The 139,928-nt window shown below is 50.4% G+C and overlaps 4 protein-coding genes across 7 annotated transcripts in view; 1 reads left to right on the top strand and 3 right to left on the bottom strand.

Annotated features, from left to right (window-relative positions):
• The window catches only part of ELOVL1 (ELOVL fatty acid elongase 1), a 13,901-nt gene extending 1,877 nt beyond the window's left edge, over positions 1-12,024 (bottom strand). Inside the window, exons 1-7 of one of the 3 annotated variants that reach the window (XM_084211284.1) lie at positions 11,988-12,024; positions 1,790-1,851; positions 1,161-1,351; positions 926-1,006; positions 662-718; positions 245-350; positions 1-92 (exon numbers count right to left, since the gene is read on the bottom strand). The exon at positions 1-92 is cut by the window's left edge and continues 45 nt beyond it. In XM_084211284.1, the coding sequence (XP_084067410.1) occupies positions 1-92; positions 245-350; positions 662-718; positions 926-1,006; positions 1,161-1,351; positions 1,790-1,835 (573 nt within the window). In that variant the 5' untranslated portion in view covers positions 1,836-1,851; positions 11,988-12,024. Of the gene's footprint in view, positions 93-244; positions 351-661; positions 719-925; positions 1,007-1,160; positions 1,352-1,789; positions 1,852-10,867; positions 11,090-11,987 lie in introns of those variants that run through there. The other 2 variants (XM_084211286.1, XM_084211285.1) reach the window with 2 other exon arrangements.
• Positions 12,025-23,800: 11,776 nt separating this feature from the next.
• Positions 23,801-33,365, bottom strand: MED8 (mediator complex subunit 8). The gene is made up of 7 exons (XM_084211543.1): positions 33,317-33,365; positions 30,588-30,706; positions 29,430-29,574; positions 28,915-29,055; positions 28,425-28,506; positions 27,184-27,432; positions 23,801-24,258 (listed from the first exon to the last, which is right to left on the bottom strand). Exons 1-7 carry the CDS (start codon positions 33,320-33,322, stop codon positions 24,194-24,196), a joined length of 807 nt encoding a protein of 268 aa, XP_084067669.1. The 5' UTR covers positions 33,323-33,365; the 3' UTR covers positions 23,801-24,193.
• Positions 33,366-33,687: 322 nt separating this feature from the next.
• On the top strand, positions 33,688-86,834 carry SZT2 (SZT2 subunit of KICSTOR complex). 2 transcript variants are annotated; one of them, XM_084211728.1, is made up of 71 exons: positions 33,688-33,809; positions 33,944-34,117; positions 34,462-34,632; positions 36,489-36,620; positions 38,621-38,780; positions 39,254-39,360; positions 39,543-39,753; positions 40,793-40,963; positions 45,966-46,197; positions 46,856-46,985; positions 48,215-48,357; positions 48,934-49,086; positions 49,436-49,550; positions 52,082-52,287; positions 52,635-52,859; positions 53,294-53,372; positions 53,700-53,797; positions 54,049-54,217; positions 54,708-54,822; positions 55,310-55,423; positions 55,919-56,116; positions 56,238-56,350; positions 56,879-57,020; positions 57,535-57,693; positions 58,343-58,547; positions 58,762-58,874; positions 59,323-59,581; positions 60,906-61,071; positions 61,156-61,248; positions 61,419-61,500; positions 61,634-61,915; positions 62,283-62,421; positions 62,660-62,776; positions 62,879-62,942; positions 63,303-63,488; positions 63,557-63,898; positions 64,025-64,214; positions 64,608-64,682; positions 64,858-64,996; positions 65,232-65,352; positions 65,592-65,721; positions 65,828-65,980; positions 66,093-66,195; positions 66,562-66,679; positions 66,909-67,020; positions 67,436-67,554; positions 68,035-68,199; positions 68,798-68,882; positions 71,425-71,613; positions 71,730-71,927; positions 72,267-72,436; positions 72,613-72,779; positions 73,191-73,288; positions 74,086-74,218; positions 74,329-74,456; positions 74,747-74,877; positions 75,067-75,249; positions 75,677-75,947; positions 76,148-76,227; positions 76,552-76,677; positions 78,395-78,600; positions 78,718-78,811; positions 80,137-80,217; positions 80,626-80,700; positions 81,574-81,787; positions 82,062-82,245; positions 82,539-82,661; positions 82,900-83,401; positions 83,711-83,827; positions 83,930-83,998; positions 86,147-86,834. In XM_084211728.1, the coding sequence occupies exons 1-71, from the start codon at positions 33,714-33,716 to the stop codon at positions 86,288-86,290; spliced, it is 10,854 nt and encodes a 3,617-aa protein (XP_084067854.1). In that variant the 5' UTR covers positions 33,688-33,713; the 3' UTR covers positions 86,291-86,834. The 2 variants fall into 2 exon arrangements, with proteins under 2 accessions (XP_084067854.1, XP_084067853.1); XM_084211727.1 differs by having other exon boundaries at positions 55,916-56,116.
• Positions 86,835-87,457: 623 nt separating this feature from the next.
• HYI (hydroxypyruvate isomerase (putative)) lies at positions 87,458-90,410 on the bottom strand. Its single transcript, XM_084211022.1, has 8 exons — positions 90,209-90,410; positions 90,021-90,132; positions 88,786-88,900; positions 88,561-88,639; positions 88,333-88,382; positions 88,087-88,156; positions 87,778-87,912; positions 87,458-87,589 (listed from the first exon to the last, which is right to left on the bottom strand). The coding sequence occupies exons 1-8, from the start codon at positions 90,402-90,404 to the stop codon at positions 87,501-87,503; spliced, it is 846 nt and encodes a 281-aa protein (XP_084067148.1). The 5' UTR covers positions 90,405-90,410; the 3' UTR covers positions 87,458-87,500.
• Between the last annotated feature and the right edge of the window lie 49,518 nt (positions 90,411-139,928).

Raw genomic sequence — 139,928 nt, 5'->3', positions numbered from 1 at the left:
AAAGGCAGGTCCTGCTGCTGAGAGCCCATAGTAGAAATACATGACAACATGCACCATGGAATTGATCATGGCATGGAATGAGCCCATTCCCCCTGTTAAGATAGATTTTCCTTAGTGTAAGTCAATACTCCACAGGAATCAGCACTACACAGAGCTGCTAAGAGCAGAACAGGGCCAAAAACCCCTTCTCAGCATGCTGGGGTAACACTACTCAATCCATGCACCCAAACAGTTGCCATCTTACCTGGACCAAACTTGGCTCCCCACCACCAGCTCCATGGCAGAACAGAATGGTGGAAAAGGTGCAGGAATGTGACCTGCTCATTCTTCTTCCGCAGGACAAAGATCACCTGCAATGAAAGCCCAATAGGATTAAGAACCTGCAGCCCTGGGAGCAGCTACAGCTGTTCAGTGTGTCTTCTCAGTGATGCTTCCCTCCCTCCCCACTCATTGTCATTAGAGGTTACCCCACAGCTTCCAGAGCTGCAGCATGTAAAAAGTGGCCTCAGCACTAATATTCCAGGGTGGCCTCCTTGGCAGTGACACCAGACAGAAGCACTACCAGGTCAGACTGGAAGGGCTGCAGAAGCTACCTACCCCAAATACACTGGGCTCAGCTCTCTGCCCAGCAAGCAGTGAAAAAGCCTTCTCAGTAACTCACCGTGTCTGTCAGTTCAATGAACTTGGAGAAAACAAAGAGCCAAGCAACACTGACCATCTGTAACAGAACAGGTTAACATTAGAGACCTGCCTCAGCCTGAAGAAGCCCAGTGAGTGAAGGGCTTCATACAGTTATCCTGGCATGAATCCAAGGCCCAGAGACTACACATCCTCTGCCTCAGGAAAGGCAGGAGCTGTGACCCTGCCATCCAAATAGAAGCACTAAAGGCTATCCCCACTTATCAGGAGAGGGACATGAACTCACCCTGAGGGCCTTGGGGTCCTGTGAGAAGTCTACAGGGTCACATCGCCAGGTGTACCCAGTGAGCCACCCTGCCATCAGGAACTGCAACAAGAGCATCATCAGGGTGAGGCCTAACACACTGCATGTCAAGCTCTGCACAGAAGGGCAGGGAACAGCCAGGAAAAGGGCTCCCCATCACCCACAGAGCCTGCACACGCTGCTTTACACATGCCCGACCAAGCTACCGACAACTCACCTCATAGACTATGTAAAGGGAGAGTCCCACCAGAAAGAAGTTGTATAGCACCATGAACTTCTTCAGGTTTAGAGGCTTCCTGTTGGCCATTAGCCGGGGGCCCAAGGACAGGACAAAGTAGACATATCCCAGAAGGATGCCCATCACAAGGAATGGGGACTGCATCAGTGGATAATCAGCAATGCGGGGGTCTGCAGAAAGAGCCACAGTGCAGAGCAGTTAGCATCCTCACCCCAGCCTGCTGCCAGCAGTGCTACTGCCACAGTGGAGGTAAGGGCACGGCATCCTGTTCTAGGACACAAGTGCAAGTAAGGAAGCAGTCTGGGAGCAGAGGCTGGTTAAATCAGCCAGACTCAGCACAGTATAGCCTGAAGCCATGCTGCAGGGCAGCCAGGAGATCATCTGCCCAGGAGACCACAAGTGCCCCAAAACAATTTACACAGGCACTGATGCAAGACAGCCTCATAACAGGCAGCTCAAAATCCCCAAAATTGCATCTGTGTAAGGGCAAAGGCAGGATGCAGTTACACCAAGGGGCGCTTCAGGAATGCCAGACCACCCCACAGTGCCTCCGGCAGTAAAGCATGTAGTACTTCCTGTCTGATAGCTGGGCAGAGGCAAACACTGACCTGCTTTCTTCATGAAGTCCTGATACATAGTCACAATCCCCTCCATGGTGGTGGCAGTGTCTCTGTGGAAAGAGACAGGGAAGATCAAGTAGTTGTTTTCCCAAGACAGCAGACTACAGAGCACAGCCCTGTAGGTCAGTAAACTCCAAGCCCAATTTCAGAGAAATAGTCATGTATCTGGCCAGTATTACTTTAAGCTGATCACACACCAGAATCCACTTTCCAGGATCCACAGGCCTCCTCACTTCTCACAGAGCCTGGCTCTGTTTCCCATCATCAAATGCCAGCAGTCCTTCCAAGGCAAGAACCCAACATTTCAAGCCAGCTAGGAAAGCTTCCAACCTCAGCACTGTATCTCCAGCCCCTTAATCTTGCTCTTGCTGTACAAGCTCAAGCATTATCATCCACAAGCACCATGACATTGCCAGCAGCACTGGCAGCCATACCTACTCAGCACACTTCTCTGTCTGACGCTGGAGCAGAGATGCAGGGCTGGCCCACACTCTCCACAGCACAGGGCCTTTTGTGGTCAGCTTTGGGCTCCTGCCAACTGATTCCCACCACAGTAGCAGCACACCATCACTGGCAGGCCCATTACATGAGGAAGGAAATCCAGAGGTTCAGAAACAAGCATCAGTTTCTAGCGTCAAAGTTCCTGGTTTCACATCCTTGCACAAAACCCTCCGAACAAGAAACTACTACCATATAACCTAGTACCTCAGAGGCCAGGTGCATCCTGCTTGGCAATGGCATTTCCACTCCCCTTCCAGACAAGAGAAAGCCATACGATGGAAGGCTGCAGGGAGAAGGACTGGCACTCCCCACACTTGCTCAGCCTCAGTATGAACACACACCAGAAAGCGATCTGAGCAGACGCTCTCCAGAAAAGCAGGAAGGGCCCAGGCTCTTACTGCTGCAGGCAAGTTTTAAACACCCTCACCCATCCCCTGTGCTCCCCAACCAACAGGACACCAGAGCAGCAGGAAGGGAGGCAGAGCATAGGCCCAGCCTTGCCCAACTCATCCATCTGCAAGGGAGGCATTCCCCACAGCTGCTACCAGACACTGCACCTACCCCTTCCCTCCAAGAAGGTGCACTGGAGTCACTGCCCATGCATGGCCTGGGGAAATGGGTCCCCAGCCCAGTCTTCCCAGAGGTATATTACTGTCACCACCAGGAAGCACATGGCCTCTTCCAGACCAGCAGCCCGGAAGCTGAAGCCAGAGTACCCTTCTTCCCAGTAAGGTCCCCGAGTACTCAGCAGCCACTGCCACCTCAAGCCCTCACCAGCCAACGCCAGCACTGCTCCTTCAGCTTCACAGCAAGAGGAAGAACTCAATGTCATCTTTGCTGTAGGCAGGATGGCAGCACACACTTCCTTTGCAGAGCCACCAGGCACCTCCATGGCAGGCTTTGCCAGCAGTAATCTTCAGGGGGGCCTGGCATACACCATTCTGGCTCACCATTCCCTGCTAATCAGTTTGGTGCAGCAGCAGTGCCTGCCCAGTCATACCCTCTGCATTCCTCCAGACTGAGGAGTGCCACTTAACCTCTTTGCAAGGGCAGCAGGCAGGAAGAAGTCTCCTCCTTCACCTCAATCCTCCAAAACACCCATTCCACAAAGCAAGGCTCCAAAGCAGCCTGCACAGCCATGCAGCCCAAGGACAGAGCCCAAGAAGTTTTGCTGTGTTTCAGAAAGCACAGAAGGTGGTTCCTTGTGCCATCTTGGAAGCAGATGGAGCAATAGGGGAAAGCCCACTCAGGACTGATCCCCCCAAACATCAGGGGCACCTCAGCAGCAAAATACACATTCACCCTCCCAAGCAAGGTTTCAAAGGGTTTAATAGCAAGTAATACTCACTTGTAGTATCACCGTGATACAAGTAATATTTAAGGTTCTGGGTACTGCCAAGATAATCCACTCACCACGTGCAGCAAAGGCCAGCTAAAAGCGTAGCAGGAACTATTGCATCCTTAAGAGACACTCAAGGCTCACTGTGGGAAACGCAGTAAGTACAAGTCTGGAAAGCTGCTGAGCTTTATGTTGCTTTAATGGCTAAGAGCGAGCTCCAAACTTGTCTGTCTAGTTTCAGCTTCAACCACTACATCCAGCTACACCTTTATTTGCTAGATTGAGGAGCCCTCAAGAGTCAGTTCCCAGCAGAGGCACCTGACTACTCAAGGTCTGTGTTTATCTTATCAAGGTGAATGAGTCAGCCTCACTACAGGTCCAGGGAAGAGACAAAAATCCTGCCGAGTACTTGCCTATTTTGAGCAGGCTAGGATGGAAGAGAGTGTCAGCTGTCTGAGCTCAAAGCTACATCTCACACTGCAGAAACACACTTTAGCTCAGACACTATGGATCACTTCCCTGACCCCAGGCCAAAGCCTCCAGTACCACTGGTCAACTAGGACCCCAGGTCAAAACAATTCAGGGTCCATGACAGCTATTCCCCCAAGCAGTGGGAGAAGCCCATTTCAAACTAGGACTAGCACGAAAGTGCCCACCAGTGTGAACAGTAACAAGTCTGTATTATTGCTGTTTTGTGAAGCACCTCAGACACTCCTACAGCCACACATGCCAAGGAAGTTGGGAAGCATTTGACTTGTCCTGAATACAGGCTCTGGGCAAGCACCTAGATTGCTACCAAGACAGAAATAGTAGAATTATGCTACAGGCCCTTATGGAAAGGACCTATAAGTTTTCCTTGGTTTCTCTAGGCAGAGCAACATCCTGCTACATTAAGCTAACAGAGCAACCACAAATCCAGAGAAGCCCCTGAGGTCTTCAGGTCTTTGGAAGACCTAGCATCTGTCCCCACTGGCATGCTACATCATCCTACATCAAAGTGGCCAAAGTATGCCTTGCTCAGTGAGCAGATGCAGGTATGTCTTGCCCTCTTCTGTCCCTCAAGGGGCACTGACCTTGGGGTGTTGACAGTTGAGCAGCAAAGTGGGAGTTGCAGGGCACACCCAAGAGTTACCTTCACTAGGCAGGGGGATGTGAAGTGCACTTGCCTGCATAAGCCATGACTGCTCCATGCCAGCCTTTCTGCTGCAGGCAGGGGTTTTCCAGCACAGAGCACCAATTGTGCAGGAACCTGAACTCTCCTCTGTGCACAGCACCCCTTCGCACTTTGAGAGGGGTTCACCATCCAGACAGGCATCAGCCCTTACTGCACTCCACACTACACATCACACACTGCAGGTTATATCACAGCTCTTTGGTTGGATCTGTCCTCTCTGCACATGGGGGACACTTACTTTAACTCCTCCTAAATCCTGACCTTCTTAAGCACGGAGTTGGGAAGAGATGCAGAACCCAAAGCTGGGCCTTGAACAGCTGAAGAGAAATCAAGCAAATAGGTCCAAGCATCCCAAATGAGCAGAAACCCTAGGGGCCCGAACACACCCTAGATGATACAGAGAAACCTTGCAACACAGCTCCTATCTCTCAGCAACAGGGAGTCGCTTCCCCATGTCAGACAAAAAGTTCCCACTATTTGCAAACTAGGGTATCACGCCACAATCTGCTCCAGTAACCAACATCAAGGATTAAATACTTGCTTACACCAAACAATGTGTAGACTGCATATTTCCAGCAAGCTATACAGCTAATTAGTGCAACTTCAGCAGCAGCAGCAAGGCCTTTTATGACCAGCCCCAGTCAGACCACAGCACTGTCAGAACCACGACACTGACAGAGACCAGAGCTCAACCCAGTTAGTTTTGTTTACAGCCTTGCAGGGCACACATCTCCCCACATAACTATCTGCAAGCAACAGACTCTGCCCCAGACATCGAACACTCCTACTCCTCAGCATTCAGGTCAGAAATCAGTCCTGTAATAAGTGCAAAAGCAAACACCCTCATCTCCCCACTAGTTTAATTAAAGGCAGCACCAAAACCATCTGGTAGGTGGCCACAGAGCTGCCACCCCAGGGAGAGCTGGCACAGGGCCCTTGCTGAACTGGCTAAAGCAGGCCTGACCCTGTAGGGCTTCCCAGAGAGTAGCAGCCCCCAAAGGTCAGAAGATAATCAGTTGGCCAGATGTGAAACTAACTCACATCCCTGACCTACAAGCTGGCAACAAGGCTTGCTGCCTGATGCAGCTTTGAGCTCCACCACCTCTCAGGAAGAGGCATCTTCCTCCCCCCATCTCCCCACCACAGCACCTACCCAATTGCCTACCATTCCAGAAAGTCACCACGGGGTCCAGCAAAGCCTGCACGCAGCCCCATGTGCCCACAAGCTATATTCCCCTGCAGAAGAGTGGAACTGATCAAGCCAGCCACAGATAGGGGTGTGTACTGCACACACAAGGCTGGCACCACAAAACATCACCACCAAGAGATGACAGCCACATCTCCAGCAGCTTTCCTGAGCTTATGCACAAGTGAATCCAGCAAGATGAGCAACACGAAAATTTATCTGCCCCAAACAACACACAGGCAGCAAGGCAGTCAGAGCAAGACAAGAGAGAGAAGGAGCCCAGCCAGGATTAAGCTGCAAACCCCTGTTTTCTATCAACTCTGTAGTGGGATCACTCTAAGACTGAAGGGTACAGTGAAGCACAGAAAACTGAATTTGGATCTCCACTGTCTGCTGTTCTGTGCTCGGTGAAAGCTGAGCACAGTGAAAGGGGCTTGTAACCAGGCAGTACACACTTATTTTACACACAGCACCTCCTAACACCAGCTCAAACATATGCAGCAGAGGCTGCTCAACAGGAGAGCTGTATTCAAGTACACTTGCATTCCTGCTAATAATTTCAGCCATTCACTGAAGACTCAAGTTAAGATAGCATTGTCCACATGCTTCTAAAGTCATGTTTTTTCTCAAAAGAAATCAGTATAAAGACATGCCTGTCACCAGCTCACCAGCCACAGAAGACAAGTCTGGCAGGACAACCAGAGCTTCTATGTTTTATGTGTGGAAAGATATGGGCAGTAAAGCAACTCTGCTAGCCTGGCACCTCAGCTCTGAGGACTTGGGGCAAACTTTGATTGGAAATTGAGAATAACCATTCCCAGAACTCCATTCACAACCTAACTACAAAGACTACAAGGAAACTTTATGCTAGTACCACCAGATAAGTTTTCCGATTTGAATCCTATCCATAAGTCATTTCCTCTGGCTCATATGCTTCATGCTGAGTGTCAAAGGACATGGCCAACAACCTGGTACCGTATCCTCTACGGCAGCATATTCTGAAGTCAGTACAGGAGGTACTGAGAGACATAAGGGATGCAAACTCTCAGAGCTGTGATATGTAACAGCTCTTGCAAGAGCTGCCATTGCAGCCAGTGAGGGAATCACACTGGCTGGGTGCTGCTCCTGGCACACTGGATCCAAGTGCCAGGAAGTGCCCTGCCTGAAGTAGAGCAGTTTCCTCATCCTCACCAAGTGTGTGTTAATACCCTACCACTCTCTCACACACTGGCTGTAAAACCCTGAGGCCTTTGGATAGCATGCTACAAACAGATTAAGCTCTCCCCTTCCCATACTCACTGGAAGCAGGGAAAGCAAGAGGAGACTCCCAGATTAGCAGGAGAGCTCTGACTGTCAGTGTGGCACCTCATAAGCTTTCAGGGGAACAGCCATTGCAATGGCACTTGGTAATCTTGTACAAAAATCAAGGCAGATAATCAGCCTTCAAGGTCACACAAGAGCATACTTTGCAGTAAGAGGTTTAATATGCACAGCATACTCTTTTCAGGGGCAGCACCTCCCCAAGCTGTAAAGAGTAGGTTTACTCCTTATCACATTCAAAGCTGGTGGCTGCATATTCAGAGAACTGATATTAGTAGAGATGAGAGCAGATGAGATGAGGAAAAAACCAGAAAAGGCAACATTAGAAAGAAAATCTGACATAACGAGGAACAAAGGAGTAAAGAAAAAAAAAGAAACAATATGAGATACCAACAGAAGTGGAAAATAAGGTATTTCCTTTCTGAATAACCATATTGATCTGTGTCACTCCCTTATACAGCACCAGGTGAAAGCACCCAGCAGCTTCCCAGAGTGCACAGAGCACAGGAAGGACAGAACTAGGCAGGTGACAGGAGGGCAAGCAGGGCTACATTGAGCTAGGTCAACTTCTAACACCTGCATCCAAAATCAGGTCAGCCTTCTAAAGCCACCTAGCAAAGAAACAGAGTACCCCTATCTGGAGGTGGGACAGGCTGTACCACAGCCCTTGTCTCTGGTTTTAATCACTATGCAAATGCCTCAATACAAGGCTTCACCTCTGTTCTCACAGCCCTGACTGTAATCATGACACAGTAATGATTAGTGTGCTCTGCCCCACTCAGGCCTGTGCATTAATTTGAGAGGTACATCAAGACAAGATGGAGACTAAAATCTACAAAGCAAGATGCAGAAAGATCTACTCACAAATTCTCTCCAACAGCTTTATTTGAACTATTCAAAAAGCCCAGGTATGAAACCAGAGCCACTTCTCAACAAGACAAGGGGCCACTGCCTGGAACTTACCACAACACCAGCTTTGGGTCCTGTACCCTCCACACCAAGAAGGCAGTGCAGTCACACAATCTTCTAACAAGAGAGCAGGATGTTCTCTGACAATATGAAGATGTCATACTCCAGTAGCACAGTATATGCACCTAGAATCCAACACGCCTGAGGCTTAATGGTTACCGCATTCAAGAAGGTTCACAGCCTTCCAAGCACAAAGAAAGCCAGACTTCATACTGCACTATCACAACACAGGTGTGGACTGACCACTCAAAGTCAGTGCACTTGCTTCTACTGCTGTACAGACAGGGAAAGCCTCTTAGGGTTAAGTAGAAGCAGCATGAGTTACAAAATCTGTGCGTGCACAGAGCAAATGTTAAACTATGAGAGCAAGCTAGCTGATCTGATCCACAGGGTAACAGAGCTCCTTGCAACAAAGCTGGACAACTTGCTGCCAGTAACAGCTCACCACCCCAACCCATCTCAGAGTGAAGAATTGATCCTATGACACACTAAATCAAAAAACAGGAGACCCAGTTACCACCTCCACCACCCTCAAGCCACTAAGGCTCAGAATGCAGACAACAGCCTGATGGTGGGGAATAGGCTGTGGCAGTAGCAACTTGTCATCTCTGAGCAACAGCAGCCCACAACTCCTGCAGGGAAGAGTCCTGGCTCCTGGGGACCGTCTCCTCCCTATAAAAGCCCAAGCTGCCTCACCTGTTTGACTGGCAAGAACCAGACTTTCCAGCCCAAGTACTCCCACCATCTGACAGCCAGCAGGGCACAACTACCAGAACTCCAATACAAAAGCACAGAGCATCTCTTGGGCCATCACAGTCACCACTCCCAGGGTCCCTTGTAAGCATCTCAGGCTGAGTGTTCACTGTGCTGTAACTCCCAGCAGAAAAGAAGAAAGCATTCACCTGTAACATTCAAGGACATCACCCAGTCAAGCACCTGCCCCTGATACCAGCTTCAGAGGTCCTCAGGATGCAAAGCTTTTCTCCACCATGAGAGAAAGGAGACACTATGCAACTTCAATAAGTTCCCTTATCTTTTATCTCTAACATATGGTATGAGATACCTCTAGGTCAGAGTGAGCCTTTACTCACAAGTCTCAGTTTTAGCAGTAATTTCATATTACATTTCCTCCCTGAAGGACCACATAATCCCCCCCCTCCCCAACAATGGGCTTTCAGGAAACAAAAATAAGAACACAACATGAGGCAGGACCACAGGGTGTGTGGGTGGCACAGCTTAATCCCCGCAGCAAGATGTAGCAAGTAGATGCTGCAACAACTGGCATCTTGCTGTTTCTCATAGGAACAGGCTGTTAGCAGCTCACACCCATGAGCTAGAGGGGTTTCCTAGGAAAGAGATAAGGCACAGCAGTCTCAGCCAAGCCCCAAGGGTTCAGCCAGCTGTTTGACTCTAAACTACCCTCAAGAAGCTGCCCAGCAGGTCTAGTGGGAAGGTCAGCTCCATCCAGCTAGGAATCTGCCCTGGCTGCATTCTGGTAGAAGAGAAGGTGATCAATTTGGGACAGCACAGCAAGATTGATGCACTGCTGCACAGGCAATCCTGGCATCCAGGAGAAGAAGAGATGCTCTGAGGAAATGCACTAGCTGGTAAAGCACCCAGTGTTATTCCATGCTGCCCACTGAGCATAGGAAGGGGTATTCACCCCACTTTTCCTTCCCTGCCTTTAAGACTTCAGAACCAACATGATCAGTCACAGGGAAAGCACCTGACAGCCCCTCTGCAAGCAGCAGCCCAGGCACTGAGGCATAGACTACCACCCCCAAAGCTTAGCCTCTTGTTCCAATGCCTATTTATGCTGCCTCGTTTAGTCTGTTACAACGTAAAAATAAGTAGCTTTCCCAGTTTCCTCTTCGCTACAACAGAGGAACGGGCTCACTGGCAGTACACACCAAGCCCGGTACTGCCAGTGGTTATCGATCCCACAGTGGTCCAGGAAGCACAGCCCCCTGTGCACGACCACACCAGTGCCAGGTCCGCGCGAGGCCCGGCAACTGCTGCTACCGGGGGGTGACAGTGACCACCTCCTCCTCCTCCTGCCACCGCGTTCCAGAGCGAGGGCCAGCGGGAGGCCAAGCACCTACACGAGCCGGCACTCAAAGCTGACATTGTGTCGCAGCAGCGGGGGAGGCCTGGTACTGCCACTCTGCCCGGAGGAGGAGGAGGGAAGAGCCATCTGAATGGTTACATTGATGCCGACGGCTGGGTAAAAGAAAGCTCCCCGGCCGCCGGGGGCTGCTCGCGCCCCGCTGCAGAGAAGCCCCAGGAGACCACAGCCCTCGGCTGCTCAGGGTACCCGCAGCTCTCAGCCCGGTGCCCACGACAAGAGCCGGGTACAGCCCCGCTCAGCCTTGCTGCCACCCCTGCGAGTCCCTCTGGCAAAGGCCCCGGACCCACTGCCGCCGGAGGGAGCGCCGGGTCCCCCCGCCCGGGCGGTTCCCGGCCCGACTCGGGTGTGGCGCGGACGGGCCCGGAAGCGGGGCCTGCGCGGCTGGGAAGGGCCGCAGCGGGCCCAGAGAGGCCCCGCGCTGCCGCCGCGATGTGTGAGGGTTCAGCCACCTTTCAGCGAGCCCGCAGGGCTACTCCGCTGCCTATGGAGTTGGGACAATCCCGCCAAAACGCCAACAGGGCGATGCCGATCTCGCTCCTGAGGCTGCGCAGCCAGCGGTCCCTGAGCCGAGAAGCAGGCGTACCCTGGGCTCGGGCCACCGGCCAGCTGTGGGGAGGCAGCCCCGTCACGGCCGGGACCAAGCGCGGCCTCTGGCAGAGGCCGGTGTTTGTACCACGGCACACAGCGTGGAGGGACAATCCTTCCTCCCGGCCGGCCGAGAGGGCATCCCTGTCTCGCACAGAGGGGCCAGCTCTGCCCCGAAGGAGAGCAGCCGACTGCGGAAGGGAATTGCACCCTTCCCTGGCACCATGGGTGCGCTGAGACAGCGGCACCAGGCTGTGAGCCAAGGAGCACTACAGCTCCTCACAGGATCCTGTTGCTTTTAAGAAAAAAAAAAAAACCAACAAAAAAACCAGAAACCAAACCCAAAAAACACTTCAACAGCTCAGCTCGGACTCCACTTGTGTCCCTCCGTCTGACACGGGCAGGTTTGCACGCCGGTGGGCTTGCCACACAGCACTGCGGGGACCCCCCCTTTCCGGGGGGGTGACAGCCTCTACAGCCGCACCCAGCGTGATCACCCGCCAAGGGCACGTCACAGTATCACAACACCCATCCCACCCATCAGGCCACGGCCTCCCCACCCCTGTGGTGAGGAGACACCACACACCTCCTCCCACGACCGTGAGCATCCCAGGTGACGGGAAAATGGACATATACACACACGAGCCTTCTCCGGCAGGCTAGCTAACAGGTGCCAAGCCAGCACATGGCTTCCCCGGGGCAGGACCCACCGTTCCTGGCAGCAAAGCTTAACCCCCCAAAGCAGCTGAACCGTACTAAGGCCTCCTCAGCATCCTCCGGCTCTACAACCACCCTCCGAAGCCCCCTCAGCACACCCCAATGACCAGCCTCTACCCACCGCTAAAGTCGGACACCTCCACCCGAACTCCCCCTCCGCAAACTTCCCAAATGACCGCTAGAACAGACCAGACATCCCTAGCCCACCCCCCTCACCAGGCAAGACCGAGCCCCCACACCCTCCACCCCACGGCCACCCGCACTCACCACCAGCCGCACCCCGCTCTGCCGCCGCCACGGCCGCCCCCGCCATTAAAGCGGGAAGCCCCGCCCCTTCGCCGCTGCCGATTGGCAGAAAGTGCAGAGCTCCGCCCCCAGGAGAGTCAGGGCCAATCGACGCGCCCGCCGCGTCCCGCCCGTTCCGTGGCCACGCCCGCCGCGGCGGGGCTTGAGGGGCCGGGCGGGCTCTGCCTGCGGGGCTGAGCGGTGTGAGGGGAGGGTGGAAAATGGCTGGGAAAGGATGCGGGTTGCGGCAGGGTCAGCGAGCGGTGCGGAGGGCTGGCTCGAGGGGGGTGGTGACGGCATGAGGGACACCCGTACAGGTCCGTAAACCTGCTGCTCACAGGCTTTTATCCCTCTCGTGACACCGCAACAAGCACCGAGAGCTTTCGGAGACACCGGACGGAGCCCAGAGACACCGGCCCGGACAGCGCGCAGCTTCCAGAGTGTTTCCATCCTGTGGCGCCTCCACAGCCAGGCCAATCTGCATCCTAAAAAGTAGCCAGGATTTGAGTCGCGCTCTTCTGGTCTGAAGGAGTTTTCAGAACTCACTATTCTAATTGTTAGGAATCATCTTCTCATTTCCAGTTTAATTTGGTGCACGGCTGGTTAATAAATGCTTGTTCCTGTGCCAGCGTTGTAATTTATCTTACCACGGTCCTGCCTTGGTATTCATGCTGCAGTGTGTTTGTAGACTGCAATCATCTCCCTCTCAGCCATTACAGAGAAGAGTAAACAAGTTTTTCCAGCGTTTTCTTACTAGTCTGCCTGTTTCTGCACCTAATGTCATGGTAGCTCCTTTTGCTGTACTGCTGTTCACATTTCCTCCCCTGAAGATGGGTGACCAGGAGCAGTTACAGACTTGTGCTCACCGAGTGAAAGTTTCCCACCTGGACACAGGCAGGGCTGCATTTGCAGAGGTAGTCAGTGTCTATTCTGGTGACTTTCTTGCCCTTTTTTGGTGGTACAGCATTCCTTCACTTTCCCCTACATTGTTAATGCAGTACAACATTCTGATTTCCTCAGATTACACCTAATATTTGTGCCAGTTCTTAAGGAAAATAATTTATAAAAATATCCACAAAGTACCTCAGTAGTAACCCGTGTGTCCTCATATGCTCCCTTTCCTCAGTCTTTGTTTTTGTCTTGACCCTGAACCACTCCTTCCTACGTGGAATTCCTGTGCTTGTTTCTGCCCCAATACCTACCATGATTCCTAATTTGTCCCAAGGTTCAGAGCTGCTTCCCTGGAGTCCATGCAGGGCCTAGAGCTTTCTAGAAAGGGTTTTTTTTTTAACTATCAAGTTAGTCGACATAATAAACTTTATTTTATCTTCCAGTTCATGCCTCTGTGCTGTGCTACTCTTTAACTGGATACTGTTAACACCAGACTGGCAGAACCAAAGCAATCTGGACCATTTTTTCTCCCTTGTTAAGTATAGGCATCAGCATTGTTTGTTACTCTTCACTGTTTCTCTTTTTTGTTCTCCTTTCATTTTGCAACATGACTCTATTTTTAGTTGATTTGTGTTCCAATTCAATGGAAACCTTGCTACAAAGTTTGTCACGAAATTAAAGATCAGTGGATTCTTTCACACTCTGTCATACTGGATTATTTTCCACCTTGTATCCTGCATCTCATAGCTTTCTCCAAGCATTCCTTCTCTCCTCTGGATCCACCCTTGCTGGCAGGCTTGTCAGGCTCTAACAATGAGCTCCAAATTGCTCAGCCCAGTCTCTTCCTGCTATTGGAATTAATTTCCAGGTCACTCTCTTTTCTTCTGCTCTGAATGCAATTTATTTCTCTTCTCTTGGTCCTGGACTCTATTTCCCTGTTGTGTCTGCCACCTCCACCCTTTCTCGGTGGTATTTGCTCATTAGTTTTTTTAATTTCTACTGCACCTTCTGTTTCACTCCTTAATTCTCCAACACGTCTAATAGATTACACCATTTTACTTCTCCTCCATCAATTTGTTCTTCTTTTCACACTCACCAGCTTTGATGGGTTCCCTTTGTCTGCACATTGGCCTTTGTTTACTTCCCATGCTCAGCGGGTGTCTGGGCTCCTTGGTGTTCACCCTTCCCACCCCATTGGCAGTGCTGCAGCAGCCTGGGCAGGAGCTCCAGCTGGGGCAAGGACCCTGGTCTGCAGGAGCACCCTGGCTGCAGGGACATGGATTTGGTGCTGTAACCTCCAAGGGAGTGATGCAGAGTCCCCTCGTAATCCCCGGGGACAGGCCTCCAGCAAGGACTTGACTAATCTGGTACATGTTGTGGATCTGGGTTTCTGCCTTCCAGCCTCTTTGGAAGCAGGGTAGCACAAGAACACAGCAAAGAAAATTCTTCAAAAATAAGGGAGGTGGGGGAGACAAGTGATGTGACCTGTTGTGTACAGCCTGATCTTCCCAAGGCGTCTTGGGAGAGAATCTTGCATAGATGAGTAATCTGCTTCCATCTTGAATCCTGCCCATCTGACCTGAAATCTGGGGGAGAGAAGCTGCAGCCAGCCAAGTGTGTCACCCTGACTACAGTCTGGACCACCAGACCAGAGATGATCCTGTCACATGCCTGCACGAGGGAGTCCTGCCTGCTCTAGCTGCTCCTGCAGCTGGCACAGCCCTACAAGTCACTAATTCTCCACCTGCAATTCAAGAAACAACCTGTGCTTGCTCCCTGCAGCCTGGGCTGCACCAGACCCCATTCTGGAAAAGGTTAAGCTCCTTCCTCCATTTCTTATCCTGGAGAACATCAGTCCATTTTCACTTTGGCTTTAGTGAGGGTCTTGCTGGTCCATCTTAGCATGAAGATCCAGTCGGATGGAGGTGGGTGGGAGCCTCCGCATTCCTCCTTTGCACTGTTCCCTACACTGCTCCTTGTTTTCTGCTTTCTCCTGGCTCCTTTCAGAGCCAAGGGTGCCTCTCTTTCCCCTCACGGCTCTGCCCTGCTGCAAAAAGCAGGTGTGGGCTAATGTAACTTGCTGAGGGCACAAACGCTGAAGCCATCCTCAGTGCACACAATTATCAGACTATCAGATGGGAAAGTCTGTAAGAACTAAGCAATGGAAAAGGAATTAAGTTCATTGAGAGGTTATGACCTCAGGGATTAGTAATAATAATTTTTTCTGAATGTAATGAGAGACGCTGGTGCAGTGTTGCACCTTTTCTGGTGCCAGTCTTGAAGACTGGCTTAGGCTCACCATGAACCTGGGTGGGAAAAGGGAAGTTTCAATCTCTTCAGGTGTTAAGTTTCTCAGTTTTCTGACAATTTAAAAATTCTAAAAATCCTTGTTTTCTGGGGAACTAAAATATCTATCTTTTTTATCATGTCTGGTTTATATAGTGAATTTATATTCTCTTATTCAATGAATCTATAACTGTGAATTTATTTTTTTAAATACTGATAAATTGAATGGTAAGAGTTTTATTTGGCAAAAACAACATTATTCAACTTGAAAAAAATCTAAAAGAAAATAAAAACTTCAAATAAATTCTGTGAAATCATACACATAAACAATTGGCCCTGTAATTTTTCAGTAATGTATTTGACACATATAGTTAGTAAATTTACACACCTTAATACACTTGAGGAGTGAGAAGATGATTTACACATCCTCCTATACTTTTCTATTTAATCCTGAAAAACCAAAAATTTTGCATGAGATCAGATAAAAACACTGAATGTAAATTGGCTCTCTAATGTTGCTTTACCCTTCTCCCTTTCCCTGAGGTTGGGCTCTAAAGCAGTATCAACCACAAATTATTGCTGCACACTCTCTCTGTGGCTCCATGGAAAAAATGCTAAATTGATTATGCTCACAATCGCAACACATCCAAGAAATGCTCCTACAACACCTCTCTCTATACTGAGAGAATAAAAACAGGTTTTTATGGCCACTAAAAGTGGTGAGAGATGACGATACTCAGCACCTGAAGGCCCATTAAATGCCCTCATGTCACTCTGCAATTTCAATAAGCGGGGGTGGGCAGGTAGGCCATGCCTGGGTGTGTGTTCAGGCTGATGTGTTGCCTCCTTCCACAGCTGATATCAAGATTAAGTGACTCACCTTGCAAAAAATTTTTGTTATTTCTGCTGATTACATTGCGGTGGCTGTAAAGGCCAAATACCCCATCATGTGGCTCTCTTCCCTTAAGCCAAAAGAAGTGCTTGCATTCCTGGAATCTGAGGTCCCTATAAGCCCCTCAAGCTACAAGAAAACAACCCACAACATTTCTGTAGCCAACAGGCATGAAATGACCCCGCTGAAACCCCTGTTGTAACACGACACTTAGATTTACATTTAAACGTCACCTCCAAAAGGCATTCCCGGAGATGGAGATGGAAGGGGCAGTGCAAGCATCACCTGGGAGCTTGCTGGCACTGTGGTGGTGCCCTGGAGCTTTGACAGCAGACTTTCACCCCGCTGCGTTTAATTGCTGGACTTTGCCTGCCAGCTGGGGTGGGCAGCACACATGACTGTTGTTTCCTACTGGGACAAGAATTCTTTGTCAGCTGCACAGCAGCCTCTCCAGCGTGAGCCCTGCCACCCACCTCCATGGGCTGGCAACACCACCCCAGCTATACAGGACCCCCTGGGGTCCTCCAAAGGCATGCCAGAAGTCTCAGCCCACTCTGGACCTGTTAAAGCATCCTTATTTGTTCCTGTGGCCTAGAGGATAGTCTTACGGAATAATGGTGCTTGTTTCAAATCCATCAAATCATGGGGCAGGGGGAGGGAAAGGAGCCGTGCCAAAGCCACGGTAAGATGTCTGAGGATACTGAAAGCCTGGAGAAGCCCATTCTTCAGTGTCTCTGCATGGCAGCAGGCATGGCAGGACCACCTCAGGAGGTCAGAAGGTTTTAGGACATGCAGCTCAACAGGAGTCCTTGGTTACTGTACAAGTATTGGTGACTGGCCACAGGCCACAGCTTGGCAGAAGACCACAGGAGCTTTGGGAGCTCTGTCTCTTGTAGGAACATGAAAATTGCCCCTTCTCGGGGACTTTTCGAGGCTGGGCACACGGGCACGACATTTCATGGGCACATGCTCCTGAAGAGAGAAAAAGCAGGTGATGAGAACGCCACGGTCCTGCTCATCCCCAGAGTTCACTTTCCATACAAGTAATTTCATTTTACCTCTGTGATTTAAAGCCCACAGGAGTTGATCATCTCTGGCAACCTGTCCCAGACTGCCTGGAGCCTGAGGGAGCAGCTTGGTGAAGCTGGGTGACTTTTTCGCTCAGGCAGTTGGGATTACAGTCAGATTTGGCGACTCGACACCCACACATCACACTCCACAACTGTGTCCCAGGGCTGTCCTCCTAACTTGTGGAACAGCAGTGCCATGCAGGTCCATGGAGTGAGCAAAGGTAGAAGAAAAAAACCCTCCAAAGTGCTTTAGGCTGTGCTGGGGACTTTGCTGAGAAGACTTTGCCTTGACCTGAAGTGGCCACAGAGTCTCAGCAGAGGCTGGGACTGACCCCCCAGAGCAGGGGTCGCAGGTGCTGCACCTCAGCCATGGGGCAGCGAGGTGTGAGCTGCCAGGCGTCAGGCTGAGCACACGGCTGGTCACTCCACGGGGACTAAGCCATAGAAAGGATATTGTCAGAGCAGAGGATTGTTCTGGGAGAACAGGCTGCACAAAGAGGAATTGTTTTGCCATGAAATGAGGCCATGTTTAGCTTCAGCCAGGGCTGGGCTTTGCCTGCCTGTCTGGGCTGCAGGCTGGCAGGGAATACTCTCCTCTCTGGCCTGCCTGGCATCTTCTCTGCTTCTGAGGTTGTCCACTGGCACAGTCAGCAGCACAAGTACGTACCCATAGTGGGTAGGGAGAAAAAGGAAATTGAGAGGTGACAAAACTTGTGGCAGGTCTGCCATGGCGTCCTGCACCTGCCTGGCAGGTCCGAGGGGCACAGGAGAAGGGGAGAGTAGCAGTGGAGCAGCTCCCATGGTGAGGGGCTGCACTGTTTCTCCCAGGAACAGGTGTGTACTCACCTCTCCAAAATGTTGTTGATGGCCTCCCTGAATGTGTGTGAGGGGACAAGCACTTTGCACCTGAGCTCCAGCAAAACACACCAGAGAGCACAGGACAACAGAGGCAAAGGGAGAGGGAGCTGTGCGCTCAAAACGTGGGTTGGAACACTCCAATCATTTCCTATTGGTTTTACTCCCTGTGTGAGTGAATACCAACATTGAAGAGGAACGGTGGATGCACCCACATCCACCATTCTGTGAGTCATTGCTTCCTCAGCAGCGCAGTGGAGCTGCCGCAGCCCAGGGCTGCCCGGCTCCTCCCGCCGCGGCCCGGGGCTGCCCCGCTCCCTGCCCGGCTGCGGGGGGGCTGCACACGTGGGAGCTCCCGCAGAGCCCCGTGTGCAATCAAGTCACAACCTGATGCATTGTGCTGCTGACAGAGCAAAACAGGCTGCGCCATCATAACGACAATGACGATGAGGATGATGATTGATGCTGTTTCTATTGCTGTGATGCTCATGAGAGCCTAAATACGCAAAAACAAGACAGCCAAAATTGGTTCCACAGTCCCACTTATGCAGAACACGTTTCTCAGGGGGATGCAAACCGTTCCTGTGTTAGCTACTGCCACGGGCTCTTGGGGCAGTGCTTTGAAGTCCCGCCACGCTGCTGCAGCCGAGTAGGAGACAAGAGCTGTCTCATATCACACAGCAGGACCCCGACTTCAGTACCAAAAATAAACTCCACATAAACATCCGCTGCACGTTTCAAAGCCAGATTCCCGTGGGAGCAGCACACCTCTGAGCTGCAGGCCAGGGTGGGCAGAGCCCAAGACTGGCACATGGCAGGGGGAGACAGTCATGTCCCACCAAAGCCACCTGGCAACAGGCATACAGGGGGCAGGTCTGCATGCAAAAGAGGAACATCCTGGGAAATGCTGCAGCTTTGAAATAACACCCACAGACAGCAATGTCCCAAAGCATGGCCTTTACCCCAATGTATGGCCAGCAAATAGAAAACTCAATGCAAAAGTACCCTGGGGCACAGCCTTTACTCAGAGGAAAGCAGCTGCCATACCAGGCTGGACTTAGCCCCCACTGCTATTTCAGTGCAGAAACTGCTTGGACATAATGGTAGCAAAGGGAGAAGCCTTAGAACAAGCAGGTAAATCAATGACAGAATCTGAGCAGCAGTGATAAGATAGCTGCTGCAGGAACTATAGCTCTTGAACCTCTGACTTTAGAAAAAATGCATCTCAGTCAGAAATATACATGCAGTAATTTCCTTTTTTTAAAAAAACACACAAAAAAAAAAAAAAAAAGGACAAAGGCTTCTCCTTCAGAGAAGGCAGACAGCATGCTTTGCATTATGCTTATGTACAGGGTTACCCCTAGGGAAATTGCAGAAGGTTTTCATTAATTTCTAAGTGCAGGTTTCCACCAAGGCAGTGTTCCTGGATCCAGCCAGAGAGCTGCAGTATCATAGGGACAGTAAATAAACTGTGGAATCACATGAGCTAGAACTATTTTTATGGCATGTATTACAAACCCATCCAAACATCCCATTTCTTGAGCATGAGTTTTTACCACCACAGCATCTCTGTGAGGTACAAAGTGGTAACATTTTATGTCTAAGACAGTTGAAGATTTATTGCACTAGGGTGGAAGGAGGAGATCCATGGTATTTTTTGAAAACACCTGTGTATTCATTTGTAGGAACCAGTTGTCACATAGGCTCTGCCTCTCCTGGAGCCGGCTCATGCAGGGAGCCTGGGGAAAAGCAAAGACCCAGACTGGGGAGCTGTTTCCACCACTTGACCACTTACCCTGTGTGTTTATGCCTTTGATTTCCAAGCAGTCTCTGAGCTTTTTGGAAGTCAGTAAAAATGCATCTTCTGCTGCTGTTTCTATGTGTTTGTCTCTCCTCTGTGAGATGCAGGTGAAGCTGCTTTGGAAACAATTCAGATGAAAAACTTGGCTGGACACTCTTTGGCAGCACTCACCCCATTATCTTGCCTCTTAGCATAAAAAGTGCTCTGGCTTTCTCAACCCAACCACCACAAGACTTCTTCTTTGGTCCCAGATGTTTCTCTCAGAAAGATCCTATCCTAGCAGGAGGATGGAAACCAGCCCTGCAGCACACACTGAAACCCTGCCTTACCTGTGGTATGGAGTGTGGAGAACTGAAGAGGTTCCCCTCACTCCTCTGTCCCCCTATCTTTTCAGCTGCTTCTTCCCTCACACCTCACACACTTCACTTCCACTATAAAGGCTTAATGACATCCACTTAAAAGATCTGCAGGTTAAAAAAACAAACAAAATGTCATGTTTTGCTTGTTTAAACAGAAGACATCTGTGTGCACACTGCTGCTTGGGGACAGGACAAGAGAACAAACAAGCAGCAGGTGTTTGTTGTGCTGCTCACTGGATGCAGAGAGATGCAGGGAAGTGGTGGCACCACTCTGAGCTTCATGGCTCCCAGAGATGATGCAGCCCAGGGCAGCAGCAGGATAGGCTGTGGGCACGACCCAGCATGGCTGCATGTGCGACACAGACTGGGAACAGTGGGCCTGTGGGGAGCTGGGCAGGAAGGAAAGGCAATAAATATCTCCTGCATTTGGGAGGAAGCCAGATGAAGCATTCCTGTCACAAGGGTGAAGCACTTTCCACTCTAACAGTGACTCAGGAGGATGTTAAACAACAATTGCAGAAGGCGAATATTGAAAACTCTTCAGTTTGGGTATCCTGCATCTAAAAAAATAACATCCATTTTTAAAAATCCAAACTAATAATGCTGAGTTCCAGTAACACAAGGAAACCTGGAGAAGCTCCAGAGAACAAGCAAGTTGAAGTTATACCAGCATATTAAAAAAGTAAACAGGATGGGCTAGTAAACAGGTGTGTCTATTCAACAGACATCCCATGGATAATAATGACCAAAAAATATGTGATCATATTGATAAAGACTTAAAGCAGAGAAATGTAAATAACAATCAGCAAGGATTACAGACAATAAGCCTGTCAGACTAACACGATAAATTTTTTGGCACTGTACATTCTTCAGTATCAGAGAGCTGGTACAGCAGTGTGTGCAGTCAAGGAACAAGCTCATGGGTGGCCTGGCCAAGTGAGGCAGGAGAGGAGCTGCTCCCCTTGGAGCTGGTACTGAGCATGTGTTTGCAGCAGGGTAAAGTTGGTTACCTGGAAAAAAACTGTCATGATGGGTACAGCCTGCTGTCCTGGGAGCCCTTGGCATCCCTGAGGCACTGGGGCTATGCAGCAAATCCCATTGTCGGCACCAGAGCCTGGCAGGTACTGAGGGGAGGCCTGGGAGGCCAGAACAAACCTGTGCCCTTCTCCACCACTCTCCTGCACATGAACTGGAGCCCAGACAGCCCAGCAGCACCTGCCATACCAGGGCTGAGCTTCCTCCCTGCCAAAACTATCCTGTTTGGAAGAGATGAGTTCAAAAGGGATTGGATAAGGCAGGGGAAAAAACCACAAGAGTTCAGAATGGCAGCACATCCCAGGCTCACAGGAAGTGTGCTTCCCAATCACCCACTTGGCCGCTGCAACAGCAGGACACAGCCTGAGCCTTTGCCCTGACCCAGCAGGTCACACTTTTATTCTGACACAGTGCTCCAGGAACAGCGAATCCCTGTTGGACATGCAGACCACAGTGACAAGCAGTGGACCATGAATTCCACAGTGACTTTATGGGTAAAAGGCTTGTTCCTGTTCCCTGTTTAAACATTCAAACACTAGCAGCAACTGGATAAGAGGTTAAAGTCGCTCTACATCTGAAATTCCCATTCCCACAATTAGAATAGCGTGTCCTGGTCCAGTGTCCCAAGGGACACAGATGCATAAGGAGATCTGGATGTGAGTCAAGAAATGGAAAATATGCCTTAAAGCAAAAGGGACTTTCATAAGTTCAGTCTGTCTTAAAAAAGGATCAGGAAAGCTTGATCATAATATCTGACTCCTCTGGTACTAACAACTCAGAGGCTCAGTTCCTTCCTGAGAAGATCCACTTGAAGGGAATTAAAGAAATGTAGCTTCAATCTAAGGTACAAAAAGGAAAACAGTATCTAGAACAACCTACCAGCCACTGTAGCAGGGAGACATCAGTTTAAAATCAACTGTTTTCCTAACAACAGTGCTCTAATTTACACAAGAACTAATTTGAGGCAGCCTGTGTCATGCAGGAAGTTACGCTGGCGAGCCTGGGAGCCTGGCCAGCCTCCCTGCTTTATAATCTATGGAAAAAAACCTGCCTGTGTTTCCCTTCCTCCAGTCCAATTGTGTGAAAGGTCTGGCCTGCCCCACTGGAGGCGTTTTTGGGAGGTGTGTTACTCAGGCTAGCGTGGGTAGCAGGCAGCCATGCCCTGCCTGTGTCCCAGGCTGCCTGAATCTCTCCAGCCAGCTGCTGGCCCTGAGCTCTGGCACCGAGGCATTTTAGCTTTATAAGGAAGCCAGTCTGAGGGGATGAAGCGAGGCAGAATCCTAGAGCTGAGGCTCCATGAATGACGAGTGCCAAGGATCTGACACATACAGTATTCTGCCTTCCTTTCCAACCAAAGCAAGGACACGAGACAGAGCAGGGAACAGCCATCCCCGTGGTTCTCAGCATGTCACAGGAATGGCCCTGTAGGCTCCGACTCCCCGGCTGCCAGGCTTGTTTTTGCACAAACCACTCACACTGAAACCAATAACCTGCCTCCACACCACCTCCCTGCTGCAGTCAGTGCCATCCCAGAGAGCCAGGACCTCCACATTCATTAGGAGCAAAAAGCAATTCCACCAGTCTGGCTGGGATGCTGCCACTGCAGACTCATTTGTAGTGGAGCAGCTTTGCTATTGTATAAGCTGTTTGTGCTTCCAGCTCAACTTTCTACTTCCCAGTTCAGTGCTTTTCAAGGGCCAGCATGCCAAAATGGGTCAATAACTGCCCTAGTCACAGCTTTGTGGATGGTTTTGTTTTGGGAGAACAGCTCACAGCCTCCACAAATAAGCTGGATCTGATTAGCTCAGAGGCAAGCAGTGCAGGAGCAGCTGCAGGCTGTATCTGCTGAGTGGATTTCCTCACCCAAAGATTGCTGACAGATGCTATTGAGTAAAACACAGTGCTGGTTTTCAACACAAGTCAGAAGGAAGTCCATGCAAGAGCAACCATAGGCAGGACATTTGTCCTTTAGGGTAGTGCTGTATGTATGACAGGCTCCACGGGCATGTGCACCCACCCTTTTGTCTCACGGGAATCTCTCATTAGGCAGATTATATGTTACAGCTCAAGGGCATAAAGTAGAACAGGGTGGCTTCACAGTGCCCAGTTCCTAAAAGAAATGGACCAGACTTCACAACCCGACCCATCCAGAAATGTCACAGTCCGGCTTACATTGAAATTACCTTTCTGAAGTGATAAATGAATCCTGAAGCAGCTAATAAACTTTATAGAAAACAGAAGGAAAGAAGCATGGAAGTGAAATCAGATCCAGCTGGGATTTGCTGCAGCATCAGAATACAAAAGCTCTGTGCTTCTGTTGCTCAAGTGCTGTCTTTTTGCTGTGGGCCTTGAAATAGTCCTTCCCAGTATTTTGCTTTCTGGGGTATAGCCATAATTGGTTTTTGACACACAAGATGTTTGCTGCTTATGTTTGTACCCTGCTGACTCACTCTGCTACACCCCTTTACACATAGACCTGCAGCTCCAGCACTTGTCCTCCAACATTTTCAGCGTGGTTTAGATTGGAGCTGCTCTGTAGTCTTACCCAAAGGGAGGTAAGAGTCCTTATGACCCGAGAGACGGACACGGTGTCTCACAGTGAGCATAACAAGGTCTTTATTAAACAAGATGGAGTAAAGAAAGAACATACCAAGTGAACAAGCAGAAACAAGGAGCTCTGTGCAGCTCTTCAGGTTCTCTATCAGGAAAGGGTAGTTCTCCTCCAGGCCAGACCTGGAGAAGATGGCATCAATACCAGAAGCAAAGTCCTCTGCTGTGGCTGAACAGAGAAGTACATGTGTCCAGGAGACATGGCCAGCAGCAGCTCCACACAAGCCACCCAGCACTGAATAAAATCCAGGGAAGGGCCTTATAAACCCTGTCTTCCCAAATACAGTGCGTGGATGTGTGAAGGGACTTGGAAGTACTAGAAGGAATCCAGGTGGGGTGCCTGCAGCAGTAACAAATGTTGCTGTTCCCCGGGTCTTGCTCATCTCAGCTCATCTCTGATACGGATGCATTGAGGCAGATTTTATATTTGTTTTTATGCCACTTGGCATTTTTCCTGGAGAGAGAAAAAAGAAAAAGCAGTGCAAAATCAGTCATATGAGAGGACATTTGCTCAGGAGCACACAAGACTCACAACAACCCTGTCTGGGCTTTTCCAGTTCCACTCCAGGCTCATTTGCTACAGAACCTTCCAGCTTCTGACCTACACGAACAAACTCTTCCACAAATTGGCATCTTTCTCTACTGACAAATCTCCTTGACAATTCCTGTGTCCCTGCTATCCCCTTCAATTCTATTCTTGTTTCATCCTCAGAAAGCCTTTCTCTTTGTCAGGAGGCTCCTACAGGAGTGTTGTACTTAGTCTCATAGAAGTTGCTGGCAGCAGCACACAGAAGAACCCAGACTGCATCCACTTCCATTTCAGAGAGTCTGTATCCCCTTCCCTGTAGCATTATTTATAGTCAGGGTGTATATTTAAATCACTAAGCCTCTCTCAGATTTCTTAATTTCTTGTAACCACATCCACCTCTTGGGCATTATTACTCTCTGCTGATACCAATCTCACATGGGAGTGTGTTCAATGACATATTATTAGCAGCTTACAGTAAGTGTAGAGTGTTAGACAAAACTGACATGATCTGAACAATAAACAGTGATTAAAGATCAGCACAGAGGGATATTCAAAAAACACTCCTTCAGTGTCTTCAAATTGAACCAGAAAAAAAAACCCAAAAACCTTCTGGAACTTAAAATTATAGTGCAGCAGGACAAGAAAAGATTTGATAAGCAAAAGCCTAAACCAGGAAAGATTATTAAACTTTCTCAAACATAACCCTAGTGGGTCACTGCCAGCAATGAATGGACAGGTAGGTAGCTGATAGAGATCTAACAGTAACTGATAGATACACAATCAGGAGACAAATACTGTCAGATATCACCCTAAAAGCAGCAGTGAACTGAACTGTATGGTTCACCCACAGCTGAGACGCTGTGAGTGGTTGTGGTGTTATCAGTCTTGAGAACAACCAGAAGAAGTGCATGTAAGAGTGAAAAGGATGATCCAAGTTATAATTTTCATATATAAAGTCATATTAAAGAGAATAGGACTTAGCTAAGGGAAAAACACCTAAAAATAGATAAAGGAAGGAGGCATGACAGATTTCCAACTATCAAGCAAAATATTCAAACATCAAAAAGATTTTAAGCAAAATGTGATAAAGCTGTGAGACATACTGCCATAGGTGTTGTAGAAGTCAAAACTGTAATTCAAACAGGAACTGCAAAAAATTAATGGCTCCTGGACCCAATGGTATCAAACCAAACTCTGGCTTGAAATCCCTAAAAAGCAACTGTGGTAAAGATATACTTTGTTCTTGTATCCTCTCAGCCTCAGCTATGGACACTATCAAAAGCAGAATAGTGAGACTGACCTTTGCCAAAACCCACTAGAGCTGCCCTTATCAAGAGGTACTTTCCCCATCACACAGGCTGGACAAGCGCTCCCCTTACCAGTGTGCTCTGCCAGGCCTACAGAAGCGACCGTCTCCCCACCCTGGATACAGTTTCTCTGTGTATTCAGCCAGGAATCACGGGAGGTCTTCTTTGTTACCAAATTACAGTGGAAATTACTTTCTAACTCTTACATAAATACATATTTAACTTAGGATCAATACTATTGCTCAAGTACAGGTCTGAACAACAGTCATTATATACAGGCAAGAAAACACCAATTAGGATATTGGATATCCTAAACTGCAATTAACAAAAACATTCTGACAGTACAGGGTTAGCCTGCAGATCCCCCAGGCCAAACCCATTCCTGAGAGCAGAGGATTTTTATGTAGGAATACCAGAATAGGGCAAGCCTGCAGTGATATCCCTGCAGAATAGCTATTCTGCTTCTAACATATTGTGGCTCAGGGTCAAGGAATCAGAGTTGGTATCCTCAGGATTAGATGTCGATTTTTCATCCACAATTCTATGGACTTACTTCTTGTTCCATCTCATATAAACATTATCTGCCTATCACACACTAGGCAATGTGCTCTACAGTGTAATTATTTAGTATTCAGAAAAGTATCTCCCTTCCATTCTAAACTACAAGCCCACATTTTGATTGGTGCTCTTTCACCAAACCTATCATGGGAGACAATGAAAAATCATTCCTCATTTGCCTGCTGTATATAATTTGGGATTTTATATGCTTCCAGTTTCTTCTCTCTAGCCCAAAGCTATGCCCACTAGTAGAGGAGATATCAGAACCACCCATAATATTGCAGATGCGGGTACTCAATGGATTTACAGAATAGCCTGAAGATAACCTGTTTCTCTGTTCCTTTCCTAGAAATTCCTAGCATTTGGTTTGCATTTCTGCCCCAACTGAATACCCAATTATTGTCTTTACAGAACTCTTCTATCATAGATGTATTTCACAAATACAAGTAACTAGGTCAGAGTCCAGGTGCTGGATGTGTAGTCAAATTTCTATGCCTATGTATTTCACTTTATATTCAATGCAAATGTCTACTTCTGTTAAGCAAAGTCACTTTGTATAGGAAATCCTTCTAACTTTTTACAGAAAACTTTCTTTTCTTACCTTAAATAACTCATTATCATCAAACTTTTCCACTTTATTGCCTACCCACAACTTAAATTTCACAGGAAAACCCCCAGTACAGATCCCTGAAAACTACACTGTGATCTCTCTCCATATTGATTCCTATGTTCACTAAGTCTATTATTAAAATAGTATTGCAGTGGGAGTTAAGAAGCTGAAGCTGGTTGGCTGGGATCCACCTCACCCTCTGAGCCAATTTCAAACAGGTATTACTTCTCTGTTATAACCTGACTCATGTCATTAAGGCCCAAAAGGAACCTCATACTTAGTCACATCTAAAAATTGACTGGGGAAGAATCTCTACATCTGCATTTGTCTTTCTCGGTCCCTGGATTTCAACTGATCTCAGATATGGAACTTTACCTGGCTGCCCTGCTGGTGCCATCTGCACTCCTGCCAGCATTGGCTGCTGCTGAGCTGGTGCACCTGTCATTGGGACCTGCTGCATGCCTGAAGCACCTGCAATGATGGCTCCAGCTCCCGGCTGGCCTGACTGGACAGAAGCTCCAGAGCCTGGGGGTCTCCGGTTTGACAGCCCTTTCCCAAAGGCCACAGCTGCCACCAGTGCATTGGTATCTGCAGGGTTGAAGGTCTGCTTGTTCTGTCGTAAGCCTATAAAAAAATGAAGTTAGTTTGGAAGTTATTTCTAGACTTGGCAATCAGGTCTAAAAAGTAGCATAGCTGGTCCTGAATTTACTTTTCAGGCTACTTCAGTGCATGCAATAGAGATCAGTTTCTTACAGGCTGTCCTACAAGAGTCTCAGCAAGGTCAAAGAAGCTGCAAAATCAATGGCTACTGGTGATACAAGAGCTTTTTTACTGAGAGCAGGGCATCATCTCCTTAGGGAAGGAGGATAAAGTGAGCTAACTCCTCCATGCCCATAAGAAGCAGCCACTAAAGGCTACTGCATGCTGAATCCTATGGCAGGTAACACTGTGATTCAGACAAACAATAGCAACACCCCCTTTTGGAAGTTCATAAGCAATTTGGAAGCTCATGTGCAAGTGTTTCTGCCACACATGTGTCCACTTACACTCTTATTCCCAGATAGCAGACAGAACCTGTGCTCAGGTTCTTTGTCAAGATGAGAGTAAAAACAATGCCTCTGCCTTTATGAGTAGTGTGTGGCACTCCCAGGAACAGTGAACACCACAACCAGAAAAGGTTGGCCATGAGCCTGAAGCACCCATTATCTAGACAGGATCACACAAGAGCCTGCCAACATGTGGACTCCTTCAGAACATAGCTAAAGGGTTTCTCATTAATTGCTCCTGCATTTTCACAGCTATGTTTATTAATTAAAGTTGATTGGGAAGTTTTCTCGGCAGATATTAATTACCTCCTCAAAGGCAGATATGTCAAAGGGCTGGGGTGACCTTCCTGCCATGTATAGGTCACACAAGGAAGGCACGTTGCACCTACTGGCTCACTTCTCAAATTAGGGGGCTCCAGGACAGCCAATCTTGCATCTTCTGGAATGTTTTCATTTGTGCTGCTCAGCTGTGTTTCCCATACTTCAGTCTCTCCAGTACACCTATTTTGCCTCTACTCTCTCAAGTCTGCTGCTTAAACCCTGTACCCCACTTCCACCTCAGTGACATACCTCCACTTTCAGATTCACGCTCCTCCTTACTGATTTTTTCCAGCAAATTTGAGCACATTTTGTTCAGACTTTGGATCTGTTTCTGCAAAATGAAAACTGTCAGAAACTGCCAGGATACCTCCAACTCAGTACAAATCAGCAAGACAAATGAACAAGATTTCCCTTCCCTGGAACCATGAAACCAAATATACATGTTTTGGTAGCTGAGCTTAGAGTGCCCAGTGCTAATGCAGGAGGGCACTGTGGAGATGGGACAGCCTTCGCCTCTGGCTGGCTGGAGGGCACCTCCTGTGAACAGCCAGAGAGCTGGATACTCTTGTGAAACTGTGGAGGAAACCAAACCTCAGCTATGGTCAGCTGGAGAAATCTCAGACAGGAAAGAACACAGAAGAAAAACAAAACTTTCAAATGGAAGGGTGGAGGAAGCAGTTAAAGGGCATCTGTTGCCCTAGGGGTAAGAGGCAGAAGTATCAAACCTTTCTTTACCTACCTGTGCTGCATCAGGGCTGATTCGAGCTGCATCTGTGATCAGCTGCTTCTCCTGCTCCTCCACCTCAGGGTCGGGCTTAGTTCGAAGGTGGTCGGGCACCACTTCATGGCTGAACACCGGCACACGCCCCTCTGTCTGCCGCTGCAAGGGGGCACAAGCCTCACTCAGAGCCTCCCCCTCCAGCCCAGCACCAGGCAGCTCCAGACCAGGGCACAGGCCATGGTGCTGAACAAGGCTACAGGGAAAGCCTTGATCTGGAGAGCATTAGGAAGTTTCAACAACTTGTCTAGGAATTTGCACTGTGCCTGTTTAGTAACAGCAACACATTTATTATGCACAGCAACACCTCCTGTAAAGTGTATCCAGTGCAAGCATTTGTAGGTGAAAACCCCACAGCAAAGCAGCTCTCAGACAGAAGTACTTGCCCTTCCTTCCTTTACACCCAGAACTGAGGAATGCCCAGCTGAATACTCAGGCACCCAAGCACTTTCTGATACTCAGGGGACACGTCTTACCATGATCTCCTCATCACGGTCCGGAGACAGCACTAGGGGGATGATCACCTGGTTTCGCAGCAGCGGCGTCTTCTCGTGCTTTAGCACTTTATTCAAGGTGTTCAGCTGTCCTGAGAGCAATGCAAAGCTGTCCAGAACTGAAGGCCTGGAAAAGCAAATAAAGAAGATAGAACAAGGAAAGGGGATGCCACATAGGGCTTTTCTCTCTTCTTCCCTCAAATGGCTGAGGAGCGAGGAAACAGCACTTTTAGTCCTCAAATCAGTCCACCCCAGACAGTGAGCAGTAAAACCAATGGCTGAATATGCAGGTGTGGACAAACCCCAGTCCTAACAGGAAAATGCTCAAATGCAGCAAATACCTCAGGGACATTACAAGCAGTACAACTGAAAGTGGCAGTTGTGTGCGATTTCAGTAACACACACAGAAGCTTTCACCACCTCTCCCAATGAAACTCTGGAGCAAGGTTTAAGAAACAATTTCATTCCAAAGCAGTACAGCCAGGACAGAAAATATCTATCCAGACTAAGAAACAATGAAGCTAAACAACTGACAATCTTTTCAAGGAGGTTCTCTCCAGCTTAGTCTCTGGATTCATCAGCTCTCCTGCCTTCTGCAACATTAACCATAAATGTTAACTTGTCTGTGAAGCTTTGCTGCAGTGGCAGACACTAAGATACCATATAGCTTATTAAGCTGCAGCTATAACATCTTTATGCTCCATATTCTCCAGGAAGAGAATGCCATCTTGCAAGGCTCTCAAACTGCAGTAAAGCAGAATCAGCAAAACACAAAAGCTCAGTTTATATCAGAGCCACAAAAAGCCAGAAAAGGTCAAGAAATGCAGAAAGAACTATTCCTCATTTTATACTGTATGTGGGTCTCTAAGGTCTTTCATCTGAGAACTTTCACTTACTGCAGATGCAAATCTAGTTCCCATAAAATGTCTGGATTAAAAGCTGTTAGCATGACTCTAATTATTCTACAACATGAAGCCAATGGTTTTCAACTGGTTTTCTTGTGGAAGATGTGTAATGGTTCCTCCAGCACAAATGCAAAAAGAAAATTGAAACCTATGGACAAGAAGCTAATGTTTTTAAATTAATCCTTTGAGCCAAGTCTGAAGAGCTCTGGCAGTGATCAACAGTGAGACACTTTACCAGGTGAGTCGATCATACTCGTTCTCCAGCTTGTAGATAAAACTGACCAAGGAGTTCTTCAGGTCGGCCACCTGACTGATGAGTGCCTCCAGGGTCAGCTCCAGCTGCTTCTCCTCTCTCTAAAAAAAGGCAAGACAGACAAGGGAAGAGAACAAAGAAGTTGTAAATCCACACCCATGCATCCGTGATCCAATCTGTCCTACAGCCAGACTCCTTTTCAGAGAAAGCAGAGCCATTGGAGATAAAAATCCTATTATTTCACACTGACCCCTTTCCCTTGGGTCAGACTACTTAGGCAAGAGACTTGTGCCTGAGACAAACACTTGGCCAGCTGTCCTGCTAAAGACCTGGATGAGTGTCTGAAGACATCATCATCTGCTTTTCACCACATCAGGCAAAGTCATCAAAACTAGCTCACAGCACCTTTGTAAGCCACTTAAGCTAACCCAGACCAAAGATTAGCATCCCCTCAGCCTTTTCTGACAGCAGCTGTAGGTGCTGTGATGTCTTCATCCAAAAGAGTCTTTGCAAAATGAGTACCAGGACTGGGGACTACTGAGGATTCCAGTTTGTGTCATTCTTTACTTTCTTTCTCCCCATGTGACACTTCCAGCTGCCAAGGAAACTGGCAGCTCCTCCTGGCCCTGCCCTGCCGTGACACAGACTGGCACTGTACCCACACACACACCTCATCTCCTGCCTTTTGCTGGGATTATATTGTTTAAGCAATCTTCCCCACTGACATCCCCTTCCGGGTGAGGGAGGATGGTGACAGACAAAGTGTCAAGACTGGGGATGTGTTACTGAAGACATCAAGGCACGTCCTTCACTCTTGCAAAATCCCTCTGAACTCTTATCTGCTCTAACTTACTCATGCTATGGTGTTGTGCAAAATATAATTAAAGTCCCAGCCCTAAGGAACTGCTCGTGTAAGTTGAGAAGTGTACAATAATCCATGCGGAGGGTGGGACAAAGCAATCAAATAATAGAAAGGGAATGCCGATTGGAAAAGCAGATAGAGTGACTCACACTGTTGGCATGCCTGCTATTGGGTTTGTTGTTGCTCCGTTCAAACACACTGGCCCGTGTAAGCCTCATGGAGAGATTATCAGGCACCTTCCATGCTCATGAGAACACAACATTATTCTATTTTATTTGTACTCTGACAAGTCGGTAATCACTGATGGGACTTCATTTCACTTTAACCACCTTAAAGCAAACAGCTGAACCAACCTTATTAAAATTTGATCCCCAGTCCACGGACTCATGAACAGATTGCTGCTGGCTGTTCCACCTAGAGATAAAAGCACTCTCCTTCATCTTGTGACAGGACTAGTCAGTTCCTGTCCAATTAGGAAATGTGCCTGCAACAGTTTGTGTGCACTGTGTTTGTGCAAGGAGGTTAACTACTGCCTGTGTTACTGGGCTGGTAGCCAGTGTTTTACTGCAGAGGTGCCAGGCATCTGCACCCATGGCCATTCCCCTGGCCACCTGCCTGTGCTTATCCAAGAAGGCCTCAAGAGGATGCACGAAACCCCATTGCACAAGGAGCACTCTCACGGCAGCAGCGCACTCCAAGTTCCTTTCCCAGGCTCTTCCCAAAGCCATCAGGAGCCGGAGGCAGATGCAAGCTGTGCAAGAAGCACACAGTAAGACTGACCAGAGATTCCAAGGAATGCTGCGCCTCTCCAAGAGGACACTTCGAGGAGCTTGTTAGCAATGTTAAATTGGCCCGAGGTAGTAAAGATAGGGCTTATGGTAGAGACTCTGAAGGACCTCCTGATAGGGAGCAACTGAGAGGTAAAGGTGAAATACCGAGTAGGTAAAGGTAAAACAGTGCAGGCGGCGAAACAAAGGAGAAAAAAAAAATCCTGACTGGCAAAACAAAGGGGGAAAAAACTCCCATGACTTTCTGTACACAATGACATTATCTGAGCTGATAACGTTGTAACTCAACAAGATCTCAGGATTATCTGAGGGTAACCCATGAAAACATCTGCCCAATGCCCAATCCTGGAAAGGCAGTCAAGGAAGTAAAAGCGACCACAGGAGTTATTAGGCAAGCAATAGAAACTAAGCATCATTATGCCACCACATAAATGCATGCCTCCTTTGCATCTCGAATATTACATGTCACTCTTGTTCCCCCAACTGAAAAGGAACAGAGTAGGAATATTTACTGATAAAGGCAACGAGAATGATGAATATTCGTAGTTCCAAAAAAAACCCCCCAAAAAACCCAAAACCAAATTAAAAAAAAAAAAAACAACAGTGAAAAAGCAGTAAAAAGACTGGTATGACTAAGTGGCTGAAACAAGGAGAGACAATGTAACGAGCCCTATAAACGAGGAATAGCGGGACAATCTGTTTTCACTTTCTTTTCCAGCGGGACAACCAGGACATCTGTATGCGGCCAGCCAGCTGCGCTTTCAAACCAACCAAAGGAGGTGGATCCATACAGCCTGTTAACCTGCCCCTAATGCTCTTTTCTGTGGACAACGCGGATGCCGCAAATTCACAGCACTTAATAATTAGGTTCTTTTCCCATTAACGACGTTTCATCCAAGCGGGACCGGGGCACTCAGCCGCACACACGCTCACCCCACAGCCGTGCAGCAGCAAGGGGCTGTGCACAGCAGAGCATCGCACCGGCTGCTCCGAGACGCGCTCGCCGCCCGCCCAGGCCGCGCAGCCCCGGGCGCGCCCGGCCCCGCTCCCCCGGCCCTCACCTGCATGGCGGCGATGGCGGCGGCGACGGCGGCGGCCCCGCCCCGTTGTCCCGGGAGAGCCGCACTTCCGGGGCGGGGCCGCGCGGACATGGCGGCGGCCGAGCGGCCCGACGGGGAGGTGGGTGCGGGCCGGGGAGCGGGGCTGGGGGTGCCGAGCCGAGCCGAGCCGAGCCGAGCCGAGCCGAGCCGAGCCGAGCCGAGCCGAGCCGAGCCGAGCCGAGCCGAGCCGCGGGCGCAGGGGACACGGCCGCCATGGGGAGCAGTGGGGCCGGCTCCGCGGGGCCGGAGCAGCCCGGGGTGAGCGGCGGCGCGGGCGCTGTCCGGGGCTGCTCCGGGGGTGACCTGGGCCGCTGTGCTCCCGCCGCAGGTGGAGGAGGCAGGGCACGTGTTCCTCCTGATGAAGAAGGACTATCGCATCTCCCGCAACGTGCGGCTCGCCTGGGTGCTCAGCCGCCTGCACCAGGTCATCCGGGCCGTGCCCGAGCCCGAGCTGGTGAGTTGGTGCTCAGGGCTGCACCACCCAGCAGCACCTGCACCCTGCAGGGCATTTGAGCACCTTTCCTTTCTCTGAGTCTTCCTTTGGTGTGGCTTGATGTGCTCTCATGCACCGTTTGCTTGTTCTGGCAGGCAAAGTCAGAAAATGAGCTTGATGTTCTCAGCATCCTGCCTAATGGGTGGCAGCCAGACGAGCCGGTCCAGCCCAGGCCCTACCTCCTCGTCCCCTCTACACGGGTCACCTTCCTGGCCCGTCAGTACCGATTTGTGATTGAGCTTGATCTGAGCCCTTCCACGGGCATTGTGGTAAGAGCAGAAACTGTTTCTCTCTGGGGTGTTCTGCATGAAAACAGAAATCCATTTCTATTTGGTGAGAGAAAGTTTATCGCTCTCGGTGTCAGTCTGAACTTTTGCAGAAGTCTTGCTTTTCCTGGGAGGGAGCCAGGCTGTGCCCCTGGCTGGGAACTTAATGGCAAATCCTGTTTCTCCATGGGATGCTTAATGCGTGACTTCTGTTTACAGGAGTTGTCACTTTCATCCAGATGCCATTGCAGAAGGATGTTTGCTGTTGGGTCTGCTCAGTGGGACAAAACAGAGAGACTGAAGGTCCTAGGAGATGAAAAAGCTGTTCCCTTTCTCTGTTTCTGTAGGATGACTCAACGGGGGAGATAATTTTTGATGAAGTGTTCCATGCCCTTTCCCGATGCTTGGTGGGATTGTTAAGACCCTTTCGTATCCCTGGTTCAGACATTATCTACCAGCCAGAAATCTTTGTCACCATCCAGGTGTATTCCTCCATCATTGGCCTGCAGTCCCACCAGGTAAGGTTCAGGATCTCTCTTGGCACAGTGTGAGCAGCTCACTGTGCTGTGCAGGTGTCCTGGGAGCACAAGGAAAGCAGGGCAGGTGGCAGCTGGGCTCTGCTGTCTGTTATGCTGCAGGCTTGTCTCACTAGAACATGTGGCATGATGCAGTGTGTGTGTGTGAGCAACTTCTCCTTCCTGGGCAAGAAGCAGAGGTTTCTCTGGAGAATGCTGCCCTCAGGCATGATCTTAGAATTGAGCCACAGGGAATATTTGCCTCATGTTGAATGTGTGCTTATTGTTGTTGTTGTTCTTGTTTTGTTGTTTGGGGGTTGTTTTTGTTTTTAATTTCTGTTGATTAATTCTTTTTGCCTGTTTTAATTAGCTTGAAGCATTCAAGAAGAGCTTGTATGACCAAAAGCTTGTCTCCCTATTCCAGCTCTGTAGCAGTGGTTAATTCAAAGATAATTGCCTCTTCCTACAAACCTTGGTTTTTTTGCCCTGGTCTGAATATGCTTCTTCTTGCTGGAGGGAGCAGCCAGCCTCAGTATTGAGATTTATCAGTGATATTTTACTTGTGTCATGGCAGGTCTGTTTAATAAGTTTGAGTCTGGTTTATGGGCCTAGTGCTGTTTTTGAAGTTCATCCTTGATCTCTTCCACCTTACAGTATTTTCACATAACTTATGTGTTTATGGTGGTGTATTTCATATCTTTGCTAATACCAGAGGAAGTGTTTGGTAAAAGGAGGAGCCTGTTAGTCTATGCTTGTTCCTCCCTCCCTCCCCTTCCCCAGCCCTCTCTGCCTAAGCCTTCTGCCATGGTTTGTGTTGTACCTGAGGAATGTGGCCATCACTTTGGTCTGTTCTGAGGTGCTACTGGAGTAAGTGTAGCAGGAATTTCTCCATTTGCCATTGATGTTTCATGTATCATCTTGTCCAGCAGTCCTGCAGACCATCATGGGGTGCCTCAGTATCTCCCCTGTTTACACTATATTGAGCACCCTGAAGTTGCTACATTTTTCTTCTTTGGACTTCTCTAAATTCCCACTTTGTATATGAGGCCATGAGCTGTGATCTCTGGGTACAACTCGATCATTCTGTTTCTTTTATGGAGGAAAAGGTGCATGTGTGTATTGCTCACCCAGGAAGGACTCTCTGTGGTGATCATTTATTTCTCCTGTGTCACTGTGAGGCCTTGCCCATAAGAGGCTGAGGCATGTGGATAACATGCAGCACCCCACCAATCTGCTGAGGTCTTTGTCTGCATGTTGTATCTTCTTTGTGTCTGGTTGTGGACAGGGATTGCCTGTACCAGGGTGACATCTGTAATCACAGGTGTCATGCCTGTCACCCTGGAGAGTTTCTGTGGTGGCAGGCTTACTCTGTCACATCACTCAGCCTCTTTTGTAATGTCCACTCTAATTATTTCTTTTCTTTATTTCAATTTGCTGTTTCCCTTGGAAGATAATGTGATCAGTCTATAGGTAAGGTAGATTAGAACAAACAGGCCTTTCTTAGAAGCATCAGACTACAGTTAATGGTTTCTAACAATGATCCCACATCACTTTCTCCTGATAACTGATTATCCTGGGGAAAGTCGAGTGAAGTAGAAGTTTCTTGCCCAAGAAGGAGATTCCCCAAAGTGTTGCATAAGCGTCTGCTGTGGCATGCACAGCAATTGCCCTGAGGTACCACTGCTTACACTGCTTACAGCTTTTGAGCAGGAACAGACAGAAGTGGCCTGTGCTGTACCTGGGCTTTGTCAGGGACGTGTTTGACCTTCACTGTGCAGAACTGTGTTCCTGTGTACCACTTTGGGGGCTGGTGCTAAAAAATCTTAACCTGATGACTGACACGTATGTCCTTGGGGCAGGTACTGTTCCAGGGCTGTCAGCTGGATGAGACAAAGCGTGAGGCCTTTCTGCACCAAGTTTACACACAGCTCTGTGCCTTTGAAAACAAAGTGGCAGAGATGCTTCAGCAACAGTATGAACCCAAACCACAGGTAAGGAGGGCAGGGGTAGCTGGGCTCTCTTGGCTTCCTGGAGATATGCACTCTGAGGCCCCTCTGAAGTGGGGGCAAGAGGAGAGGCAGCATAGGTGTGCAGAAGGAACTGCTAAGGAGTTGGTGAGATCATGTTGTGGGATCTAGTAATGAGACAGGAACACTGAGGAAGCAGTACCATTAAGTGTTTAGAAGGACTGGTGAGGATGGTTACCTTCCCCAAAGTTAATGTGCAGTAAGACAGCCTGATTGTAGGTCATGGGAGAATTGGTAGGATGTGCTTTCTCTCTGAATAAGGTCGTGGGAGAGGTGATAATGTCCATGTAATTAATCTATAAATAGCTGGGAATATGCCCTTGTTAATTTCTTGAATGAAAATACTTCTTTGTCACCATGAAAATTGGCCATGAAGCTGAATAAACAGCCAGTTTTTTCAAGTTCTCCTTGAAATCTGTGACAGATGCTGCTTAGTAGCCATGGATATATGTAGCAGCAAATTAATGATAGAGTCCTGGTATGGTGTGGGTTGGAAGGGACATTTAAAGATCACCTCCCTTTACCTGCTGGCCCTGCTGCTTTTGATCTTCTTGCAATCAAAGTCATTGCTGGTCTGGCTGAGGTTATTTAGTCCTTAGTCAGCATTAGTTATTAGAGTTTGGGCAAAAAGGAAAAGTAAAAAAGGCCCAGAATCAGATGACCAAGAGGCTATTGGTGATGTATTGCAGTTGCATATCTGCAGTGCTTGGAGTCTCATATTCTAGCTGAAATTTGTGTGTTTCAATGCTAAAACTGCTGGTCCTGAAACAGAAAGTAGATTGCCAGAAGTAAATAACTCAACTGGTGAGTCCAGATGGTGTTTTTGCAGTGCTTTGTATGCATTCCTGCTTGATGCAATATTTCTCTCCTGGTAAACTACCCTGTAACTTCTTCCATGCAAATGGAGGAGAGAGACGCTCTTGCAGGCCAGAGGGACTGGTGAGTCCTGCCACAGGCTGTGGGGTGGAGGTGGGAGGCCCCAGGGGAAGGGCAGGGAATGAAACTTTTTTCACTTTTGAAGTTGCACTTGCTGTATCATTGTTAACAAGCATCTGGATTTAAGGCATCTGGCAAATTAAAGTGATGGACAGTCAGTATTTTTTGCTCACGGGCACAGGCTGCTCCCGTTTGTGCACAGCAAAAGTTTAGTTAGTTCTAGTTTTATTTTCCCAGCTCCAATCATCTATAGCTTTGTAGAGGGGGGTCTCAGCCATTCTGTGCATTAGCAGTAAAAACAAAGCTATGTTTATTACAGGGTTGAACTGCCAGAGCCTTTTGGGGATTAAGGGACTATGAATGCAGTAGGCTTCTCACTGGTGTCATTATACAAATTTCAGGCTTTGCCTAGGGGATATTTTTCATAGAAGGTGCAGAAGCTTACCTGCATTTGTTTATATCAACACTGCATAATGAGAGCCATTTGAGTTAAATGCATAGACTCTGTCTATGCATTTGAGTTAAATGCATAGACTTTGTCTTTATGAGGCTCCTTGCCCCCTCTGCTGCAGAGCTTCACAAGTGAGACAGAGCCTCCTTTGCCTCTCCAGGGTTTCTGGCCTGAATATAGTAGATTTAGTGGATGCTGAGTAGCTGCAGCTTCTAAATGACAGGGGGAGAAAGAGTTTTTCACATCTCTTTAACTGGGAACTGCTTTGCTCCACAGAAGAATTTTGGTGCCCCCAAAGTGACCCCAGTTTCGCCTTCTATTAGAAATCAGCTTAATACAAAGCCCTGAGCTTGCTGTCCCTCCACCTTCAAGCAGCCTTGCCCAGCTGTTCTAAGGGGCCCAAGTGACCAGAATTTTAAGAGCACCTGGAAGTTAAAGCTACAGATGGAGTCTGCTGCAGTGCTCCAGAGCACCATGGGACTGCCAGACTGAAGGTTTGGAAGAGTGAGAACTAGAGTTGAGCTGAAATCTGCCCCATGGGGCCTTGGGTTTTTTGGGTTTTTTTTAACCTTTCCAGGTGGATTTATCCCCCCTGAGCCAAGAGAGCCCTGGTGACGTGCAGGAGTCCTCTGGGAGGAAGCCCAGTGTGTCTGTGGTCACTGCTGACGTTGGCCTGGTCAGCATGGTCCGCCAAGGGATCCTGGCCCTGCAGCTGCTGCCCTCCAACTCCAGCGCAGGTTGGCCGCGTCCTCGGGGTTAAGGTTGGCCTGGTTGTTTGTGAAGGGTTGTATTCCCCCTGCCGTAGGCTGAGGTTAGTTTTATAAGGGCTGGTGTGTGCATGGACCTTTCTGTTAGGGATGAAATTTCAACTGAGACATTTACCCTGTATTCTGGGGGCAAATTGTGGTGGTGGGAATGGGGAGAACCACACTATGCCAAGTGCTGTGTGTCAGTGGTGGGGAGTTTGTGAGGCAGTACAGCTGTGACTGTTGCTCAGGGCAACCTGGGGTGTGAAGAGCTGTGCCCTTTCTGTGTGCTGTGCTGTACCTAATCAGGATGTTTGCCAGCTCCATAATGCTTTGGAAGCTTTAAACCAGCCTCAGGATTTTCCTTCTACTTTTACACTGCCTAAACGTAGTCTGGTGGATTTCCTGGGTGAATGATAGCTGTTTGAGATGGAAGATGCACTGAGATGCTGCCTTGTTTTCAGGTATTATAATCATTACTGATGGTGTGACCAGTGTCCCCGACGTGGCTGTGTGCGAGACTTTACTGAACCAGCTGCGCAGTGGCACTGTGGCCTGCTCCTTTGTGCAGGTACGTCTGCTGCTACCTGCCAGTGTGGGTACCAGAGGGACACAGGTGGATTGGTGCTGGTGGCATTCACCTCCAGAGGAGAAGTGGGGGCCTTCTCTGCCTCTGTGGGTCCTTGACCAGCTGTCTGCTTTGTTCTCAGCACTGCTGTTCTCTCTCAGATGTCTCCTTTATCCATCCCATAGGTGGGCGGTGTCTACTCCTATGATTGCAGCTTTGGCCACGTTCCCAATGTGGAACTGATGAAATTCATTGCCATGGCCACTTTTGGTGCTTACCTCTCCACGTGCCCTGAGCTGGATCCCCTGAGCCTGGATCTGAATGTATATCACAAGGCATTTCTGCTGTACTCCTTTCTGCGTACTGGGGAGTCCCTGAACCCAGAATATTACTGTGGTGAGGAATGTGCATGTTCTTGTTCCAGTAGATGGTTGTCTTTGAGCACCTCTCTTTGGGGTGACTCCCCAGGCTCGGTTATGCTGATACTCTCCCTTGTCATGCCTTCTGTAGGCTGTGGGCACAATGGGTCACACAGCCTCGCCTGTGAATCCCCTCTGGGTTCCAGGAATTGGGTGGGCCAGGGAAAACAAATGTCCCATTTTCCACCATTCCCCTAGCTCAGCAACCTGCAGTTAGGCCCACTGTGTTGGGACGTGGTGGGGGTTGGAAGCTCTTGCCCACCCTTCTGTGCACACTGGCTGTCTTGCAGGTGGGCATGTTCTGGAGAGCTTGTCCTAACAGGGCTTGCAGATGGCAGTTTGGGTTGAAAAATTGGACCCTTGAGAACTGTCCCAAATGCCTCTCCTGGTTGTTCTTATTTTGTGACTGTTAGTGACTGAGTGTGCCAAGAGAGATTAGTTTAGTTACCAGTAAGACATGGAAACACCCTTTCGTGTCCCAGTGATATGCTGGTGCCATCTGCTCTTTCTGTAACTTGGCAGCAGAAGCCACATAAACTGGCAAGTTTGAAGAGAGTTGTCTTGGGACTTGAAAATGTTGAATCTTAAAAAGATCAGCTGTTAGTGGTTTAAGCTCCACATCCTGATACCTTTTAAAAAGCACCTGGGAGCTCAGGGTTTTCCTGGGAAATCAGTAAAGCTCCAAAACTTGCTGACTGTTGAAACAGATGTGCATTTTCTGCCTGTCTAGGCTGAACGTGGAATTCCAGTGCATGCCTTGTCACAAAAGCTGTCTGAGAGGAAGCAGTGCCTGACACCACACCCTGTCCCTTTCCCAGGCCTCTTGGCCACACTAATGAACCTGTTTGCAGTATTGCAGAATCGGGAGTGGGTGTAAGTGGTGCCTGAAGGATGTGCTGTTTCTCAGGCGAGCAAGTGTTCCTGGCAGCTTTTATGAAGCTCTTGGGGAGACCTGTTCCTACAGGATGGGGCTCAGGGGAGCTGCTCCCTCACAAAGCCATCTCTGCCCTTTGCAGTGTCCCAGCACAGGCTGTTCAATGAGCACCTGGTGTCTGCAAGCAGCAACCCTGCGCTGGCCATGCGGAGGAAGAAGCACACGGAGAAGGAGGTGCACGCTGACCTCGTGAGCATTGTTTCGGTCCGGCTGCGCGAGGGCTACAGCATCCGTGAGGTCAACATCACCAAAGGTGACTGCTGCCTTGGGGGCTGGACACAGCTAGGACTGTTCTCAGCTGCTGAGAGAAAAGCACAGGGTCTGCCATCTCAGCACTGGTGGTGTTGTGGAGGAAGGAGCCATTTTCCCCAAACTCTGTTTTCATGAATAATTGCTTGATGTAGGGCTGCCCAGTATTGTGCAGTTATCCCTCCCTCTGTAGAGGGACAGCCAGTGATGCTCTGTGTCTTGGAAATGATTTCCCACAATTGCAGAGAAACTAGTACAGAACTGGGGTTTGCAGAGTTTAGTTCTCCTCTATAGTTCTTTTCTTTATCCCTTTCTATTCTTTGCTAGATGCACTCCAAAATACTAACATGAAGTTGAGCCCTTTGGTACAACAGACCAATGCCTCCAAGCTACAGTCTTCCAAAAGAAGAAATTGGGCAAAACAAGGATATTGTTAGGTGAAAATGTCAGATCAGTCAGGACCATAATCAATTCTAGAAGACCATAAAACCTTCCAGTGATCCTCTTCTCTTACCTGACTCACTAGACGTGGCACCTGGAGTGTGAGAACTAGCTGATGACTGGAGACCTGGAGGGATTTGATTATCCTTAGGAGTCCCAGTAAATCCTACCTAAATTTCTATCTCCAGCTATGACTAGTGGTAGTACTTTAACTGAAGGGGAGATGAAAAAATCTAAAAGCAAGCTTATTATTACTCTAAAATGTGTTTTTTATCAGACAGTCAGTCTGTGATCTAACTCCAAAACCATTCTAAACTTGCCATGTGATGTTTTCTGTGAATTTACTGTGGTCTGCCTAAAAAACATATAAATCCCTTCTGCCCCTGCTGTGGTTGGAAGACTGTCCCAGAGCTTCATTGCTCTTTCTTCAGCTTCCGTTCTAAACTCCCTGAGACCAAGTTAGACCTATGTGACTATTATCTGTAATTAAGTTTATCCTCCTTCTCTGACTTGCACAGACATATTTAACAACATCTTTCTCCTTGTAACCTAGCTTTTGGCAGGTTAATATTAAGCAAGCCAATATTTCACCTTTCTTTTGTAAGGGCAGGCTGTGTTGTTTATTCAGGTTAATAGCTCTTATAGTTTTTCCCTTAAGTTATTTTCTTTTCAGTTTGATCTCATCTTTCTCAAAACAGTTGATAAGAATGTAGTAAGTGTGGTTTAATCAATGCTTTGTTCAGCAGTATGAATATTTCCCTGCTTCTGAAGTAAAATACCAAATCTGATAGATCGGGAATCACGTGGGCTTTCTCCGTGATTGTATTGCAGAAATCCCTGAGTCTTTCACACGCCTTTCCTTTCAGCTGATGAGTCCTTGGGGGTGTTTTATTGGGTTTTGTTTGTTTAGTAGTCCCGAAATGTGCTGTCCTTGCATGATAGGACTCCTAGGTTTGTCTTGCTCAGTTCACCTACCTGTTCCTCTATGATGCCTGATAATTTCAGTTCATTTACCTTGATGCATCTTACAAACTGAATGGATCTCAATCACCTTTTCTGGGGGGAAGATTGCTAGCAATCATATTAGGTGGGATGATTCCTAAAGTTGATCTTACATGAATCTCTTTAGTTTCTTGTTTCAGGAATTTTCTGTTGAAAGTAAGTGTCTGCTAAGTTTTCTTAGGTGAGACAACTGTTGTGGTAATGTCTGCACGTTGTTTTCACTAATATAGGTGAGGTATGAGATTACTTCCCTTAAATCCAGCAGATGAGAACCATTGCAGTCTCCTTGGCTAGGAATGTCTGTGAAACAGTGGGACAGGTCCACTCCTGTCCTCAGTGTCTTTTATTCTTCTGTGCACACGTTCGCTTACAGCTTGAACAGTGCTGGATAAAAAGCCTTTCTCTTTAATCTGGCAGCAATGCTGAAGTGCTTTTGGTGATTGTGTAGTCCTGTATAGAAATGCTGGAAGAGGATTCACCAGGTATGAATCATTCAAAAAGCAGTCAGACAAGTTCATGTTGTATCTTTTTGTACAAAGGTATAGCTACGACCCCTGGGTCAGGATATTGTAAAGCAGTGAATTCCTGCACTCTGGAGAAATGTATTAGAAATATCACCACATGTTACCATGCTCCCTGCATTTTCCTCCAGGTATTTGCCTGCTGGCTTTTACTCCTTGGAATGCTAAATGGATTGGTCTCCCATTTTTACAAGAGCAGAGGGCAGAAGAGCAGCTCCTGGATCAGAGTGACCTTCTGTGGTGAATAACTATGGGCAGGTGTACAAGGAGGAGTAAGAGCAGGATAAACACACCTGATGATAATCTCCATTCTCCTTTCCTTTGTAGCCAGAAATAATTTCAGTGTATTTTTTAGAAGAAATTTAAAAATGAAATGTCAGAGGTTTCAAAAACATGGAGTGTATTTCTATGCAGCCTTCAGACTAGTAGCAGATAATGTTTCTTAATACTTGGGAAGGGCTAAATGCTCTGGGGAGTTGGTGGAAAATTTCCTGAACTAACAGGTTAAAGTAGAGTTGAGAAATTATTCAAGACATTTAGACATTCAGCACTGCCTTTGCTAAGGAAAAGCATGTTTGGCTAATCAGGGTTCTCTGAGCCATTCTACAGAGAGTGTATAACCAAGAACAGTTAATTAACCTGGATTGCCAAAACTTGCCAATTAAAGGCTGTTAAGGAGCCAGCTGGCTGGGAAGCAAGAGTTAAAAAGTGCAGCTATGGACTTTGACACTCTGATTTTTCTCCTTCACTTTACCAAAGACAAAATGGAATAAAAAGCTAGCTTTGTGCTCAGAGTTGCCTGGAAAGGTTGTGATATTTATAAGTACTCTGGCTACCCTCACTGTTTGATTTTTAAATATTTAGGTATTTAGGAGGCAGCTTGGTTATTTAGGAATGCAGAAGTGCTTTTGAAGGGGAAAGGATTGGAAGGTATGGAAGGGAAAGAAGCTTTGGGGTCATGGTGTGTAATGGAGCCCAGTTCTTTTACTTTCTGGGACATTGTCAGGGGATCTCCCTCTGTAAGAAAAAAAGAATTCTCACTGACCGTTTTGTGTTGAGGGCAGCCTGGAGGATGGTTTTCAAAGCATAATCTTCCTCTGTGAATCAGTCCAGCACCAAAACTGGCTGGGCACTAGCTGAGCAGTGAGAATGGCTATTCTGTAGTGCCAGGAATCAGGGAGACAGAGTGAGCTTTCTGAAAAAAACAGAGCTGGACGTTGTGAAGGAAATCAAAGTAGAAAAAATTTTATTTGCTATTAACTCAGGAACCAGAAAGAGATTGCTTTGCAGTAAAAAAAAGCTAAAGATTCAACTAGATGTAACTTTTAACTAAGTAAATATTTTGCCTGTGTTTTTAGTTTTGCTTGTGTGGGATCACAGGAGTGAAGCCAGGATGACTAATGGAAACAGAAGTGGAAGTAGGAAATATTTTCATTTATGATCTAAGCAAAAATGTGGGAATTTACTTATCATGTTTGCTGTTGATGAATTAGAAAGGCTTTATTATGAGAACCAAAATATTGTGCAGAAAGCAGTGGATGAGCCCTAAAGCAAAAAGAGTGAGGTGACAGTATGAAATAAAAGGAGATGAATCTATAAATTCTTGTTTAGCCTCTCTGATAAAGAAGACAATCTTCATAGGAAGCAACAGATGGTGCAGTCCTGGCAAGTGCATTTGTGGTAACACAAACCATCCATTGTAGAAAATATTACTGATTTTAAATAAAATCCTACTAATGCCCCAGATTAAATACAGGTAAAATACACTTTTGATCATCTTTGTTCAAGAAAGGTGAATTCTTAAGGTGCAGGAAGCTCTGGGTGTGTTAAGGGGAATGAGTGTTCTGTCACAGCAACAGCTGAAGCTGGGTACTGATTTCTTAGTACTGTACACTCCTTGTCAATGTTATGGAAATGAAGTTCCTCAGAATATAAATAATCTAATCAAAAGAACAACCAAGCATGAATTTGGCATGTACTCTGGGAGGTTTCTTCTAAACATTGATGGAGGAAGAGTACTTGGAGGGTGCCTCCTGCAGGGACCATGAGAGCAAAAAGATGGCTTTAAAGTGGAGCTCAATCAGCCCATAAAGGAGATGGCATGATGTGCCTATGACAGCAGCAAATGCAACTCTGCAGGAAACAGCATCCAGGCTGATGATCTGTTCAGAAGGTTTCCAGCACATCCAATCACTTATCACACAAACCCTGCAAGTCTGGCAAGCTGTAGAGCAGGCTGGACATAGAATAGATGATGGAGCAGTTGAAATCGCAGCATGGTCATGTGTTTCCCTGGGATGTTCAGTACAAATACACATGCACAGTCAGCAGGAGTGGGATAGTTCTCTGCTCTTTTGGCTCAGCGAGGCCTGCTGTCAGGTGTTTCTGTTAATCTTGTTGACAGGCTCACTTAAAGGAAAAGGTAAAAATGTACAGTTTGAAGAATAGATGGATATTCATTCTTAACATCTTAACCTTGGGAAGAGAAGGTAAACATGTTGAGAAGCTTTGAAGATTGAAATTCTAGATTGCATGAAATACAGTCTGTACAGGATGAATTGAGATTAATCTAAGAATTAGTCCTCATCTTCCAGGTTGTTTGTGATCTGTGTCCATCAGATACCTGTGTTTCTGCGGTGGGATGGATTAACTCTGCAGTGTGGATGACAAAACTTTATAGTTGAATGGCCCTGCTCATCTGTGCAAAAAACCAGTTTTCTTGGAAACAAAGATGAGGCTGTGAAGAAGAGAGCTTATTGCAAATGTCAGCACATCCTCTGAGTTTCAGTTACCTTCTCTAGTGTAGGTAGTGCATGTACACTTCAAGAATTGCAAACTCTTTGCCAAGTGCTTCAGTGCAAGCAAAGCCTCCCTCAGTTAAAGAGGAAAGAGAGTGACTTCAGCTAAAGCAAACAGTTGTTAGATTGCTTTGTTCCCCTCAGCAATCAAACAATCTCATGGTACTCCTAAATCCCTGGTCAGAGATGAAGTTCAGATGTGTATTGAACAAGCACCTGAACTTTCTCTTCTGCTCCCATGCAGGTGGGTCTCAGCTGGAGGTGAAACTGGTGCTGCTTTGGAAGCATAACATGAGGATTGAGTACTTAGCTGTGACACCCTGGCCCCTGGACCCATCAAAACGCAGCACTTGGGTGGAAGTGACAATGGAGGGAAGCTATGACATTTTGCATGACATCAGCTGCACCATGAGGAAGCCCATCACCAGTCTGTACCGCACCACTGTCATCCGCCGCTTCTGGAACACCTTGCAGAGGTGAGCTGGACCGTGCCCAGCAGTTTCCAGTGCCACCAAGTAATTTCTTCCTTGCTAGGATGAGGGTTTTGCAGGTGGCCATCCCAACTCAGGGTTCAAAAGGAATGTGCTCTGAGGAAGGGGCATGACTCATGACTGATTGCAAGCTTGCTGTCTAGCCAAGGAAAATATTTCAATTTGTCTGTGATCTAGTATGTAAGAATGCTTCAGGGTAATGGTATTGCTTCTCCTGGATCTGGATCCTGGCATGGAAACCTTGCCTCTGACTGCCATCCCATGGAGGTCATGTGTTCTTATAGCACACCCGTGCAGCTGTGCTGCATGGTCACACTGGGAGCAGCAAACAATCACGTGTGTCTCTGGGGCTGAAGTGCTTGTGGGTCACAACTGTTTCCTGGCCAGGGTGACTGTTACTCCCAGCTATCCAGCAGATTCCTCTTCTAGCACTTCATTTCCAGTTCTGATCATCCTCTGTATGTATGAGGCTTCTACACTGGAGCCCCTTTAACACGTGGAATCACAGCATTCCCTGTAAAGCTCTGTTGGTATACATGGGCTCCCCAGAGACAGAGAGTGCTGTGTGTGCAAGCCCTGTGCTGACTGGGGCAGCAAGGAGAAGAGCACGGGCTTTTGTGGCTAACTGCCTCTTCTTTTCCAGCATCAACCAAACAGATCAGATGTTGGTACATCTGCAGTCTTTTGACACAGTCCCAGAACACTTTACCATTCCTGAGAGCACCAAGAATGGGGTGCCCCTCTTCTACATCCCCCCAGGCTCCACCACTCCGGTATGTTCCCTCTCTCCCTGTTTAACATGGGACAGGCTGTCTCCCCTGCCTATTCTTGTACTCAGGCTTCATGTCTTGCTCATCTTATCTTTGTCTTATCCCGCTCAGTCAGAGAGTTCAGGTGTGGTGCAGTGAACATCCCATGCCGTACATTTCCCCCTCTGAGACATCACCCTATGTCTTAATTGTTGCAGCTACACCTCTAAGCCCAACAGCAAGTCTCCTAAGTGTGCTGTGGCACCTTCTCCTGCAGTGCTGTGATGTGTGAGACTGATGGGAAGGCTGACACACTTGCTTTTGCTGTGCCTTTTCAGTGGATATCCCATAGGCATGGAGTTGCTGCTGGCTGTGCAGCCAGTGCCCTGGAGATGTAGCTCAGTACTGTCAGGTGAAGATGCACGATGTGCTGAATCGTTGCTTAATAGGCTCATTGCTCTGAGCACTCATGTGGAAGGTGCAAGAGAGATACTTGTCATCTGCGCAGCAGAAACTAAACAAAATATGAGCTAATAGTTTCCACTGCAAAATTCAAACTCACTGAAACTCACTAAGCAGAAGAGCTGGCATGTTACCTGTTCCCTGCTACCAGTGTCCTTTGGCATAGATGGAAGAGAACTAGCAGATCTTAAAGCTAGGGGAGCTTTACCTTCAGAGAACTATCCCTTTTATTTTATTGCTTAAGCTCTTTTTTAGGTTTGCCTAGTACATTTTCCCTATGTAGGGCTATGTATCCCACAGTATATCTGGAACATCCCATCTTATGGGTAACCACCACTGTATTTCCATGTCAGCAGAGTTGCTGTAGTTGGTGGAATGAATGTCACCATATAAACCTATCATGATTGCCCAATGTCACCCATTCTGGCACCCTATTTGCCTGAGCACTTTCAGATGAGTAATCTCAGTGTTTAATTACTTTGCCTACACAAGCCATATATCCCCCTCTCAATCAGAAGGCACACCATTACATATGCTATCTTTTTCATGGTTGATTTACTTGATGCTAAGTAGTTAAATTCCTAATTAACTTGACATTTCAGGAGCCTAATTTATTTTTGCTTACGCTGTACTGCCTGTTTCAATGTGAACACACTTACTCTGTTCAGAGGAAATTACCCAAAGCCAATGATGTGGCCTTCTTAGACTGCAACAGCTCAGCTGCTAGAAAAATTCTTGCTCTCCCTGGGTGGAGAACTTTCGTGCTGAATATTGTCCCATCATTTCCTCAGGTATTATCTCTGCAGCACAGTGGGTCTGACTCAAGCCATTCCCAGTTTGCCTCCTACTGGAAGCCCATCCTTTCCATGGATGCCAACTTCTGGCAGAGGTGGCTGCACATGCATCGTATAGTCGTCCTTCTGGAGCATGACACGTATGTAATGGGCAGGGCTGAGTTTTGTGCTCACTGTGGGCCAGCCTGGGAAAGCAGGGTGTCCAGGACTTGCAGCTCTTCTGCAGGTGCCCACGGCCCAGGGAAGGGTCTCACTAGTGGGCCCTGATGGATGCTAAAGGTTTGTTTATCTGAGAGGGGCAGTAGGTTGGGAAGTCATCTTTGACTGGAAAAATAAATTGTTTGTCAAGTTCCTCTTGGGTTTTGATTTCCCGATTGCAGGGTGTATGGGACCATTAATTTGGGAGCTAACCCACAGATTGCTGCTGGAAAATGTCTTTCCTAAAAGCATTGCTTTCCTGAGGCTGGTCCTAGTTGCAGAGTAATGTGAATAATAGTCATATATTGCATGGAGGGAGATAGGATGCAAGGGATGTGCTCTCAGGAGTGTGGCTTTCCCCAGTGCTTGGTTAGGGGAGGTGCTTATTCACTGGCTGCTGTGGAGGAAAAAAGGCTGACAGACCAGTCAGAGCAGGATAGATGTAGCAAAGCCTCAGTGGGTTTTGGGGGAAGAAGTGATAGTGCAGCTCTGAAATGACTTTGTGTCCCACGCTGCAGGCCCGTGCCCAAGCACCTGCACACGCCGGGCAACAACGGGCGCTACAGCACCATCCAGTGCCGCATCTCGCACTCGGCGCTCACCTCCCTGCTGCGCGACTGGAGCAGCTTCGTGCTGGTGGAGGGCTACTCCTACGTCAAGCTGATCCACGGGTGAGTGCTCTGAAGCAGTGCTGTGTGGGGAGCTGGGCTTGTGGCCAGACCAAGGAGCTGGTTAGACCAGTATGTGGCTATGGGCCTGAAGCAGATGTTTACGGGAGAGGATGAGAGCTAGACAAGGGGGTATCAAATCCTGCAGTTTCTGAACCGTTCCATTGTGTTCGGGTGCAGCCTGGAGGGAGAGGGAAACCAGCTGAGGGGTTTCTGCATGCTAGAACTGAAATGTGTTACTGTGAGGTTGTGTGGTCTGTTGGGCTCTGTGGAGCAGACCTCTGCTTGGTCTGCCATGTCAGAGCAGCAAGATCCATGCCATTTCAGCCTTGTCCTAATCCCTCCTCCATAGGTCTGAGGATCTTACCCCCTCCTCGTTCTACGTGGTACGAATCATCTCCAAAGCTCCCTGCATGGTTCTCCGGCTGGGCTTCCCCATTGGCACACCTGCACAGGCCAGGAACAAGGTGAGAGCTGCCTGTCTGCTTCATGGGGTGGGGGCAGAGCAAGAAGTTCTGAGTGTGGAAATGAGGGGTAGATTACAGGCAACATTGTAGGCAGCTACCCTCTAATAAGAAACTACCATGTTAAGGCTTAGATGGCTTTGAATCTACTGTAACAGAAAGGGTCATTTGGGGCAAACTTTGTTTGTTAAGTCTATGAAAGATCTAAACCCAAAGACTCGAAGATCAATAGAATAGCTGGTCACATGGGTGTTTTTCCAACTGCTTAATTCAGTTGTGGGGCTTGAAATGACTCAGAGGTTATCTAGTCTATCCTTCTGACTGAAGCACAATCAATAGCATCTGGAAAGAGCAGCAGATACTTGTCTGACTCATCTGCAAAGACCTCTATGATAGATGTACTACATGTTCCCTGGGCTATCTCTTCCAGTACATGTATATTGAATCTATTGGGCAGGGAGGAAGTTAATAGTTAAAATGCAAACAATGCCCCACATAAGCAGTACAGGGAAAGAAAAAAAATTGGTACCTAGGAAATGTTTTCAGGATAAGAGTCTGTCGGATAGACTTTAATAACTTTTTTGTATCAAAATAAATGAGCTGCCCTAGTCAGATGCAGAAGGTGGAGTTACTGTGTGAACTCATTCCCCAGTTATAATGGCTGAGACAAGTCTAAGTGTTCCTAGGTAAAGCATGAGAAAGATACCCTGCTATTAAACTGTGTGAACTTTTTAATATAAACAAGAGGTTTATCATTAAATCTAGATCTTTTATCTTAATGAAAGAAATCTTTGGTTTGTCTAGCTTAGCTTTAGTGTTAGAGACTAGTCTGAGGAGAAGCTAACAAACATGGGAAGGGCCATCTCTTTCTGAGATAATGAACCTAGATAATACTAAATGTTCTGGCACTCTGGCAGATCTGCCCTTTCATGCCTTTAGGGAATCCGGGACTTGGGCACTGGTTGCTGGGTCAATATGTGGGCTTGGTAATGCCAAGTGACAGGTTTTTTTGAAGAAGTTCCCTCTGGCAGGTGCAAATTAATATCTCTTTCATGAAGAAGGTATGAGACAGGCACTATACCCTGCAGCTGTGGGCAAGCTCCAGGTCATTGCAGTAGGAACTATATGTAGATCATAAATTGTATCAGCCATAATCTATTTTTTCTTGCCTGCTATAGAGCTGATTAACTACTCAGTGTGGAGGATGGCAGTAGAACTTAGCCTGCTTTGTTTAAGGGAAAGGGGGATTTGTGCTGAGCAGTTCAAATTTCCAATGCTGAAGGGAAGGAAAGCACCTCATACAGTTGACTTTCAGAAAGCTTTTTGGTGAGACTTTGCATTGGGCATGACTGTAAAGCTGTAGGAATGGGATGTCATAAAGCAAACTGCCTTGGGGAACAAAGGAAGGAAATAGAAAAAGTGCTCTGTTTCATCACAGCAGAAGCTGTTTGTGATTTTTCCCAATCTTTTTTTCTAGTCAAAGGGTAGGGAACTCATTTGTGGAAAGCTAACATGAGCTGAGGAAATGTGCAGGTGGCACAAAGCTATTTCAACCTCTGTGCTTTGGTGACACCTAAGCAGCACAGTGGTGGCTGGAAGCCAGTATGGATAGCTGCAAAATAGTGGGATTTGGGAGCTTAAACACCATTAGTGATTCTGTGATATCAATATGAAATCATGAAGGGGAACCAAGTGGCAGCATAGTGCAGGAAAGAACTCTTGTTTAACATTTGGGTTTGGGGACATTCCTTTCCTTGAAAAAGACATAGTAATGATGAGAAAAGTTACTGAAATAGTTAGTGTTGAGGAAGATGGAGAGCTGCTGTTCTTCTGTTTAACTACAATGGTAATAAAAATTGAAAAAAGTTGAACAAAGATCATGAAAAGAAACCTAACTGTAGAAATTTCAAAGAAAACACTGAGCTATTGTGGGAATCAGATGCTGGTGTGGGTTGAACAATATTCAGAGCTACTAAAAGCTTAAAAGAGTAATCAGGAAGTCATTGTGAAAGTTTCTTGGAAGAAAATTACCTAAAAAATAGCTCAGGCTCTTGAAACCTTTTGCCACAGAGGTTTGACGAATGAACGTGGTAGTGGGGGAATACATAAGACAGAGCCAGAGCTGTTCCCACAGCTGATATGGACTAGTTTACATTTACTGTAGGCTGTTGAGGAGAGGAGGAGGGAAGAATGAGGGTGCATGCTTGGACTGCATCTGTGGAGGACCTGGCATGCAATAATTTGTTTTTAAGCTGAGTTTTGGAAGGCAACTTCTTCAGCCTTGAAATAGTCTCTGGGGGTTTTTAATCTTCCTTTTGCTTTTAAAAATACTTAAAATAAGGACCAGAGAGCCTTGTGTCATCTTTATCTTGCTAGTGCCTCAGAAGCAAAATTACCTTTAACTCCTGCTCTTCTGTATATTCAAGGAGTGTTCTGTTCCTTTTGGTCAAGCTCTTGTCCTAGACACTTATTTTGAGTAGTTTATGTCTCCAGACAAAGTTGGTCATGTTTGCCTTTTGCTTTTGCCATGACAGATAGTGGAAGAGTTACGGGACCGAATCTTGCAGCTGCGCTTTCCCCACAGGGTCCAGAGCAAGGAGGCAACTCCAAAAGCAAAGAGGAAAATGTTGGGCAGTAGTTCTCCCTCCAAGTCCCCACCTGTGGCTGGGGCCCAGTCAGCCCTCTCAGACAGACCCTGCCTTGTTGTGCTGCACAAACCGTTGGAGAAGCTGCTTATCAGGTAGGGATGGAGTACCAGGCTGTCACCTTGCCCTGCGAAGTGAGAAGGAGGAAGATCTGTGGATGATGCTGTCAGTTGTAGGATGAGAGTGCTGTGAATGAAACTGGTGTTTGTTGGGATGGGTTTGGGCTGCATGGCTGTGAGCTGCAGCAGGGATTCTTGGTGGACAGGCAGATTTATCACTCCTAATGACATACAATGTGGAAGTAATTTAGCTACTGCTCTCTGAGCAGGATCCTGTCCTGGGCCCATCAAGTGGGTTGTGAATCCAGACAGCTCTGACCCTCAACAAAAAAAAAAAAGGTTTTTTTTCCACGTCAGCATGCCACACTTCTGCCCTCTCCTAGGTATGAGAAGCTGCCTTCTGACTACCGAGCCCCCTTCATCCTGAACCTGGAGCACCCCCCCGTGTCTGGTCCCCTCACCATGGTGGCCAATCGCACCGCCTCCTCCACCCTGGCTTCGCTGTCCCGCTACTTCTACCACCAGCGCTGGATCTGGAGTGTCCAGTCAGGGCTGGCACCCGCTGTGCCCATCACTGCTGTGGCCCAGCTCCTTTCCACACTCACAGAGTAAGTTGCACACCTGACAGGAGTCTTCTCTCCAAGCTAGTCCTGGGGGTACAGGGAAAGCAAGGTCAACCTTGCTTATTACATTTACGAGGCCTGATAATAGGTAAATCTGCTGTGCAGAGGGTTTTGGTCCTTTACGCAGGTTCTAGAGCTACTTGGGTCAGTGCTTGACCCAGTTCTGCAGCTGTAGTTGGAGAAAATGAGAGAAAACGTCCTGAAAAACATGCAAAAGGGCAAGAGGTGTTACTGTACCTGGCCTGTGCTCATCTTCAGACAGACTGTTCTGGCAGTGTCGTATCTCCCCATTCTCTGTGTGCAGCTCCCTGTCTTGAGAAGGACAGTGTTTTGGGGTGAAGGGTAAAGTCATTCTTGCATTTAAAGCTTACAGTATGGCTGGAGAAGTCCTGCAGGTCTGACTTGCTCTCTGTTGCAAGGGTTCGTCTGTCAGAGGGTTTCCACTTTGCATCCAGCGGGGATGGCATTATCAACATGGTGCTGGAGCTGCCCATGCAGGTGAGCCTGGCTGCTGTCCTCTTGTAGACACAGTCCCTCATTGCTGGTCCTGGGGTGGATTCACCTTCCTGTGATAGATTTATCATCTGCTTCTAGCACACACCCTTGGCATGTACAGGGAGAAAGTAAAGCAGTTTGTGGGTTGGGCATTTTTCTGCCTTCATCTGCAATTAGAGAGCTGCTTTGTGGTAGGGGCCTGCTGTGCTGGAGGAGTTCTTGGGGTTGGGACAGGCTTCTTCTTTTCATAGTGATGCTAGTGGTGCTGTGTCATGGGCTGTGCTGTATAAGGGGGTACAGGCTAGGGCTCATGCACTGTCTCCCCTCCAGATTGATGGCTCCAGTGAGAGCAGCAGTGACAGAGAGAAGCACACCTGTGTCGTCCAATACATCCTCTTCCCACCCCACTCTACCTCCACCAAGGACAGGTGAGGCTGCTCTTCTGCTCCCAGGGGAGTTGGCAGTGGAGTCCCAGCTCCAGACTTTTGCAGTCAGTGTGGAAAGGAGGGAGACCTCCACCATCTGGTACAGATAACCAGTTGTCATTGATCACCAGGTTGCTGGGGCTTCACCTGCCACTCTTGGGTTCCTGTTGCTGCTCTCACAGCTCTGAGAGAAACTGCAATGGGCTGCTGGCTCTGTGCCACCTCACAGGACTTTCCTTTTGACTTCCCTCTAGCTTTTCCACGGATGATGACAATGATACAGAAGTAGAGGCCATTGAAGTGGACACAGAACTGAACTTGGTCACTGAGTGCTGGGTAGAGCCACAGAGTGGCCATGTCCACAGTACTGCTGAGAACTGGAAGCACCTCCATGGCTTGCCCTACCAGAAAATACCTAAAGCGGTGAGTCCCTGAAAGGGGAGGGGCACGGGCTCTTTTGTGGAGGGAGAAGGGTTCAGTGTAAGTGCACCACAAAACTGCAGGTGAATACTGAGGGCCAGAAGAGATGGGAATGCTAGTCACAGACGAGTCTGAGATTTCTAAAAGAGGAACTGGCCACTGGCCATAAAAGGTTTTTTGATTGCAGTGCAGTGGATGCAATGCTGCTTTGGGATAGCTGGGAAAATACAAATTATTTTGTGAAGAGTCATTCCGTTGGAGGAGAGCAAGCTGGACCAGAGCAGGGACTGCAGGTAGTGCTACCAGCACTCCTCCTGAGCAAGGTGAAAACAGGCTAAGGGGCTGGTGGAGAAGGAGGGAGCAATGAGTGAGAATAGGGCAGCTCAGGGAACAGGATTATAGGTGTTCCTTCTGCTTGCTTTTAGACTCTTTTCTTCTGCATTTGTGGGTAATAATTCTGCTGCATAAACTGAGCCTTAACTGCTTCCTGCAGCTCTATCCCCGGGACCTCGCGTGCATTGCCACCATGCTGACCTTTGAGTACATCAGCCAGCTGTGCCAGAACAAGGAGTGGGTCTGCCCTCCCTCAGACACCAAAGCTGCTGAAGGTGAGTCCACCATCTATGTCCTAGCAACCTTGATGGAGTGAAGAAGCAGCTAGGTCTCGAATGTCTCAGGACCCATAGAAGGCAGAACAACAGGTATTTTGACAACTTTGTAGACTTTGATGGCTGTGGGTCACTTTGTTGCACTTGTGCTAAGTTGACAGAGAAATGGCTTCATCCTGGGAAGGCCAAAAAAGCATTGTGGCTTTCTGCCTAGGCTGGAGAGGTAACAAGGTGACCTTGCTTGAGCAGGAGGGTTGGTCCAGGTGACCTTTCCAATATCAACCATTCTGTAATTGTGTGAGAGGAGCTGACTTCAGGAGCAGGTGGATGAGCTCATCTCTTCAGTGGTAGGCCTGGTGTGCCTGGGCATGTGGTATTATAGAAGTCATAAAGGGTATTTAGGAGGAGCTCCTCTGTTCTGAGCTTCAAGGCACAGTTCCTAGAGCAGTTTGTGGAATGCTGGTGGTCCTGTTCATCTCTGTTGCAGATCCAGACATGGGGCCTGGCTTTCGAGTGCATGAGATCCCATTCCAGTTCAACCTCATGAAGCTCTTGCCCAGGTGCCAGCAGGTGGAAATGTTCTTTCTAATGCTGACAAAAGGTAGGTGCCTCTTCACCACCTGCCTCCCCTTGTCCTCCTTCCATGGCTATGACAGCCTGCTCCATGTGCTTGTCTCCCTGGGCAGCAGCATGTGACCACTGCCATGCTTCTTTTAGTAGCTCAGTGCTGTTCTTCCCAGCTCTGCAGCCACAGGGCTGCCCAGCTATATTGCTGCCTTTCCTGGGATGGTAATTTGTAAGAGCTGCTTTTGAAATTGTTAAACCTAGATAGTAGCTTTGTGATGGTGGTTTCTTGTGTGTATCCCAGCATCTCCACTACAGTTAGAGCAGCAGGGTGGGTGAGTGCAGGGTAACTAATGATGCCAAAACTCCAGGGCCTCCTCAACACTATCCTAGTCAGTCTTGCAGAGGTGCTGGGGAAATTCCTGGTTATGTGGAAGTGTTGCTTTGCAAAGGGCTGTCTCCTGAGGTTGTGGGCAGGTGGTGGCTATGGAGATGCTGTCTCTGAAGCTGCCATGGTTCTGTTTTGAAGCAGAGAATGAGGAGGTGACCAAGGACTCTTCGTTTGTGCCCAATGAAATGCTACTAAACCTCTTCCATGGCTGCCTTCAGCATGACCTCAGTGACAGGGAGATCCCCATGGCTGATGCTGATCATGTGGCTTTCATGGAGCAGGTTCTGCAACGGGATCGTGATGGCCATCAAGCCCCTTTCACACTCCCTGTCATCAGAGGTAAGGACCAGGAGTGTGGCAGTAGTGACACCAGCAGCAGTGAGGTTTTTCAGGAGCCTTGCTTTCAAGTCTCATCCTCAGTTGGGGTGTCTCAGATTGGTTTCTCTGTGCTCCATTTCAGAAGAAACCCTAAAAGCTTCTGGGACCCTGGAGCAGCAGGATGCTTCTGCATCCTATCATCTTGTTGGCAGTAATGGCACCAGGGATATGACTGGCTCCACAAGTACTCTGCAGGTACTGCTGTGCTGCTGTCCTTCTCCTGAGCCCCCTCAGAAACCAAGGCAGCAGCTGTTAAAGAGCAGGAGAGTTAAAAGGGCTGAGAAAGGCTGAAAGGCAGCTGTTCTTGCCCACCTTTGGCGGCAGTTTATGCTGTATCCTGTGTCTGAAGTCAGGCAGGAATGTAGAAGGTGTGTGGATAGAGTTGCATTCACTCTGGGCCAAGCCTGTTCCAGCAGCACTGGTACTGTGCTGCAGATTGTTCTGAAACCATGGGTACTCGCTGCCTAGAGGTCAGAATTGGCCCCAGCACAGCTGGCTAAGCATCTCCTGACTGCTGTGCTGTACTTCCTGGAGCCAGGCTGCTCCCAGAATGGTGACTTCTAGAGCCAGGCTGCTCTGAGAATGTGCTGAGGTGGCCAGGGTGGTTTCAACTCTGTGCCAGCCAGCAGGCCTGGAAGAACTTGCTCTGTGTGCTTGCTACCTGCCTCAAGGTGGGCCTGTGCCATATGCCATGAGTTTATCCAACTTCTGCTCTTCTATCAGAGCCTTGGCAACACAGAGCTGCCTGAGGATGATGTGACACTGAGTGACACGTTGGGGCCCTTTCCCCCTCAATGGCGATGTTATGCCAAGCTGGTCAACCCGCAGCATGTGTTCCTGACCTTCCTGCCAGCCACCTTCTCAGGTGAGAGGGTCTGTTGTGGGGAGCAAGAGGAGGCAGCAGTCCTACACACCTCCTCAGGGAAACAGAAAAAGCAGAATCAGCTCTTGTAGCGTAGAGAGAAAATTGAATAGCAGAGTTCATGCACAGTCTTTTTGCACCACATGGCCAGGAATAGAATAGTGCCAAGTGTTGAACGTCCTGCTTTTCTCTCAGCATGTGGTGCTGCCCACGTAGGGTTTTCAGGTGGGGGGATGTGGTGTTGAGCTGTTTGCTAGCTGCAGCCGTTTGGACTGTTTTCCCAGTGGGGTAGTTAATGCATGGATTAAGGAGATTGCTAATGGGATGGTCTGGGAGAGTCCCTGCTTCTGGGCATTGCTCTGGCTTCTACTGAGCCACCGGTGAAGGCTACTAGGCTCAGGTGAAGCTGCTTCTACACACAAAGGGGTAGCAGGAAATCTGCTCTCTTGGGAATGTTGATTGAGAGGTTAAGCTGTTCTCACTGGACAAAGGATGATTTTATTTCCTTTTCTTCCAGATGTACAGAAGCTGATGGCTTGTGGGTTGGACAAATCTCCAAAGGATGAGAGTCGATCTGGAGAAGATACCATGGGACCTGTCTGTGCAGAGCGAGTCAGGGCTGAAGAGGGGGATGCTGCAGTGCCATTGCCAACCCTCAGCATAACACCAGCTCATGGTACTGACAGCACCTTGTTAAAGTATTGGTATCCTTGCTATTCTTGAGCATACTGTCAAGCAGATGAAAGCAGGAGGAGTAGCAGGCTGCTGCAGCCTGTCAGCTCCTGCCTGGCAGTCAGCAGAGTTGAGACAAGAGGCACAGTGATGTTCATGGGGGCATGAAGGAGTGTAATGTGAGTTGGGTGCCTATGGCCTAAGGTTGATTCCTTGTGGGCAAGAAGGTTGCAAGTAAGATAGAGGCTACTAGGAATGGCAGTAGTTGCCTGCACTGGTAAGTCAGTGACTCTCATTTCATGATCCACACTGGCACTGTCAGCAGCACATTGTCTTAGTGAGAAGGGCACAGGTCTCGAGGTGTATGGGATTTGATTGCACAGCCCCTAGGGCAGATCAGACATGCTCACAGTGATGATAAAGGGTTGTGCTGCTGCAGGAGGTAGTGGTGGTGGTGATGAGCAGTCATGGCTGTAAAGGGGATCAAGGTGGCCATAACACTGAGCTGAGTGGTTGGGTGCTGGGTGAGCATGAGTGGTGAGAAGCTTGAAAAATCAAAATCTAACTGTGGTGCTTCTGTGGGAGCTGTGATGTCTCAGACCAAGAACTAGGAACCATCAGAGGCCTTTATCTTAGAATTGTCACTTTTGCAGAAGTGAGCCAGGACCCTGGGGAGCAGAGCGGCCCCTCCCGGAGAGATGTGCACATCTCCTTCTGCCGGCAGAACTCGCAGTCTGAGCTGGCCGAGTGCCGCCGCTTCCGCTGCCCCATTTACATCTACAGCTGCTCTCTGGAGCTGTTACGGGAGCAGCTCGTCAGCCCACGGGCACACCGCCCTCCTCGGGACATCTTTTTCAGGTAATGCCAACCACACTTGGTACCCAGACAAAAAACAGAGGAGTTTCCTTGACAAGAGGCTGGCTCTAGCCAGTCTTCTTGGCTTGGCTTGGCTGCTCTGCCTTATAGCAGCCACTGTCTGTGCATGCCCCAGGCTCTGCTTTACTGGCACCAGAGCCATTTACATCTAAAATGTGCTTCATTGGCGCTAAAGGCTGTGGTTCCTCTTTTCCAGGTCCCAGTCTCTGGAACGTCCTCCAGCTGCTGCCTGGCTAGACCACAAGCACAAGGAGTTGGTGACTTACTGCACACTGCTGCAGGAACACTCCCACCAGTGCTATGTGAAAGGTGAGCAGCAGCACAGTGGGACCTGTGGCAGGGTTGGGATTCGACCCTGGATCTTCTTCTAAGAAAGCAATGTCTCACTTTCCTTGTAATCTTATTCCAAGCAAAGGGAGGAGCTGTGGGACTGATGTACCACCAGGAGGGATTTAAAGATGTGCATTCCCTATGGACCTTGCAGAGGCTGTTCACAAACCTGTGGGGTGCTGTGAAGGAGCATCCCTTCTTTGATGCCTTCCTCTCACCTTCAGGATGCCGTGGGCACTCTGGAGTCACCCAAGCCAGGCTAACATGTAGCAGAGGTGCCCTGGCTGCCTCCTGTCTCCCAGCACCAGCACTGACTCCAGCTCTCAGCTGGGACTTGGTCAAGATCCATTTGTGGCCACTGCCTGGCTCCCACAGCCTCACATCCTTGGGATGCCATGGGATGCTCAAGCACTGTGTTTGTCTCTAGGGCTGTTCAAGAGCCTTCAGCAGTCACACAGCATCAGCTCCCAGGACCTGCTTACTGCCATGGACTACTGTGAGGAGCTGCTCCAAGAGATTGACATCACCAACTTCCTGCTGACAGTGTGCAGCCACGTCCGCTCGTTCCGAGAGAGCCACCAGCATTTCCACACGCACTCCAAGGCAGCCAGCTTCCAAGTGGGCAGCTTAGAGCAGGAGGAGGAACAGAGCTCTCGGGAACGAGGTGTCTTGGTCTCAGAGTCAAGGTAGGGACCCACTTCAGTCTTAGTATTGTGCCAGGAAAATCTTTTTTCAAGTAACTTTTAGTGCCTGCTAGAAGGAATGCTGTAGGGCAGAGCCACACAGAGGAGCAAATACTTACAGTGAGATACCCACCTCATATGGTGTCCACCAAACCCTCTAGTTTATACAGTCTCTGATGACATCCATCCTTTCTTTCTCTTGTAGTCTTGGCTCATTACTGTCCCATCTGGCCTGAGCTGGAGGGCAGTTTGTCTGCAAGCCTGCAAGACTTGTTTCTGGAGAAATTATGCATCTCCTGCTGCTTGACTCATTTTAGTTTGCTGTTGATTCTGGTGTAAATGACAGCTTTGTTATCCTTTTCTAATGAATAAAGTGTCATTTTTTAAAATTAAAACTCTTGAAAAAATGCACAAGGGAAGCACCAAGGCAGAATTGAAATATGCTAAACTTCTGTCCTGTTCCTTAGGGTATTTATGAGGTTTGTATCTCCTCTGAAAACTTAAGGGAGAAAGAAGTGCTGTGCCTTACTGTCTGTGAAAGAAACACTTAGATTTTCTACATGCTTCCTTTATGTGAATTCACTACCATTTCTTGGGAATTTCCAGTGCTATGTCATCTTATACTGTAAATCTTTGAGGTGAGACTGTGATTTTGAAGAACTGTCAGTGTTTTAAAAAGTAAGGTGACTTCAAGTGGTACTTTGCCCAAGAAAAACTGTGGCAACCTTTTTTTCGTTGTTGTTGCTTATAGGATATTATGAATCACCTATCTGAATGCAAGTTGCATAAACTTTTACTGAAGAATGTATAGCTTGTAACACATTGCACCCAGATCTGCCACCTCTATCACTAATTTGAGTATCAGAGGAGTGCTTTGAGCAGTCAACATCCCACTCCCCAGATTGCTTTTCGTGAGTTTTAGGGACTAATTCTGTCATGGAACTCCTGAGCGAGCATGGGCCTGAGCTTTGCTGCCCAGGCACTGGGGTGCTGACATGGTGGTACTTGCTGTGAGGTGCCCTGGACTGACTGCTGGTAGTTCAGGTTGCTGCAGGCCTGTCCCTGTAGTCTGTGTCTCCATTTCCCAGGCAGGGTGTGTTGTGTGGTGTACACACATGGCAATATGATCAGCATGGTGACGCTACCTCAGGCCTGGCTTCAGACAGCATCGGGCACATGGGTGGCTGCTGGGCTGTGGAGCTGTGGGTGTTCAGATTGTGTTGACACACATGAGGTTTGGGGAGGTGGGATACTGGCAGGATGGATAACATGGAAAACTTGTCTTGTTTCTTGATCTGCCTGTCTGACCTGTCCACAATCCTGTCAGTGCTGAAATGGAAGACTACAGCGAGCAGGACTCCCATAACATTGCCAGCCCCACGGAGGAGCCAAAGAGCAGTGTGGGCACCAGCTGCTGTTCAGAATTTCCCCTCTCACTGCTGGAAATTGGACAGCCCTGCCAGGCACACCCAGACTTGCATAAAATTATCCAGGTGAGGAATGTGCAAGCTTGACCTGGCCTCAACAGGAGTATGTAGAGTAGGATGTCTGCTTCATACTTGGGATTTCTCTTTTAGGAAAAATTCCTGGAAATTGGAAGTTTACATTTCAAGCCAGTGCCATCAAATCCTCACTATTTCTTCTACTGCCCACCGTCAGCCAAGAAAGAGGTAGGCATGGGGCTGTCCTGGCAGGCCACCTGATCCTTGTGGACTAGCTTTTCTTGGTGTCAAATATGGATTTGAGGCTGGCAGACTTAGTCCCTGGAGCTCCCATCAACAACCTGATGATGTATTGCCTGGCATGATTCTAGTATGTGCCCTTTTTCTCTCCATCTCAGGAAGAGGCATCTCGGGATCAGGCAGACAGGAAAGGCAGCGAGGACATGGAGGGATCAGAGGCAGAAATGGCAGCTGAAGAAGGTAAAATTTGCTTGCTCTGTCTTGGAAAAGAAAATGTCTGTGTCCATGTGGTGATGCCTTTCAGAGCTAGGTGTTTCTGGTTGGTCTCTGGAGATGTGGACCTGGTTTGCTGACAGGGAACTTGTATCAACAGGAACTGTGTCTGGATGCTGCATTGCCACAGAGAGTGACCCAGAGCTGGAGGTGGAGTACCGTGAGAAGCTGGAGCACGAGTTCCCAGACACAGATTCCCTCTCAGACTCCAACACGGTGAACCAGGATGACGACTCCTTCAGCGTGCTGGGAGGGGACTCTCTCAATGAGCAGGAGTTCCTGGAGCAGGAGATGCCCCCCCTCTTTGTGCACCTGACCTGCTCAGTGAAACTGCGGAGCCAGCACAGCTCCATGCCCGTGCAGTCCCTGCCAACCTGTCTAGGTAAGAACAAGTCTTGCTGGGGGGTTAAATGGCAGTAGGGCTTCTGTCAGGTCCCTGCTGGGTGAGCAGCCCCTGGAGTAAACATGCTGTGTCTTAAACAGCAATGTCCCTGGACAAGCCTTCACTGTAAACCCCCAGGGTTTGCCATCATCAGACAAGGGCTTTTTCACCAGATCTCCCACTTGCTGTGGGATTGGTCATGGAAGGTTGAAAGGATCATGGAAGATGTGGCCTTCTTGAGCCTGTCCAGGTGTGTGTGACGGCCACCTCTTACAGTCTCTTGTACTTGTACTTGCCACCAGGCTGGGTATGTGTGCAAACAAAGATGTTTGTTGCTTGAGTCCCTTGGTTTGTGATCTCTCCTCAGGGGAAGTTCTGGGCTGCCTGGAAAGCTGCCAGGGCTTGAACACCATTGACTTGGGGGATCTCTGCGTGACTCTGGACATCTTTGTGTTGACACTGCCCCTGGAGATAGAAGTTGTGAACACAGACATCCTCCACAACAGGTAGGTGGAAAGAGGCCCAGTCACCCACCCTCTGCTTGCCCTTGCCATACAGTCATTCTTAGCTCACCTCCATGTACTGAGACTTAGGATTCTTCTTCTCACAGAGTCTGCTACAGCCTTAAGAAAACTAAAATATTTCCTAGATAGGCTGACCTTCCCTAGAGATCCCTTTTCTGCTCTCTGTGTCTGTTTGTCCTCTCTGGCTCCAATGCTCAGGCTGCTCTCTCTCCTGTGACAGATGCACCTCGGAGAGCAGCGTGTCCTTCACGCGCTCTCCGGGGCAGCCGTCCTCTTTCCGCTCGGACGAGGATATCATGCACAACCTGGAACGGCTCCCGTCCACTGGAGATGAGAGGTATGGCTCTGCAGGGGTAGTGAGCCCCTCACTGCTTCCTTTTACTGCCTGGGAGCTGCACAATGAGAAGGGCTGGTTGATTCTTTGTCTCCTCTCTCCTAGGCATCCTGCCCTTTCCAACCTCCCTGGAGTACACAGGCAGGCTATTGAAGCCACCATGAATGAGGTAAGCCAGATCTGCTTTCCTGCTTCTACCTGGAGCACTCAACTGCTGTTCCACACTTCCTAGCTGGCTCCAAGCTGGAACCTCTCAGTTGAACTGACTGTTAGCTTTTACTGGTGCCACATAGACTGCCATCCTTGTGGTTCCCAAAAGTGTGGGATTACTCTGAGAAAATTCTTGCTGCAGTTGGGGTGGGCCAGGCGGAGCTGTCTTCTAAAGGCCTTTTCTTAGGTGCATTCAGGAGATGAGGGATGTGGGTGATGAGAGAGGCTGCCTCCATCCTGTTGGGATGAGCATGAGAACTGGGGGAGGCTTGCAAACGCAGGTCACCTGGATGTTGCTCTGTTTCCTTGCTCTGCTCAGATTCGCTGGCTCCTGGACGATGAGATTGTGTCAGCGCTGCGTCACTCGCAGGTCATCAGCACCTCCATCCTGCACAGGGTGGCCACCCACATCTATAACTCCAAGGGCAGGCCCAGCTGCCACAGCGAGGTGGTGCTGCTCCAGTTTGTCTTTGGGCCTGAGCACTCTCTGGAGAAGTTCAAGGAGGTAAAGAGAAAGCCCTGAGGAAGCACCATGCTTTGCTAGCAGGATGCTTATTCTTTTCTGTCTTACAGGAGTTCAGAAGAATGGCTCTGCCAGGCTACATGCTGAATGCAGAAGGCAATGACTACCACTACATCTCCATCAGCCGCCTGCACTCCAGGAGGACTGCTCCAGAGCCTTCAGAGACACCCTGCTTGCAGCAGCCAGCTGCAGGGGCCACCAGGACAGGCCTGGGCCAGGCAGGCCAGGAGGGGACCAGTGAAACAGAAGCGGAAAGCTCCGAGCTGTCACACCACACAAGCTGTGTCCTCCCAGAAGAAGGCCAGGGTCTCTGGGAGTGGCCAGAGAGTGAGACACGCATTGTGCCAGACACAGGAAACCCTGCAGGTGGAGGCAGCCACACACAGAATGAGGTGAGAAGCACTGAGCAATCTGTTGGTGAGAAGCTGTGGGACACTGATAACAAAATGTAGAAGGATGATGGGATTTTTTTCAGTGCCTGTTTTTCTAGTCATTTTTGTGACTTTGGCTTTATGCAGGCTCCAGGAGATATGCTGAGACTTGATCAAAGCAGAGCGCCAGGCCAGGACTCCATGGAAGAGGCAGTTCCAGAGACAACCATACAGTCTTTGCCATCATCATCCTCTGAAAAGGGAAACAGTGAGAAATCACCACTGGTGACACCATCTGCAGCAAGCCTGTCTGAGTCTGTAACACAGGGCAGGGAAGGTAAGAGCTGCATGTGGGCAGGATGTACCTCAACATCAGAAACTTTAAAGGGAAGAGGACAGTTCTGGCTGTGACATACATAACTGCTACTTCTATTCCTGTCCCTAAATACCTGCATTGGTACCCAGGACTTTGGTCTCTTCCTTGCCAGGGTGCTGGCAATTCAGTGCTTAACAGTGCCCAAGATGCTGGGCTGTGCTGCTGCATCGATATCCCTGATGACATGCAGCTCCTGGTGACTTCAGAGTGGCTGTGAGAGCCCCATTCCCCAGCACTGCCTCCCCATGACCAGCACAGCCTGGTTGTCCTGTGGCATGATTTTTCTCCAGCAGATGGGGCATGTGATGGGGCTTAGCAAGTACTTTGATGGTCAAACCCCTCTTATCTTTGCAGGCTCCAGCAGGCAGCGTCCCAGCCGTGTGCAGAGCCTTGTGTCGAGCCAGGGCAGCATGGACTCTGACCATCTGGGTGAGTCTGCCAGGGCAGGGGGCTGACAGCGTGTGGTGGCACTGATAGTGACACACAGGGGGGATCTGTGTGCCTGGGCTTGGGTGAGCCCTGAGGGCAGGGTTTGTGAGTGGCTGCCTTGCCCAGGGAGGAGGTGTTTTGCCAGGCCTAGGGCTGAAGTGAGGCTACGTTGCAGGTTATGATGGGGGAAGCAGTGACTCGGAGTATGAGGAGGCGTTAATGAGTGACCAGGAACCCAGGTGCCCCCTTATGCCGGATTTCTGGCTCATCATAAAAATCCATCAGGACCGAGTGGAGGTCTACTACCACACACGGTAAGGAGGGTCCCCTGTCTGCCCACTGCCTCTCCGCACTGTGACCTTGTTGCTGCTTACTCATCTCTGGATAGAATCTCCTCCCTGTCCAGTGTGGATGGGAAGCTGCAGGACTAGATTGGTGCTCTATAAGGGGAAAACTGCCGTCCTTTCCCACTGTGTTCCTGCTCCCAGCACCTAGTGATGGGCACTGTCCAGGTGCCCTGCTGACCCCATCCTCCCTTTGGTCATAAAGCAGCCTGAGTGTGGAGAAGGCAGCATCAGGAGAGACAGAAGAGGAGCAGCCTGGGGAGTGCCAGAGTCTCAACCAGGTGGTGGTGAAGAAGATCAGTGAAATCTGCAGGGTTGTCAATCAGGTAATAAATCTTAAGAGGGCACTAACAGAGCTGTCAGTCATTAGATGGTTTAGATCTGAAGGGACCTCTGGAAGTTGTCTAGTCTGGGCTCAGCTCAGAGGGCCTGGGGAGCCAGTTTAGCTGGTGGAGTCCCAGCTTGGGGGGGTGACAGGAAAAGGGACTCAGTCTGTCCCTAACACTTCATGTTGTCTTCTCTGGCTGTGCAAGCAACAGAACCAATCTTTCCTCGTCCTTTGCAGCGCTTGCTGCTGCAGGACCTACATGACAGCCACATATGCAACTCATTACTGGTGGCAGAAAGTGAGGAGGACATCTGGAAGAGTGAAACACCCTATACTTCATACAGGCAGCGTGTGATGCCCACGGATGGTATGGATATTCCCTTAGCCATGCCTCAGCTGTAGTGCTACAGAGATGCCTAAGAAGATGTTAACTTCCATGCTGTGGTCCCAGCTATGTCCTATGTTCTTTACAGATTACTCTGTAGAGGAGAGCTACCAGCCCCGGGACTACCTGGCTGCCACCATGCAGTTCATGCCAGGGCACTTTGCTTGTGGGGTGGTGTGGAGCACACTCATCCACGTGCATTCACGCCTCAAGATGGGCCCCAATATGGGGGTCTCACGAGGTACGTACGGCCCAGGTTCCTCCTGTGTGGCGTGTCAGGAGTCCAGCTGCTGGCTGGATTGGCACTCCAGAGAAGGGTATGTGGGATAGCTAATGTCCCACATTGCCCACAGCTATCCAGGCACTTCGCTCGGTGCTCAACGCCTTCTCTGTGGTGAACAGGAAGAATATGTTTGTCTACCAGGAACGTGCCACTAAATCTGTTTTCTACCTCCGGTAAGAAGCCAGCGTGACTTGTTGGCCTTGCTATGTGTGTTACACAGACTGAGAGCTCCTTGGGACAGAAAGTGTCTGCCCAGCCTCAGGGACCATGTTGTGACCCAAGCAGCAAATATCTGATTTCTGATGAGTCAGTCACATCGAGCAAGGCCCATCTTGCTCTCCCTATGCTAAGCCTTTACATAGGAGGAAAAATGATGGTTTTTCTGAGGGAGCCAGAGAGCAGTTTCTCCACAAACTCCATATTCTAAGGACTAGTCCCCACAAAGTGTACAGGGGAGAGCAAGGAAGATGTGGATCTTCTGTGGATGTACGATGCTGTCATCCTTAGGAGTGGAGGCTGACATGTCTTTCTGTATTCAGGCTGACTGAAACCACCCACAGTGGGAAGGTGTGGGAAGCAGAGAGCAGCCTTAGTGCATCATCTCGCTCGCTGGCACTGACACGCAGCCAGGAGCCCATTTACACTGAGGATCTAATGGTGAGTCTGCGGCTCTCTGCGAGTGGACATGGGAGCTCATGGTCGCAGGAATGGAGGCAACTCAGTAGTTCCAGCAACCTGGATTTTATGTGGGGTAAAACTTGCACTGTAGATGTGTAGAGTGGGGGGCAGTGGGTGGCATCTGCCTGACCCTGCTGACAGCCTGGGACAATGATGGATCTAGAATTCATATGAAACTACTTCCACATGGCTGTTTGTGTTTCTCCAGGGTTCTCGTTCCTCTCTGGACACTGTCTCATGCCGTAGTGTGGACTCTGCCCGCCCTGTGGGACAGATAGACAGACATATCCAGCTGATGGTCCATGGTGTTGCCCCAGCAGGTATGTCTTAGAGCACCTGGCAACAGAACTGTGCTGATGTAAAGCAGAGGAACAAAGCTCTGCTCCCTGCCCTCTTTGCTTGAAGAGAGGAATCTCACTCCTGAGGAAATAGCTTTTCCTTAGCCCAGAGCTGCTCTCTGTTCTGTGTGGATGAAAATATAAGGAAAGGATCCATAGCCCACAATGAGACCTCCTGCCTACCGTGTGCAGGAGTGCATTTGTCTTTGCCTACTGCACCAGCAGTCTTCTGTGATCATAAACCCATAGAAAAATATGTCTGAAGAAGCTGATGGTGGGGAAAGTCGTGTTCCCCACCCCACTTCGTGGGAAGTGATTGTGAGGGAGGGAGAGGTGGCTGTAGTCATTCTTACTGGATGGGGTGAAACAGCTGCTTTTACCTCTGCTCACTTGTCAGGGCCTGAGATCACAGACGAGCTGGTGAAGGTGCTGCGCAGACGCCTGGATGAGGCCACCCTGGATATCATCACTGTCATGCTGGTGCGGAACTGCAAGCTGACCCCAGCAGATGTGGAGGTATCTCACTGGCTAATCTGCTCTCTTCGTCCCAGGGCACTGTCCTACATTTTCACCTGTCTCAGCTGCTCCTGCCCCAGGGAAGCCCGGGGCAGTTTGCTACATCCTGTTCCTGCTCCAGTGCTTGGTCAGGCTAGGATTCACTGAGGTGTATACTGTGTGGGTGCCAGGGTAGCTGGGAGATTCCCTCTGCTGGGTTTGTAGCACGGCAGGACTTCCCTGTGCCCTCCTTCCCACACCTTAGAATGAATGTCTGCCTGCATCTTGGGGCTGTCCTGGGCAGGGCCAGGAGTTGGTCTTTGATGATCCTTGTGGTCCCATCTAATTCAGGATATTCTATGATCTGTCTCAGGGCACTGTCTAGGGCTCTGCCCACCACACTTCTCCCTTTGCAGAGCCAGCTGACACCATTTTTATCAGTATTAGAGCCCCAGGGCAGGCTGCTAGTCCCAGCTGGGGTTTAAAGCCTCCTGTGTGCAGTTTATCCAGCCCCCCGGGACGCCGCCCACCGAGGTCCTGCAGTTCTCGCTGCCGCCCTCAGCCGTGCCCTGGCTGCACGCCGTGGCCCATTACCTGCGCCAGAACCTGCTCATCTTCCTGCACACCCCCAAGTACACCGACAGCAACGTGGAGCACCACTTCAAGGTGAGCAGGGCTGGGGCTGGCACAGAAACCTCCCCAGCTTCTGGCTGCTGCTGGGGGCATTTGTTGGGGCAGCTCAGACACCATGTTGCCAGCTCTGCCATGGAGGGTTAGGGAGAAACTGACACTAACTCCTGAGGCCTGGGGGAGTTCTACAGGACTGAGAACATCCTGATTAGCCCAGACAGACCATGCTTTCATGACAGGCAGTCGCTGTGCAAAAAGCAGCAGCTACAAAGCTCATGCCCACAGTCATCTCCCAAGACCCCCTTTCAAAGCTGAACTTGGCTCCTTGCATGGCTCCCTCAGATCTAAGTACTGAAACATCAGGATTAATAAAAATTTGGGAGCAGCTACCCACTCCTTAGCAGGGCCATAGTAAAGACAGAGGGTAGTAAAGACAGATAGTGCCACATAACTCTCTATGTACTGTAAGGGGTTCCTTCACCCCAGCAGTTGTGAAGGCTGTGTTGGCAAGTGTTTAGTGTAGATCTGGATTTGATTCTACAAGTTTGGGAATGAGCTCTGCACATACACAAGCCTCTTTCCAGTTAAGGCAAGTTCTCTAATCTTTGTCAGTATTCTTCCTTGTTCTCCTTAGCACTACTTCAACCACAACGGGAGCATTCCTGACCAGGATCTCTATTTGTACAACAAGCCAGGTGGCCAAGGCACTGGTGGAAAAGGTATTGTGCTCACTTCTGAAACAGGGTATGGGGCTGTGTGTTGAGAGGTGTTTCCATGCTGGAGAGCTATGAGTGATTGAGGAGGGTCAGTGCTGGGGGAATGTGTTCTTCCATGGCTGCAAGGTGGGTAATATGTGTGCCTGAGGGACTGCACACCTCTGCGTGTGTGGCAGAGCAAACTAAGGCCTCCAACAAAGCAGCTTGCTAAGCTTGACCTGTTGTTGCAGGAAGCAGCTCTAGACCTCAGTGTGGGGCACCGAGGCTCTGTGGGGCAGGAGGTGGGAGCAGTGGCAGAAGCCTTGCTGCAGAGGGAGATCTGGGTGTGTGTAACTGAGCATGGGCTGTGTGGGCAATGTCCTTGCTGTTTTCTCTGGACTGCTGGAGAGGGGATTGGATAGGGCCCACCCTGCAGCAGGTTGTCATATCATGTTGTGTCCAGGCCGTGTGGTCTGTCACCAGGCCATTGTGTGTCTTGTGCCCCTTGTGCACTGTTTGAATGTTCTTCTGTTATGTAGGTACCATGTCGGACCTTGTGCAGCACCTCTTTCCACTCTCTCACTTCCAAGGTAGCACCCCTGGCTCCAAGTGTTACTCCATCTCCTTTTCCCATGCAGCTCTCTGGTCCCAGCAGTTCTTGTTTTCCTTGTGTTGTGGCTTCAGCTCTGACTCCTCTGTGTGTTTGTGTGTGTTTGTCTGTTTAGCTGAGCCCTGTTTCTTGCTGGCTGGATAAAGGAGCAAACAGAACCTGTTGCCCTGAGGTGGCAGCTCAGTGATTCCCAGCTGCTGAGGGTCCATGTGCTGCCCTGTTAGCTTGCAAGCAGTGAACTCCAAAGTCCTGCATCTTTTTTCCCACAGGTCCAAACAGGCATCTCTTCCCTGAGGAAGATGGGGGTCCTGATGTTGCAAATGTCATTGGTGCTCCAGGGTGTAGCATCATCACTCTCCCAGTGGCTGTGTCCTGGTGTGGCATGGTCCCTTGCTTAGCAAAGGGCTGGAGTGGCCAGGCACTATTAGATGTGTGCTTTGTAATCCAGTGAGCCTGGATCAGAGTGGGCTCAGAGTCCCCCACAGATGGGAGATAACAGTTCTCAAGCACCCCACCTCCAGGCCATGAGGCAGTAAGATCCCTGGCACCTCTTGCTGGTGTACCTCATTCTATACCTCCAGAACTCAGATTTTGAGCTTCTTAGCTGTTTTGTGTTTGGGTTTTTTTTTTTTTTTTTTTTCACCTGTGATTTAGTGGTTTGATTTCAGCTTCTCCATGCTCCTGGAAGCCTTGGTCCTTCCTTGTTCCCTGTGACATGGAGGAGAGCCTTTCTGCTCATTGGGCAGGGGTAGACTGCTGACCTGGCCTGCTTGGATTGTGGTCAGGTGTTTTCATGTCCTCAGCTCAGACACACTGAAGCAGAGCACAGGTACAGGAATGGATCTGTTAGGGAAATGTGCCAGAGGCTGAAGAGGCTGAGTGTGGGAATTTATCCAGGAGAAGAAAAGGGGAATGGTCTATAATTACCACATGATCATTCGGCCATGGTGGTGGGCTTGGGGCCGACTGCTAAGCCAGACTGTTGAGGAGTTTGTGCCCTTAACTGCTTAAAGAAAGAAAGTCTGGTTGGTAGAGCTCATACTCACTGTCATGTGGGGCAGATTTCCTGCTCTGTATTGACACCCATGTCGGGGAGAGCTGCTCTGATGCAGCAAGAGGCTCTGTGGGGGTTGCTCATAGGTGTAGTTTCCTTTCCTCAGTGTGGATGCACATGAGCTGCCCTCTGATTTGAGCCTCTCTCCTTTGTGAGCATCTCTCTCCATCCCAGTGCACTCTCCCTTGTGTCTGCTATGCCTTGGAGAAAAGGTTGCTGCAGAGCTTATGCTTCACAGGACTGATGGAGACTGGGTGGTTGTGCTGCTGAGCCAACAGGCAGGGTCTGAATTTTTACCTGCAGTGACTCCAGGCTAGTCCTGGGTGTGAGCCTGCCTTTTCCCCAGTCCTGCCTGGTTGGAGTGCTTGGGGAAGGCACTTGATCTTGTTCAGGTATACAGTGAGGAGGGGGCTGTGAGTGTAATCTGCAACAAGGTGTCCTATCTGCAGGGACTATACATCCTTCACAGCTTGGAGGGGGGTTCTGAAGAGTATCTGGGCCCTGTACTCTGTCCCTTAAGAGGACAGGAATGGTGAGCTCCATCCTGGATCAATCTGCATAAAGGCTCTCCTGGTGCAAATGGAGATACTTTCCTCTTGCATGTGGTGCTGGACAACCCAGGAAGCTTCTGCAGGGCAAAGTGAAATCTGCTGTGACTCTACAGGAGAGAGATTCTTGGAATGATGGGGACACCCTGTGCTAAACATGCTTCTTGCCCTGGCTCTCCACAGGCACGGCTAGCCTCTGCTCCCCTGGCTGCCTCCCCTCCTGTGGGCCCTGCCTGTGACACCGTGCAACTCAAGTGATGACATGATGGTCCCAGCTGGCAAGGTGGAGGCAGGCACTGTGGGACTGTACTTGGTGGGGTGGTGATGGAGGCTGTCTTGGATTGTGCCCCGCAGGAATCGCCTGCATTGCCCTGACATTCGTGGATGAGCACGGCAGCCCCACCTTGCTGCCCCACGGGGAGAGGCCTGACCCTCTGAAGCTGCCTTCCCCCTCTCCCATCGTGGGCCTGCTGCAGGACAGCGACTTTGAAAGCCTCACAGCCGTCAGCAGGCACCAGCCCGGGGCTGAGCCCCCGCCTTCAGGTGGGGAGCTGGCCAGCGGCTGCCGATGGCCCGCAGCCTCCGCGTGCCCTGGGGCGCCTCGGGGGGCTGGGGAAGGCAGGGCTGCAGAGCCATGCACAGCTCCCCTTTCCCCACAGGGCCCTGCGTGCGGGTGCGCCTGGATATCTGGGAGAAGGGCAACATCAGCCTGCTGCAGCTGTCGGAGAAGCTGCGCGGGGCCCTGCGTCACGCGCTCTGCGACGCCGTCATGGAGTTCCTCGTGCTGCCAGCCCCGCTGTGCGTGGAAGCCGCCTGCCCCCTCAGTGCTGCAGACCTGGAGGACCTGAGCTCTGCAGGTGAGAGCCTGGACAGGATGGCCACCTTGAGCCTCCACCCAGCCTTGCTCCTCCTGCCTGCTCTGCAGGAGCTTGGCTGTGCTGGGGGAATCTGGTTGGATGGGCAAGGAGGGAGGAAGCTGCTCTCCCATGTGGTGTGTTGGGGAAGAAGCATGATAAACATGGGTGTTGGAGAGATATTTAAGGGTCTGACTGTTCCCCGAGACTGAATCCACTTTGCTGGATGTTACTGATGGCTCTTTCCCTTCTCTCCAGCCAGGCTCTGGCCAGACACAGTGGGGTACCCAGCAGCTTTGCAGTGGGAGGCTCTGCAGAGTCTGATTTGCTTTGTCTCCCCAGGAGGCCTAAGGAGGACCATGTCAGAGACCAAGGGCCTGGCCCTGACCAGTGGGGGGCCTGGCAGAAGCTGTCCTCCACCCCTGCACTTCACCTCTGCACCTTCACCAAGCTCTGGAGAGCCAGTGACACCCACAAACAAGCTGGGACGCCGCAGCTTCTGGGACATGCTGGTAGTGTGGCTGAAGGAACGGGGCCTGTAAGGTCTTCATGCTGTGTCAGGCCATGAGGAATGGACAGTAGGGTCTGGCTGGGAGTGGGAAGCCAGGCTTGCAGCAGGGACTTTGAGATCAGGGCACTGACTGGGCTGTGTATGTGCACAACATTAACTTATCCCTTCCTCTCCTAGAGCAAGACAGAGTCCTCGGAGCTGGGCAGCCCCAAGACTACTGATGACATTGTGCTGGAGAGGCCAGAAGAGGCTCGCACGAGACGGCGGCACAAGACAGAGAATGTCAAGCAGCACCTGAGCCAGGATCGGGCCACAGCCACAGCTGAGCTGGAACAGGCACAGAGGCAAGCACAGTCTGCAGGCTGGACAGCCAGGATGTTGTTCCCCCAATCTGTTGTACATTGCTCTGCATCCTGGCCTCTGGACCACATTCCCTTTTCTTGTTTCTCCCTTACACAGGCAGTTTAGGAAAGCTGCCTTCCACACAGAAAGCCTTACACCTTATTACTGGAGTGTTGCTGGGAGCACAGCTGTTTCTCCCTGCTAGAGATCCCTTCTCTACACTGTGGGGCCCTGTGCAACACCTGACACTCATATGGCTACTGACCAAGAGTGACCCAACTCAAGGATTGTATCATCCCAAAAAGGAGGCTCCCAGGGCTCTGCTCTGGAGCTGTGAAAGGACTGTTGCACTCTTCTACCTTCACTACAGATGGCTGATGTAGTGTAACCGTGCTTCCCTTCCCTCTCCTCAGGCGCCGAGCCTGCCAGTTGGAAGAAGGAGATGTAGGTACCATGCACCCACTCTTCAGTCAAACCTGCCAGCAGTGGATGGCATTCATGAACCACCTGGGTATGTGTTTCAGCTCCTCCAGACGGGCTGGGAGTGGGCCTTTCTACCCAGAGCTCTCAGGACAAGTCCTGTTACAGCACCATCCATCTTCATTCCTTGCTGTCCTAGTTACACATCCTGTCTCTCCCCAAACCTCCCCAGAGTCACATTGGTCTCAGGGCCAGAATCAGCATTAGAAAGCTGTTGCAGGAGGTCTGGCATGTGCCTGTGCATCAGAGCAAGCCTTCTAAGGCCTGGGTCATGTCTGCCATGCTCCAGGTCTGGGGCTTGCTGAACTTGCCTGCAGCTGCTTTGGAGAGACCTGGACTCCAACATCCAGCTGTGGTAGTGCTTTAGCTCCCAGGTGTAGCAGGGATGGAGGATCTGAGCCTCTGCAACATGCTCTGGAACTGTGAAGTTGCCTTGCAGGCAGGGAGGGAGAGGGTTGCAGGGATTTGGGGTTGTATGGCTGCCATGTTGCTACTTTCTGGTTACCTTTCACTTTGGTATTTTTACCTCCTCTCACATTCCTGCTGGCAAAGTAGAGCTGTCCTCTTCCTCTGATGAGGAGTAAGCCAGGGAACAAGGAATCAATGGGGGAATAAAGTTCCAGAGCATACAGGGTGTTTGGTCCAGGTCCCACTTTGGGCCAGAACCTGAAACCAGGGGTTAGTTCAGGCTTCATCTTCTCATCCATGTAAGGTTCTTGTTCTCCAGCTCTGCCTGCCTCAGGCTCTTAGCCCTCTCCACTGCTCATGTGGGCAGGATGTGGCTCTGGGGCAGCTTGGCACCTTGTCTACAGTACATCTTCCATGCAGGATGCCCGTCGGTGCAGCAGTGCTCCTTGGAGATGGTTTCTCGTTTCCTTCTGTCCTCCATCCTAGTGGAAGTGGTGAACCTGGTCACTGCCCTGGCAAGTGACACCTCTGTCAAAGTGTTTGAGCAGATCTGGTGAGTTGTGCAATTCACAGGTGGCTGTTTAGCACCAGCAGGTGTTGATCAGCCGTACTTGTACTGCCACAGCTCTACTTGGCAGCCACCTCTGGGGCTTTTCTTTGCAGCTGCCATCGGGGCACTGCCTTCCTGCCCTATAAGTCTGGTCAGAATACCAGCCCTTGCCCTGGAGTCATCAGACACTTCATCCTGCTGGGACGCAACTTCCAGCAGTGGCGTTGCAGCACAGAACAGGGTGAGTGCCTGGCCATGGTCCCTGGGACTGTGCTGAGGTCTTTTTGGGGGGACATCAATGAACAGGGGTCCCCTCCTCACTGGCACAGACTGCTTGTGCCCAGAGGTGGGCAGTGGGTTGCCTGGTTTTGCCTTCTGAGACCGTACTCTTGAATGTGCTTGTGACAGCTTATTTCAAGATTAGCTGAGCAGTACTGTGGCAAAACATCCTATCGTGGCATCTTAATGGCATGGTGGGACATAAAAGCGGGATGAAGCAGTACCAAGGGCCATAACTGTGGCTTCTTCCAGTTCACAAAGGGCTGCAGCGCTTTGAGGCCATGGAATTCAGCTCAGCAGAGAGAAGCTCTGATCCCAGCCTTGTTGGTCGAGACCTGGTGCCCCGGCAAAGGTTCCTCTTCATGGAGATCATTGACAAAAAGGTAGTAATGGCTGTGGCTGTTAACAGGGAACTGTAAATGAGCTGTTGCCATTATCCCTGTTCCAGCCTGTCATCTGAAACTGGCTGCAGCTGCAGCAAGTACCACCAGAGCACCTGGGGCAGCCTGTGCCACCATGCAGGCTCTCTCTGAGCATGTCCTTAAGTCTTCCTCCCCTTCCTCTCTCTCCAGCTGACGCTCTACACTTACAACTGGTCCCCAGACCTGGGAGCCAACCTGAACTGCTCCCTGACACGCCTGCTGCAGTGGCAGAATGCCCGCTCCCACATCGTGCACTGCCTGATCAGCCAAAAGCTGGGACTCTTCCACCACCACTGCTTCATGGACACACCATGGCATGAGGACAGCAAGCAGGTAGGGCACCACTCCTGGCAGGGCAGTCTTTTCTTCTTCAGGAAGGGCCTTGGCAGTCTGGGGGTCTGAGAAAGCTTGCAAGCACCTTCTGTGTGCTGATTGTCAGGGCATCCCCAAACATTCACATGTTGAACTTGATCATTTCCAGCCAGACTGTTGCCCTGCTCTTGGAGACAGGTGAAAAGAGAATCCAGGTCCTTTTGCTGGCAGCACTTATTGGTGACCGAATTACTTAGGGTGGAGGCTGAGGAATGGGCTCCCCACTTCACATTAAAGCCATGGTGGGCCCAGGTGCGCTCTTTTTGGAACTGGTAGTGGAAAAGGCTAACACAGATCTCAACAGATGGCCAAAACTGGATTTTCTCTGGGGGTTCTTGCTCCAGGGCTGGCAGTAAGGAGGCTTTCATGGCTGTGTCTGTCTGCTTAGGAGCCAAATCCTTTCCTGAACTCCACTTTGGAGGTGGATGCGCTGATCCGGAGCCCGTGCCCCCCACCCAGCAAGGAGCAAGGCCGGCTGAGCAGCTCTGCCCGCAGCCTCCCGTCCCTGCACTTCCACCCCGACGTGGTGCCCTTTGACGAAGCTCTGCGGGATGTCACCACCATCAGGCGCTTACCCCATGGGCCTGACGTGGGACCTTTTGACCCTGTGGCTCGGCATGGGGCCCAGTTCCTGGAAATCAAGAGCATGGAGAGGAAAGGTAAAGCAAGGGGGCTGATAGCATGGGAGCCTGCCTAATAATTTCACTTCTGGAAAAGGAGATCAGAGCAGAACAAGAGTTTTGTCAGGGGACAGTTCTCTGTGGGAATGGGTTATGGCCTGTTCAGGGTGGGAGTGAAGGAGAGTAGCAATACTTGGGGCTGTGGCTTGATGCTCTTGTGACTGCTCTCTTTCCTTCAGAACTGGAGAAACAGATGAAGATTGAAAACCTCTTTGTCACCTGGCAGCAGAGATCAGCTCAGTCCAACATGCCTATCAGTGTGAGTGCAGCCTGGAGAGGTGGTGGGGGCCTTCTTACACAACACTGGGAGCACCAGCAAAGGGGAGCACTGCAGCTCCGAGCAGGGTGTGTGATGAGGATGGTGCTAGGCAGTGGAGTAGTGGTGTCTGCTTTACCTTTTGGGGTTGCAGGGCTCTGAACCCCATTTGGGCATGGTGCCTCACTGTCCAGCACTGGAAAGGCTGCAAAGCAGGGGTCTCCCCCATTTATCTCCATCTGAGCAGCATTGCAGTGTCATGGACAGCTTGTTCCCAGCCTCAATGAGGGGTGTGTGCTGGAACTATGCTTCTCTCATGTTGTGCAGCTGGCAGACCTGGAGACTCTGAAGCAGTCCTCACGCCTGGTTCACTACTGTGCCACCCCCTTGCTCTTTGACCCGGCCTTCCGGCAGCAAATCCAGACTGACCAGCTGGGCAAGGTCGAGGGGAAGGTGAGTATCAGCAAGTACCAGTGGGGTTGGGCTTTGTGCACAGGCACAAAGGAGCTGTCTTTTCCCAAGACAGAGCTCTTCTGGCCTCACTCCTGAAATACAGGATGGATTTGAATGCTGTAAGTTGGAGATTGAGAAAATCCTTGGGTCCTCAAAGCTTTTCTCCTGCAGCTGCACTATCCCTGGAGAAGACTGATTTCCTTTTTTACCCAGGGAATTCAGGGCTGAGTCTGGAGAAGCCATCAAGGGCACTGTCTGCTATTGATCTGTTAAGGAAGTAAAACTTCCCTTATGCATTCAGCAGCCAGACCTGGTAAGCCTTTTCTGGACCTAATAAATAGCTGAAACAACTGAAGGCAAACCAGCTGAATCCTGAGCAGGTTGCAGCCCGACAGACTAACCAGTGCAGATCCTGTACTGGCTGTTCACAGTCTGTATGTGTGTCAGAAGGAAGGAACAGGCTGTTGTAATTTATCAGAATGTCAAAAGGATTTTGACAGTCTTTAAGCAGAAGTTGCTACAGAAATTGAACACTCACAGGTGAAAGAGAAAGTATCATCCTAGAATGAAAACTTCACTTTGTTTTTGGAACAGAGCAAAATGGAAATTGGTTATTGGATTTGAAGAGCCTTGCAGCAGGGGTTTCAAGGTGCTCTATTGGTTTCTGTATCTCCAGGTCTTTTATTGGGATGTATGAGTTGCCAGGCTTTGCAGTGCTGGAGGGCTGTTCAGATTGGTCAGAACAGAAAAAGAATGCAAGGAACTCAAAAGGCACCTGAGTAGCCTGTGAAATGAGAGCTTTTGTGGGAGCTGGGACTTGGTTTGCAGTAAAATGGCACAATGTGGAGAGAAATTTGAACCCTCTTGTATTGTACACTCACTGCAGAGCCTGTACAGAACACACATCTCAGTGGTTTCTGCGATTTGTGGACAGTTGGGTGCAGCAGACACTGGTTAGAGTACATCAGAAAGAGGTGTTAGTATAATGGGTAATATTCTAATAAATTTATAAAATACTTGTGTATTAATGTCTTCATCTGGCCAGTTAGTGTGAGACCAAACATCTTGTGGCAAAGGCACTGAACTGGAGAGACTTGGAGAAGGTCAGAGAGTAGCTGGAGAGATGCCAGGTAAAGAGACATCTCTTGTGGTTGGTGAAGCAGATAGGCAGAAAGCCAGATAGAAACATGTAACAGAACTGCAGGCTTAAAGTAGAGAGATCAAAAAAAGAAACCTTAGTCTCTCTCAGCACATAGAAAAGGAGTATTAAAGACATCAAAAGGAGAACTGAGTGTTTAGAAGGAAACACTGTTCCTTTTCAGTGCTACTGAACTGCTAGGAAATCCTGAGAAGTCAGCAGGATTCATAAGGGGATTGGACTCTTACCATGGTAATAGGAGCTGAAGCTCTGAGCTTTGCATGAGCCAGTTGTGAGCCACTAACACTTTGTGGAAGCTGTTCTGGGGGAGGCAGATGTGTTGGGGGATGCAGCAGGTTCCTGCAGGTTATTGCAGCATTGTTAGGTCAGGGCATGGCTGGGTAGATCTTGGATCTTGCATTTTGGTGCATGCACTGGGACAGTGCTTGGACAACCAGATGTTAATGCTCTCTGGCAGAGAGATAGAGACATCTACCTTTTGCTCAGCTAGTGTACCTGGTGTCCTCTGCTGGGGCCAGTCAGAGCAGCTCTCCTTAGGAGAACTCCTTTCTCTTGCAGAAGCGCCACCGCTCCAATGACTCTACAGCTTCAGGGAGGGACCGCAGCCACAGCTGTGACTCGGCAGATGCGCTGCCCTGCAAGGCAAAGGAGGAGCCCTGGCTGCAGGAGATGTGCAATGCCTTCCTGCAGCAGTACATCCAGTACCTGCAGAGCATGGGCTTCATTCTGGTCCAGGTGCGGCCACCGTCACCCACCACTCGCAGGTCAGTGACGTGCTGGGAGCCCTGGTGTTGGGGAGAAACAACACACTGAGCTGTGCCCTGGTTTGACACAGTAGGGCTTGGCTCCCTGCTCAAGGCTGTCCCTGCTCTCATTTCCAGTAGCACAAGCCGGATACGGGCTCTGGCAGCAATGGGAGTGGAGGGTAGAGGGTCCTTTTCCTACACAAAGCCGAAACCAGAGGGAAGTCCAAAGGTGAGTGCATTTCTGTTACAAGAGTGGGACTGGGATGGAGGCCAGGCTGTGGAGTGGGCGAGTTCTGGTTGGCTTTTGAAACTGTTTCAGGCAGAAAGGAGGTGGGAGGGCAGAGAAAGCATGTCTAGACCAGCACCATCTTTGAGAGTTTGAATGTGATGATGAGATCTCTTTGTCCTCCTGCATGTCCTCCTACAGGCCTCAGAGCCCTTTCCTGGCATTGGGTGGAACCAGGGCAAATAATCAAAAGACTGGTAACATCTTGGAGGGGCTCAAAAGAGGAACAGGATGACCCAGGGCAAGGATAGCTGCTTTTGGTGAGATTCTGAAGTATTACCTGTAGGAGAACCTACAGCATCTATGCTTAAGGGCAACTCTAGGGCAGAAGGATCTTTAGTTGGAGTGAGATGAATGCAGAAGTTCAAGAGGTTAGAGAAGGTAAGCCTGGAATGGCTCTACTGTGAGAGCAGGCTGAGGTTCCTCTTGTATAAAGAAGTGGCAGCTAGGGAGGAACAAGTCAGATTTCTACAATATTGCAGCTAACCCTTTCCTGTCTTATTCAATACAACGCTTAGAGACCATCAAATGAAAGTATTTGGAGTCAGTTTTGAAACTAAGGAAAGCTTTTCTTTGAGCAGCAGGTTTTGTGAACACAAAAGGTTTTGTGAACACATGAGTTTTGTGAACATGAGCTTACAAGACTGAATAAGTAAGTACCTGGGAGAGGAATCCATTGGAGTCTCTGGCTAAGTAGAAACTACCCATGACTTGTGGAATCACCCTGGGATGATGGGGGCAGGTAGCATTTACTCACCCTTTTCTGACATTTTATTGGCACCTGCCTTTGGCTGATGTTGGTGCAGGACTGTGGGTAAGACAGCACCTTGCAGATAAACGAGAAGAGAGCAATCTGCTGAGCAAGTTAAGAGGGAGCAAATGAATTTGCTGGCAGCTAAACTCTGAATTGAGACGGGATGTCTCTGATAGCTGCTGTATCAGGCAGGCACTGGGAACACCACAGCAGGGAGTGAGGTTCCATGGACACTATTGTTCCTTGGCTCACAGTGTCCCACACTCTAGAGATACCTTGTCCTGAGCAAGCAGGAGGTGAAGGGATTGATGTGCCTGGTGTGTTCTCTCAAAGGCTGTTTATTAGGTTTGTTAGGATTCTTTTCACTGTCAGCTCTGCTATCCTCTCTCTTCTCTCCAGTGAGATTGCTCAGTTGATGAGGCCTCTCTTTTTCCACCTCTGCCACAGAGCATTGTGGCAGCTTCACACCCCTGTGAGCCAGAGAACCTCTTTACTTTTGTCCTTCTCTTCCCAGAGCACAAGCCCTGCTGTTGCCACCTACCATCTACAGAGAGCTCTTCCAGGTGGGATTGTGCTCATGGAGTTGGCCTTCCAGGTAAGAAAGAACAAGAAACAAAGTATGATCTCTGGGGTATCTTCAGGGACAGTGTTCAGAGGTGACAAAGGGAGTGATGAGGAGTGCAGCAGGGGCATGTGATTCTTCATTTGTCCCATCCTGCTTCTTCCATGGTCTTGCAAGATTGGGATCAGCTGGAAATGATTCTGCAGGCTCAGAGCAGTAAGAGTTGCCTAGAGGAATGATAATGATGAGCTCAGCACCAGTTAGGGTGCTCTGTGCTCAACCACATGTTAGCTGGTCTGGCTTGGTTCAGACAAGAGGTGAGACAGAGCGTGGGGTGAGAGAGTCTGGGCCCCAGGCCAGGTGAGAAGCATGGGGGCTGTGCTCCTTCCCTGGAGGGGCCCAAGGCTGTGCTGTGCTCTGCTCACATGCTCTCTCCTCCAGGGCTGTTATTTCTGTGTGAAGCAATACGCGCTGGAGTGCTCACGCATCCCCATGGGCCAGTCCGTGAACTCTCAGGTAAGGGCTTTGCAGGCACAGCTGGTGCTCCTCAGGGTCAGGGGATGCTTCGTGGGGAGAAGTGATCTCTGGAACATAGTGGGCATTTCAGGCATAGCAAGTTCTGGAGACCTCTGCTCGCTCCTCATGGAAAAGCAGAGCCTCACAGAGCCTTCTGGAGCCACATGCCCTCCATGGCACTGCTTGAGCAGAGCTGGATTGCAGTAAAAGGGGGTGGGAGGTTTGGCAAGAGGATGACTCTTGTCCTAGCTTGGGGAGCAAGACAGAGCAGACTGGGGAGGAATAGGAGCAATTTTGGCAAAGATGCCAGAAGGAAAGTCAGTGCATGGCTCTCTGCTTCCCTTAGAACAAGAAGGAAGTGGAATGGGAACAGGGATCTGTGAACATGATTCCTGGCCTTTGCTAGAGGATATTACTTTCTGCTCCAGAAAGGTTCCTTTATACCTCTGTGCCTTGCTCTACAACACTCTGGGGCTGCCCGCTCCCTTCTCCTTTGTAGGGTCAGGGTATCTCCTGCCTGTTCCCAAGGGCACTGGGTGTCTGTGTAGAGGCTGGCCGGCCCCAGGCTGTCTGAGACAGGAGGCATGCATGACCATACTGTCCTTTCCAAGGGACCTCTGTAGCAAGGCTGCATCTTAGATATGCCAGGAGTGTCTCTCCTAAGCTTAGAGCCTTCCAGGACCTTGTCTACAGATTTGCTGAGCCTTTCTTTCCTGGAAGGCTTGCACATGCACAGGGCAGTGTTATGAGGCTGCATCCTGCTCTGAGGCTGGGGCAGCTGCACTGGCTGTGCCATGCCTTATCAGCAGGGCCTTGCAGGAGGGTGTGAGGTGCTTGGTAACACTCCTGCCTTGACTCTGTGTCCCTCCACAGCTGTCTATGCTCTTCACGGAGGAGTGTGACAAGGTGCGGGACCTCATGCACGTGCATTCGTTCAGCTACGACTTCCACTTGCGCATTGTCCACCAGTATCTGCTGGGCTCGCACATGGCTCTGCGCCAAGGCTACCATCTCACCAGCTTCCTGGAGGATTTCATTGCCCATCACTCTGACATCCCCAAATTTGGCCGTAATCACGTTTTCCAGGGTATGTAGGTCAATATATGATCAGACTGGGATTGATCACCAGCACAACTTGGCAAAAGTCCTTTACAAATAAACCTTCCTGACCTTTGGAGTATTCAGGGAGATGACAGGGTGAGGGTGATGGGAGTGTCTGAGCTCCTGGGAAAGTCCTTGTTGCCCTGTTGTGGAAGGGGCAGGTTGGTTGCTCTGTCTCCTGGAGTAGATGGGAGGACACTGCTCTGCCCAGGTAAGAGGCATAGAGTGTCTCCTGTGATAGCAATGTATTTTTCCTTTAGGCACGCTGGCCCTGCCCACCAACATGATCACTGCACACCAGCTGTACAACTACATTGCTGACCACGCCAACACCTACCACATGAAACCCCTGCGCATGGCCCGACCGGCCACGGGCAATGACAGCAAGAAGGGAACACCGGGCACAGAGCAGAATGAATATGCACTGGTCTCTATTTGGAACAGGTGAGTGCATCTGCTGCAAGTTCCTGGAGCTGCTGGAGATTTGTGGCAACTTGCCAGTCCTGGGGTCACTGCCCTAAGGTGCCAGCAAAGCTGACTGTTCTATACAGTGTCAGACAGCAGCTCTGGCCAGTCCTTCTGAGATGGCCAATAGTGGTGTGTATGTGTGCAGCTGCATATGGCGCTTCTGAGTCCTGCTGTGTGGAATTCCCCATGTCCAACAGTTCTGTTGTGATCAGGAGCCCTGGGAGAACAAAGTGAGGCTTCCTTTGTACTGATGTGCTTTTTTATCCTAGCTCGGGCTCCTACAAGGATTCTGAAGGTCTGCGTCACCATGATGACTTCGATGTGTCCCTCCTGGTTTGCCACAGTGCTGCACCATTTGAGGAGCAGAGTGAGGCAGAGAGACGCATGCTCCGGTGAGCACTGGGGGCCAGTGACAGCAAAGCCTCCTGGCTGGGGAGGAGGGCTCTGGGAGGGACTGATTCTGTCTGGAGTAGCACAAGCAGAGTTGTTGGTGTCTGGGGAGAATCACTGTGAGAACCTGGACAGAGAAGCATCCTTTCTGACAGGGACAGAGGGGCCTGTGGTTCGTTTGCAATGCAGCTGAGAGGGGAGCGGCCCTTCCCCAGCTCACAAGTGTCTCCTTGCTCCCAGGTTGCGTTTCTACGTCATCATGACAAGCCAGCGGGAGCTCTTTCCGCGGCTCACGGCCGACATGCGCCGCTTCAAGAAGCTGCCGCGCTTGCAGCGGGAGGTGCTGGAGCCGGTGGTTGGCCGGGCGGCCTGGGAGGCAGCGGAGCCGGAGCCGAGCCTGGGCCAGCAGCCGTCGGCAGAGCGGGAGCTGTGGCAGGACGTGGAGGACAGCAGCGAGTTCTATGCGGGGGGCACGCAGGTCAAACTGGGGCCAGGGCTCTTCTACACCTCTCCGCTCTTCCCCTTGCTGGCCTCTGAGGTGGCCTCAGCCCAGAAGCAGCTCAGCAACATGGTGCAGCTGGCCAAGTGCCACTGCCGCAGGGACAACCTCTGGAAGCGCCTCTTCCTTCTGGAGCCTCTGGCTTCTGACAAGCTGAAGCTGGGCAAGCTCTCGCTGGTGGAGCTGGAGGAGCTGCTCGATGCCGTGCATGGGAAATCCATCGCAGATGTCGACCCCCAGCTGGTGAGCAGCAGGGATGGGGGCACAGCACAGCAGCTGCTGTTCTGCTCTGGGGATGGAGTGGAGTGCCAGGTGAAGGGGCCTGCAATGCACATCTCTTCCTGCTTGGTGGGAAGGTGGAGGCAGGAACACAGCTCCTAGCTGGCAGGGGAAGGGGGAGACTGCATGGAGCAGTGAACAGCCCTCAGTCAGCATCCTCAGGGGGCTGTGAAGTTTGCATCTGATTTGGGGTCTGAAGGCTGCTGTAGCATTATGGCTGCTGGTGCCATGGCTAGAGGCAGGCTGAAGATCAGGCCTTTTCTATGCCTTCAGGAATGCTTCCTCACCATGACAGTGTCCTGGTACCAGAGCCTCATCAAGGTGCTGTTGAGCCGCTTTCCCCAGAGCTGCCGGCACTTCCACAATGCTGAAACCGGCACCCAGTATCTGGTAAGACACAGCCCATTTCCCACCTGCAGCCTCTGTCCCTCTGTCCCTGCCCTGGGTTCTCTACTGGCTCCTTTCTAACGTGCTCTGTGACTCTCCTGACAGGTTGTGCTCAATCAGAAGTTCACAGATTGCTTTGTTCTTGTGTTTCTTGATTCTCATTCAGGAAAAACGGTGAGTCCTTGGGAACAGAGCAACAGCTGTGTTAGCTCAGGCCAGGAATCTGTCTAGATTGATCCAGCAGTGGCCAAGGGCAGGTGTGCATGAGAACACAACCAGGTCAAGAAGCTTGTAATGCTTCTCCTAAATACTGTCCCAGCATCTGAAAATCTGTAGCTTTGGCCCATCCTGAGCTAGAAGTGGCCTTTGCATTTATTTAATAGCCCTCCACAGCTTTGTTTCCTTTAGTTAATTTCTGGCATCCATGATTTCCCATGACTTGCAGCTCCATAAGGCAGTTGCAGTCTAGGTGAAGAAGTTCCTTGGCTTATTTTTGACTCTTACTGTTTGTCCTTTCCATGTGATGTCCCTTTGTTCTTGTATTAGAAAAGAGTGAACACTTGATCCTCTTTTCCTTCACAGGATTGCTTTTGGATCATTTTCTCAGCTGTCTCTCTATCCAGACTAAGCATTCCTTCTGTATTCAGTCCAAAGTCAGATCACACTGAGTCTGGCTGGGAGGGGTCACCAGTGCTGTGGGCTGCTCCTACCTTGGCAGAAAAGAAGGGGACCTGCACTGTCAGGGTCCTAGCAAACCTCTACAGGCCTTTGCCCTCACTGAACTTGAGGGCAAAAATACTTTGATTTCAGCTGTGTTCCCAGGCAGGGTACAGGACAGGTCACAGGGAATGCAGCTCCATGTGAGAGCAGGGGATCTGCAAGAGGCTTCAGTCCACAATAAGGCTTCTGCAGAGTAACTGGTGCTGTATAAAATAAATCATGCTCCATCTGAAAAGCAGTAGGGGAGATAGAAGAGGTAGTGCTTGCTGAAAGGCTGCTCAGTGCCTCCTGCCACCTGATGGCCATAGTGTCACCTTGTGGTCATTGATATGATAAACCCAGAACCTCCATCCCCTCTCCTAGTGGCTCTCATTTTGTAAGAGAAATCCTTTGTTTTCATAACATTGTATTTTGTGCTTAGCATTCATCCCATTCTTGTGGCCTCTCAAAACTCTCTTGGGGCTTCTTTTTTTTTTCGCATTATCCCAATCCTCTTTTGTATTAGTCCCTCAAATTTTATCAGCTTACTCCTCATCTTTGTACCAAACTTGTTAAAATACTAGGCAATGTGAGTCCCAGAGCCTGTCCTGAAGGAACTCTATCTGTAACCTCTCTCCATTCCCCCTTTCAGCACTGCCATGTTCTCATCTTATAATTTTTGAGTTAATTCCTATCTTTTCAGCTTCCCTAAATTTCCCATGTGACACCACATCAAATCCATCCTGAATCTCAGATAAGATGTACCATGATTCCTTTGTCTAGAAATGTTACCTTATCAAAGAGAATTTCAGCGTTAGCACATCACTTTGGTAACACTGAGCTTCATTTCCCTCATGGTTCTGTCTCCCCCAGTCTGCTCTGAAGCCTTGTGTGCTTCTGGAGCTGGGCTCACAAATAACTTCCTTCTTCCTCCTGAATGATGGTGGTACATTTGCTGTTTTGTAGTTAGAAGCTCTTCTCATGGCTTTACCAGTTTGTAAGGGGCCCCGGCTACTGGATGTGCTGCATTTCAACTCTGCAGAACATCCTGTCCCTGTGTCTTGCCTCCATGACTCTGATATGAGTACACTGAGTCACATTTTTGTTCTGCTTCAGCTCCTGCAACCTCTGCCTGCTCCCTGTTCCTCTCTGCCTTTGCCCTGCCTTTTCAGTACAGTCACTAGTCAGAGTGGAGCAGGCAGCATTTATTTTTAGGATTGCGGTTATTACATTTAATCTCCTCCCCTTCCCCATTTGTTGCACTCCTACTCTTTCCTTTAGAAGAAGAAATTTCCCTCTAATTTCCCTGGAAGCTCCTGTTATTGTGGAGGCAGTAGGATCCCCTCCTCTCCTGTGGCTGCTGCCAGGATTGGTGTAACTGCAGATGCATGAGAGCTGGGACAGAGTGGGCAAGTCCTTGCACTGAATTTCCATCAGAAAAATTGGGAGGAGGCTCAAACATGCTCTGTCACAGGAAGAGGCACTATTTTAGTGCCTTTGGCATTTTAAGACTTCTCCCAGTATTTGCCTAACACTGCCAAAAAAGTGTCCACACACCTGGGTTAGGGATTGCACAGTGCTTGTCTGCATCCTGTCCCCTGACCCTCTCCTCCCTCTTGGCAGAGCCTCACTGTGGTTTTCCGGGAGCCGTTCCCAGTGCAGCCCCAGAACAGCGAGAGTCCTCTGCCACAGCTTGTGTCCACATACCATCACCTGGAGTCAGTGATCAACACTGCCTGCTTCAACCTGTGGACAGGCCTGCTCTAGCACCGGCACCCACGTCCTGGAGCAGCGCCTATTCCGACCTTGGCACGGCCGTGCCATTGGTGACCGTGGGGAAGAGCGGGTCTCTGGGGGCACCTGTGCGTGGGCACTGCAGGCAGCGCTGCCAGTGGCACCCGTGGCTACTGACCGAGGAGCCTGGGGATGTGCATCTCCTCGCTGGCTGGCTGCTATGGCCCTCGTGTGCTGTTTTCACTGGGTTTGATACTGAATGGCCTTGAACCAAACAGCAAGGGCAGGAACTTGGCTGCTGCAGCCTGGTTGAATTAGAACAATTCTCAGGGACGTGGCTTTGGCAACCACAGGTGAGTTCTGCCTGCTGGAAAGGCACTGAGGAGTGTGCATGGCACCATCTTCTGCCCAGGGCAGCACTGCACAGTGCTCTGCTTTAGGAGGAAAGACTCCTGAGTGCAGGGCTGCCTGACTGGCAGTGAGGACAACTGCTTCTGGCCTTTTGCTTTCCTTGGGAGAGCATGAATGGGACAGGAAGGGTGAACTGGTTCACAGGAAGGTTTTATGGAGGTGTACATTTGAGCCATTGGTCTATCTGTGAAATAAATTGAACCGGATCCCTGCTCAGTCGCTGTAGGCTGTGGAAAGCTGCCTGTGGAGGATGCAGAGCAGCCCTGGCTATGGGGCTTTGCTCAGGAATCTTACACTTGCTCCAGAGCAGGAGCGGCAGGGCAGTCAGCCTTGAGTATCCATGTGCAGGCAGCTCCCAGCCTGTTACCTTGGATCAGACAGCCTGGGAGGGGACTGCCTGCTTCACTTGCAGCCCTGCTGCAGAGTCTGCTGGGCACTGGCAACAGCCTTGAGAACTTCAGTACCTGGAAGTTCAAAGTGTTCTTTCCACAACTTCAGGCACCCGCTGGAACGCTCCCCTTATTGGGGAGACTGGAAGCCTCTCCCTGGACACCCCTGCAGCCTGGAAGTGAGAGTTTTCTGTGTACCTGAAGTCACCTACAGTGGTGCCTGAGCTATCACTAAATCGAAGATGCTACAGGTGGTACTTGTGTCGATGAGGGTCCAACAGCTTGTGCTGGCCCAGTAGCGCCTGGGGAAGGGAAATGAAATTGATGCTCCTAACCTCATTCTGGGAAATCATCCCACCCACCACACTCCCCTAGTCCTAGAGAAGACACGTGCTCCTCTGTTAAGCCATTGCTTTGTCTTTTATTCTCATGGTTTTCTGATTTTACTTGGCTGCCTTGCTGGTCCCACCGTGCTGCAGCCCTCGGCTTTCCCAGTAGGATCGCAGCCAGCCCAGACCTTCCATGGTGTCTCCTGCAGTGGCAGACAAGGTCTCCTGCTGCAGCTGGAGCAGCTTCTGTTCAGGACAGAGCCCTCATCCCCAGGTAGCGATGACACCCACTACCTGTGCCCCCTAGGCCCTGCCTGTCTTTGCACAGAACCCAGCCAGCTGGTCTGTGCTTGGCCCTGGCCGTGGGGCTCAGACCTGCAGGCCCACTCACCCTTTGGAGCATACTCGCAGCCCACGTAGCCAGTGTAGCCGAGGGACTCCAGGAGGTCAAAGATGTAGGGGAAGTTCAACTCCCCAGGGCTATCGGGCTCATGCCGCCCTGGTACCTGTGCAATCTGAATATGACCTAGGGAGGGAAGGGGAGAGGCCATGTCCAAGGCAGCCCTGCCTGCAGCCTTCTTTGGCCATGAGACAAGGCCACCCAAGAGCAGCCCCACACCCCTGGCCAGCAACAGCAGAGCCTGGAGTAGGACGGCCCCTCTCAAAGCCACTCCCCAGTGGTCTGGGTGCAGGGTGTTACCGATGAGGGGGAAGTACGTCTCCAGGTTGCGTGACAAATTGCCATCCATGATCTGGCAGTGAAAAAGGTCCTGGGGGTGAGAGAGGAAAATGGAGGGTGCAGCTGGTCAGCAGTGACCAGTTAAGGACAGCTGTGCTATGGTCCCTGTCCAGAGTCCCCAAGAGGGTATAACAAGCCCATGGCCACCAGAACTCCTTTGTGGCCCTGTGCAAGTTTCTCTCACAGAGAGCTTCAATGCTGACTCACCAGCTGCAGCTTCAGGTTGGGCCGTCCCACTTTCTCCAGGATGGCAGCAGCTAAGGGGGCAAGAAATGAGAAACCATTGCCCCCAGAGTGGAAGCTTTGCAAAGAAGCTCCAGGAGCCCCTTTATCAACTGTGCTCCTTCAGCATCTCCCTCCTTATGCGGCAACCGCTTGCCTTTCAGACTTTGGAGATCACTCTCCTCTGAAGGAGACTCTTGTTGTCTGGCTTACCTTGGTGTGGGGTGTTGAGATAGTAGCGAGGGTCAGTGATGCGGTTGTTAATAGGCTCCAACAGTCCAATCATGTCTTCCTGTAACACAGTAATGTCACCCTGCGGAGCATCCTGTCATCTCTGCAGCAGGAAGCATAACTTCCCCATGCCAGGCTGGTGGGATATTCCCCATCTTGGGTATCCTAAGAGCTGCACACACAAAGCAAGACCCATTCCCCACTTACCTGGGACAGGAGGTCAGCAGTGTATTTGAGATTCTCAATGAAGGTGGTTTCCATCTCACCTGCCACTGCAGCCCGGTCTGTGCCCAAGGGAACCCGCCCAGCCATCACATGAATCCTACAGGCACAGGAAGATTATCACAACTGTGAGCAGCTGGCCTGATCTAATACACCTTCCTCTGCTGATGGAAAAGGGGGCCAGGGTGGGGGAGCAGACTCAGAAGGGGGTAAGAGCCATCTCTCCTCCAGGAGGCACAACAGCAGCCAGCGAGCTGCCAGCCAGGACACAAGTATGCTCCATCCCACCTCAATACACAGACGGATGACTTTGAACCTTTTGCCTGACAAATCACAGACCTTGCTTATTCCCTTTTTTGTTAATTGCCTTCAGATCCTTCACCCTGACTCTGGAGCTTTCTTGGACTCTCGCTCCTTGGCGGGGCCCCAAACCAGCATGTTGGGCAACTGGCGTGCTGCTTCTGCCAGGGGCCTGCCCCATGCATGTGTCACTGCTTGCTGGCTGTGAGCAGGGAGGGGACAGTGTCCCGTGCTGGACTGCCCTGCCATGAAGAGCTCAAAGGCCAGGCCATCTTCAGCCACCATTGGGGGAAGGCGCACAGTAGAAATAAAAGCCTTTTCAATGTGCCTGTACCACTGTGCAAATGGTGCTGGGCAGCCTCTGGCGTGCCTAGCCCATGCCCTCCACAGGGCTTTGGACTGGGTTGCAACAGGAAAGAATGGTGCAAAGTAAGTGGAATAAAAGGGCCCTGTTGGTTTGCTGAAGGGAGCTGTGCCAGGCTAATTGCATCTTCTACGGTGTCTCTGCTGTGCTGGAGTCAGCGTGGCCTCAATAAAGCAACTGTTGTGGTGTCCTGGTGGAAACGATTCGTGCAGTTGAGGAGGAAAAAGGGAGGATTATCCTGAGGACTGTTGTGTGGAGGTGGGAACAAGAGCCTCTGCTGCGAAGGGCAGGATCAGGCTCGTGCCTGGCAGCTCTGGGTCCGCTCCCAGCGAGCACGCTAAGGCCGCGGCCCCGCACAGCGGGGTCTGCCCCGAGCTGGCTCCGTCCCGACGCAGCCGAGCAGGAGATGCTGCCCGGGAGAGGCTCCGTGACCCGGCGGCGGCACGCACCGCGGGGCCAAGGGCCGGCTCCGCTCGGGCGCAGCAGCGCAGGAAGCCTCCCCGGCAGCCGCGGGGCCGGGGGCGCGGCCGGAGCGGGGGTCCCGCCTCGCACCTACCTGGGGCAGCCCACAGCCCTGGCGTAGTGCACGGCCGCCTCCAGGCCCTGCCGGAAGGCTGCCTGCCGCCCGGGCACGGCCGCCAGCCCCAGCTCGCCCGCCTCCTGGTCCCCTGGGAGAGAGTGGCAGGGTCGGCGGAGGGTCCTCGCTACCCCACGCACGGGGGGAGCAGCGGGACGCGGCCGTACCGGGGGGGGTGTTGAGGAGCGCGATCCGCACCCGCGCCCGCTCCGCCGCCGCCCGCAGCTCCTGGGCCGGGCAGCCCGCCGGCCAAGCCGCCTCCACCGCTCCGAACCCGGCGGCCGCCGCCGCTTCCAGCCGCGCCGGCAGCGCCGGGAGCTCCGGGAAGAGCCATGAGAGGTTGGCGGAGAAGCGCAGCGCCATGGCGGCGGGGCGGGCCGGGGCGGGCCGGGGCGGTGCTCCCGCGGCCACTCCGGGCACCGCGTCCCGCCCGGGCAGCCCCGGCCCGCCCGTGGAGCGCAGCGAGCCCCAGTCGGGGGGGCAGTGCTGGGCTCCGCGCTGAGGGCTCCGGGACGTGCCCACGGCCGTGGGTGTGCGGCCCCAGGCCGCGGCCCCCCGGGCAGAGGCGGCCCCGTGCCGCCCGTGACACGCGTGGGGCTCCCGGCCGCGCCCGAGGGTCTGCGGGACAGGGCCGTGCGGGGGGCGCGGGCAGCCGCGCGGCTGGAATCCGCTCCGGGAAAGGGGGCTTTGCCAGGTGTTGGCCTGACACGCGAAGCGCCCTCTTAATTGGTTTCCTGGGGAGCTTGTCTCTGACAGCGTCTCATTATGCGAGAAACGCTCTCTCCTTTTGTCCCATGCTCTGCATATTTTACCATAAAATGTTCATCTCCGCTTCTGCAGAGCTGTGGCTCGGGCGTGCAGGAGTGTGACCCCGGCGGTGCCCGCAGGCAGCCCCGCGCTCCCGGTCCCCATTCCCCGCGCTCTGTGCGTCCCCAGACACACTCGCAGGCTGCACGGCTGGGGTGCGTGTCCTGCCCTGCCCATGCCCGGGGGCTCTGCCGTGGCTGACAGAACGGGTACCATGAGCCGTGGACGTTTTGCAGCCCCTTGTGTTTCAGCTTGTTCCTGGGGCCTCCTCCCCCGTGCCGGGGGAGCCCGGCATGGTCCGGCTCCTCTGTCACTGCTGCAGTACCCCTCTGCTGCCCCAGGCAACTGCAAGCCCCAGGAATTCGCTGTGCTGTGGAAGCCCAGCCTGGGCAGAGGCCGGCCACAGCAACAGGTTTTTGGTGGGGGGGTCAGTGCTGGGGCAGGGCCGGCGAAGGGGATAATAGTGGTGAAGCTACCCTCTAAGGAGTCTCCACTCAATTAAAGCTAATGATTAATCAATTAGAAGAGGCTTGACTTAACTTCTCAATAAAAATCCAAACTGTCAATTGCAGGGGGTGGCATCCATGTCATAGTCATCCCATATAGGGATGCAAGGGGGCCAAGAGACGAAAAGCCTCTCCACAGGATCCAGCACCAACCCAGCCCCGCCTCCCCAGCTGTACACCAGGACCGGGGTACCCCCATGAACCTTTGCCCTGAACCCCATCACCCCTGCTGGGGTGTCCCTCCCAGCTCCCCGGTGCTGGGGCAGGCTTTGCTGAGTGATGTGACCTGCCTGGCTGCACCTGTATTCCCATCTCTCCTCCTTATCCAGGACACAGATTGTTCCCTGCCAGCAGCCGCCATGCCAGGGCAGGGCTGCACCTTATACATGCCCTGCGGCCTCACTCCGTGGTGCGCAGGGGGTGTCATCCTCTTCAGTCTTTTCCAGGAGGCGCCTGAGTGCAGCTGTGTGGATGGCAGAGCTGCACAGTCATTGGAGTCCCTAGAAAGAGAGCTCGAAGCTGCCTGGCCTGGGGCTGCGGCCTCACTGGGCCCTTGCACCTCAGCAAGGCATTCACTGAGGCCGTGCATCACCCCGGCAGCCCTGGGTGCATCTCCAGCTGGAGCCCCAGCCCCTGGCAGGGTCCAAGCCCGGGACCCAGTGTGTGGGAGCAAGAAAGCTTTGCTGGGTGGGGGTGTCAGTGAATAAACACTGAACTGAGCCCCAGCATGTGAGTGACCTGAGCAACCAGATGGGAATGCACAGAGCCCTCATGTAAACCTGCCCTGCGATGGCAGGCGAAGCTGAGGGCTCTGCGCTGAAGCATTAATAGCATCTTTATGTCTCTGGTAATATATTGCATTGATTTTCTCATGTTATAACTGCGGTTCCTGCATTGCAGGCCGGTGTTTTGTCACTTTACCTTGACAGGACGCAGAGGATTTACTCCCTGCGCTGGCACACACAGCTCTGGGGCCCGCGCTCAGCAGCCTCTGTGTGAGGAGCCGGCACAGTGAGCATGGGGACAGACGGGCCCCGTGTCCCCAAGGAAGGTGAGGAGGGGGCCAAGTGGGGCGCTGGAGAGGGAGAGTGACTCTGAACCAAGCATCTCTGCTGCTGCCCATGAGTTTTATTAGCCTGAAGAAATCGTAGCTTCTGCACGTTTTATTGTCGAGCTGACATTTCGTTGCAGACCCAGCTCTGGCCTCAGTGGTGGCTGGCACGGGGAGGTGGCAGTGCCTTGGGGTGCCCTGCGGTGCCAACAATGGAAGCCGCCCACTGAAGTGGGGACACCAGTCCTCCCAGTACCCCATAAATCTCTCATCTCATTTTGCTGTAGGGCAGGTTTTATCTTTCTCCTTTATGAAAGATGTTTTAATTTAAATTGACATTTCTGTATTTTAACTGCTGGTCCCAAGCTCCCAGGTGGCTCAGCTGGAACCCTAGGGGCCATGAGGGATGAGGTGCTGTGGGCTGGGGTGTCTGGATGGTGCCATCCCACTGACCCCCATCCCTCCTGGGTACCCCCAGACCTGTCCCATTCCCCCCTGCACCCTGTGGCTGTGTGAGGGAATCTGGGGCTCAGGCTGGGAGGGGCATCCCAGGCATCCCTTCCCCCCAAGCTTTCTTCTCTCCTCTAAAGCACCCCAATATTTTGCAGCCATGTTTGAATTTTGGCTTTTATAGGGAATAAATTATAGCCTCTTTATATGTAGAAAAATAATCCGCATAATTTTGGATTATTTTGGAGGCAGCTGCAGGAGTTTTGCTTATATTAAATCTCATGATTTTTCACCAAAGGTGGTCTTCCTTAAACCTATGCCCTCAGGATGCAAAGGGGCCAAGAGATGAAAAGCCTCTCCACAGGATCCAGCACCAACCCAGCCCCGCCTCCCCAGCTGTACACCAGGACCAAGGTATCCCCACGACGGCTGCACCCTGAACCCCATCACCCCTGCTGGGGTGTCCCTCCCAGCTCCCCGGTGCTGGGGCAGGCTTGCTGAGTGATGTGACCTGGCTGGCTGCACCTGTACTCCCAGCTCTCCTCCTTACCCAGAATCTCACTGAATTTCTTGCACCTCCTTGTTTCCATGGTCATGGGCACCAGGGGTGGTTTGACTCAAGGAACTGGCACCGAAGAGAGGTTGGCAGCCCTGGTGCCCGCTGGGGACTCCTTGGTGGGATTGTCACTCTGTCAAGTCCTCCTCTGCTTACCCTGGTCACTGCATACTGTACAGAGTTAATTTGTTAATTAGTGTCTTTCTCATGCTGAGCCACCTGTTTTCTGATGTTCAGGTCTGCTGTGCCCTTCAGCCACCTTTCTTGCTCAGTTTCCACCTCCTAAAATGAAGAAGCTACCTTCTGCTGCTAATGATGGGGTGCAGCAGGATTATGCCACAGCTGGCTTGCCATGGTCCTGTGGGGTCCTCCCCTCCTGGACCCCCTTTCTCCTCCTCCTCTTCCTCTTCTTTATCTTTGCCTTCTTCTTCTATTTCTTCTTCCTCCTCTGCTCCTTCCCCTCCATCCCTCTAGCCCCTCCATATCTTCTCCATTCCCCTATCCCCTCTGCCCTTCTGTTCCCTCCATTTTTCTTGTTGCAGGCACTGCACAGCACATGAGAGATGCAGGGAAAGATGGCAGTCCCTCCAAAAGCTGTGACAAAGATTTCTGCAGGATGCCTTAATGAGCACGTTGTCCAGCTCAAGCCTCACTTTCTTGCAGCCTCCAAAAACACATGAATTTACAGAAAATCTGTATACCAAGTTATGGGAAACAAAAGCCCAACCTTTGCCAACTTACAGCTGTTCTTCATCAAGAAGGATTGAACTGGGTGCAAACATGATATAAATCCCAGCAGAGCCAAGTTAAGGACTGAGCACCCCTGCATCCCTGCAGCTCCCAGCATGGGTGGGCTCTCCATCAGCTGGCCAGGATTTTCTTGCTATTCCAAGAGTTTGTAGGAAATTAATGAGAAGGCCAAATTCTCCTCCAGCTCTTGGAGGAGGCCAGGGCGGGCGGTGCCTGGGCCCGCTGAGCTGGCAGATGTTGTTTAACATTCCCGGCAATAATTAATAGATGGTTTCATCACTCTTGTACAATTCAAGCATGTCGTCCTGCTTCTCCCCAAATACAGAGCAGAAATATTTGTTAAACGTGGCTGGTGTTTTCTCCTCATCATTAGTGCTCGAGCGGCTCCAGCCGCTCCAGGATTTATCGCCGTGCCAAAATTTCGTTTGGCCTCATGATGCTGCCGCCATCCCTCCCTCCACTGCTGGCCCCTCCTGTCAAGAGGCTCCCTTTATCACTTCCCCTCTGATTGATGTCCCGCTGGTTGCACCCTCTCCTTTACATCATGATTATGAATTCCTCCCTTTTCCATTCATTACACAGCAGGAGGATGGGCTTTGGCCAAACCATCTCCCTGACCAGGGCACCCTGTGGAATTCAACCCAGAAAGGATCTGCAGGGATCACTCCCACTACCCAGCACCCATGGTGGGATGCAGGGAAGGGCTCCCCTGGGGGTGCTTCACCCCACAGTGTCCAGGTGGGCTGGTGAGGCCGCCCCAAGCAATGACATATGTGGGGACACAGCCTGGGTTGGGCTGGGCACAGCATGGTGACATCAAGCAGTGGCTTGGGAGCAGGACAGAGCTGCCTTGAGAGAAGTGGCAGCCCATTAGCCAGCATCACTGGTACCCCAGGGAATCACTGCAGATACAAATTAATCGGAACCTCCCAGCTCATCATTAGTTATTAATAGTATGTATTAGTTATTAGCTATTAGTTATTAATAGGAGCCTGCCAGCTTGCCAGCAGTTCACTCACAAACAAAAGCAAGCGGGTTCCCCCCAGGAGTGCCCTGCTCATGGCAGTGGCATGGCACAGTGCCAGTCCCCATGCCCAGAGTGGGGTCATAGTGGAGACCCGGGGAACAGGCGCTCAGCAGGGCCCTAGTGGCCAACCTGATAGGGGAAAGCAGGGCCCGGCGAGGGAAGGGGATGCTCTCACTGCGTGCCTGGCTGAGCCGAGGCTGACCAGGTGCCCGGGGTCTGAGTTTAGCCCTTCCCTGTCTGCAGGTGCAGAGATCCTACGCAGCTCGGCATCTCCCGGGCACAGCCAGCCCCTGGCTCTCACCCCTCCCACAGCCCCACGAGGCTCAGTGACCAGCCCCAGCAATGCCAGCACACTCAGCCCCGTGCCCGAAGCCGTGGGGCACAGGAGCCGGTCCTTGTGGCCCTCCTCCCCAGCACAGCCCGCTGCAGCCCAGTCACCATGTTAAGCCATCTCTTAATTAATCAGGCTGATTGTAATGTGTTTTTAGGGCATTAAAATTCAATTGTGGAATTCTCCGCTGGCTGGGCTCGCAATGAATACAGAAGTTTGCCTAATTAGAGCTGACACGCAGCCGGCGGGAGAACCAGGCAAACAGCCCCGCCAGGGCTGCCCACTCGCCTGGCCCCAACACCCCCATCCCTGCCGCTGTGGGGACCAGCACCCATCACCCTGGCCCTGGGCACCCAGCCCCTGCCCTGGGCACAGGGAGGGCAGCGCTGCCTGGCCCTGGTATCCTTGGGGACAGCGTCATCCGTGCGCCTGTGCCAAGCCCCCGTCCGGGCACAGGCAAGAGCAGAAGAGATGTTTCCTTATCAGCAGCATCAGGTCTTCGTTGTCATTACTACGGCAATTATCATCTCATTTGGAGTCTTTAGCTGCCATAATCTGTCTCTTGCACTGATTTATTCCTCAGGTCTCTTCCCCAGACGTGCAGGAGGGAAAGAGTCATCAATAAGGAGTCAACGAGCTCCGTCTCCCGGGAAAGCATCTTCCCATCCGGAGCCGAGCAGAGGTGCCCTGCGGCTGGACCGACCTCCCGGAGCAGAGCAGGGCTGTCCACACGCAGCACACGGCCGGGGCCGCACCCAAACACCGAAACCTGTCCCCGCACCATTGCGGAGCCCTTCTCCCCAAACCCGGTGCGTGTTGATGGTTTCAGCTGCTGCTGGCACCAGCACACACGGGGCTGAACCGGCCGTGCACACACAGGTGGGCTGGGAAGCAGAGGAAGGTGTTCAGGGATGGACAGGCACCCAGGGGTCCCTGCATGCCATCGCCAGAGCTCCCTGCGTGGGGTTACCGCTCCTGTTCCAGCAAAGCCCTGCTCCCCACTCCTGCTCCTCTGCCCACATCTCCATCCCTGCCAGGAGGGAGCCGTGCTGGCCGGGCGCCAGGCAAGCGGGGCTGTGCTGCGGGGCTCCAAGCTGGTGCATCCCCTGGGAAAGGCCCTGCAGTGACAGGGGATGGATGCAGCGGGAGCCATCTGCTCACGCTGGCTGGCCACACTGCCCAGCTCTCCCTGGGCATCACGCTGGGGCTGGAGAGGGCTCTCCTGACTACTCTCTCCAAACACAGGGGACCCCAGGCACAGGGGTGGTGGCAGCAGACACCCTAGCAGTCAGCAGTCACTCCTGAGTACATGGAGCAGGATGTCATCCCTGCAGTGCACCCAGGAGGGATTCTGTGCCTCCACAGCCCATGGTGCCCATCCCTGCTCCCACCCTGAATCCCTTGTTTGTAGCAGGGTCCCTGAGGCAATTGTGGTGTCAGCAGGACAAAGGGAAGTGGCTGGGTTTGGGCACAGGTAGGAAGTCACTGCCCCAGTCCCCACAGCACAGCTGAGCCTGGCAGTGGGGCACAGGGAACTGGGGCAGGTGGGGTGGCAGTGATGCCACCGTTCCTTGCAGCTCCATCCCCAGTTCAGTGACTCGGCTCCCATCCCACCGTTGCACCCACCGCAGCTCAACCTGCCTAATGGAATCCACTTACATGCAAAATCCCCACAAAAAGTGGTAATTAATGAAGTCCCTTTCATTACCATTATGCAAATGCGATTAATTTCAGCTGTTATGAATATGCAAATATTACAATTATGCTCTAATTGCCAATGTGTGTAAGGGAGTGGGCAGAATATCAAGTCTCAGACCAGGGCCCAGGAGCTTTGGGGTGCAGAGTCACTCCAGGATGTTTCAGGCAGGAGGGGGAAGCCCAGCTAGAGGGGCTCTACCTGCTCCTGTGGGCTCAGCAGAAGTGTGTGTGAGGGCACAGGCAGCAGGGACATACGTCAGCCACCACCTGCCTGTGTCATGGATCCTGCATGGGCTCCTTCTACCCTCCCCCCAGTGCTCCAGGAGAGGCTCCGCAGCTCCGCGCTGCCTACCCTAACCCCTCTGCCAGGTAAGCCTGTCCCTAACAACACTGCCCCTCCACTCCCACTCCTGCTCAGGCTCACATGACAGTCACTGGGCTGCAGGGAGAAGGCAGAGGAGGAGGAAAGCTACCAGGAAACGTGGTGCTACAGGGCGGGAGGCAAATGGCAGTGGGAGACAGAGACGTGTCCTGACCCTGCTCCCTGCTGGCTGAGGCAATGCCGGCCCCGTGCCCACACACAGCGCCACTGCTTTTAGTGAGCCCCAGCTGTGTGTCACTGCTGCAGTCTCAGGATGGAGCCACTGTCACCCTTGCTACAAGGGGATCCTGTCCTCTGAGCAGCTGAGCCCTCCAGCCCTTCACTCACCATTTAGTTGGGGGTTTGGCATGTGTTGGGGTGCTTTGGCATGTCCTGGGCATGGTGGGGCTGGGGGTGGGGGCAGTCAGCACATCACAGGTGCTCTGGCAGGGCTGCAGCAAGCGGGCTGTGGCCATTTCCTGCACGGGGCCATGGGATGTTCTGTTTGGGACTACAGGGATGCCCTGCGTGGGTCTCCTCCCGCCGGAAGGCAGGCAGCAGCCGGGCCCGGGCCGTGCAGCCGGCAGCCAGCAGGCTGTGCTCCTGCTCCCCACAGCACTCGGGAATCACGCAGGGAAAGGCAGGAGCAGGGCACTGCGCGCCGGCCGTGCCGCCGCCTCCCGCCCCAGCGCTCCGCCTGTCCCGGCCTGCGCACGGGCAGCCCCGAGCCGGTCCCAGCTGTGCTTGGAGCCGGTCCCAGCTGCGCCTGCAGCTGGCAAAGCGCCTTTCCCGAGGCAGAGCAGCCCACATCTGCCCCAGCACCTCCCAGCCCGGTCCTGCCATCCCTGTCCGGCCAAGCGCCCCACCCCGGCAGTCACAGCGGCCCCGGACCCGCGGAGAGCAGGAGCGGTCCCTGCCCGTCCCGGACGGAGGATGCTGGCCACTGACCGAGCTCCGTGCAGGGGCTGTGTTGTGCCACAAAGGACCGGTGTGCTTCTGTCCCGATAGCTCTCATTCTGTCACCCCAGCCCCCCTCTGCAGCCTTTGGTGTCCTGTCCCCACTGGTGCAGGCTGCCACCCAGGGAGCGTGGCAGAGGAATAGGGCTGTAAGGACACTGCCATCCCTGCAAGGACCCTTGTGCCTGCTCCCACAGCCCCAGCAAGCCCATGTCCACAGCCCAGTGAGGCTGATGGCTCTGAGGCTGGGGAGCATTTTCTTCACCCAGCAGCAAAAACCTCTTTTCCACAGTGGCAGGGGCTGGTTGGAGTACACATTTCCCCCCTGTTCCTCCAATGTGGCATGAAGCAAGACTCCCCCATTGCTCACACTGGTTTAAGCACCATGTGCCTTGCTGGAGAACTGCTCGCACCCAGGGAGGAGAAACCAAGCAAGGCAGCAGGTAGCAGGGTGCCCAGGGGCTGGCAGGGACAGGCAGCCCCCATGCCTGCACCCAGTGGCACAGCCTGGGCTTGTCCCCAGCCCCACATCCCCACATCCCCAGATCCCTCTGGCCTCTTACCATGGGGCTCAGCTAAAAGAGAAGGAGAAGGAGGAGATTGAGAGGCTCCTCAGAGCTGCCTCTTGGTTTCCAAGGCGATGAGACATAATGGCTGTTCATCCCGGCAGGGTCATCCCTCTGCGCTGGAAGAAGGGGCTGAGGATCAGTTGCAGCCTGCAGCCCTGGCATTCCAGCTCTCCACCCCTCCCGGTACTGGGATATACTGAGCACCCACAGCCTTGTCCCCACCGGGGCCAGCTCTGCTCCGTGCAGGTCAGCACTAGCCCAGCCCTGCTCAGGGGCACAGTTTACTTCACACAAGCTGTTCCCTGTCAGTCGCCATCAGGGCCAGGGAGGGAGCACGATGTTTGATTCCCCCACACTGCTGCCACCATGTCCTGCACGTGTTGGTGGGGTGCCAGACCTGGGGGGACTCTCAAGGATTTCAGACCAAGTGTGGGCCACCCATGGGTGCTGTCACCACTGTGTCCAGTGGTCCTCTAGTGATTTGCAGCAGGTGCTTGGTGTTCTGCTCCCTGGGGTATGACGAAGGCACAGTCACAGCCCTGCTCCCTGTGATGCCCCTTGTGTTTTCCCAACTAATTGAATTCAGAGAGATTTCTTCCCAGCAGTGCCAATCGATGAATCCTGTGTTATCAGCGCCCCCCCCCACACTCCCCCCCCCGCCCTTGGGATGGATATGGGCAAAGGGAAAAATTGAATTTGCAGCCATTTTCATTGGGATTTAATTGGGCAGTCTCACCTCGTTGCCTTAATCCCGGGCACTGACGTGCGCAGCAGAGACGGCAGCTCCCCTTATTTATCACTTTTCAAATATTTGCCTCTTTGCAGTTGTGGGAAATCGATGCTCCTGCCTGTGGCATGCCGGGAGCGACCTGGCCGGGCGGCCGGGCGACTGGGGATCCATCAGCCGCTGCCATAGCTATCGACAGGGCGATTGGGGTTTAAGAGGCACTTTGATAGCAGAACCGGCACACATTAAGTGCTCGTCATCAGGGGATGATCATGACTTATTACTGCTAATTCTCCCCGCGCAGCGGCAGCGCTGCAGGGCTCTTCCTCGCTAATCGCTGCCCGGCTCCGTGCCGCGGCGCCGGCGGGAGCTTCTCCCCGCGCTCCCGGGGGACAGGGTGCTGCGATACCCCCGTGCTCCGTCCTCGGTGCCTTTGGGGGTCCTTGTCCCCAGGGTGTGGGGTATTGCTGGAGGGCTGGGCGCTTTCTCTGCCCCCTCACCGCATATCCAACCTGAGGGCGGCTGAGTCCCTGCCAAGCTCCTGCCAGCCCGGGTGGGCTGGTGGAGGGAATGCAAAGCTCTGGTGCAGTCACGGCCACGGGGGCCTGCGGAGGGGACAGATGCCCACGCTGTCCCCCTCACCTCTCGCTGAGCATTCCCAGGCCCCGGTGGTGGCTGCATTTCCTCTGTCGTGCACCATTGCCCCCCTCAAGCCATCAGCATCCTGGACACCAAGGGTCTCAGCTGGACAGGAGACAGGACCGGCATCTGTGAGAATGGCAGCACTGCCAAGGAATCCTGTACAGCTGATGAGTAGCCCAGGGATGGAGGACAGCTGGGATGTATGGTGTCCATGTTTCCTGCAGTCTGCACTGGGGGGGAAACTCTTCCTGAGCTCATTCCAGGTATCCCTCAGTGCTCCTGGTCACTGTCATGATAACTTGGCTCTGGTCCCATCTTCACCTCCCTGGACGCCTCCTTCCCAGGCTGCTCCAGGATCCCTGTGAAAATCTGGGCAGCCTTCAGTTCCCTGGCGGAGATACTGTGGGCCAGCCACATGGGCTCTTGCTGTGAAACCTGCCAGATTAGTGTCATCCAGCCCTGTCACTTGGAAGGTGTCCAATAATGAGCAACCAGAGGGAGAGGGATCCTCAGTGGCAGCAAACAGACACTGCTGTCACCACGCAGTGCCTCTGGCACACCAGGGCTACCAGCTCTGTGCTGGCAGAGGGACCATGGAGGCACTTCCCAATGGACCCGTGCAAGGGATGGCAGCAGCAAGTGGTGCTGTCCTGTCCCCTCTGGGTGGGGAAGGGGTTGCCAGCTGCCCAACAGCAGCACTGAGACAGGTGGGGGATGCTCCTGGGTCACACAGAGGTCCCCCAGCCGTGGTGCAGAGGACAAAGTTCTTGGCAGCTGGATGCCAGAGCCTTGCTGGCATGGGGTGGGCATGCCCTGAAGGAAGGACATGTGGAATTTGGAATGGCTCCATGACTGGCTGCTGCAATCTCGATGAAATCCATCCATCCATCCATCCATCCATCCATCCATCCATCCATCCATCCATCCGTCCGTCCGTCCGTCCATCCATCCATCCATCCACCCACCCACCCACCCATTCCTCCCTCCCTTTCCTCCTCCCTTGGCTCTCCCTTTCCAGCCAGGCTTGTCCTGGACTGTCCATCTTGGGTCACACAGGGGCTGGCTGCTCTGGCAGTGAGGACACTGCTTCTAATTTCCAGCTCAAATTCTTCCATGGGCAGTCCAAACCCATCATTCCTATGCCAGTGCTGTGCTCCAGCCTGGCAGTGCTGTGCCCTCCTGTGTGCTCATCCTCCTGTGTGCACAGAGAGAGCCTGTGCCCTCCAGGTCCTGGAAGTCTCCATGGGGACACTCTCAGGTGGACAGCTGGAGGGCCTGAGCCCAGTGTGCCCCCACAGCTCCTTGTCCTGTGCCCTTGCTCTGTGTCCCCAGGTTGTGCCCTGCTGCCTGCCCCAGCAGTTCGTGGTGTGCTGTTCCCAGAGCCAGCCCTGGTGTGACAGGCTTCACCAATTGTGCTCACTGCCCTCAGCCCCACAGGTAGCCTTTAACAAGGGACCTAATGAAATAAAGGGGTTAAACCAGGTCCACGGGGCTGGTGATATGCAGCTGTCTGCTGGCTCTCACGGCCTCAGTGCCACGGCCACCAGTGACTCCAGGGGGGCTCCCCAGGGCTGTGCTGCTCATCCTGGTGTGAGGAGCAGCTACCATCTCAGGATGCTCCAGAAAGGGCACAGGGGCCAGCTTCCCTCCCTGCCACTGCCATGTAGGAGCCCTTTCTGGAGATGAAAGATTCAGCAGAGGCTGAGCTGGGGCCTGGGGCTTTGGAGGATGGGAATTTGTTTCCCTGTTAAGAGCTGGGTTTGGCTTTTTTAGCAGCCTGTTTATGGGAACGGAACCGCCCCAGCGTGAATTATTCATGGCCCCTCACAGGCTCATTCTCAAAATATCAATTTCTCCCAGTCATGTCAAGCAGCACTTAAGCCTAAAAGCCTTGTTAAAATGAACCACTGGCCCAGTGAGCTGGGGAGGGGATGGAAGCAACCAGGAGCAGAGCTCTGCAGGGGGATCCTGCCCTTGGCCTCTGCATCCACCTCACGGGTCCTGAAACCGTGGGTCAGGAATTGCAGGAGAGGACCTGGTGCGGGGATGGCAGGCATCACCCCGGAGGGGAGCAAGGAAGGGGACTGCAGTGCCTGGGGACACTCCTCGGGCTCTCTCCTGGACAAGCTGCTCTTCTCAGGCAGAGGGGATGTGCAGATCTCCCTGCCCTGGGCCCACGGCAGCACTCATGGAGCCACATGAGGAATTAATCAGGTGGAGGAACAGGGACAAGTGCAGGCATTAGCGCAGGGAGCTGCTGCAGCACAAACCAAGACAGCTGTGGCTGCAGATGCCACAGTGATGCTCTCCTCCTGCAGGGCTGCAGCTGGGACGCTGGGACCTCCCTGCATTTGCACAGAGCCCTGCTCAGCAAGTCCTCCTCCCTGGCTGGGCACCATCAATGTCAAACCCTCTGCTCTCCTGCTGGCACAGGGAGGAGGGCAGGGCAGGCAGGCTGAGGGCATCTCCAGCCACCCCAGCAGGGCAGCCCCACGTGGCAGCAGGACCTTGCAGGGAACAGCTGGGCCCGAGCAGCACTGTTGGTAATTAGTAATTAAAATGCAGATGCTCCCCAAACTGCAACTTTTAGTTTCTCTAGCAACTGCTAAATCGAAGGCAATGAGGCAGGGAAACACCAAGTGATGCTGTGGGTGCCACCATGCCAGTGCTGGTGTCGGTGCAGGCAGGGGATGCTGGTCCTGCTCTGGCACACCCCAACCACACCCCACAGCCTCCTGCGGCATTTCCAGCCTGGCTGCTGGGAACAGAGGGAACAGAGGGAACAGAGCTGGTGGGTGTCCCAAGCTGGATGGGGCTGAGCCCACAGTGGCCAGCAGGCAGCATCCTGCCCTCCCACTGCTTCACACAATGCAGTTCCCTGCAGCCCATGGGCAGGAGGGGCTCAGCCCCCAGCAAGGCTGGATTTATTCCTTGTCACCTGCTCCGAGCCCACCTGCTGCAGGTTTCCTGAGCCCCACTGGCCCCTAGCAGGCCTGTGCATCCTGCCCTTGCCCTCTGTTCACAGTGGTGTCAGGCAAGTGGAGAGCCCATGGCCAGGCAGGGTGCCCCAAAGCAGGGATGGGGGCTGGTTTTCTGCAGAACCAGCTGCTCACAGGAAGGCAAGAAACCTAAACAAATAGGAAACTCAGAGATTAATGTGCCCTGCCCACAGAGTTGTGTAGAAATGTGTTTCAGGGAGGAAGACACCCCATTTCTCATTAAACCTATACCTAAGCACATCACCTCATGTTGCAGCTTGCTCTGCTGTGCTTTTCCTGGCACCTCAGGCTGTGATGCTGCAGCAAACCATCTTCTTCCTCAGGATCATTTCTCAAATCTTCCACACACCAGGGAAGTTTTCACTTACATTACCTGTTGCTGCAAACAGTAAATAGTTTTAGTCCCCAGGGCCTCTCCTTGGCATAGCCTTCCTCTGATGTTTCCCCATTAACAAGACCAGGTAGGGAATCTGTCCATGGGCAGGTTTTTAATCCATCTACTGTGTCCTCTTAATTCCTCATAAAACAAGTTTTTAATCAAAACGTCATGTGGCAATAAGTGAAATGCTGAAGGGAAATCCATGGTGCTTTGCTGGTGGAGCTGTCTGTGCCTGCCAGGCTCTGCTCCTGCCCAAAGAGGCAGTGGGTCTGGTGTACAGGGCTGATGGGGGACAGCTGAGTGGGTTCACTCTTGGCTTTTTGACATGACCTCAGATGAACCCTCCACTGTTTCACTGAGTTCAACATCTCCCCACTTGGTCTTTGCTTTTTCCACCATCCCTTTTTCTTTGTCCTCCTTGTCCAGGGGAAAGCGTCTCTGCCTCCAACACAGGGTTTGGGCCACGCTCCAGGTTTTGGGTATGGCTCTATTTTCCCCTCTTTTGTCTAAATTAATTTCTGGAGGACTCACCAACAAGAGGTGGATTGGGATCTGGAGGATTCACCGCTCTGTACTGGGGTGATCTACCTGCACCCCCAGACCTGCCCCTGCTGCAGCTGCAGTTCTTGCCACATCCCCTCCTGCTGCAGGGCTGTGGGCCACCTGCCCACTGGCATTATCAGCACCAAAGTGAGTGCCAGAGAGGCTGCACAGGTGCCCTGGGTGGGAGGATGTCAGCGTGTGACAGTGTGATCATTTCCATGGCAACAGTACAGGACAGCACCGCCTGCTGCTCCCCGGTGCTGGTGCCGGTGCCTGGAGCTGGGGTGGCCCATCAGGGTGTTCTCCTGGAGGGAGCAGCATGGCACGGGCACCTTCTGCCAAAGCTGGGGTGCACAGGGCTGCCAGGAGCTTGAGATGTGCCTGAGCAAACCTCAGCTGGTCCCTGGCCGCCTCTGTGAACGTGGGGCAGAGCTGTGCCCACAGCTGGCTCAGTGGAGGCATGTGGCAGCCAGAGATCCTCTGGAACAGGTCCCCTTGCTCTGCAGGGAGGGCAGAAGCCGCTCAGGAGCACGACAACAAGGTGGGTGCCACAGGTCGGCCCCCAGCACCACCTCCCGTCCCTGGCAGGCACAGGACAAGGCAGCATCCCCGTGTGCCCTGCCCCTTCCCGCCTGAAGGCACCGACATGCAGACCTGCATGCCGTGCAGACCCCAGCCCTGCACCCTGCTCTGAGCAGAGCCAGCAGCAGCCAGCTCTCAGCCCTGCTCCAGGGGGGCTGGCAGCTCCCCCTCCCCGTGCTCCTGCCGTTCTGCAGCCCACACTGCCCGGGGTGAGCCTCTGTGGGCTGCAGCTGAGCCTGCCGGGGGCTCCATGGCCAGCGGGAGGGAGCACGACAGGTAGGGAGGGACAGAGGGCAGGTGACCAGACCTGAGTGCTCAGCCTTGCTCCCGTCCCCAGCACGCCTGTTGCTCAGAGAGACCTGCCAGGGAGAATGGAGTGGGCACTTAATCTCCCCCTGTAAGTTTAATTAATGGGCTGCAGCACTCATTCTGTGCTGCCTTAATTGGTACAAGCTGCAAACGCTGTGGAGCCTGGAAAAAAACATTTGGAAATGAAAAATATATTAAGCAGGAAACAGATCAATGGTTCTTAATGAAGCTGATTCGGGGGCTGCCTGTCGTCGAGGGGCCAGGACCCGGGAGACACAGCTGCTGCCCCGGGGCCATGGCCCGGGCACCGCCCTCCCCAGTGAACCGGGCAGCGAGCATCAGCACCGCTCCTGCCTGCGGGGGACTCGCCTGGGGCTCTGCCTGCTCTCTCTGGGGGCTGTGGGGCTATGGGGCTCCTCCCCAACATTTTTGAGGGCAGCTTGAAATCTCCTTGCAACAGCTGGAGAAGCCAGCCCTACTCAGCTGGAGCCTCCTTCCACCCCTGCACAGCTGGAGAGGCACCCCAGGCACAGCTGAAAAATCACCTCTGCACATCTTCAGCCCCTGGAACAGCTGTTAAGATCACCCAGGGAACAGCTGGAAGGATAATCTCAGCACAGCTGGCCCTTGTGGGGCTGCCCCAAGAGCACATCCAGTCCCAAGAGCCCGGAGTGGGGTTGCTGGGGGCTGGGCAGAGCTGGCCGTGTTTCACTGTGCTGCTTTCATGGGAATTTCTCCCTTTGCACGGGGCAGGGGCATGGCTGGGCTGATCTGCATGAGGGGGCCAGGGGTGCCAAGCTGTGCTGAGGGCTGTAATTGCCTCAGCTGTGCACAGAACATTAGCTGTGCTTCCCAGATATTTACACAGGGGAAAACAAAGTCATAACTCACCAAATAAATAATCTCCCAGGCACTCAGGGAGCAGGTGCCCCCTTGCGCTCATGCAGCTGGCCCAGCACAGAGCATCCTCCACCATCCCTTGGGGGCTGGCAGGATCCCTCAGGACACACACTGAGGGGCAGAGAGGGTGCCCAGGGAGCTGAGGGGTGCCCTGGGTGCTGGGATGCAGCAGTGCAATCCTCCCCACTGAGGGCAGAGGGGTGAGACACCAAGGACTGGCTGCAGACAGCTACATGTCCCAGCTCTCATGCAGATTAGCACAGCTCCTGCACCCTCCAGAGCTGTGGGGCCAGGGAAGCCCTGCAGGGATCCCACATGCCAATGTACGCCCCAAGAGCACCCACTGCCCAGAGTCCAGGCCCAGAGTGAGACCTGCAAATCTCCCTGAGCCCTGCATGGGAGCAGAATGCCACACGGGAAATGGGGAGCTCCACACCGGCCCGTTTCACACAATGCATTTCATTTAATATTTGGCATTTCACTTCATTTACTTGACAGCCAGCTAACAAATTAGCACGGCATGGTATCAATAGCTGCAGACTGTGTGGATTAAAATCTGTTTAACCAATAGATCTGAAGAATAAAATAGTAAATGAGAGCAGTGTGGCTGCTCCGCTGGGGCTTCAGCACAGCTGGGAGAAGAGCAAACTGTGTTCTGCCATCTAAGGGGGATCAGGCACCAGGTCACCGAGTGGGAGGACCCTGGCTCCCAGCGCTGGCAGGAGCACAGAGGAGCCCAGCATAGCTTGGTCCAGCTGTGAGCAGGGAGCTGTGGGGATGAGCAGCCCCTCCCTGCCCCTTGGCTGCCCGGCTGGCTTGGCAATAGGCTGGGGTCTTCAGGGACCACTTTGATTTCCTGATGCTAAGTCCCAGCCCCACTAATGTGATTGCTAACAGCATGTGGCCCCTAATAGGGAAAGTACCCTGCAGCCTGCCTGCCCGCCTGGTACAAATTGCAAATCTTGTTATGGGGTTGTGTCCAGATTTTTAACACGATAATAACTCCCCTGCTCAATTATGCCTCTGGCTCGGTGTCCTGATGGTCCCCAAGAAAGGGTTAAGCAGCTGCACTCTTCAGGAGGCAGAGATGGGGAGGACAGGGGTTGTTTATGGGAACCCTGTCATGATGCCCCAGGGCCCCCAGAGCTGCCCTTTGGTGGCAGTAGCCCCACAGGGTCCCCAGTGATCCCTGGCTGGGGAATGCTGCCTGTGCTGCCTCACACATGGCCCCTGCCCCATGGATCTGGCTCCTGGTGCTAATCCCAGGGCTGGGCAGCAGCAGGTGAAGCCCAGTCCTGCATTAGTTTCTCTCCCACCAGTCTGGGGCACAGCCATGCTCCTCATAGTGTCTAGTTAGAAAAAGAGAGGAAAAAATGGATAAATAATTTAAAAAATGAAATCCTTTGCAACTCTTTAATGCTTTGCACTTTCAAGGCCCGGTGTGCCCATTAATTAATTAATCACATCAAACACTCTTGCCTTGCATCTCTCCTGGTCTTGCTGTCCCTGCTGTCCCCAACCCTTCCCAGGTCCCCTGGCACATCACCAACAACGCCTTCCCAACCTGGGGCTCTGTGGTGGAAGCCCTGGCCTGGACAGACAGCCCCAGTGCAGCACTGGGGTGCCCACAGGTTTCCCATGACACCCCCCTGTCCTGTCCCGTGCTGCTCCCATTGTCACTGGGATCACTGGTGGGTGCTGTGGTGGAGGGATGGTGAGACTGTCACACTTGGGCTGACATTACATATTCCTTACTCAATATCTTTTTCAAGCTTTTCAGCGTGTTAGAGAATTGAGACCACGTAAGTACAGGGATCATTTTCCTTCTCCCGCCTCCAAAACTCAGTCACCCTGCAACAGGGTGTAATAGCTGTTTAGCAACATGCAGGGATGTTACTCAGCAGGGGGAGAAGGATCCCACATCCCTGGAAGGTGATGGATGCGTAAGTGTAAATTACTCCATCCGAGTATTTACCTGCGCGAGTGGTGAGCTGGGCCACGGGGGTCGTGCTCAGCCCCCACTGTGGAACACTCTGCTCTCAGCTCCCTGCTCCTCCCCAGCCCTCCCTGCTCCCGAGGGATCACAGCTGTGTCACAGCCAGCCCTGCTCCTGGGCTCAGGTGGGATGCTGCGTGTCCCTGGCTCCCTTGCAGGCAGGGCAGCGGGAGCAGGCAGGGCAGCAGGAGCAGGCAGGACAGCAGGAGCAGGCAGGGCAGCAGGAGCAGGCAGGGCAGGGGGAGCAGGCAGGGCAGCAGGAGCAGGAGCAGGCAGGGCAGCGGGAGCAGGCAGGGCAGCAGGAGCAGGAGCAGGCAGGGCAGCGGGAGCAGGCAGGGCAGCAGGAGCAGGCAGGACAGCAGGAGCAGGCAGGGCTGCTGCCCACAGGAAGCCCTGGGTGTGTGCCTGCTGCCTGCAGCGTCACAGGAGTAGTGGGGTTTAGTCCAAACAAAGAGGTGTTTTCAGAAGGCTGAAATTAATAACACAAACCCTAATTTAAAATTATATTAGGCTATCAATTACTCCCCAAGCGTCCAAGGGCTCCGCTGCCAGCATCAAATTGCCAGCTGTGATAAATGGTTTTATTGGAACTTCATAAGGTCTGAATTATTTGCAGATAGGAAATTTTCATAGATTAATTAAAATTTTGTAACAAGCTGAAGTGGTTTTTGGCAATCCCCTTCATGACTGGGCTAGGGCAGGGCTGGAACTCTCATTTCCCCAGGTTGTCCCCAGGGACCACCATGGCAGGGGTGGCCTTGCTGGTGCCGTGGGAGCATTGCAAGGAAAAATCCTGTGTGTTTGGCAAATTGGAAGAGACAATTATCAAACCCTGAATGGCTCGATGATTGCAACGTGTTTGGCTTGAGCCAGGACTATCCAGTGTCATTTCTTGTATTAGAGTTCTTCCAATACTTCAGTAAAGAGTGAGTAGAGGAAAAACCACTCGACAGTTTATTCAGATTTTCAAAAAGCCTTTTGACAAGATCCAGCACAGGAGGTTACTATAGAAATTAAGTTGTCGTGGAGCGAGAGGCAAAGTATTGCCATGGATCAAAGGCTCACCAAGAGAGAGAAAACAGAGAAGGAATAAACGGGCAGTTGTCATCCCAGCACAGGGCAGCTGCAGGGGCTTGCGGGCTCCACCATGGCCCTGTGTCACTTAACATATCCGTGGGGCGTGGGGGAGGAGAGGCGGCACTTTGAGAGGCACCGGGTGGAAGCTCTGGGAGGGTTTGAGGCTGTTGCGTGCGGGAGGTGCAGAGTGGCAGGCAGGTCATGCTGGGCTGAGCTGCAGCACTCGCTGCCTTGCCTGCCCAGCCCTGCTGGTCCTGCCGGGCACAGCAGCAGCAGCAGCAGCAGCAGCATCCAGCTGCTCCCAGCTCCTGGGCTGCTGACAGGACACACTCCCAGGGCTGGTAATTTCCTGGGGAGATGGTTGAAGGTCAGTTTAGCAAGCAGACAGGCTGGCAGTGATATGTTGCCAGCGGTGCTGTCTCGTCCCTGGAATCACCCTCTGCCCTGGCAGTGTCCAGGGGGGAGAGACTTGGCACCCAGAGCTGCTGCCCGTGGAGCAGAGCCCCAGGCTCAGGGCACACCTCTGTCTGTGCAGGGGACACACCGAGGCAGGCCATGAGCCCCAGCTGCTCCACAGGACCCTCTTGCACATGTGGCTCCCAGATGCAAGGAGCCAAGGGGGATTGACGCCCTGACAGGCAAAGCCAAGCCATACAAGCAAGAACATGATGAAGGGTGGCTCTGAGTCACACACACCCCCAGATGAGGTGTCCAGAGAGGTGCATACACAGGAGGAGAGCTGGGGTGTGCTCTGGGGCGTGCCCAGCCCACTCACCCGGGGCAGACAGAAGTTCAACAGGGCTTTGGCACACGGCTGCCCCATCCCACTCCCATCCCCACAGGCAACCCTGGCAGCCAAGGACTGTGCAGGGTCAGCGCTGGCGCCGAGCTCCTGCTTCTCCCCCTCCAAGGAGAACCTGTTCAGCAGGAAAGGGGCCCCACAGTGCCTATGTGCAGATAAGGGAGGGAATGTAAACACCCTCCCAGCCCCGGCATCCCAGCTATCTGAAGTAGCAAATGCCTCCAGAGCAAATTCCTCCCCACTCTGCCTCCTGCATCCACTGTGGGGGCCTCAAGATCTGCAGGGACATGTCCACCTCTTGCTCTCCTGCTGCCCCTCATTTTCATTCGCCCCACACACCTGTTTGCCCCCTTCACCTCTACCTGACACTTCCCTGGCTCCCTGGGAACTTTCTGGACCACCCTACACAGTCACCTCATCCCTCCAGGAGGATGAAGGGTGGTGGTGGCCCCCCCCTGCTCTGACAGCCTCAGCCTCCTACTCAGGCTGGTTTTGCCAGATGAAATATCTCTGCCATGCAACTCTGCCAGCACTCAAAGAGCATTTCTCACTGATTTCAGCATTTCTCACCAATTTTGGCAGCTGGAGAACAACCATGCTGAGGAAACAGAGGCCTCAGAAGAGGCTTGGGGTGTTTCAGGGCACCCCAGTATGGGGCACTCAGCATCGCTGCCTGGTGCTTTGGCTGATATCAGACAATAAACTCTCCTCCCCCTCTGAAATTAGTAAATGCAGCTGCTGTTTGCTCCCTTCCTGCATTTTGTGGGCTGGGGGGGCAGTCGTGCTGCAGCCCTGGGGGATGCTGCAGGGTGTTGGGAGGAGCCACTGGTGCTCACTGCTTCTTTTCTCACCCGTCTGTGGGCTCGGTGTCCCTCCCGTCCCCCTCAGCATCAGCTGCAGCTGCTCGAGCTGCTGCCTTGTGACCATGACCGGGGGCTGTTGCTCCACAGGATGGATGCAGGCAGGGATGCCAGCACCAGGCTGCAAACTGGCAGCACTGGGAGAAGCAAAATGCACCCGGGGACATGCATGGCAAGGAAGAGTCCCTAGGCAGCAGAGAGGAGAGAGCACTTGAAGGGATGCAGGGCTACAGAAGCCAGGAGTGCTCGAGCTGGCATCACAGCATCCCAGAACGCTGCATTGGCAGCGAGAGGCTCCCAGAGAACCTGTTGATATGGCAACCCTGCACGGGAGAGTGCCCATCCCACTCACCTCTGCATCCCCACCCGGGCCCCTCCCCACAGCCCCCGAGCCCAGCCAGCAGGGTCCCTGGGGACACACAACTCGTACTGGAGGGGGTGAAATACAGTCAGATGTACAGCAAAATGCTGCACACGGTGGAAAAATCATCCCAGCACTCTCAGACAAGGCAGGGCTTTCAATTGTCTTTTGGATAGGAGACCCCAATGTCCCTGTGGGCTCCTGTCTTCAGTGCCAGTGATGCTCACAAAAACTACACGGACAGGGATGGATGGATACTGGAAAAAGAACAGAAACCACTCCAAAAAGGGATGTTAGTGCAGCAGAGCCACGGGATGAGCAGTGCAGCTGTTGGCTACCCTGGCACAGTTAGGGACTGAGCACTCTCCAGGTGGGGTGACAAGCTGCGAGTTTTGGTTGAGAAGAAATTCAGTAGCCTGGAAATCCTCAAAATTCACTGTGTCTCTCAAAACAAGGAGAGCACCCAAATTAGTTGGCTTGGCATTTTTAAAATCAAGGAAATACTTCCTCATGACACAGACTGAAACTGCAGACTCTTGGGTCTGGTGGGGGCAGAAGGAGATCAGTCCCCACCTCCCCGGTGTTGACCCTTTTTCTGTGTGTGACAGCACTGGCAGTGCCCTCTGGCTTCACCCAGCCCCATCTGCTTTCCCATCCACACTCTTCCACACACCCACCACTGGACCCAGTTACAGGTCAGTCCTTTGTCAGTCCTTTTCCCAGGGCTACCCTTGTGGTGTGGGCACTGTTGGGCAGAGCCCTTTCCATCCCCCCACTTGTGTGAGAGTTTTCCTGACTGTGAAATGTCTCTGCACAGTGAAAATCCCCCCTGCCCTGCACTGCCAATGTTTGGGGGTTCTGGGGAGGCAAAAGCATCCCCACAGCACCCACACTGGCATTTGGGAGCATTCACAAGGTGACAAACATTGCTTGGTACATCAGACATAATTTTTCCAGCTGCCAGCACTGATGCTGGAGGGGTCTGGGTGCTCAGGTGCAGGGGGACAGTCTGGTGTCACCACCAGCTCTCAGGTCTGCCTTTGGAAAAGGTGGGAGTAACTGGGGACCACAGATTCTGGCTCTTTAAAATCAAATCGTGCTTAAAATTAAATCTCTTTGCTGGTGACTGAAATTTGATGGATGAAAGGCATTTCTCCACATTTCGAAGAGATTTTTTGGTGGCAGCTCTGCCACTGGCCTCCTTACCCTCACCATGTGTCAGCCTCAAACATGGTGATGGCCAAGCTACCTTCAGGGATGCACAGGGCACCCTGTGACCCCTGGGAAAGGTGAGCACAGACTTGCTATGAGATGTAATTAAGCCAGACAAGGAGCAATTCCTCACTGCAGAGCTGCAGTGGGCTGCTTTAGAGTGTGATTCAGCTCCATTTCAAGAGCTGCTGAGCCTTTAATCCTACCTGCTAATCCCCTACCTGAACCTTTACCTTCATTTTCCAGGGACTTTGGTGCCTTATCACAGCAGGGTGGTCTCTTCAGAGGGACCCCCTGAAGGTTGGTGCCTCCAGCAGTCCCTTGTGTAAGGGCCAGAGCAGGTGTTAACACCGCTGCAGATGTTTCTCTCTGGCATGGGGGGACAGGGCTGTGTGCCCCAGCATCCGCAGCAATGCTTGAGCTGTGCCCAAAGGCTTTCTCTCCCCACGGGCTTGTTTTCTGCCTCCCCATGGCCAGCTGTGCACAATGCTACACCAGCCTCAGACGTGTTCTGGCAGCCTGAGAGCACTGGAGGAGCCACCAGGTGGGTCTGCACAGCATCGTGCTGATGCAGCACATCACAGCCCCGGCACAGGGACTGCTGGCCCCTGCCAGAGGGCTTCTCCCAGCTGGGAAAACAAATCTGGATGAAAGGTGGGATCCCTCCTTGCTAGAAACCCCAGCAGTAAGGCTGGTTGGTGGATCCCAGCTTGGTTTGGCCTTGACCTCCTGCAGGCACTGGGGGCTCTTCAAGAGCCGTCCCAGGGCTGGAGCTGTGACCCGCGCAGCGCCCGGAGCAGGAGCTGGGCTGAGGCAGGCAGGGGCCCTGGCACAGCCCTGGAAGGGGATGGCACCGCAGGGATGACCTTCAGGAGCAGTGGCAGGATCAGCTGGCAGCCCTGCTGTGGGAGGCAGAGGGAGGAGGCCATTAGGAGTGTCAGATGTCTGCGATGCCATTACACATCGGACGCCTGTCTCCACACCTGGTTAATTATTCACCAGTCCGTGCTGCTGCTGAGGGGGACACGGCCAGGCTCTGTGCAGCCACTGCTGCCAGAAGTCATCCTCCAAGCCAAGCACAGCCTTTCCTGCAGCAGCCCCCACTGACTGTGACATAGCAGCAAGGCAGCCCTTGGAGCAGGGAATCCCACATCCCACAGAATTGCTGTGCCACCAGCCAGGGACAACACACGTTCACAATAACGCCTCTCTTCTCTCCCCTGCAGACTTGTGCCTTTTTTTCTCTTCTTCTCTCCTCCTGGCTTTGCCATATGCAATGAGGAGTAAATAAAGAACACTGATGGGAAGAAAAAAAAAATCAAGGGAAAGCTGGGAATCCTTTCCCTGCAATCTCACTCACACCAGTCCCAGGACTCTGGTGTTCCCTGAATCTGTGGTTTACAGGGCTCAGGGACTGCCTGCTCTAAGCTCTTGGTGCTGCAGCCAGGAGAAACCAGAGAGAGCCAGGAAAGCACCATCAAGCCCAGCTGGTGGGACAGCATGGGGATGCCACTCCAGGCTAGATGGGAACTACAGGAGAGGGGTGACTTGGAGAGGCACAAGAGGTGACTTCCACTCTAAGACACATATCCAAAGCACTGTTGGCATGTTTGTTTTCCTCTAACAAGTCTCATACAAGCTCCAGTTTGGCTTTCAGCTGCTGTTTGAGTGGCTGGTGGGAAAAGAATAAAAGATTTCTGAATTCCAATAAAAGCCCCCTTATCTCATCCCTTTCCATCAAGGCTGCTCCACATTCTCTGCCTTCCAGGCTCAGTGATTTACATGGTAATGGCCTCTTCATCCCAGGGTCAGATGGGGAATTTCACTGGAGCCAGACTGCCTGGCTTGGCCTGAGGCAGAGGGCAAGGGCCAGGGGTGTGCCCCAGCGCCCTGCCAGCAGCAAGGTTCAGCAGGAGCCAGGCTGGTGAGCACGGGGGAAGGCACAGGGAGAGCCCTGGCAGTGGGGAGCCCCAGGCCCCCCCAGCACTGCGGGGTGTGTGAGGCACGAGCGTGGCACGAGCCTCCTGGCGGGACGCTGGAGCTTGGCTCGGAGCGCTGCTGCTTCCCTGCTCGTGCCAGATGGTGGCTGGTGCAGAAAGGCAGAAATGTTTAGTAGATATTTCTGTTCTGTATTTGGAATGAAGCAGGAGGATATATTCATCTCCAGATGATACTGTGGATGGAATATAAATCCTGCCATCTGTAACAATGGGGGATGTGAGGCATGATCTCCTCGAATTCAGCATTTGCAGATCATCCAGACAGCTGATGCTCAAGAGTCTAGAAGGAACTAGCTCAAGCCAACGCCACAGCTGAAGAGATCTTAGAAAAGTGGTCAAATTCCAAAAGATTAGAGAAATGTCAGTGTAGTTCCAGTGTTTGGAAAAATTTAAAGGCACAGCCCAGAGACCTGCACATGAGCTGGTCAGTTCATGTCTTTTTGTGGGGTCTTCTTATGGACAGCCTTATAGGTCTGATTGATAAAGACAAGTGTACCATTATAGCAAACTGGAATCCCTCAAAGCACTTTGCCTATTACTACATGACATCAGGAATGCAAAAACCCACACTACAGGAGGAATTATCAGAGCAGGAACTGAGTGGACTAAAACCATCTCAGACCTCACCATGTGGTGGCTGCTGGGGACAATTCAGAGGATGGAGGTGTCCCCAGCGAGGTCTCCTGGGGGAATCTGTTCTTGTTGCAACAATGTGTATGTTTTTATCCAATGGTCAACCTGACCACAAAAAAGCTGTGATGGTGAAGTCTGCAGGTGATGCAGTGACTGGCAGGGATGTTAATAACGAGCAGGCCATGCTGCTGCTTCAGTATCTTCTAAATTGCCTGGAAAAATGGCCATAATCCAACTAAATGCATTTTAATACAGGTGCATGCAAGCAAAGGCAACTGGGAACAAAGATTGCAGCCTTTATCTCCAGGATGAGGCTTGGAAAGCTGTGACAGAAGGAGGCTCAGGAATGATTTTGGGTAACTGACTCCACATGAACTGTCATTTCAACAGCATGCTGAAAGCATCCAACATCTTCCTTGAATATATAACAGGAGAATAGCAAACAAAAGCAGGGGAGCATCTCGACTCTTCACGTTACTGTTGAAATGATTACTGTGGATATTATTGGCAACTTGAGTGTCTAGAAGCTAAAAGGTCACCAAAGTTCAGGAAAGGAAAGCCATACATGCTCTCTAGGCATCAGAAAACAAGCTCTGGTACGAGAGTGAAATGGTACAAACTGCTCAGTTTGCTGGAAAGAAGACTGAGGGATGCTCCAATCTCAGCCAGAAATGTTCCTGACAGTTCAGCAGTCTCCGTCTCACAGAGGAGCAACAAGACCTGAAGGCTGAAGCAGCAGTTAGAAAAATTCAGTCTGGAAAGGAAATACAAGATACTAGCAGGACAGCAGGAGATGCTGGATCAGCTACCCAGAAGGCAGCAGTTTTACCAATTTTACAACCAGTTCCTGTATGTGAGATGGGTAAATCCAGATTCTGGGGAGGCTCCACAGCCTTGTTGTGCACAAGCCCTTCTGTGCCCAGGGGTGCTTCAGCTGTCCCAGGGACACCAGGACCACCTGTGCTGGCCTTGACATGTTCATGGCCTGCATGGCACAGCGGCAGGAGGTGGCTCAGGACTGGTTTTATTTCCTTCTCTCCCTTCTTTCTCAGTGTGTTGAGTCAAGCTCAGCAGGGCTGGGCAGCTCTCAGGACGCAGGGGTTGGACACCCTGCAAAGGAGTCACCTCTTGCTAGGCTCAGCCTTGAGCCCACAGCAGCACACTTTGTGAGATCCCCTACCCAAGCACCTCTGCAAGGATCCTGCTCCTCTCTGAGAGATAGAAGAGTCTCATTTGGGGAAAAAATGCCGTGGATATAAAGCAATGTCTCTTCCTTAGTGATTTTGGGTTGGATTTTTTTTAAATTATGAAAATATATCTATTTCTTTGGAATAAAAAGTTTGGAAGTTTGGTGTGTTATTTTATTTCCTTGCCTCTTCTCCCATCTCTTTCCCGTTAGTTGTTCCTGCTCTGGAGTGGAGCAGAAGGATAGTAGGTGGGGACTGCCTTATGACTTTTCCCTTTCTAGCTGGAACAATGCCAGACTTCTTCAACTTTGGAAAAGTGACAAGAGAGAAACAAAAAAAAGAAACACTAATTCTGGTGATCTGAAATGGCAGAATAAGAAAAACGGGTTTGGGGTGGGTAGGGTTTTTTCCCTGAAGAAGAAAACGAGAGTGGGTAAAGTGAGATCCATAAACACACAGGTGGAGAGAGTGTGACACAAGTGAGTGAGGGTGCACAGAGGTGTCAGATTCTGAAAACAGAAACAAATTAAGGCAAAGATTTCATTGGAACCAAGCAAAACAGAAATAAGATTTTTCATTAAGTTGCTTTTCCATTTTTCTCTCTCTGGGCAACAGCTAGAGCCCTGTCAGGGGCACAGTCACATCCCTTCAGGGAATGAGCTCGTGTCCTTTGCCAGGGACATCTCCTGGAGAGCCCCTGCACCAGGCAGCCCTAAGCTAGAAGAGCCAAAGGAAGTGTCTCCTTCCTTGCCTGCATGTGGATTTTCTGCACAGCCAAGAAAATGTGGCTGTGATGAGATTTGGAAACTTAGAGGGAGAATTAGAGAGGGAATAAGCAAAATATGTCAGAGCTGTCTCTGCATTGAGGCTGGAAACCAAGGGAATAGGCAGGAGGAATGAGAAGTTCTCATGCATGAAGCCAATTGTGATTTGGCTGGCAGTGCAGAGGTCTGGGGGGAGGGTTTGTGACTGAAATACCGGTGGGACACTGCACAGGGGAACCACAGGGAGCAGCACTGGCCTGTCACCCCCCAGGAGGTGCCTGGGAGGGGGACTCAGCAGATCCTGGGGAAGACAGCAAAGGCAGCTGCCACCACTGCAGCCACAGAGCCCTTTTGGGCCAGGATGGAGCCCTGGTGCTGATCACAGGGCACACGGGAGGCTCTGATGTTGTTTAGAAGAAAAGCTCATTTTTATTCATAATTAATTGCAATGCAGATTAGTGGATGCACATGTGATGGGCTTAAACCTTAAAGCTCAAACATAGGATTGTTGAAAACTTAGTGACTCATTAATAACCGACAGACTTGTATGGAGAGGATCATTAAGTAAATGAGTTACAGAAGGCTGTGAGAAACTGCAATAACCTGAACCTCAGCCAGAGGCTTTTGGGGTGAAATTCAGCATGGGCAGCAGGTCAGCTGCTGGGCTGTACACTGCTCTTGCCTAGAGATGGGGGGAAAAGCCTGGCAGGCACCAGCAGGGCTCTAAATCCCTCTCTCAGAATAAGCAGCTATTTATGCTGCATCGTTTCCAAAACAAAAGGCTAAAAGTGAAGAAAATAAAGGAGGAATGAGACATTTTCTGACAGGCAGGAGTCCCTGTTTGCTGAGTTTTGTTGGAAACACAAGACAAAAATCATATCATATCTAGTCAAATATGTCACAAATGATGCAGAAAATAATTCTCTGTGGTAATGGCAGAGTTGTGCCAGGGTGCTCTCTGGCACAGAGGGTAGAGACAAGATTGCACATGCAGTGGATGCCAGCAGAGCAAAGCCTTGTACAGGGGTAAATATGTTCAAGTGAGTGGTCAAACTTTACAGTGAAAAGAAGGAGAAATGGGTGTGCAGACACCAGAAGCTGGCAATGTTGCCAAGCACAGAATCCCTTGCCTCCATCCACCCAAAATATCACATATTTGTCATTATTTGTCTTCCAGCTTCTGAGAAGGCAGTTGCATCAGGTTTTAATGCCCTTCTCTGAAGCTCTGTGGGATAGCAACTTATTTCCCTCTCCTACAAGATAAAATAAATTGGTGGGAACTGGGGAATAGATGTGTTTATGGAAGTATCCTTGAAACTGGAGCCCTGGGCAATGCTGTGCTGAGCCAGCCCTGCCCTGAGGCACAAGTGAGGGCAGTGGGTGATGGGCTGAGAGGGGGAGGCAGCAGGCACCTCCCTTGGGGCTGGGCAAAGGCATAAGCCACTTTGGAAATCACTGTTTGAAAGCAGTACAAGGTGCTGCAGCAATGGGAATTAATCAAGAGCCTATAACAAAGACTGCTTTGCATTTAGAATATAAAAAAGAACAATAACACACAACACTGTTTGTCTTTAAACATGCACCAGATAATGAATTTCCAACAATTCTATCCAGAGGCACCACTTGAGAACCTCTCCTGATTATGAACTTAGAAATATTTTTATTGTAAATGCCACAGGATGACATATAGGGAGATATTCACCCTGTGCCACTCCACACTCTTTGTGACAGTCGAGTCCCACTTTAGTTTAAAAGCTGGTGCACAGAATGTCATTTACATTGAAAAAATCATCTGCAAAGAAGGAGAAACATTTGCTATAATAGGCTTAGCCCAGGAGGATTCTCAGATACCTGGTTGGAAGCTGTCTGGGAAGGGAACACCACATTGAACTCCAAAGGTCGGTTACTTCTATGATCTCTCCAAACCAAAAAAAAAAAACCCCAAGAAACCCCCCACTCTTAAAAGGCAAAGCAAAAATGCAACGTCATATAGAAAATCTGGGAGCTGTTGAAAAAAGAAAAAATTTCAGATGGAGCTAATTCTGTATTTGTCACTGCCAAGGCAGCTTAAGGAGGGAGATGCTTTGGTTTACATTATTTAAATGCAGCTGCAACACATGAACACTGCTCTGTGAAACCACTATGTGACAGGCAGGTTCCCAGCAAAAGGGGAAAAATCACTGTGAAATGAAGGGCATTTGCTTCAGCAAATAAACTGTGAAGAGACAAGCTTAAATCTAACTTCAACAAGATCTTTAATATGCTATTTGGATGTTGTAAGGGTATGAGAATGCCCTTTGATATTAGTCCTGCTTCTGAGATATTTCACACAGTAATTGCCTACATCTTTAAGGTACAATGTATTGAAGCTATGGTGATTGCTATTTTAAATTGGGCGATGGTTCTAAAAAAGCAGAACCGAAGAGCCAGGCAAGAACCAGAGAGAGCAGAGAAGACACTTCAGAATGAACTTTAAAAGGTCAAAATTTGGTCTAGCAGAATTACCTGCACTGTCTCTGAGCTGAGCTATGATGGCTTTGTTGCCAATTTAGATAAAATAGAAGCAATAATTAGAATGTCTAGCCTCTAGGATATAAAGCGGATCTACAGAGATTTATGAAAACAATATACTATTTGGCAATATCTATTCCTAAATCTATGGCCAGTATTTCCTCAGGAGAGAAGTGCTGCAGTCTGAAATTGCCTGGCATTGGGCAGGCAGGGAAGTGAGTGCTGGAAAGGCTGAAGTTGTGGTGATGGAGAGCCTCTCCCGTGCCGTGCCTGGCCAGGCAGGCACGGCAGGGTCACCGCTGGAGCCTCCCTGGTGCCTGCCAGGCAGGTGGGGCATGCCCTGCATTTCCTACAAGGGGAGGGCAGCAGGCTCTGCAGCAGGCTCCTGGCCCCCCAACACTTGAGCATGGCTAAACACAAACCCACCCAGGGTCTGGGACAGACGGACGAGGCTTCGTGGAGTTTTGTCCTGCCAGCTCCAGCGCAGCAGAAAGGATTAAAACAGGCTGCACACTATTCCTTCCTTGGAAAATCCTGTAGTTGCTTAAATCTGAGAGGGGCAGCCAAGGGTCCTGGGAGAAGAGCCTTGTTCTGGTTCTGTGGGAGCGTGGGATGCCCAAACTGGTCTTTCCCCTTCAGTCTCTATAACCACACCAGTATACAACTGCTGTTGTTAGCATCTAAATTTGGGCTACCAAGTGCCATAAGGAAGCATGTCACACATGGGGGTTCACTTGAAATGCTCAGCCTCACGAGGTGCTAAGCACTGAACAAAACACAACCAGCAAGTGTCTCAAACAGCTCTGGAGTCCCGACACACATAAATTGGATGTGTGCTGTGTCAGATGCCTTGCTGCTTCACGTTCCCATGCTCAGCATCTTGCAGAATCATGCCCATGGTGATCAAAAGGAAATGGATACTAACAGGAAGCTCCAGGCTGAATATCCTTTCCTCATGTCCTGCAGTCCCTTTGGTCTGTAGCAGACTGAAGCCATCCAGGGTTTTCACCATCACTTTGCTGATGAGTGGGAGCAAATGGAGATGGTGAGCCCCACAACTCCCAAAGGCAGAGGGGCAGCACAGGTGCTCAGCAATGACTTACCCAGGTCCCAGGCCATCCCTAGAGATGCTGCTGCACCCTCATCAGTGCACTCACTAGACAGAGCTCGTGGGTTGGTGCCAGGGCCTTGGTCCTCTCTCTGTGTAGCTGTGAGTGGCTGACGGATGGTTCTGCCGCCCATGGGCAACGACAGCCAGGAGCAGGGAAAATTGCAGTGAGCAGTTCTGCAAGGGAGAATTGCAGTGTGAGTGCCAGGGTGGTGAGAGGAGCAATTCAAAGATAATCCACAGGTATAAAATGTCAGACAAGAAATGCGTAGCTAGGAAAGCATAGAAAACAGCAACAAAATTACAGAAGATGGTTAGGAAATGAGAAATAAGAAAATAGCCCATGTATGAGGGCAGAGCTGTGACCTATTCATTTAATCCATCAAATGCATGAACACACCAGGTCCATGTGAAGGTAAGCAAGTGCCAAAACAATGTATACCTGTAGCAGCATATGTTTGAACTGTGCATTTTAAACACCCTCCATGTGGACAGCTTCGCTCTAGTCACACTGTGGTGTTTGTATATTACTGTTTTCAATTCAAAAACAAGAACAGAAGGACAGAGGAATTAGGGAATAAATCCGAGTCTTTCAGCAACTGAAGGCTGAGTTGGGCTGACTCCAGAGTGGTTTGGGGTGGAGAAAACCATGCTCACCTACCTTCAGTAATGGTAATGAAGAAATTTGGGATTCTTCTTCAGGAAGCAGAGAATTTATGATAGAGCAGCTGGAGAGGCCAAGAGCAAAGGATAAACACAGAGATGGTAAAAGAGTATCTGACAAAACTCAACCTACATATTGTAAATCTGCAGGTCCAGACACAGCGCACCTGAAAATTTTAAAAGAAATCTCTGAAGACAATCTTGAAAAATAATCTTCCCTTCATCAGAGGGATTATCTGGGCCCTGAGAGAGAACAATGTCCATCCCATTACAAAAAAAAGGTTGAGAAGACAGGACCAGAATCTGTTGCCCTTTTGCCTGCAGCTCTCTGGGAGGGGTTTCATCCCTCCATCTTCTTCTTCTTTCCTGCTTCTCCTTGTTACTGCTTTACCTAACCTACAGCCTCTGCCCAGGGCTCCACAGCACTGCTGGGAGCTCGGAGGTGAGGCAGTCTGCCTGCAGGGCTCACCTCTTGCCTGTGTACACAGCCTTCCTTGTTTGAGTCCTTCCCAAGTGGCAGGAGGGGAATGTTTGCACTCTGCCTTGGCTTTTGCACATGGAGACATTTTTTTCCAAAATCCGAAGGGAACTGAATGTCAGTGGGGAGGGAAAGCTAGCTCTATATCTTATTTTCAAAGTCCAGCAGCTCACATAACCAACAGCCTTTTTAAGTGCAGTCCCTGGAAAATAAGAATTTCAATAACCTCTATTCTCAGATAACCTGCTGAGCAGCCACACATCTCTCCCTCACCAGGAAGCAGATGTTTTGCTTTCCTCCCCAGCTCTTTCACATTTTGGGAAAGGACTAAGATGTGAGAGAGCTGGTATGAGAGTGGTATGAAGTTTCCTGAGGCTGGGGAATCTGCCCTTCACCCAGCTCCTCCCGGCACGGCTCACACTACGGATGAATCACAAAGCTCTCCAGCCGAGTGCACTTAACTGTGGTAATGAGGAGGGTGATGTGGGATGCACCTCGAGCCCTTCGAGCATCCTGTGGTTTGGGGAGTTCTGCAGTAACCGAAGCTGCTTTGCAATCAGTCACTGCCTGGGACTGGCCACACATTCCCTTCAACCCAGGGGACATCCGGAGGTGGGACTGCACTGCCTCCAACCCCGGCCATCCCTGAGTCTTACAACTAATTTCCTCTTCCATCTGAACTGATTGCCCTCATTAGCAGCCTGCTCCTCCATTCCCTCTGTGGCCAGTCCTCTCAGAGTTGCTATAACTGAGTTTTCTTAAAGACTGAATAGAAACTCAGTAAAGAATTTGGTGTGGGCTAGAAATTGGTTGATGAGTCATAGACTCAGATAACCATAAAAATGAGACTTCAAAATTGGGAACAATTTTAGTGACGTTACCACCGGAGACGGGACCGGCACTCGCATTTTAAAGTTTCATTAAACAGAGAATGAGGTAGCACCATTTATATCAGCATCACCAGTGGGCACCCAGTACAGCCTGGGATGCATCCAGATCTGTCTGGGAACATTACATCCAAGGGCTGGATGCAACAAGACAAGATCCAGCACTAACACACAGCAGTCTGGAACCTCATAGAGACAGGAATGTGATGGGGTGACCCTAGCTGGACACCAGGAGCCCAAAAAACTTGCTCCATCACTCCCCTCCTCAGCTGGACAAAGGAGACAAAATAGAACAAAAGCCTTATTGGTTGAGGGAATGACAGGGAGAGATCACTCACCAGCTACTGTCTCATCAAAACAGGCTTGACTTGGGGAAATTAGCTTAATTTGCTAACAATTAAATCAGAATTGGATAATGAGAAATACAGCTAAATCTTAAAACACTTTCCCTCCATCTATTCCTGCCTCCCAGGCTTAACTTTACTCCTGATATCCTCCTCCCCTGCAGTGGCACAGGGGGACAAGGAATGGGGGCTGTGGTCCATTCATCCTGGTGTCTCTGCTCCTCCTTCCTCTGCAGAGAGGAGATCCTCACACTCTCCCCTCCTCTAAGTGTGGATTCCCTGTGGGCTTGCAAGTCCTGCCAGCAAAGCTGCTCCAGGTGGGCTCCCTCTTCACAGGTCCACAGGTCCTGCCAGGAGGAGCTTCTCCAGCTCAGGATTCCCATGGGGTCACGGCCTCCTTCAGACCTTCCCCTGCTCTGGTGTTGGGTCATCCATGGGTTGCAGGTGGGTCTCTGCTCCATTGAGGACCTCCAAAGGCTGCAGGGGCACAGCTGCTTCACCATGGGTGGCACCACGGGCTGCAGGGGAGTCTCTGTTCAGGCACTGGAGCATCTCCTCCCCTCTCTCTTCACTGGCATTGGTGTCTGCACTGCAGTTTCTCTCACATACTCTCATTCCTCTTTCTGCCTGTAACTGCCATGTTTTTTCCCCCTTCTTAAATGTGTTATCCCAGAGGTGCTACCATTGTCTCTGATGAGCTCAGCCTTGGTCCGTGGCAGGTCCATCTTGGCTCTGTCACACATGGAGGAAGTGTCCAGGAGCTTCTCACTGAAGTCTCTTCTGTAGCCCCCCCAGTACCCAAACCTTGCCATGCAAACCCAGCACAAGGAATGGCTCAGGTACTGGAAAGCAGAGGGATCAAGGCTAATGGGTGAGAGCCAGGCTAACACTGTATGCTCCTGCAGTTTAACAGCCCTGAACAGAGCTGATGCCAGCTCAGGATGGAGGGCTGGGAAGAGTGCTGGATGGAACTGCCATGCCAGTGCCTGCTCCAGTGTCACAGCTTGGCAGCGCTGCCAGTGGTCCCTCACCACAAGCAGTCCTTTATGCCAGCCACATTTGGGTGCTTGCCAGCTGTGCACCACACCTGGGGATGGATACCTCTTACACTGGGCTCTTCTTGCTTGCCTTCCCGTGGGGAGAAGAACCCAAGTGACCAAAGGTGAGCAGTCTGTCATAGTGCATGCCCACTTCCCTGAATGAAGGTTGTTCCAAGTTTAAAACATAAAAAACGCCCCTCCACTTTGAGAAATGGAAGTAACAGGAATGATGCCCAGATTAAGGCACATGGTTATGAAAGACTGAAGGAACCAAGGTTTTATAAATTAGCAGTGTGAAGAGTCAGAGGGGATGCAGTCTTGATCTATAAATACCTTCAAGGTAACAATATAAATGAAGGAAGGGAATTAGTTCAGAGTCTCAGAAGATGGTAGGACAAAGAGCCTGAAGTTAAAAAGGAGAAGCTGAGGCTGGATGTAAGATTTTCTCAGCAGTGAGCAATCCCAGGCAGGGCACTCAGCTCCCCATGGCACACAAGGCTGGAGCGATGCAGCAGCAGGATGATGGCGAGGAGAAGCCCACGTGCCTGCTCCTCACCCACTGGTAAAGTCTGGCAGATAAAAGTAAGAAAGAAATTTGAAGCTCTGGCTCACCAACAAAGCAATACCTGGCAGAGCAGAGAGGCAATGTGAGTCGGAGGGTTTGTGTGTTTGCTGTAGCAAGAAGCTCTGCTGCAGGCCCTGGAGGGGGATCTCCCTCCTGCCCCGTGCCGAGGCAGCGATGGCACAGGGTTCCAGAGTTCCAGAGTCCCACTGGGACGTGCCACTTGGGTCAGTGTCTCGTTTGCAGAGCAGCCACTCCTCGAGGAGCTGCCAGGGTGGGTGCTGACCACACAGGGTACCTTCCACCCCAGCTGGGGCAGAAGGCAGGACAGAGGCTTTGCCATCTGCCATCTGCGAGCATTGCCATCCATCCCCAAGCCTGTGTCTGAGCAGCTGCTTGGAGGGTTCAGTCCCATGGCCACTTCCATAGATCCAGGGCTTACCCTGGCTCGGAGGTAGGTGAGGAGAAATTCGGTATCCAGTGCTGCCACGCAGTGGTGAAGAGGCATTTCAGAAAGCAACATCTGCAAAAACACCCCTTGGAGGAGTTTTGGTTGGAGCCTGAGATGGCTCTAGGCTGGCCTCAGGGGACATCTGGGCATGGCTTGCAGGCATTGGCCCAATTGAGAGCTCTTTGGTGACCAACTCAACTCTTCCCCTGTGGATATCATTCCCTGCAAGGTGCTCCCAAAGGTATACCTTCCTTTCCACCATTGGTATTGGGTGTCCTTTGTTGTAGTTATATCACCATGCTATTATCTTTTTTTTTTTTTTCATTTTATTTCAGCCCAGAATTCCTTTTTCTATCCTTACCTCATCCAAACCAAACAGCCTCCCATGTTGGGCTCCACAGACTTCACAGATTCATAACTTAACAGTTTGTGCTCCTTTGGCAGTGACCCTGAAAAGTGACACTGTACCAACACAGCAGGTTCATGAAGTGGGTTTTTAAATGTTGGTACTCAAATATGCAGAAAGGAGCCAAGGAAAACTCCCAGGATATCCAGGTGCCCAACACACACCTCCTTGCAAGGCTCAGAGCCCACCAACAGGAACAGTGTCCCTGCAAAGATTTACCTTTAAAACAGGATCTCTTGAGCAGGCAGATTCTATTCAGCTTTGAAACATTGAACAGGGATGGATCTAACACAGGACCCCCTTTGCCCACGGTCTGAACAACTCACCCCTGTCTTTCCTAGGTATGGATTGTTCTGGTAGCTCCTGTCTGTACTGCAGAGGTTCATGGTCCTTTTGCATTATTTATGTTTTCCACTGGTGTGTACAACACTCCCATCTTTGGGATGATCTGCATGCACACCATGGGCTATTAATACTCCATTGCAGATCATTACTATAGAAGTTAATTAATACTTTCTCTAAGTACTAAGCCTGTGGCAACCTGCTGGAAGCTCTGTGTAATCTGCAGGCTGTGGTTGATGACTGTTGCTCATCATTCACCCCGCTGGGGTCCCACTTTCCCTGTTCCACCAGTCTCAATTAACTTCTGAGGAATGACAGTAGCTGAGATTTAGTTGAGCACATCATCCAGGGGCTATGAAATTTGACCAAAAGGAATAATGATATCAATGAAAATAGTAAAGTTTTATGTCATATGTGTTAATAATGTAAGCTTTATAGAATAAAGCAATGTAGATATTATTATATATAGCAATAAAGAGGCCACACTACGGCCAAGCACAGAGACAATGGGAACTCCTGGCCAGCACTTGCTCGCTCTATTTCTACATACCCAACCTTCCTCTGCTCTTTTGGCCCCAAACCACACTGGCAGCTCATCTGTAAGTGATTCCCTGCCAAGACCCATCAGTCCTTCTCAGAGTCACCTCTTCCAAAGTCCTCATTCCTTACTCACAGGCATCCTTCTTTGTTTTCAGATAAATAATTGCTTATACTGAAACAGATATATATACTGTTTGCCTGCTCCTGTGTTATACTCTGCATTCTGGCTGGCTCAGTAAATGTTTCTTTGCTGTTCATCACCTGCGATGCCTGGAAGAGTAGCTGTGGCGGAGCAGCCGCCTCTCCTGGCAGGCAGCACAGCAGTTCATGCCAGTTGGAGGGACCTTCTCTCCCAAAGCAGGAAACTGGCAACACGAGCACTCACTTTCCTCCTTCACCACCCACTTACCCCTGGCAGGCTGGCAAGCAGCATTTGCTGGGTTCCCTCACTTTGTCACGGGCACACAGGCTTCTCGAGGCGTCTTCGAAGGAAGCTGAGTGTGAGTAGTGAGGTGACACAGTCTGAAGATGATACAAGCTTATTCAGGTTACTGAAATGAAGCTAAACACAACCAAAGCTGATTGCAAAGGGCCGAGAGCGATCTCATAATATTGAGTGAGTTTAAAAATTAAATTCAGTGTTTGTAGCTGCAATATTATACACAGGGAAAAAGCAACCTTAACATATAAGAGCATGGGCCTGAATGAGCTGTTTGTACTATGAAAGGGACTGTGGAGTCACTGCAGATAGCTCCATGAAAACAATACCTCACCACACAGTACCAGTCTAAAATATAAATCTGAGGTTATTGATTCTTTAGAGAACAAAGCAGAGGAAATCACTGTCATTCTCTAAGTCTACCTTACAGACAAATCCACCTTACAGCCATGTTTGGAACACTGCAACCAGAACTGATTCATTCTTTTTATTTCTTCTTCTTCTTCTTCTTTCTCTTCCTACTTCAAGATCATGGGAGAGGTACAAAAGCCTATGTATGCTATCAGCAGAATCACCAGACATTTGGAAAAGAAAGGTTGAGCGGTGAAAAAAATTGTTGTCAGTAGTTATTCAAGGTTAAAGGAGAAGAATTTACCAGGAAGAGATTAGAAGGATCTTACAATTCAAAATGACTGGACAATAAAATGTCACTAAAACCAATGTAGATATCTGCAAAGTGCTGTAATGAGAATATACGAATCTAATTTCAAGTGCATTTGTTGGTCTGTGAGTTGACTGTTACCACACAGAGAAAAGATTTTGAGGTTATCACAGAGAAATGCCTGGAAATGTCATGGCAGTGTTCAGCAGAGATCAGAAAAGCAATGCAATAACTGAGAAAGGAATACAGACCAAACCACTAAACAGCAGCAGGTCAGCAGCACTGTGGATGCTAGGTGCAGCTCTGGTTCCACCCTGGGAAAAGCAGAGAGCAGAGCTGGAAAAGATGGGAGTAGAGCACCAAGGGTAGTTCAGAACCCCAAGCACACAGAGGTACAGGAATGGCCGAACAGATGAGGACTCCTGACCTAACTGACACAAACTGTGCTGAATGTTTACAAGGTCCTTTACAGGCCAGAAAAGATGAATTGGAATTTACCCTCCAATGACTTGTTCAATACCAGAGGTTGGAGCACCAGCCAAGCAACCAGATGGAGGTTCTAAACCAAGCAGAGGAGATGCCCCTTAAGAGGAGAAGCAAATGAGGTGAGGAACTTTGCTGCCAGAGGATGCTGAGCATGATGAAGGGTCACAGCATTCAAGAAGCAAGTGAGCAGAATAATGCTTATCTTTTCTGGATGAGGAAAAGCCTGAGTGGTGAATGGTAGGATGAGGGAGAGCAGACCAGGAAGGTACATACTGCTGTTGTCCCCTGCTTGGTCTCCACAAAGTTTTTGCTTGACTCCCCATAACTTTCTTGAGGCCTCTGAGGGCAGCACGTCATGGAACAATGCCTGTGCAAGAAACAATAAGGATCATGCACCCTGTAAAAGGCAGAGCTGAGGAGACGCCATAGGAGTCTGTAAAATCAAAAATGATGTGGAGAAAGTGATCCGAAATGAACTACTCATTCTTTCTCACTACACAGGAACTGGCAAGCTCCCAGCTGAAATGGGTCACAGGTGTAAAACCAACAAAAGGAAGCGCTTTTCTACACAGGATACACATAGAAAAATTTGTGGAATTCATTGTCACAAGATACTGCAGAGTATAAATGGGCTTAGAATGGGATTAGACAAATTCATGAAGGATAGGCACATTTGTGGCTATGAAACACAGTCCTGTGGTTGCAAGTTTTCTTTTAGAAACTGAAAAAGTGACAATGTGTTACAACTCTAGATAATTCCTCCCTGACCTGAGTGGCTGGATACGTGTTCTTAGGTTTCTATAAACTCTATAATATTCTGCATACATATTATAAAAAGTATTAAGTGTAAGCTTATGGTTTCTGGTATATTCTTAGCCTTTGATGGAGAATGAAAATACTATTTTAGGGCATACTGTGAAGAAGGCATGTTGCCAAGATAAGGCTTTGGTGCAGACTGTCTTCTTTCATCTTCTATCATGGCTTTCTGCATTTCAATACTTCCACAATTTTTGTGCCATCGACAAACTAATGATTAACAATTTATAATTTCTGTTTCCTTCACTGCTAAAACGTTCAAAATGTGCAAGGGCAGGAACCGATTGCTTTGGGCTCTTTAGTCACATCTCCTGTGAGCATTCCTCATTTGCCATTACAGTGCCAAACATGTGCCAGAACTGTTGAGGAGCCACCCTCAGACTCATTTAATCTTTAGCATGTTTGCTTGCATGTTTCTAATTTATTAAGGAGGATGCTTGGTATTAGGCAATTAGAAGTCTAGCCGTAGATGGTATTAATAGACTATTGCTTTTTAAAATTGAATTTGTCAGCTATTCAAAAGTATATCAAATTAGCTTGGTATTTTACATAAATTCAGTGGGGGTGAGTTACATTTGCCAGTTTTAATTCTTCACCAGAGTACCGTATTTAATTCTTTTGCTGTGGTTAGCTGTCAAAATGAAGGGCCTACCACTGTGTATTTTCCTAAATACTCAAACTATATTATTTTTTTAACAGATCCTGAACTTTCCTTAGTTCTAAAACCTCTTGAAAACCAATGGTAATCATCCAGACAGCTTCCTGGCCGGCTCCTAAAAGATCCTTGATGCAAATGATCTAAGCTGCTGGTTTAAAAATGGTGCTCTGCATTGCCTTCCATGATCAACGACAGTTAATTATGTCCCATCATTATTTAACATGACAATGTGATCTATCTTTTCCTCTGAAGACAGAAGATAATGTTTTATAAAAAATCGTGCTTTTACAATTTCATCATTTCTAGTAATAGACCAATATTACCATTAGGATTGTTTTCATTCCAAATACACTTTCTCCAAAAAAAAAGGTTTTAAAAATTAATTATCTTAGGCACAGCTTTACAGTTTCATCCTGACTGATTCTCTTTTTAAAAAATGATGAAGATTAGTCAGGATTTCATGTTCCTCTATGAACATGAAATCTTCTATTCTGATACTTAAATTTGTTTGCTTTAATATTATGTTCCAGCAACAAAAAAAAAATACTGCTCTGTGCAAACTTACATGATAATTTGAAATACATATGAACTGGAAGAAAGAATGCAAATGGGTCAGTATTGGTGAGAGCTTTCTCCCACTTCTGAGCGTGGCTCTGATTTTCAATTCCTCTGTCCAATTCTCCCTACCTGAGATTAGAAACTGTATATAGAGTTTAATAAATTCATCAGTTAGCTCTGTAAATTAGTTTAGGGAAGGGTGAATTTTGTCACAGGGAGCCATGCAGAAGGGAGCTCAGCAGTGGGGTGGAGGCAGATGGGCATGGCCAGGAGCTGCTGGAAGAGGTGGAGATGGAGATTCCTGCCTCGTGGCTCTCTGAGGAGGTGGGAACTGGGCACCAGCCACACATCCAAGCATCCCAAAAGTACAGTGCCACCCCTCACACTATGGCAAAGGGAAGACAGCTGCTGTCACTGAAATACATTTTACACCTCACTCACCCCTTTCAAGAGTCTGTAATTGCCTTTAACCAAACTCTGCTGGATGATGAGTCCTGGCTCAGATTGCATTTTTAAGTCTTTCAGCAAATCCATCCTGCCATTTTGCATTTTGCCCAGGCATAAAAACCACACAGACATAGAGCTTTCCATCATAAATTTTGCAGAGGCATAACAAATTGTATTAGAAGGAATGACCTTGGTCAGTTTAAATTAAGAAATTCTGTTTTCCTCAATAATGATGACCTAAAGATTTTTAAATTTCATGTAACTTAAGTGTTCAAGAAATTGAGTTTATTAGCCTCCATATAACATTAATGATAGATTTAGGTTTCCTTTCATTTAAGTTAGTACATTAAATAATGATGTTTATCATTCTGAGGATGGTCTTTAGAAATAGTCTCTATGAAATTAGTAGAAATTTTGCTATTGACTTCAATGGGCCCAAGGTTTTACCCCTAGCAATTAGCAGTCATTCTACTGTATAACTTGGCTCCCCAAAGGTCTGCAGAGCTCAGCATAATTATAACAGATTGTGTAATCAGACTGGCAGGACATGCAGCTAGCAAGAAGAACCATGTCTACTGCCCTTTTTCTTAAATTTAAAATCAGATATTTCCCAAAAGCATGGATAAAATTAAATTAATTCATTTTCATTTTAAATGCCTAAAATATAAGCTAATGATCAGCATGAGTTACAAGAAAAGATTCAACAAAACATCATGTTTGAAAATATTTACATGTTCTATTTCGTCTCTAATGAGGGAGATGATGTGCAGTTAAGGCTGCCAGGCCATTCTGTAATATGACTGAAGTATTCTCTCTACAAATAGGGAAATAAGAGACAGAGGGTGGGGAAGAGAGAAACAGAGCTGAGAGAGAGCCCTGTGAGTATAGAATGGAGTCAGACTTAAATTAGCATTTCCTTTAGCTTGAGAGTACATTAGACGACCAGCATTATTCAGAAAGATATTGTCAAGGTTGCTGAGCTCCTGCCTCACTGCCCTTCCCCCTTATGACTGTTTGCAAACTTGTTAGGATTCTTAATATTCACTTTCCTCCCTACAAAATGCTCCAATGCTCTTGGTTTAAACTAGACACACAAGCCAAGCCCCGGTGTTTCTCTCACTCCAGCAGCCACAAGCGCACCTGTTCCCACCCCAGCAGGGGTGCAGCCCCTGAGCAGGGGGGTTCAGTGCCTGCACTCCACACCCAGCACAGACTCCAAACCTGGTTTTCAAGGCACAGCCCCAGCAGGCTGGAATAGCTGTGCATTTGATGGAATTCAGAAGCAACGCCAGGAAAAAAAACAAACTGCAAACCCATGTGCACGCGCACCAGGGGGTGGCGAGAAGAGGTTTGGGGAGGGAAGGGAAGCAGATGGGACATTTAATTCAGGGAACAAACTAATTTAAATCTTTCAAGGGGTTTGTTATTATTTCTAGAGTGTTAGGAATGCATTTTTTCCCTGCCTATGAAATGCAACATCCCTGCTCAGAAAAGCTCTAAGAAAAAAGCCCAGCACTATAGAGAGAAGAAAAAAAGAAATCCAGAATGTTTTAATGATATCCTTTAAGAATACTACTATTTATGTATTTCACAGATTAAAATAACTAATCATAAATGTGCAGTTGGTGTATGTCTCTTGGGTAAAGGAAAAAGCAGGCAGATTTATAAAATGGGTTTATGTGCCAGGGTGATTGTAATGGCTCCTTCTGTCAGGTAAACACATAATTAGGATGTTTTCAAATAAATGTATTATGCACATGATTGAAGCCAATCCAGGCTGCAGTATAAATATTACGCCTTTTTTTTTTTTTAAGTTGTATAATTACATATCTACCCATGGAGCTTCTCGCCTGATAGGCATCTATTTATGCAACACCACACTGTGGCTCTTCCACAGGTGCTGTAGCAGATACTTGCTGAACATGCAGCCCGTCTGATTTTTAAAGTGCAATATCTCAGCTTTCTCTCAAAATACCAATTTTGCCTCAACTCCTTTTTGCCTAATTGCTTCTTAGATTTATTGTTTAATTAAAACCATTCTTGGGTTATACAAACAACAAATCCCGCTAATGTGTGTTTTTTTCGCAGACAAATTATCTTCCAAGGGATTATGCATCTTCAGCTTGGGAAAGGATTCCGTCCTCCTTGGCTGGGCTGTCACTGCCAAGTGCAGCCCCGTGGTCAAAGCTGTAAGTTGAAGTTTATGATGGCAGCGTGACAGAGCTGTATCTATGGAGTCAAAGTGGCAATACTAAATGCCATTTGAAAGACTGATGCAGTCTTTAAGCCGACACAATAAAAACTCTTCTTTACTTTATAGCATTTTCATACGGAGTCTCACAGTATGTCTGGTCATGCACTAGGGAAGCATAAATAAGATGTGAATGATGAGTTACATGAGGAAACACACCAAGAAGACTCTGAGGGACATCGCCTTCATGGTAAGCCTTTCCTCAAAGCCTTCCTTACCTGCCAGGGTCCTGTGGGAAGGCACAGCATGAGGACATGCACACACCAGTGCCCACACACTCTGGAGTGTCGTCTGAACTCCTCACCCAAAAACAGTGGACATCTAGATCCTATCTTCAGAGCTGAGGTTTGAATTCCAGCCCCTGTTTGCCAAATTTTGACAATTTGGAAACCTCTGCTAAAATACCTGCACCTGGAGAAAGTTCAGTGAGACACCCAAGTTTCAGCAGCACAACTGCCCCTCAAAAAGAAAAAAAAATGATGCTCAGATATAAACCTTCATTTGGATGTTTGTATAAGAGGAAGACTGGGAAAATGGTTTTTCCACAAGGAGCATATGCTGCAGTTCCTGGAGCAAGAACCCAGCTCTTTTGAGAATTCTGGCTGTCTGCAGCCTTTCATTATTAAAGGGCTCTATAGCAGATAAGAGGAGGATAATAAAAGCTAATAAAGATGAAACTGGACAAATTCAAACTAGAAATTAAGCTACACATTTTTAACCACAATGGAATAAAACAGTTTCCAAAGGGATGTAATAGGATGCCTGAAGCCAGAGCCCACCGAAGGCATGGCAGCGGTGCCAGCAGTCGGAATCGCAGGTGGAATGAGGGGTGGCTTGGAGAGGGCAGCCAGCTTCAGGAAGCTCTGGGCTGGAGCAGGAGGCTGGAGTGGGATTGTGGAGGACACTATATGCAGCAGGCTGGAGTTGTAATGCAACCACCTGGAGGGAGGTTTCTGGGGGCAGAGCTGCCAACTTCTGTATCCCTGTGACCACCTCCTATTTTTTTCTCCATCCTCAACTCAAATCCTACAACCCAGCCTCTCCCAAATTCTGTAGCTGTCCCCTTTCCCCCCCACCCCATAGCCTCCATGCTTATCTTCAAGCAGCTCCCTCTTCCACCTGCTCTCCTCCAGCAAGTCAAAGCCCCCAGCTGTGGAGGGGAAGCCTCAGGCTCAGCATCCTGCTGGGAATTTGGGGTAGAGACTCAGACAGGAAACAGGAGGAGAAGAGGGTGTTTGTTGCCAGGGTTGGGCTGGGGGGATTGCAGCTGTTGCTACCGTGAGGGGCTGCCTCCCTGCTCAGAGCTGGAAAAACCAGAGGGTGGAGATGATTCGCTCTCTGGCACGGAGGTTCTCTCTCCTTTTGTCTCTCAGATGCAACATATAAAAAGATGAAGTACGTCCCTGATTTGCCCCTGTGTGGGCTGTGTTGTGCCCCAATGGTAATGCAAAGCAGCCTCCTGAATTTATAGCTGCTCTGCACAGCCAGCACAGAACACGGCACCCAAAGCACGCAGAGCCTTCGGTCCTACAGATGGAACTACTGATGGATATTTTAACCTAGGGAAACCTTTTAAAATCAAAGCAGGCACAAAGCAATACCCTTTACATTAGGCTGTAATTTTATCTATAATTTACAGTGCAAAAGGAAGTGTCAGTTGTCCCACAACAAAAGCATAAAGGAGTCCTGGTGTGGAAAGCATCCCTGCCTTCTCCCTGCCACAAATCCTCAGCTCAGCCTTCACCTTGTGCTGCTGGCAATATAAGCAGGGCTACACAGGAAAATACATAATTAAAACTTGCCTTTTTTTTTTTTTCCTTCCAGATTAGTTTTAATCCAGAATTGATTTGATTGATACTGCAGTCACTTCTATTAATGTAATGGAAAATGTAGTATCAAGTGGAAATAAGATGACATGGATACTTCTCTTGGTGGCAGCACCAGCTTTTTCTGGATTCAGCTGCATGTGAAGGTCAGCTCTTAAAATACTGAGTGTCCCTGGCCACACATGGAGATGCCCCTCATCAGGAAAATGGGGAAGAGCTCATCTCAGTGGCAGCTCTGCTCTGTCCCTAATGCTGGGGATGGCAGCAGTGGGTGGCAAGAAGATATGGAAGAGAATGGGCTCATCTTCCTCCCAGCTGCTTGAAGCAAATCCACACCCAACCAGAGGAGCTGAAGCTGGCTTGTCTCCTCTTCTTTGCAGTTTCATTTTTATTAGTTTCGATTGCTCTAAATCAATCCCTAAGACAGTATATGATGCTACAGTGAGCCACAGGAATGCCCAAGGGAACGTATTTGTACAACCTTTTTTACAGATCATTTTGTATCTTATGTGAGTGAGATTTTGAGTGGCAGTTTTACTTAATGATCACCAAGATGAATTTAGGGTTCTTTACCTACTTTTAAAAAATCACCTGGTTCATTACACCTCTCCTCCTGAACTCAGTTGTTAGTTTTCTTTTTCACTCAGAAATGGCTGGAGAATAGGGAGAGCAAAAACTGAGTCCATCGCCTAAACCAAATATGAATCTGATGATCACACTATTTCTTTCAATATCTTTTCCAAAGTGGAGTTCTTACTGTAACTAAACCCACCTTCTAGAAGTTATCTTCCTGCTAATATCCCATGGAATGAAAAGTAGAAAAAATTATATAAGACTTTAATTTTCCTGGGTTTGATTTTGGGGGTGTACCTTGAAGAACATCAATGAAGATTTTTGGGAAACAGGACACAGAACTGTTCAGACCAGTCCAGTCCAGACATCCATACAGCCCCATGCCCTGCTATGACCAGCAGAGGTTAATGCAGGGGAAGGTGTAAAAACTGACAGGACATACGTGATCTGCTTTGTTCTCAGCATGTTCTGATTGACCCCTAATAGTTAAAGATTGACTTGCACAAAAACAGAAGACAGAATACTTCAGGAGGGTTTTAGCCATTAAATACAATGCCAAATATTCTTGGTATCAGAGGAATGCAGCCCAGAGATAACGTAAAAATTGTGAAAATCTTCAACATACCAGCAGAATACATTGAAGGGATGAAAGAATGAAGATTGAGGGTGACAGCCCCTGCCTCTCGCTCACAGGAAAATCTCACAAACTGAAACTTTACCCAAACAAAACAAAGACTCCAGCACAGCATGTGCAGCCCTCCTTCTTGGGAGAGAATGGGGAGAGAAAACAAATCACCCAAGCCTGACATGAGTCACATCAGTTCATGCATGACTGAAAGGTGCTCAGATACTACAGTCATGAGCCCAGGCCAAGAACCTATTTAAAAAACTAAGGCAAGTGGCATGGTAAAACTGTTAAAAAGGCATGGAGACAGAAAAATGTGGGGGTAGAGAAATAAATGCCTGGGTGAGTTCAGCACCTCTGTTTTGGAGTTTGAAGTGGAAGCAGTCTGAGCAAGGAGAGCTTGGAGGAAAGGAGATGGCCAGGCCCCAGGGCAGTCACTCAGCTCTGCAAGTGCTCAGTGGGGAGTGCTTTGGGGGGTGTGTGTATGTGTGTGTGTGTGTGTGTGCAGGAGGGAACAGAGCTGGAAAGAAAAGAAAGACATAGACAAGCCCAGAGAGCTGCTGGAATGTGGGTCAGCAGACGGGAACAGGCAGGTGAAGTTTGGTTTAGAGGCAGCAGGAGGAGGAAGTTTTGCAGCCTTCTGTAGGGGCCAGGATTTAGGCAAGAGATGGTCAGAAATGCCCAGCCAGCCCATTAGGTGCTGAACTCACCTAACCCTTCAGCTTTGGATAAATGCCATCGCAGGTTGCTTTTAACAACAAACACAAACACGGCTCTAATATTTGCAGAGTGACTATGGGAGCCAACTCTTCCCCACTTTGATAGCATAGTTCCACAGAGCAGCATTTTAAAGGATTTTTGCAGATCCTTTATTTCCAAATTTTAACAAAGTCTCTACCCTGTTTATAGCCTGCTTCCCACCCAGTTTATTGCTCTTATTTAAACTTGCAGAGAGACATTTTCAAAGCTGGGACACATTTTCCACATCCGTTACTCTGAACACCTTAATGGGAACAGTGCTGAGAAATGACACTGGTATTATCACCACTGAAGCAATTGTATGCTAACAGGCTGCACCTTTCTCCTAGAGCCATGATAGAAAGGTTAGTTAAATTCAAACAAAATATATTCCCTGAAATTCCAACCATCTTTAATAGGAAAAGCTATAACCTCCCTGATGCACAAAACAGCCCTTGCAGCTGATGTCTGAAGCCTGCACCTGTTATTCCAACAGAGGTGACCTCTGAACAAGAAAGCCATTCTATATAAACACTGAGTTAAGTGACTTTCCCCATGTCTCCTCAAATAACACCCAAATATCTTTTCTTGTCAAAATCTTGCACTTGTCCCATAGTATACACAGTAAATCATGACAACCAGTGACTTATTTGAAGGCTGAAGCCCAAAGCAAGAGGTGCTGGTGCTGAAAGAAGTTTAACCAGTCATCAGTCTCTAAAATATTAAGCTATAAAATACAAATCTATTTTTATAAAAACAGTGTTAAATGACCTGTCAAGACAGCTGGTCCCTGCTGTTTTTTTTTTTCTCTTTGGGGTAGCAGAAGAAAATAATTGAAGAAAAAAATCATTAGGGGATCATTTTAGTTTACTTTTATAATACAAGACTTCTGCAATAGGCTAGCAAAATTCTGAGAAGCATTTAAGTCCTGCTCAAGCTTATGAGATTAAGCATCATATATCCCTCATTCTGGCCTCTTCCTGGGTGTGAATCCTGCCCTGTGAGCACTGCGAGGATTAGTCCTGCAGACCAGTGCAGGACTGATTCTTGTACCTCCCACTGCCGGCGTTTGTCACACCACAGTGACACCTCGCAGCGCTGTCACCTTCCCTGGCACCACGACACTCTCCTGCTGTTCACACGGAGCGGCCGCTGCAGCCCGGTCACTGCCCAGGGCTCGCATGTGGAGCTTGGCACTGGGGGAACTCGCTGCTGGCTGGGAGAGGAGTAAGTACAAGTCAGCTGTGAAATTCTACTCTGCCAAGTTCACGGCTGCCTGTCGCACTCCAGGCCAGAGCTGGCGCCTGTAATATTTCAGCTAGGAGATCCCAGCTTTCACAGACACAGCTGGGCAGGACTCAAACCCCTCCTCTGTGCCTTCACTGTAGAAGAATGGAGCACCCAAATGCTTCTCCTTGACTTCTTCACAGACCTCAGCTGTGGAGCAGAGCTATGGTAACCATGCTGTGTCAAAGGGCTCCTGAAACCCTCTTGCCATTCACACACAAAAGGCTGAGGATATCTGATGTGGGGGCAATACTTTATTCTTACCACTTTTTCAGGACTACAGTTCTCAAACACTGAGGTAAGAATATGGGATTCCTCATTTAGTGCACCAGGAAAATTTTAGGTCTGATCTTTCAAGTTAAAAAGAAAATTCTGTAGACAGCAGTTGTGTCAGCTCCTTTTGGAATATAAATGTCAATCCAACATATTTATCCTGTTTGCCTGTCATTTGTTGCAGCAGAGTTGTGGTCAGGGTGATCCTTCTCCCAGTTACTTTTGCTGTATCTGTTCTCTGAATTACCTTTTTATCTTAGGTGGCTGCTGTCAGTGGATGCTGCTGAACGCAGAACTAAGGGCAGAATCCATCCTGCAGTCAGACCTGAAGTGGATGATATGGTCAAAGAAAGGCACCAGCTGTGCACTCTTATAAAATACTAGAAATTGATGAGAGGTGGAGTTCTCTGAGGAAGCAGAAGCCATTTGGGCAGAATAATTTCTGGCACTGGGGAACAGTATTTTGGGATACTTGCTTTAATGTGAAACATTCGGCATGACTTCACCTGCAACTTGACTGTGAGATGAAAATTTGAGGTGGATTTTCATGGCAGAAAAAGAGTGTGGAAAAATTTAGTCCGCGCAAAAGTTTAACCTTGCTAATAAGGTCTATACGTCTGCTGCACAGATAAGACAATGCCACTCCCTGTCTCGATGCTTTAATCAAAACCTGCTCCTGTACACATGAGCTGTATTACTGCCATTATTTGTCTCATACTTACAATTGAACATGAACTTTCAAAAGAGAATTTTTTTTAAGGTCTCTGAACATGGTCTCCCGTATTTTTTTAACTGCTTCATGGCTTCTTTTAAAATGCTTTCAACATGGTCTGAAAACTGAATATAAAAGTAGGCAGGACTAAAAATTAATAGGAGAGAAAAAAAAAAAAAAGGATTGGGTTGAAATTACATTTCCAGAAGCTCCTGCTTTCACTAGTGTGAAAGTGAGGAAGGGCGTTCTCAGCCCCCAGACAGATTATCTGGCAAGGCTGAAATCAGACGGAGAGCTTTGATCCAATACCAGGAATTGCTGCTCAACAGTAGTTAGGGAAAAACAAAAGCCAAGTCTAAAAGTGCAATCACTCTGCAAACCTGGGCCAGGCTGGTATTTCTGCAGCCACCTGACTTGGAATTCAGTACAAATCTGTCCCTTCCTAGGTTGCCTTGATCTGAAAGCTTGTGCTCACAGTTTTCTGCTGTGGGCTGCCATGCTCTGAAAGCTCTGAAAGCTCATGCTTTGCCTTTGCACAGGGCTTTAAAAGCCTGTGGGCACTGACAGGGCTTTCAAAACTGAGTCAACCTGTCCTCTGGCACATGGCAACAGGGCTGGCAGCTGATCTCATTTCTCTGCTGTGCCACTAACTCCTGTGCAACATTAGCTAAGTCAATTACCTTCTGCTGGCATCTGTTTTTCACCTCTAAAAGGGGGACAGTAGTAATTTCCTATCTCACAGAAATCTTGTGAAGACAAATACATTAGCTTAGGAAGTGCTCAAATACCAGTGTGATCAGGGCTCCTCTCCATCTCTTTGGCAGCCTGTATTTTGTAGCCTGGAAGTCTGTGGTCTGCCAAACCAAGAAGGATTGGAGCTGAAGACCACTGGATCAACTCTTGGACTGGCTGAGCACACGTATCTTCACAATGAAAGCCAGAAAAACATAACTTCTCAGGGAACTGACAAGAACAGAAAAAAAAATGGAGGAGAAGCAAACTTTGGCAGTAAATAGAGGAGAAGCAAACTTTGGCAGTAAACACTGAGTGGAGCAGAGACCATTCCAGCACCAAAGCCACTGTATTTTGTGTATTGTTTGCTTCAACTTACATGCACGTGATGTATTTTAGTCTTTCCATTGCCATTCATTTAAGGTTGGAAAAGAACAC

This window comes from Fringilla coelebs, assembly GCF_963513975.1.
Source record: "Fringilla coelebs genome assembly, chromosome: 9".
In the NCBI taxonomy this organism is placed as follows: Eukaryota; Metazoa; Chordata; class Aves; order Passeriformes; family Fringillidae; genus Fringilla; species Fringilla coelebs.
The sequence above is the reverse complement of the archived record's forward strand: the minus strand, read 5'-3'. Positions and strand labels throughout refer to the sequence as shown.

Bases quoted from the DNA above. Each gene is read 5' to 3' on its own strand.
- HYI (XM_084211022.1), bottom strand. From the start codon at position 90,404: ATGGCGCTGCGCTTCTCCGCCAACCTCTCATGGCTCTTCCCGGAGCTC. The intron at 88,901-90,020 runs GTAGGTGCGAGG...CTGTGCCTGTAG, and splicing joins AGGGCTGTGGGCTGCCCCAG to GATTCATGTGATGGCTGGGC. The intron at 88,640-88,785 runs GTAAGTGGGGAA...ACTGTGTTACAG, and splicing joins CTGCTGACCTCCTGTCCCAG to GAAGACATGATTGGACTGTT.
- SZT2 (XM_084211727.1), top strand. From the start codon at position 33,714: ATGAAGAAGGACTATCGCATCTCCCGCAACGTGCGGCTCGCCTGGGTG. The intron at 54,823-55,309 runs GTGAGTCCACCA...TCTCTGTTGCAG, and splicing joins AGACACCAAAGCTGCTGAAG to ATCCAGACATGGGGCCTGGC. The intron at 62,422-62,659 runs GTAGGTGGAAAG...CTCCTGTGACAG, and splicing joins ACAGACATCCTCCACAACAG to ATGCACCTCGGAGAGCAGCG.
- MED8 (XM_084211543.1), bottom strand. The intron at 29,575-30,587 runs GTAAAGTGTCTC...TTGCTTTTCCAG, and splicing joins GAGTATGATCGACTCACCTG to GCCTTCAGTTCTGGACAGCT. The intron at 27,433-28,424 runs GTATGTCACTGA...ATTTTTTTATAG, and splicing joins GCGTGAATCTGAAAGTGGAG to GCTTACGACAGAACAAGCAG.